The 144,179-nt window shown below is 42.5% G+C and overlaps 1 protein-coding gene and 1 long non-coding RNA gene across 2 annotated transcripts; one reads left to right on the top strand and one right to left on the bottom strand.

The window, feature by feature from the left end:
• The first annotated feature begins 29,842 nt into the window (after positions 1 to 29,842).
• LOC111749841 (uncharacterized) lies at positions 29,843 to 39,807 on the top strand. Its single transcript, XR_002785025.2, has 4 exons — positions 29,843 to 30,293; positions 33,885 to 34,020; positions 37,163 to 37,274; positions 39,695 to 39,807. It is a non-coding gene; the product is annotated as an uncharacterized LOC111749841 (long non-coding RNA).
• Positions 39,782 to 140,654, bottom strand: PTPN3 (protein tyrosine phosphatase non-receptor type 3). The gene is made up of 25 exons (XM_023545064.2): positions 139,998 to 140,654; positions 133,307 to 133,414; positions 133,188 to 133,230; positions 129,301 to 129,379; positions 122,338 to 122,382; positions 118,671 to 118,723; positions 113,481 to 113,601; positions 112,176 to 112,263; positions 109,923 to 110,011; positions 104,288 to 104,351; positions 102,382 to 102,554; positions 96,430 to 96,564; positions 94,021 to 94,197; positions 80,649 to 80,835; positions 80,426 to 80,503; positions 79,201 to 79,257; positions 77,793 to 77,949; positions 75,126 to 75,286; positions 52,589 to 52,679; positions 52,224 to 52,285; positions 50,107 to 50,253; positions 43,113 to 43,241; positions 42,511 to 42,656; positions 41,856 to 41,991; positions 39,782 to 39,865 (listed from the first exon to the last, which is right to left on the bottom strand). Exons 1-25 carry the CDS (start codon positions 140,214 to 140,216, stop codon positions 39,788 to 39,790), a joined length of 2,823 nt encoding a protein of 940 aa, XP_023400832.1. The 5' UTR covers positions 140,217 to 140,654; the 3' UTR covers positions 39,782 to 39,787.
• Positions 140,655 to 144,179: the final 3,525 nt, after the last annotated feature.

Here is a 144,179-nt window from a genome sequence, read left to right as displayed (position 1 = left end):
AACTTGAATCAAGCTTTGTGGGAAGGCCTGTGGGCATGTTAGCAAGCTCCATTGAGTCAACACAGCATGGAGCTGCACACCAGCACCTAAGATGAGGAAGGTGATGGCCCTACTTCTTCTGCAACTGTGTTTTTAAAGAGAGACATTGACAAGTTGGAAGGAAAGAGAGACAATCCTTACTATGCACCTAGTAGGTACTCATACATTTTTACCTAAGAACCTAAACAATAGCATTAGTTTTTTCCCCCAGGCTGCCTGTAACATTTGCAGGGCTGGGATAAGAGCACCAATGAAGGTCCACATGCCATATGCCTCAAGTTTTGAAAGTTACAGATCAAGCTAACAAGCTGTAAAATAAAGTATATTCTAGGCTCCTAACTTGACAGATATCTTCCTAAGGACATGGAAGACTAAGATCAAATTTGGAATTCTTAGGCCCATCAGTGTTCCGTGCTAAAGTGTGGTGAGGCAGGGAGAGCTGTTCCCCTCTCTTCTCAACCCTGACTGTGTCCTGAACAACCACGAGCAGTGGGGCACGACACTTTTGTGTGGAAACCAGATGTCCAGGCTCTATCCACTCCACCAACCCCTCCCCAGCAGCTGCCCTTTGGCCTTCCTCAGGCCTAGGAGTGCACATACTGGCAGCATAGTTTTGAGAGGAGAAATCTGGGCAGAGGCCCCTGCAGGCTCAGGCTCATTTGGACAGAGAATTTCAGAGTCCTGGATTATGGTCTAGAAGGGAAGCATAGGTTCTAAGAGGCAAGTCTCTGGGGCCCCATGAACCCCTCACCCAGAGGGAAGGCGTGTAGGCAAAGGAACACCAGAACACGACCCTCTAAATCAGGGGGACCAGAGCAAGGCCCCTCTTGCCCAAGCCAAAAAGTTTTACGGATTTGTCAAAGTTCGTAGATGAAAACTGGAACCCTGAGTGTTCTTGACGGACCTGTAAAAAGTTGAATCAGCAAAAGTTGTGTGATAGATATATTTATAGCAACAACAAAAAAAGCAGTTGCTGAGGCTGTTTATGTATAACCAAAAACCTCATGGGATTTGGTTCCTTGGTTTGGAGGTTTAGGGTAATGGTTTCATGGGACATCCCAGTTAATTGGCCTAATATCATGTTTAAAGCTGTTCTATCTCCTAGTTTGTTGCATAGTGCCTGGGAACTTAAAAGCTAGCAAGGATCATCCAAGATACAACTATTGGTCTGCATTGACCTAGAACAACAGAGGGAGAAAGAGAGTCAAGAATAGGAGGAAGAAATGGAATGTGTGGCTAATTGCCCATATAAAAAATTTCCTCCTTTGCCATGAGACCAAGAACTAGATGGTGCCAGGCATTTTGATGAGAGATTCTGTAGAAGAATTCTGCTCTAAAGGGGAAAAATGCAGAGCAGAATTTCAAATTTTCAAGGAATCCAGCCTTTCTGGAGTCATGGAGGCTGGATGAATCCCTGAAACTATTACCCTGAGATAATCTTTAAACCTTAAACAAAAAATATCCCCTGAAATCTTCTTAAAACCAAATAATAGGTTAGTTTAACTAGTAGAGAATGCCTTGAACATTGTGCTCTTTTAAAGCCTGTCTATATGAGGTCAAACTGACAGCAGTACCTGGAAAGATTAGACAGGAAAAGCAGGCAGCAGTGAGTTTATGTTAATGGAGAGGACTAATTTGGAAAAGGAAGGTGAGAAGTGTTGCACAACTTGAAGAATGTAATCAATGTCACTGAACTGTACATGTAGAAACTGTTAAGTCGGCTTATGTTCTACTGTGTATATCTAAACAGCAACTAAATATGAAATAAATTATTAAAACAATTTTTTTGATGGTCATACGACTAGTAAGTGATGAAGCTAGGCTGCAAACTCACATTTGTCTGGTTCCAAGATTCCTACTTTTTCAACATCCCACACTGTTATTATTAGTTGCCGTCAAGTCAATTCTGACTCATGGAGACCCCATATGTGCAAGTAGACTTTTCAGAAACAGATCACCAGGCCTGTCTTCTGAGGTACCTCTCGATGTGTTCCAACTTCTAACCTTTCCACTACTAGTTGAGTGCTTAACTGTTTGCGCCACCCAGGGACTCCTCATCCCACACTACTCCTTGACAAACCATAGAAGGGGGTGCCTGAGGTCAAAGAGAGAGGAGGATGCAGAAAATAGATGGCTGAATTTTGAAGCTCTGGGATTTGATGCATCTTAGCTTTCCTGCCTGCAACACAAACCAGACTGCAGTCTGAGGGACTCTTGCTGTTAGTCTGCACCCAGGTAGGCTTCTGACACTTTGCCTCCACCTGGCCCCAGGAGACTGTGTTTCTACACTTGGAATGTAGAATTCTCCCACTTGCTACAGATCTGATCTTTCCTCAGGTTCTCAATCTACAGTCTTTAAGTTTTTGCTTTGATGAGCTCTGGCCTTTCCTCACATTCTTCCAAGATGTTCTGCCTGCTCAGTGAAAAAGGTGGCCTTGGGTTTGTCAGTCAATGAAGCTTTCCTCAGTCAGGGGTAGCTCACAGAGCACAAGTGACACAAGATTTTTTTCTCATTAAATTTAACTATTTATTTATAGATCTCTAGTTGGCTTTGCGAATTAAGGCCAGATGTATTAATAAAGCAAGATTTAAAGAAATAAAACATCTAAGTACAGACTGGAAATATGACCATTAAATTTATATGACTATCAACCCATTAAAGCCTTGACCTGACTACACATTAGAATCAGCTGAGGAGCTCTAAGAACTACTGAAGCTGGGGTCCTACCTCTAGAGATTTTAAAGGGATTACTACGGATGTGCAAAGTCTGGCGGCCTAGTGGTTAAGATCTACGGCTCCCAACCAAAAGGCCAGCAGTTCAAATCCACCAGATGCTCCTTGGCAAACCCTATGGGGAAGTTCTACCCTGCCCTTTAGGGTCACTATTTTTTTTTTTTTTTTATGAGTCAGAATTGACTCGACAGCAATGGGTTTGGGTTTTAACCTTCTTCCCCCACCCTGCCAGGTGATTTACATACAGTTAAGTTTCAGAACCATTGTTTTTAAGGAAAAGCCTTATTTTCACACTGTCTATGGTGCTTCTGTTTGTGCTTGACTACTAACCTAAAGGTTGGCAGTTTGAGCCCATGCAGCAGTATTGTGGAAGAAAGCCCTAGCAATCTGTTTCTGTAAATATTACAGCTGAAAAATCAAAACCAAAACCCTATGGAGCAGTTCTACTCTGTAACAGATGAGGTCACCATGAATCAGAATTGACTTAACAGCATCAGGTTTTAGGGTACTCTAGGTCCCTGCGTGGCACAAACGATTTGATCTCAGCTTTACTAACCTAAAGGTTACAGCCAAGAAAACCCTATGGAGCACAGTTCCACACTGTAACACACTGGGTCACCATGGGTCGGAATAGTCTTAACGGCAACAAGTTTGTTTTTTTAGTTTTATGGTGCTTCTAGAATTAGAAAGTATGGGTCCCTAAGCCTACCTAGACCCAATTTTTCTAAGGCTTGCCATTTTTGCCAATTCTGTAATCCCCACTGCCTTCCTAGGTCATGTGAGTACTCTGGCTTCCAGTCAAAACTCTTCCTAATAGTTCATGGTTTTAAGAAAAAACCCATTGCCGTCAAGTTGATTCTGACTAATAGCGACTGTATAGGACGGAGTAGAACTGCTCCATAGGGTCTCTAGGGAGTGGCAGGTGGATTTGAGCTCTGGTTTTAAGAAAAGAGCATCTTAACTGATCTCCTAGACAAACGAGCAAGTCAGGCATGGTTGGCCAGGAGAGGCCAATCCCTGGGAGGGTGGACCCAGGTGGAAGAGGCAATGCCTTTAGTCCAAGAGAAACTGATGACCCTTTCTTAATCTATGGGCAGTGCAGATTGACACAGCAGTAGTCCACGTCCGCGGGTCACTTGCTGAGTTCTTTTTCTGTTCTTCTCAGTTGGCCTTATCTACCCATTGTTGACTGTATTGGCTCCAGCAGGCTCTCCTCGGGTCAGGATCTTTTTCTATAAGAACCATCTCAAGACAATTAGGAAGGGGACTTGGAAGAAGATATAAAAGCCCAGGAGCTTAGGCCTCCTCCTCTCCCTCCTCCTCTTCAGTATAGGAGCTCCGGTCACATGCCTTGCCACATGTCTTCCCACCCACACTAAGCCTTGGTTGAGGACAATTACCCAGCACAGCCTCTCAAGCGGCTTCATGGAATGAGTGCAGCTAATGCAGCTGCAGAGAACTTGTACAGCAAGTTTCACAACACAGTCTGGCCTGCGGCTCTGGGAACTCACCCGGGGTTGCAGTTCCCCAGAGTTGGGGTGGGGCCTTCTTTCAAAGCCCTCTCACATCGACTTAACTTTCTTTAAAAACTAAGCTCGGCCTTTGCGGTCACCCTATTGGTCAACCACAGATCTAAGGACTCATAACCACACTTGTCGTCAACCAAAATACCAAACTGAGCTCTGCTCCCAACCCAAGATGTGACCAAGCCTGGGAAGAGAATGCCCGCATTGTTTTACTAAGAGGTCAGGCATAGCTTTCCCGGTGGTGAAGGGAAAGCCTCAAATGCCTTTAATATTTCTGCCAGTGCTGGTAGGTTATTTTTATTCTTCACCAGGGCACAGAAAACTATTTTTTAGGAACTCCCAAGCTCCCTCTAGTGTATACAATACATCCAGCATTATATGACCATCGACATTTTTTTTTTTAAGGAAATAATCAGAAATCTGGATTTATGAATTATGATAATCACAGCAGTAACAGTTATGATAGCAAAATATATAGGTAACTGAAATGGGAAAATAATCAGGTTACATTTTGGTATACAGCTTTCAAACATGATGTTTATGAAGATTTTTTAATGATGTGAGGAAATGCTCATGATACAATCATGTTAATGAAATTTAATATACATTAAGATATAAACTGTGAAAAGAACATATATGAAGTGTGTAAAGAAAAATGCTGGGAAAGAAATGTCCTGTAATGTTAGCTATTTTTAGGGATGGAATTATAGATGATTTTTATTTTCTCCTTTAGTCTATATCTGAGATCCCCACACTGAACATATAGAATATAGAATTTATAGTCTGGAAAAAGTTATTTATCAGAGTCTCAATAGGAAGCAGATGGCGCACTCAAATCAGAACAGTTTGAGGGAGATTTGTTCACAAAGGGATTAATTACAGAGGTGTGAGGTGTAGGAGAACCACAAGGGATACTGTAGAGCTGGGGTGTGGCAGGGGCACAGTGTTACCATCCCTAGGCTGAAGGGAAGAGGCAAGGGAGGGGATAACAGAACCTAGAAGGAGCAAGGACGTGAGAGCAGGCTATACTGAGGAACAGTGATCTTCAGTTGAGGGAACAGCCAACGCTCACAGTGCCACTTGCTTCTCTCCTCTGATCTCTGATCCCTGCTAGACGGAACCAACTGGAACCCAGAGGGGGGAGGATTCCATGACAAAATGCGTACAGGTCAACCTTATAAGGCTCGGAGAAGAATGCAGAAGGGTAGAGAGTTGATCTAGACATGCACATGGAAGATATCTAGCATAATTTTAAAAACAATTTGTCAGGACCATAAACAGAAACCTGTCCACCAAAGTTCGTTGTAGCAATTTTCACAATAGCCAAAAGGTGGAAAAAATTGAAATGCCCATCCACAGAAGAATGGTTAAACAAAATGTGGTGTACACATACAATGGAATATTGTGCAGCTGTAAAGAGAAATGAAGTCCTGATGCATGCCACAACACGAGTGAACCTTAAAAACATCATGCCGAACAAAGTCAGCCAGTCGCAAAAGGACAAATACTGTATGATCTCACTTACAAGAAATAAGCAAATATATAGAAACCAAAGATTACTAATGGTTACCAGGAGTGGGAAACCCTGATGGCGTAGTGGTTATGTGCTACAGCTATTAACCAAGAGGTTGGCAGTTTGAACCCACCAGGCACTCCTTGAAAACTCTATGGGGCAGCTCTACTCTGTCCTACAGGGTTGCTATGAGTCAGAATTGACTTGATGGCAATGGATTTTGGGATGAGGAAGCAGGGGAAAGGGGAAGTTTTTGTTTGGGGGGCATTGAGGGTGGTGGAATATTTTGGAAAAGGATAGCAATGATAGTGGTACGACGTGAAAAACATAATGTCATTGAATAGTAAATGTGAAAGTTGTAAAAAAAGAAGACAATAATAATAATTTGCAAAAACTTTAAGGGTTTATTGATTTTTAAAATTGAAACCGACCTTAGGAGATTTCTAGTCCAAGCACATCTCCCATTTTGAAAGTTATTTTTATCAAGTCCTGGGAAAAGGATCATTTGACTTTTGCAGGGATACCTTGAGGCATGAGCAGCCCACTAGCAACAACTCGCTTTGAACAGAAATAATTACTAGAGAGTTGTATGCAAAGAAGCAGAATGATGAAGGGGAAAGAACAGAGACTTGCATCAGAACACCTGGGTTTGAATTCCTGCCACTGGGGCAATTCAATTCATATCTTTTAGTCTGTTTTTTCGTGTTTAAGATAAGAATGTTGTTGTCGGGTGCCGTCTAGTCAACTGAGTCATATTCACGTAATAGAGGAGAATTGCCCCATAGTGTTTTCTTGCCTGTGAAAGCTTATGGAAGAAGATCACCAGGTCTTTCTCCTGAGGAGTGGCCAGGTAGGTTCAAATCACCAACCTTATGGTTAACAGCTGAGCACTTTAACTGTTGCACCACCAGCGCTCCTTAAGATAAGGATAATGAGATTTATCTTACAGATTTGTTGTGAGGATTAAAAGAGATGATATATGTGAAAGAACTTAGTACAATAGCTGGCATGGGGAAGTGCTCAGTGGATGTTGAATCTGAACCTGAACTCTGTCTCCCAGAAACTTCTATTCATTGGTCCCATATTTGCTCCTCGGAGCAACCCAGAGCATGTTCTCCATTTTCCTCATGGTGATCCTTCAGGCTTTTAAATAAATGGGAATATTCCCTGAGTGTTCTCTGCTTCAAGCTAAATGTTTATTGTTCCTTCAACTATTTTTGTTTTTCAAATACTCAGTTCTCCTCCAAACTAGGACCTGCCTTGATCTTTGTCCCTGTCTCCATGGCCAGAGTCGATTGGTACGGAGAAGTTACTTGACCCAAGCCAGCCAATTAGATTCCTGGTCTGGGAGTTTTTCAAACTGGAACTGAAGCAAATCAGGTCCTCTCTCCTGGGAGAAGAAGCTAAGGAACGTGAAGTATGGAAAATGACAGCAGCCATGTTTCCTGCTGTGTGGAGAAAAGACTGCAAGAGAGAAAATGAAGGTGACTCCCAAGAGAAGCAGAGAGATGGCAGAGAGACCACTGGCAGCGCTCAGGCATCTAGTTACTATTGCTCCAGAAGCCCAGTGCTATCCCTGCTCTTCCATTGTATTATTGTTCAATTCATCTTGCATTCTGAGAGCCAAGAGTCCCTTTTTCTAGCCCAGGGAACTGGGTGGCACAAACAGTTTGTACTCGACTACTAACCTGAAGATTGGCAGTTTGAATATACCCAGTGGTGCCGTGGAAGAAAGGCCTGGTAGTCTGCTTCCATAAAGATTACACCCAAGAAAGCCCTAAGAAGAAAGTCTACTCTGTACCAAATGGGATCCCCATGAATCTGACTCAACTCAATAGCAACAGGTTTGTTTTTATGTTGTTGGTTTTGTCTAACCCAGTTCAAGATGGGTTTCTGAGACTTTTAAATAAAAGAATCACATTTGCCGTATTTGAAAGCCTAGAGCATGGGCTTTGGAGCCCAAAAGACCTGGGTTCGAATCCTATGTTAACCATTTACTGGCTATGTGTCGTTTAGCAAGTTTCGAAACTACTATGAACCCATTGTCTTCACTTGTAAAATGGGAATAATTATATACTTTGCCATTTCATTATAAGGAATAAGAAAGAATAATGTACATAAAGTCTAGTTTTGTACCTGACTCACAGTAGGCTCATTCCATTGGCATATCAAAGCAAAATTTACCTTTATTATTCCTAAATTTGCAGTTAATTCAGGCATTCACACAAACTGTCATAAAATCCATTTCTCCTGAACTTTGCACTAACTTTTTGAGGCTAGTTGTAGGATTTGAAGAATTTTTCTACTAAATTTCCCCTTTGTTAATTTCAGAGAAATTGTTTAACAGGAATGTAAAAATTTCTGAAAGAACAAATGCTCTTCTGTCCCCAAGGAAGCCTCTGACTTGAGTTGTTTTCATTTTCATGACCGGAGCAATGGCAGCAGTCAATGTTTAAAGAAGTCTTTCTCTTCTGCTGTGTATAAATTCTTGGGTCCTTTCCCAGAAATGACTTTCCAGAGTAATTGTCCTAGAAAGCTACACACAGACTGCCTGTCTGCTGAATTTCCACACATTGGAGTTAATTCACAGCTCCCATCATTTACCCACAACGATGACGCGCAAAAAGCCCTTGGTTTGAAGTTAGAAGATTCTGGGTTCAAGTTTCAGCTCTGTTTACCAAGTTTCTAGTAAGTGCATGCCTCAGGTGGAATGATTCATTCACTTGCAACTCATTCAATACACATTTAATGAGTACGCTTCACTTCCCAGGCCCTGAAGGGGCTGGTGCTGGAGTTATAAGGATGCAGACCTGCTACTGAGCTCAGACAGATCATATTCTTATGAAAGAGATCAACAACATACATTTAGAATTTAACAGGTATAGTAGTCACACACACAAAAAAATTTTTTTAGTAGTCACGGTAATTAATGGTAGCTTCTACAACAAAAAAGCCCCCCAAGTCTTAGTGGCTTACCACGAAAAAAGTTTATTTTCTTGCTCACGCAAAGTCCAGTGTAGATCACGTAGCCCTCTTCCTTCTTGTAGCTACACCATATGGAACACATTGTTGTCACAGTGGTAGAAAAGAGAGATGGAAGAGGTACCTTGGCTCTTATCTGTCTTGGCCAGAAGTAACCCCCAACACGTCTGCTCATTGTCCATTGGCTAGAACTGGGCACATGGTTCCAAGCTAACCTCAGAAGAGTCCGGGAAATGTAGGGAGCTTATAGATACTTGGGAAGGAGGAACTGTCTCTGCCACCATAGGTAATGCTATGACACCAAGGAGCAAGGGACAGTGTATTAGTTATGACTCTTTGGATTCAAGTTAACGGAAATCAGCTTGGTTATCTTAGACAAAAAAGGAAGTTTATTATAAGGTTTTTAAGTGTTTTGAGGTGTCTTTGAGAAGTAAAGGACAGAAATGCAGCTGAACATTAAGAAGGTGTTAAAATAGGAAATGCGGAAGCATTGGAATGTTTCTCTTGTCTCTGTACCTCTCTGTGAGGAGAAAAGCAAGCAGCTGGCTTTCAGTTTCACAGACACTCCTTTGGGTGTCCTTTGCCAGGAGCTCAGGAAACCCTGAGGAAAGATTTTTTTTTTTTTTTTTTAAGGAGAGAGGGAAGGAGCCCTGGTTGCACAATGGTTAAGCACTTGGCTGTTAACCAAAAGGTTGGAGGTTCGAATCCACCATTGGCTCCTCGGGAGAAAAGACCTAGCAATCTGCTCCTGTAAAGATTACAGCCTTGGAAACCCCATGGGGCAGTTCTACTCTGTCCCATAGGGTCACTATGAATTGAAATCAACTGGACGGTAGTGAGTTTGGTTTTGGTAAGGAGAGAGGGAAGGAGCCCTGGTGGTACAATGGTTAAGCACTCGGTTGCTAAGGGAAAAGTTGGAGGTCCAAACCCACCAGTGGTTCTGCAGGAGAAAAGACCTTGCAATCTGCTCCTGTGAAGATTACAGCCTAGAAAACCCTATGGAGCAGTTCTACTCTGTCGTATAGGGTCATTTATGACTCGACAGCACCCAGCAACAAGGAGAAAGGGAGGAAGGAAAGGCAAAAGAGATTGCCCTAAGTTTTGAAGATTAGGAAGTTTGTTAGGGGAAGAACAAAGGCAAGTCCATTCCAGGCAGCAGATACAAAGAAATGGATACACAGGACAGCTTGATATAGAGTTTAGAGTAATGTGGCAAACGCTGCAAATTGACTACCTGATATATACTCTTCCTTGTTCTTTGCTAACAGATTCTTGATTTTATTTGAGGCATCTGCATCACCATTTCCAAGGTGAGCACGTCAAGGTGATCTAGGCCAATCATGACAATTCTGCTCCTTGCCTTTTTAGGCTCCCTTGAAGCTAGGGAGAGCCCTAGTGGTGCAGTGGTTAAGAGTTCCGCTGCTAAACAAAAGGTCAGCAGTTTGAATTCACCAGCCGCTCCTTGGAACCCCATGCGGCGGTTCTACTCTGCCCTACAGGATCTCCGTGAGTCCGAACCAACTGGACAGCAAGAGGTTTTTTGGTTGAAGCTAGTGATGGTCAGAGGACTTTGTCTTCTTAGCCAATGAAAACTAAGCAAAAAACCATCTAGGGGTTGCTACTGGTAAAGCTCTTGCTTTCCTAATAAAAGGAAAGAGGTGCAAGAAGTACGGCTCCTTCCTCTTTCTCCTTTCTTCCTACTTTATGTGATGACTGGAACTGCAACAGCCATCTTAAACCATGAGGCAAAAAATGTGAGAATGAGGCCAATATGCCAAGGTTGGTGCAGAGAAAAGACAGAAAGAGACAGAGTCCCTGAGGTCATCATTGAGCAAGCAAATCATTACCATCTATTGCCCGCCTCTAGGTCTCTTGTCATGTGAGAGAAATAAATCCTTGTTTAAGCTAAAACTCCAGTTCCTGTCACGGCTGTGGTGACTTAGTCAGTGTGGTTCTCCATTCCTAACTTAATCAGGTTTAATTTATGCACAGTCAAATTTATCCACTTAAAGAGCACCGTTTGAAGAAATTTGGCTATTGTATAGTTTCGTAATCAATACCATGATCAAGACATGGAACTTTTCCATCACTTTAAAAATTTCCCTCATTCCCTTTGTTCTTCCCCAGGCAATCACTAATTTGCTTTCTGTTACTATAGCTTTGCATTTTGTAGAATTTTCTATAAAGGGAATCATATAGTATATATATTATTACTATTACTATATGATTTATTTTCTATAAATGGAATCATATAGTATATATACTATTACTATATGATTTATTTTCTATAAATGGAATCATATAGTATATATACTATTACTATATGATTTATTTTCTATAAATGGAATCATATAGTATATATACTATTACTATATGATTTATTTTCTATAAATGGAATCATATAGTATATATACTATTACTATATGATTTATTTTCTATAAATGGAATCATATAGTATATATATACTATTACTATATGATTCCATTTATAGAAAGTTCTAGAAAATGCAAAGCTATAGTAACAGAAAGCAAATTAGTGATTGCCTGGGAAAGAACAAAGGGAATGAGGGAAATTTTTGGAGTGATGGAAAAGTTCCATGTCTTGATCATGGTATTGATTACAAAACTGTAAGTCTCTATGAGTCGGAATCAACTCGACGGCAACAGGCATAGTATATAGTCCCTCACATTTGACTTCTTCTACAGAGCAGGTTTTTGAGATTCATTCATGTCGTTGCATCTCTCGATAGCTTTTTTACAGCAGCATCTGCTTTATAAATATACCACATTTATTTATCTATTCATCAACTGATATTAGATTGTTTTTGGTTTGGGACTACTTTAAATAACGCTGCTATAAACATTCGTGTACATGTCTTTGTGGGGATATACGTTTTTATTTCTCTTGGGTAAATACTTAGGATTAGGGTTGGCTAGTCATATGGTAAGTGTGTGTTTAACTTCATAAGCCACTTTTCCAAAGTGGCTGTACCATTTTGTATTCCCACCAGCAATGTAATGAGAGTTCCTGTTGCTTCCACACCCTTGCTAACACTAGGTCTTGTCAGTCTTTTTAGCTTTAGCTATTCTAGTGAGCGTAGAGTTATCTCATTTTGATTTGAATTTGTATTTCCTTCATGAGCATCTTTTCACATGCTTATTAACCACTTGTATATCTTCTTTGGTGAAATGTCTATTCAAAAATCTTTGGAGAGTCGTTTATTGAGTTGTTTTTCTTGTTATTATTAAGTCATAAGAGTTCTTTATATATTTGAATATAAGCCCTTCGGCAGTGTAAAATGGCAAGAGTAAGAGAAGTACTAGCGGCAGAACCTGTCTTACTTCAGGTGGGATATTGCCAATCAAGACCACCCCAAGGCTGATCCCTATGAGGTGGAGGTCAGACCCACCTCCACTCTCCAACCTTTTTACCAATTCTGACACCAGCTGTCCCTCCCATGGCACTCTCCTTCTCTTCTGGGTTTGGTAGTCTGTTGCAATGGCCACACAGAACTCGCAGACCACCCTTACAGTTAAGCGGTTTGTTAAGGAACAGGGTACAACTCAGGATCGGGATCAACAGGCTACAGCTCTGGATCAGGATCAGGAAGCACATAGGCACGGTCTCCCTTCTTCAGTGCAGGACAGCTCTCTCAGCTCCTCTCAGTACGACAGGCCTCCTTTTGGCTCCGAGGACAGGCTCCTCTTGGCCCTGTTGTCTGTTACTGGGACTGAAATTTAGTACTCTATAGTACCTGTTGTCCTCACCAGGGAGACCTCAACCTGTAGAAAGCTCATGGGGTAAGTGGGTAAGTGTTCCCTGACCACGTGCCAGGGATTAATCACCACATCTTTTGTGCTCTGCCACTTTGAATGTTTTCTTCCACCTCCCCATGCCCACTACAACAGCTTCCAGGTCTTAAAAGTGGCCACAGCCAACTTTCCTCCTTCGGCAAGAGGCGTTATCTGCTATGGTAAGGCCTAGACACTGCCGTCCAATATGGTTGCCACTAACCTCCTGTAGTTATTTACATTAAGCGTAGTTACAATTAAATAAAATTAAAAATTCAGTTCCTCAGTCACACTAGCCACATTTTAAGTGCTCAATAGACATATGTGGCTAATGGCTACCATACTGAATAGCGCAGATATAGAACATTTGCATCATTATAGAAAGTTTAGTTGACTAGTGCTGCCTTAAAAAGTGAGCTTCAAGTTCTTGTCTGTGTTATTCTTTATGGTAGCCCCAACTCCTGCAACAGTACCGAGCACATAGCGGGTGTTCAATGAACAGTTGTGGAATGAATAAATTAATGATAAATCTCCACTGACGGAGGAAAAGAGATTCAGAGAGGCAAGTTACTTCTATGGATGGTCCAGCAAACATGTGGCAGAGCTGGGACTGCAACTGAGTCCTCCTACCTCCAAGGACAGTCCTTCTCCTGCCCCTCCCTGCAGCTGCCTTTAGTTGCCACCAAGCTCTGTGACAGGACAAGTGGTCCTCTGGGTCACCTTCGCAACCTCTTGCTAGTTGATTGCATAAATCACTTTAAAAAAATACCTTGTGACTTTTTCCCCAAGGTAGAAGGAATAGAAAATGTGGAAAAGAGAGAAAAGTAGGAAGAAAAGAAAAATTCATTCATTCCTCCAATACTAAAAATAGCTCAGTTAACATTTTGGTATGTGTCCTCCCAATCTCTTTTCAATACAGAAGTGTTTGAGTTTTTCCACATGATTGTGTTGCTTTCTTTTGAAAATCAATTTTCCAAGAGAGGACCTGTTAACTAAACCAGAAACTGTCTGCTTCCTCTCCCAGCCTCCTAGTGAAGCATCTGGGCCCATTTCTCTCTTTAGATATCAGTATAGTCCAGAATCCATGGGCTTTTCCCCCTCCTATAGTGTGTGCCACAGGAATGCTATGGCAGGGACTGATTAGGTATCCAAACCAGGAAGCGAAAAACAACAAAAAAATGGGTGATTGGGCCTGGAGATTTCATACCTGCCTGTGGCCAGAGGCTGTGTGCTCGAAGGTAGATGAAAATGAGTTGCCAACCTAAAAGCTTGGAGTTGCAAAGGCCTGCCTTATAGTGGAACCAGGACTAGAAAACCCTACCTTTTGGCTCTAGGCCATGTGGGGTCTAAGTTTATACCACCTGCATGGTATGGGGATTCTAAGTGGAGAAATCAGTGTAAAAACTTGCCCAGAGCTGGAAAAACCTGAAGGGCCTGAGGGTCTATAAAACCACGGGATAGGGACACTTCCATAGTCACAAGACATGGGCACCTACAGAAATCTATGATGAAAATGAGTTTGCAACACATTTACAAACACACATGGGGAAATAAGCCACACATGGAGTCAGCAGCTGTAACAAACAGGACACTTGGCATCCCAAGAACCAAAGATAGTAAAGCAACCTAAAAGACACTTTAATTAAGACAAGCAGGTTTAAAGTTTGTTTAAAGGAAGGAATAGACACATTAAGGCTTAAGGCAAAAGCAGAACATTATGAGAAAAGAACAGGCAGGTTTGAAAAACATCCACATAGAAATTCTAGGAAAAAAGTAATACGACCATAGATATAAAGGGACCCCATGTACTCAAGGCTCGACAGGTTCCTTGGGTTTCACCAGTTCTGGGAAAGTTTTTACATTAATTTCTCCACTTGGAATTTCCACACCAAACAGGTGGCATGAATTCATACCCTATTTATGGCCCAGATGTGAGGAAAAAATAGTATGGCTTTTTAAAAGATGTTTCTGTTAATAATAACAATTATTAACTCTTCCTATGAACCAGGCACTGTTTTAAGCATTTTAAATATACTAACTCATTTAATCTGTACAACAACCCTATGAAGTACGTGGTGCTATTCAATATTGGAGAGACAAGAAACATTCTGATGGACCTACGCATCAGTCATCCCCAGGACAGTTAAGAAATAATAAATTGTGTACTTAACCGATTGTTATTGAGCCTATTCCAATTCATGGTGAGCCTGCGTGTGTCAGAGTAGACCTGTGTTCCATAGGGTTTTCAATGGCTGATTTTTTAGAAGTAGATAGCCAGGTACCTTTCTTCCAAGATGCCTCTGGGTGGGCTCAAACTGCCAACCTATGGGTTAGCAGTCAAGCGCATTAACAGTTTTCACTGCCCAGAGTACCCAAAATTCAGTATTTAATATGAGGGCATGTATAAACAGTGCCCTGGTGATGCAGTGGTTAAGAGCTCGGCTGCTAACCAAAAAGTCTGCAGTTGGAATCCATCAGTCACTCCTTGGAAACCCTACGGGGCAGCTTTACTCTGTCCTGTAGGGTTGCTGTGAGTCAGAATCGACTCAGTGGCAACGAGTTTAATGCATAAAATACAGCACTTTACATGGATAGCTCATTGTATAATCTCAATTATTTCACATAACAATCCCTCTAGGCAGGTGCTATTATTCCTCTATTTTGTGGATGAGGAAACTGAAATTTACAGATGAAGAGACATTTCCCCAATGCTTACACAGCCACCAAGCAGTGTAGTTAGGATGTAAATGGAGGCAAATTGAATTCACGGTCTAAGCTCTTAAGAACAATGCTAAGGAACCCAGTGGTTGTTCACTTTGACTTTAATTTCATGCATTGGTTATTACCAAATAGGTAATACAGTCACTGATTCAAAAGTTATTAAAGGGTATATAGTAAAACATCTCTCTCCCACCTCTCTTTTTCCCCCAGAGGCAATCAGTGTTTCCAGCTTCTTGTGTAACCATCTAGAGTTATTTTATGCCTTTCAAGTGAGGGTCTATTGATACAACAATAGACAAGTCTATCTACATGGACAGATATTTTCTCCCCTTTTCCACAATTAGGGGCTCCCTCTACACATTTTTCTGTACCTTGCTGTTTTAACATTCTATCTTGCAGATCATTCTATATTAGTACATAAAAGGCTTCCTCATTCTTGTGTAAGACTACAGAATATTGTATTGTATGTCTGTATCATAATTTATTTAACCAGACCTCTACGATGGGGATTCAAGTTGTTTCCAATCTTCTGCCATTAACAACAATTCTGCAGTGAACACTCAAATGCACGGACTGTTTCATACAACTGAGGAATACATTCCTGAAGGTTGAATTGTTGGTTTAAAATAATGTGCATCTGGGATGTTAAAAAATTTTTGCCACACTACCTTCTACTGAGGTTGTATCGTAAAGCAATTTTTCACTAGTTAAGGTCGCGGTTTTTTTAAATGATTTTTTTCTGATTATAAAAAAATGTGTAATTGGGGGAAAAAACCTAAAATCATCTGTAATTCATAAACATAAAAATAGTCACTATTCATATATTGATATAATCTTTGGAGCCCTTTTTGTATAAACATGTACACATGTGTACATACTAGTCTTGTATCCAGCTTTTTTCACTGAGCATTGCATCATGACTATTTAAAAATATTATTTAAGTATTCTTTATAAATGGTATTTTCATGGCTGCATAATATTCCATTATACTGCTATTCCATACTTTAACCCACGTCCTCAGTATTGGACACTTACACTGTTTCCGATTTTTCTCTACTTTATTTTTAAAATAATATTTTCTTGTGCTTTAGGTGAAATCTTACACAGCAAATTGTGCTCCTATTTAATGATTTTTATACAAATTGTTCTGTGCCATTGTTTACAATTTTTACTTTGTGTCAACATTGTCATTATCTCCATTCTGTTTGTTTTGTTTCCATTGATCTAGCTTCCATTCCCCTCCTTGCCATATCATCTTTGCTTTTGGGTAAGTGTTGACTGTCTTGCCTCATGTAGTTAATTGTCTATGAAAGCACATTGCTCATGGGTGATATTGTTTATTTTATAAGCCATTCTACTATTTGGCTGAAAGGTGACCTCCAGAAATAGCTTCGGTTCCAAGTTCAAAGAATATCATAGGGTGATAGTTTTGGGGGTTCCTCTGGAACCTATCAGTCCAGTAGGTCTGGCCTTTTTTAGGAATTTGAGTTTTGTACTACATTTTTCTCTTCTTCTATCCAGGACCTTCTATCGTGTTCCTAGTCAGAACAGTAAGTAGTGGTAGCTGGGCATCATCTAGTTCTTCTGGTATCAGGTTAGAAGTTTTGTGTGGGTTATTAGTCCTGTGAACTAGCTGCTTCTTTGAGCCTTTGGTTTTCTTCATTCTCTTTTGCTTGCAAACTTTTAAGACCTCAGACACTATTCACTGAGCTAGAATGTAGAACATGACTAAGTTGTCTTTCTAGATTATGGTCCTAACATTTTAGCCCAGTAAGTCAATCCTGTGAGTTGTTTGGATATGTTTAGGGAGCCTCCATAACTGTGTCCCCTATGTGGTATACATGGGTATATATGTAGCACACACAAACGTGTATATACACTTGCCTACAGATATACCCATACGTGCACGTGCATTAACTCACATATGCTTCCTGTATATGTATATGCATACATATCTACCTACATAAACACACACATTTTTTGGTTGTTATTACTGTTGTCAGAAAATTGTATATGTTAATTCAGCATTTACCAAAATTGTCCCTTTTTCTTGTGTACATCTTAGTGTCTTTTTTTTCTCCCCCTTTGGTCAAGTTGTCTAACTTCACCCATATTTGGTATTGCCTTTCCCATCACCAAAAATAACAAGTGTCTACTGTCTAGAAAGTGATTCTTCCTTCCTCTCCCTCCCCATTCCTGGTAACCGTCAAAGAACATTGCTTTCTGTGTGTATATCTATTCTTGGCTTTTTAAAATGGTAGGACCATACAATATTTGTCCTTTTGTGATTGAATTATTTCACTCAGCATACTCTCCTCCAGATCCATCCATGTTATGTTTCGTGAACTCCTTATTATTCTTTATACTTGCATAGTATTCCATTGTATGTATGTACCATAGTTTGTTTATCCATTCATCCATTGATGGGCACTTAGGCTGTTTTCATCTTTTTGGTATTGTGAATAATGCTGCAATGAACATAGGTATGCATATGTCTACTCACTTCACTGCTTTTATGTCTCTTGGATACATACCTAGGAGTGGGATTACTGGATCATAAAGTATTTCTATTTCTAGCTTTTGAGGAAGCAACATACAGTTTTCCATAGAGGTTGTACCATTTTACAACCCCATCAGCAATGCATAAGAGTTCCAATCTCCCCACAACCTTGGCAGTATTTGTGGTTTTCTGGGTTTTTTTTTTTATCATCACTATTTCTGCAAGGGTGAGGTCGTATCTCATTGTAGTTTTGATTTGCACCTCTCTAATGGCTAATGATCATGAGCATCTTTACATGCCTTTGTTGGCCACCTGAATGTCCTCTTTGGTGAACTGTCTGTTCATGTCCTTAGCCCAGTTTTTGACTGGATTTTTTGTCTTTTTATTGTTGAGTTGTTGAATCAATTTTTCCATATTTTAGAAGCCTCTGCAATTAATTTTGCTTTATATAAATCATCATTCCAATTTCTGTTTTATTTCCTTAGCATCAATGACTAGAAGTTGGGTTAAAGGATACAAATATTTTTAAGGTTGTTAATACATTCTGTTAAATTGCCCTCCTCCAAAGTTATACCAACTTATACTCCAAAATCTGGATCACTACTCCCTTACAAACACTGAGTCTTATAATTCAGGAAATTCAGCAAAAAGTGGTATCTATTATTTTGTTCTTCTGATTATCTATGTAATGCTTGTTTATTATAAAAAAATTGAAAAGACCAAAGTTGTAAAAAGAAGCTAAAACTCATCCGTAATCACACAAGTTTGGGCTAATCACTGTTAAAATGTTGTTGACTTTCTTTCCAGACTTGTCTCTATTCAAACATTTTCCATAAAATAGATATTAAATATGTTTCAAAAACATGATTTATTTTTTGCCAAGTTTAAGCTAAAAATGGCATCTCATTTAAATTTGCCATATTTGTCGCAAATATTTTTCTCAGTTTGTTGTTTGCCTTTCTATTGTGCTTCTGGTGTTCTGAATTTTTATGTGGTCAGACGTAGAAATCTTTCTTTCATCTCCTCCCTCCCCCATAAAAACTCCCTATAGTGGGGGTGGGGGTGTTAAATTACATTAAAAAAATGAAGAATGTTGGTGAGTACAGGATCCCATCTGGGATCAGAAGTGTAGGAGAAAGGGTACCAGCCTATATTCATTTAATAAGCAGTTATCAATGCTTACTTATGGGCTGGACACTATGTGTATGTATGTGCACGATGCATGTGTGTGTGTGTGTGTGTGTGTAGGGGCACAGAGATGAAGCAGGCACGATTCTTTCTCCAGTAGGGAAATAAGCTGAACATAAACAGTGACTCTAACACAAGGGAGGGATCCTCTTCCAAGCCCTCAGAAAGCGTCAGAAGAGGAAACATGACTTCCAGCTCAGGAAGGGGAAAGCAAGGAAGGCTTCCTGGGGGAGAGAGTTTCTGAACTTGGATGGCTGGGAGGCCATGGATGACGTTAATATGAGGAAAGAAGAAGACAGAGCTTTAGGAATCACTTCAGATAGAAGTTGTCAGATTCCTGCTAGGAGGGGAGAAAGAAGGGAGCACTTGGCCAAAAAAAAATTTATCCTTAAAGTGGCTGGCAAATACAGGCTGCCCCAGCTTGTAAAAAAAAAAAAATGGTTATGTTAAAAAAGCCATCTTCATATTTCATATGTAGGTTTGAGATTTTAAATAGACTTATCCATTTAATCCACACCATAATTGTCACTTTAACTAGGAGAATACCTTATGGTGGTGAAGTTGTAAATCAAAATGGAAGCCAGAAGGAAGAATTTCTACTTTTTTGAAGACCAATCCTTGAGTAAGACAGTTTTAATTTGAGTAACATGAGGCAGGAACTGGGTAGTTTTGTGACTCTGGAGGAGGCCCCTGGATACTTTCCAGGGCTTTATGCAATGAAGCAATCATGTCAAGTGCTTTGGCCAGTGACAGGCTCATTTTTTATCTATCTATCTGTAAAACAGACAAAAACAAACCAGTTTGCAGCACAGTGAATTATTTAATATGGCCCTTCTACCCATGGTCTTTGTAACTCCCACCAAATGACTAGGTGGGACTCTGCAAATGAGATATATGGAACCTTTACAAAGGGATTGGTCAGTTTTGCCATCCTACTAAGTTTAAATTAAAGGAAGATACTGAGAGAGAGAGGGAGGAGCTGTAACATGGAAGACAGAGATGAAGAGCTGTAACACTGGAGATGGCAAGAAGTGGGAGCAGAGAAACAGTGGCAGCAGAACAAGGAGACTGGTAGGAGACCGCAGAAGACCATCAGGAGACAATGCAGTTGGCTTCCTGGCCCACAGAGCGAGAAAGCTGAGTGCCTTCTGGCCGAGACTCATTGGTGGAGTGAGGTGGTTCTGAGTACTTATTGGCAGAGCTAAAAGAGCTTTGTAACACTTGCCAGAGCAGGACAGAGGCCAGGCCAAGGGGCTGAGGGCCAGAGAGAGACCTGTTTGCAGACACAGCTGAGAAGCGGCTGTCCTGATCGAAGAGCTGTATCCTGAGCCTTCTTGAACCTGAATTGTAACCTGTTACTTCCCTATAAACCCCATAATTGTCAGTATTGTCTGTAAGTTCTATGTGGCCATTGCAATAACTTGTCGAACTTAGCAGAGAAGTAGAGTGAGCCATGGGAGGGATTGGTAAAAAGGGCTGGTGAGAGGAGGTATGTCTGAACTCTACCTCATACGAATCAGTCTTGGGCTGTTGATCTTTATTCTCCTTTCCTCTTGTGAAGTTAGAGGAGGTCAGATGCCCCTGCCACAACATTTTTACACAGTTGGTGACAAGTTGATTCTGACTATTTGGGACCCCACGTGTGTCGGAGTAGAACTGCACTCCATAGGGTTTTCAGTGGCTGATTTTTCAGGAGTAGATCACCAGGCTTTTCTTGGAGGAGACTTGGGGTGAATTTGAATCAGCAACCTTTCAGCTAGTAGCCAAGCACTTAACCATTTGCACCATCCAGGGACTCCAGGCTCATTAGAAGGCCCACCAAAATGTCAGAGCCCTTTAGAGTTTACTCTACCCATAACAACATTTTTTCTTTGGGAGAGCAATTCTTTTCTCCCACTCTTGAGTCCAGTCATGGAGTTCTATGTGGGTGGGTCTGTGACCCACTGACTAACCCCTGGACCACAGTGATTGGCCCAAGGGGTAAACACTTAACCTGAGCTGGGCCAATCAGCATGATCTGTTAAGCAGTTCTGAATTGGAACTGGAGGGAACATTCTTTTTCCTTTCAAGCTTTGGAGCTGTGAGGAAGAGCCCTCGAACAGGCCATTTGAGAAATCCATGGTAATGAAGTCAGAGAAAAGCAGAAACAGAAGCTAAGAATTCAATTTCCCCATCCAGTACCACACACAAGTAAATTTTGCTGACAATCATTCAAAAGTGTTTGCAGCAGTACATCAACAGGGAACTGTCAGAAGTTTAAGCTGGATTCAGAAGAGGACATGGAACGAGGGATATCATTGCTGATGTCAGATGCATCTTGGCTGAAAACAGAGAATACCAGAAAGATGTTTACCTGTGTTTTATTGACTATGCAAAGGCATTCAATTGTGTGGATCACAACAAATTATGGGTAACTTTGCTAGGAGTGGGAATTCCATAACGTCTAATTGTGCTCACGGGAAACATACACCAAGAGGCAGTTGTTCAAACAGAACAAGAGGATACTGAGTGGTTTAAAGTCAAGAAAGGTGGACATCAAGGTTGTATCCTTTCACCATACTTATTCAATCTGTATACTGAGCAAATAATCTCAGAAGCTGAACTATATGAAGAAGAATGGAGCATCACGATTGGAGTAAGACTCATTAACAACCTGTGTTATGCAAATGACAAAACCTTGCTTGCTGAAAGTGAAGACTTGAAGCAATTACTGATGAAGATCAAAGACCACAGCCTTCGGTATTGGTTACATCTCAACACAGAGAAAACAAAAGTCCTCACAACTGGACCAATAATCAACAACATGATAAAGGGAAAAAATACTGACGTTGTTAAGAATTTTATTTTATTTGGATCCGCAATCAACACCCATGGAAGCAGCAGTCAGGAAATCAAACAACATATTACTTGGGCAAATCGGCTGCAAAAGGCCACTTTAAAAAGTATTAAAAGGCAAAGATGTCACTTTAAGGACTAAGGTGAGTCTGACCCAAGCCATGGTATTTTCGTTCACTTCATATGCATGTGAAAGCTGTACAATGAATAAGGAAGACTGAAGAAGAACCAATGCCTTTGAATTGTGGTGTTGGTGAAGAATATTGAATATACCATAGGCTGCCAAAAGAATGAACAAATCTGTATTGGAAGAAGTGCAGCCAGAATGGTCCTTGGAAGCAAGTATGGCGAGACTTCGTCTCACATACTTTGGACATGTTATGAGGAGGGACCCGTCCCTGGAGAAGAACATCATGCTTGGTAAAGGGTCAGAGAAAAACAGGAAGACCCTCAACAAGATGGATTGACACAGCGGCTGCAACAATGGGCTCAAGCATAACAACAATTGTGAGGATGGCGCAGGACCCGGCAGTGTTTCGTTCTGTTGTAAATAGGGTCACTATGAGTCAGAACCAACTCGACGGCACCTAACAACAGCAATCCTGTACCAGAACCCTGGAACTGCTCTAATTCCTGAAGCCTTCCTTCCATTTTCTCATTGCCCTGATGTCTCGCCCATAAGACCCCTTTTTTGGTTTCAGGTAGTCTGAGTTGGGTTATTGTCATTTGCAGTTGAACAATTCTTTCTGATACAAGAAGGAGTCAGAGGCTTTTATTCTTCCACCTAATTTCACTGCCAAGTTTGATGTTTCTCTCCCTCTCTCTTTCTCTGTCTCTCGCTCTAAATGTAAACTAAAACCCGTTGCAGTGGAGTTGATGCTAACTCATAGTCAGAATAGGACAGAGCAGAACTACCCCATAGGCAGGGGTGGATTATCCAATAAGCAAAGTAAGCACAGACTTAGTTGTACTTACTAATCTGTAGTAAACAATTTCCCTTTTTTTCACCACATCTAAGGTTCTGCTTCTAGATATGGCTGGCATCTGTCTGTCTTCCAACCCCACAGCACCTTCCTACAGAATCAAAGCATCTTTTAAAATTTACAATTCCTGATAGGGGTGGGTGACTCAGTAAGCAAGGTAAGCATGGGCTTACTTGTGCTTACTTACTAATCTGTAGCGAACAATTTCACATCGCTTTCACTTTGATGTGATGTGGTGAAACCCATGTGAAATTCTTCACTACAGATTAGTAAGCACAAGTAAGCCCATGCTTGCCCCCCTTATTGGATAATCCATTCCTGCCCATAGGGTTTCCAAGGTTGTATAATCTTTACAGAAGCAGACTGTCACACCTTTCTCCCGAAGAGCAGCTGGTGGGTTTGAACTAAGGACCTTTTGGTTACTAGTCAACGGCTTAGCCACTACACCACCAGGGCTCCTTTCTCTCTCTCTCTTTCTATATATATATCAATACTCTAGCCTTCAAATTTTACAGAAGTAACATGTGTTCGTTAAAGAAACTTGTAGTATAGCAATAAGCAACAAGAAGGAAATCTACTTACAACCCTAGCCCTAGAGGTAGCCACTCCTTAACACCTTGGTATATGTTTTTCCAGACTGTTTTGCTATCATCTATCTGTCTGTCTAGCTATCTATTTAATTAAAACATTGCTTGCTGAAAGTGAATAGAATTTGAAGCACTTACTGATGAAGATAAAAGACTACGGCCTTCAGTATGGATTCCACCTCAACAGAAATAAAACAAAAATCATCACAACTGGACCAATAAGCAACATCATGATAAAGGTACAAAACACTGAAGTTGTCAAGGATTACATTTTGCTTGGATCCACAATCAACACCCATGGAAGCAGCAGTCACGGAATCAAACGACATATTGCATTGGGCAAATCTTCTGCAAAAGACCACTTTAAAGTGTTAAAGAGCAAAGATGTCACCTTAAAGACTAAGGTGCGCCTGACCCAAGCCTTGGTGTTTTCAATTGCCTCATATGAATGTGAAAACTGGAGAATGAATAAGGAAACAGAAGAATTGATGCCTTTGAATTATGGTGTTGGTGAAGAATATTGAATGTAGCATGGACTGCCAGAAGAATGAACAAATCTGTCCTAGAAGAAGTACAACGAGAATGCTCCTTAGAAACGAGGATGGCAAGACATTGTCTCACATACTTTGGACAGCTTATCAGGAGGGATCAGTCCCTGGAGAAGGATATCATGCTTGATAAAGCAGAGGGTCAGTGATAAAGAGGAAGACCCTCAACAAGATGAATTGATACAATGGCTGCAACAATGGACTCAAACATAGCAATGATTGTGAGGGTGGTGTAGGACCAGGCAGTGTTTCGTTCTGTTGTACAGAGGGTTGCCATGAGTCAGAACAGACCTAACAACAACAATTAAAACATTAATAGCTAACAGAGCACTTATTAGGCACCAGGAATTGCCGAAACATTTTGCACATCACGATTCAATCTTCACAACAATCCTACGAGGTAGGTACTATTATTATTATTTGTAGATCTCTTCCAATACTTTTTTTTAATTGTACTTTAGATGAAGGTTTACAGAACAAACTAGCTTCTCATCAAACAGTTGGTACACACATTGTTCTATGACATTGGTTAACAACACCACAACATGTCAACACTCTCCCTTCTCAACTCTGGGTTCCCTATTACCAGCTTTCCTGTTCCCTCTTGCCATCTGGTCCCTGCCCCAGTGCTGGTGTGACCCTTTATTTCTCATTTTGTTTTATGGGCCTGCCTAATCTTTGGCTGATGGGTGAACCTCAGGAGTGACTTCATTACTGAGCTAAAAGGGAGTCCAGTACCCATATTCTTAGGGTTTTTCCAGCCTCTGTCAGGTCAGTAAGTCTGATCTTTTTTTTGAGTTAGAATTTTGTTCTACATTTTTCTCCAGCTCTGTCCAGGACCCTTTACTGTGATCCCTGTCAGAGCAATCAGTGGTGGTAGCCGGGCATCATCTAGTTGTACTGGACTCAATCTGGTGGAGGCTGTGGTAGTTGTAGTCCATTAGTCCTTTGGTCTAATCTTTCCCTTATGCCTTTAGTTTCCTTCTTTCTCCCTTGCTCCCAAAGGGGTTAAGACCAGTGGAGTACCTTAGATGGCTGCTCACAGGCTGTTAAGATCCCGGATGCTACTCACCAAAGTAGAATGTAGAACATTTTCTTTATAAACCATGTTATGCCAATTGAGCTACATGTTCCCCAAGACCATGGTCACCACAGCCATCAGCCCAGTAATTGGGTCCCTTGGGGAGTTTGGATGTGTCTACAGATCTTCCATGAGAGGTAGGTTTTATTATTGCCCCAGTTTATAGATGAGGAAACTGAAGCTCAGGAAAGCTTAGAGAAGTTAGAGAAACCAGGCTCGGAGAGGTTAGGTGATTTGCCCAAAGCCATACAACTGGGAAGTAGTGAGAAACTGGCATTCAAATCTAAGGCTGTTTACTCCAAAGTATATATTCTTAGTCACCACATTATACTGCTTTTATCTAAGTTAGAATCACATAGTTATACTATTCTGTAACTTGAGATTCTTAATTATCAAAATATCATGGATACTGTCTGTGTATGGACATCTATAGCTCCCATATTGACTTTTACAGTTGCATCGTATCCCATAATAAAGATGCACCAAACTTTAGTGAATCAGCCCCCAGACTGGAAAGCACTGAGATTGTTTAAAAATTTTCACCATTATAAAACTATCTTGCTATAAAAATCATATTTAAAAAAATGTTTTACCTAGGTCAATTGGCATGACAAAGTTTATTAGGAAAATGTTCTGCATCACACTTTGGTGATAGCAACTGGGGTCTTAAAAGCTAGCGAGTGGCTATCTAAGATGCATCAATTGGTCCCAACTCACCTGGAGCAAAGGACAATGAAGAACACCAAAGACACAAGGAAAATATGAGCCCAAAAGACAGAAAGGGCCACATAAGCCAGAGACTATTAGCCTGAGACCAGAAGAACTAGATGGTGCCTGGCTATCACCAATGACCGCCCTGACAGGGAACACAACAGAGAGTCCCTGACGGAGCAGGAGAAAAGTGGGGTGCAGAACTCAAATTCTAGTAAAAAGACCAGACATAAGGGTCTGACTGATACTGGAGGAATCCCGGAAGGCATGGCCTGCAGACTCTGGGTTAACAGAACCCAGAACTAAAAGCATTCCCGAAGCCAACTCTTTAGAGAAAGATTAGACTGGACTATAAAACATAAAATGATACTCATGAAGGGTGTGCTTCTTGGTTCAAGTAGATACATGAGACTAAATGGGCAGCCCCTGTCCGGAGGCAAGATGAGAAAGCAGAAAGTGATAGGAGCTGTTTGAATGGACACAGGAAACTCAGGGTAGAGAGGAGGAGTGTGCTGTCACATTATAGAGAGAGCTACTGGGGTCACATAACAATGCGTGTATAAGTTTTTGTATGAGAGACTAACTTACACTTAAAGCGCACACACACACACAAACTGTCTTGATATAATAAAGCAAAACCTAAGTTATTTCCTGAGGTCAGATTCCCAGCAGTACAGGTACTGGGTCGGTGGGTTTGCAAATGTTACAGCTTTGATGCCTGCAGCCAATCTGCCTTTCAGAACAGCTAAACTCTCATTCCTAGGGATTGAAGCACTTATTTTATTTTTTTGCATTAAAAAAATTGAAATTAAATTAAAAAGAATTTATGTATACAACTCACCAGTTTTTAGTATATTCTTAATGTTGTGCAACCATCCAAATCCATTGCCATCAAGTCGATTCTGACATAGCAATCCTACAGGACAGAATAGAATGGCCCTATAGAGCTTCCAAGGAGCACCTAGTGGATTTGAACTCCAATCTTTTGGTTAGCAGCTATAGCACTTAACCACTACGCCACCAGGGTTTCCAATCATCACTACTCTCTAGTTCCAGAACATTTTCATCACCCAAAAAGAACCCCCATATCCATTAGCAATCACTCCTTTTCCTCCTCCCTCTAGTCCCCGGCAACGGCTAATCTACTTTCCATCTCTATGGATTTGCCGATTCTGGATGTTTCCTATAAATGGAATCATGCAGTATGTAGCCTTTTGTATCTGGCTTTTTTCACTCGCATAATGTTTTCAAGGTTCATCTATGTTGTGGCGTGGATCAGTACTTTATGCTTTTTTTTAACTTCTAAAAAAATTTATTGTGGTCAAATATATATAACAAAACCTTTACCATTTCAACCATTTTTTACATGTACAATTCAGCAATGTGAATTACATTCACCAGGTCATGCAACCATCACCACTATCCTTCTCCAAATTATTTTCATCACCCTTAACACAAACTCAGTACCTTTTAAGCAATAACTCCCCATTTCCCCCTTTCATCCACTCCCAGTAACTACTAATAAATTTTGGTCTGTATGCATTTGCCTCTTCTAGATATTTCATATCAGTGGAATTGTATATTTGTCCTTGTGTGTCTGCTTCATTTCACTCAGTATGTCTTCAAGTTTCCTATTTTATCACAATCCTAATCAGAAGTCCAAGTTCTCTCCACACTTCCTCTGCCCACTCCTCCCCACCCCTCTGACACGTGTTGTAGCATGTACCAGAATTTCATTTCTCTTTATGGTTGAGTAATATTCCATTACAAAGATAAACCACATTTTGTTTATCCACTCATCTATTGATGGACATTTGGGTTGTTCCCACTTTTTGACTGTTATAATGTTGCTATGAACATCTTTTCTAATTCTTGAGGCTATGAAGAAAAGGTAGAAGAGATTTTCCTCAAGCAAATGAGGGAGGGTTTGAAGGAAGGGAAATGATCAAAGAATTTGTGGGGGAGGGTCCCCCAGAGGCCTCTTGACTTAACTGTTGAAAGATATAAATAAGGGAGGTTGATAGAGGCAGTGTCTAGAGGGAAAGGGTCAGCTCTTTGCCGCCTTGCACTCCTACACTTCTGAACATTGCCTATACAGGCAAAGATATAACCCCTACAAGGCAAAAATATAATCCCTATGATCTCTTTGTAATTGAGGACCACCCATATTTGATGCAAGGAGTGAGGGACTACTGAAAAACTTCCAATCTTTTTTTTCAGAATTTATTCTAGGCAATTATCAGTTCTGTTTCAAGTTATCAAGTTTTTGCAGTTGGTTTATAAATAGTATGTCTTTTTGTTTGGGAACACAACTTACTGGCCTTGATTACTATCAAACCTGTTCTCCTCATTTACACATCCCCTGAGTATGCCAGGGGAGCATCTCACCACAACCCAAACCCCGCACCTAGGTGAAATCTAAGCGCTGAGCTAAACTCCTTGCTGGAGCCCAAAGGCTGAGGTCAGAGTGACTTCACACTCTAGACAGAGTCCAGATAGCACCCCCCTTTTGGACAATGCCAGGTGGTTCTAATTTATTCCTTGCTGTGTCAGGTATATTTAAAAAATATTTCATCTAATTTCTCCCCCCCCCTTTTTTTCTTAGACTGTTTTATAAGGTATTACTGATAGTTGTTACATAAAATTTAACCCATAGATTAAAGGATAATGAAATATGATTGTGATCAAATGGAAAAGGAATTGATATTCAGAGGTCCTGGATTTAGGACCTTAGAAGTAAGTGATGAGAGTTCTGGTTGCCCCTTTTGGGGAAGAGGCAAGTAGATTTTTAGTAATATAGGGGATGATTGTTCTACGTCAGGAGCCGGCATTGGTTGTTTAAAAAGTATGAGAACGAGATTACATAGCAAAAGGGGTGGATTATAGCCAACATTGTTTCTGATCACCCAGCTTTTACATTTGGAGGCACCTCTGCTACATGAGGCAGGAATCACTTCCCACGTCTCCCATTTAAGATGCTCAAAATGCCAAATGCTGGCTTTTCAGCCTCCCTTGCAGCTAGACTCACGCATATGATCTAGGCTCTGCCAATGAAAAGCATCTACCCTGAACTCTGAATCAGAACTCAGTGATGCCAAGAAGCAGGGACTGTGAGATTCAATTTGGTGAGAGTGACAACTGTAGGGCCAGCTACTAGTGTCCAGGGCAGGATGGCCACAGTCTAGACTCTGTGGCTCGGTAGTTCACCCTATACTCTCTGCTCAGGGCAGTGACAGTGAGGTCCTTAGGGACCAGTTCTGAGATGTGATTTCAACATGGCCGTACTACTTTATAGGCATCACCACTCCTGTATGGGATCTTTCCTGTGTGTTTGTGTGTAAAGGGAGGAGAGGCAAAGGAGAGACATTTCCTCCCTTTATTCACAGTCGTCTGCTTGGGTATTAAATTAGGGGATGCAAGATAAAGCCTCTGAGGCGTGAGGCTTATTTTCAGCAAACGTGTTCAGTCTGAATCTTAGGCTTGCTGTTAGGTAGTAAATGAGCAGTTTTGAAAGACACAGAAAGTGTAGACCCATTTCTCAAAGCACAGGTGAGAAGTGGATAGAGCTCTAGTCGGGGAAGAGGATTTCAGCCTAGGCTAGAAACTCATCAACCACTGATGAGTTTTCTGTGGGATTCAGTGCACCAGAGAAGACCCAGTGGTTCCCATGGCTCTGTGTGAGGAAGCATGGTCAGCACTCCACGTTGCACAACTCCAGGGGGCACTATTCATGTTTCATCTACTGAGGAGCAGAGAGTCTAAAGAGGTCAAGTTGCTGGTTGCTGTTAAGTTGATTCCAGCTCATGGTTGCCCCATGTGTGCAGAGTGGAACTTCTCCATAGGGTTTTTAAGGTTGTAATCTTTCAGAAGTAAATCACCAGGCCTGTCTTTTGAAGTGCCTCTGAGTGGGTTCAAACTACCAACCTTTCAGGTAGTAGTCAAGTGCTTAAAGCTTTGTGTAACCCAAAGACCTCATACTAGAGTAGGATGGGTCCTAATCACACGGAATGGTATCCTTACAAAAGGAGAAGAGAGACAGAGGGAAGATGGCCATGTGAAGATGCATCTACACACCAAGAACACCAGAAGCTGGGAGAGACAAGAAAGGATCTTCCCCTAGAGCCTTCGGGGGGGATATGGGCCATTGACACCCTGAATCTGAACCACTTGACCCCAGAACTGTGACACAATAAATTTCTGTTTTTGCAAGCCAACCAATTTATGGTATTATGTTACAGCCTCCTGGGAAACTAATACACCCATGGAGCCACATGGCCCAGTGATGGGCTGCATAACTTAGAGACCTGGTGGGGGTGGATCCAGCTGATGGGGCTGAAGAAGGACATGCTCCCAGAATCCAGCTGATGCAGCAGAAGGAGGACATGCTCCCTCTGGGAGGGGGAGTGTGGTTTTTCCAGGCTGGAGGGGGCCAGGGTAAAGGGGAATACTACTAAAGAAAACCACACGGCGCCTGTGCCCAGACCATCAACCAGCAGAAGCCGAACGCAGAGCCGAGACTGGGGATCTCTCCCAGCCCCAACATGTTGCCCACACGTGAGTACTTCCCTCCATGCCTGTCTTTGCTGCAGGCTCTAGAGGAGAGTGAGGCCCCTGAGAGTTCTGACAGACAGAGGACGGCTGGGGAGAGGAAGTTCAGAGAGAGCACGGACCTCTGATTAGGATTATGATGAAATATTAACCTGACTATATATTTACTTCAGGCTATTTTAAAAACTGGGTTTGATTACAGAAATTTTTTGATTGGAGTAAAATTTAAACAGGAATGGCACAAAAGAAATCTGTGGCAGATTGGGGTGATTGGGACTCAGAAATGTATGCACAGTTTTGAGAATAAAGGAAGTTTCATGTTCAGACGCAGCTGCCCTGAGACTCCTCAGACAGCTTACACATGCATCCCTAACGTTAGACTTCAGGCCGAAAGAACAATCTCATCGTCTTCCCCCACACCCAGTCTTCCTTGTTTTGGGGACTGGAATCCACCCAGTTGCCCAACCTAGAAACTGGCCCCATCCTCAGCTCCACCCTCTGCACATCCCAACAGTTATCAAACTGTCACTTCTTCCTTGTAAATCTCTCTTGACTGTGACCACTTACCTCCCGCTGCCTTCTCTCCCCCCAGCCTCTGCAACCACAGACAGCTCCTGCTGCCTCGCTCTGCCTCTGGTGTGGACAATGATGTGGGAAGCTCTGGGGCAGCCTCAGGGGAAATCCCAGGGCCTTCCTTGATTTGGAGAGGAACCCAGAGTTTTAGGAACTAACCAGCAAATGATATAAGGGTGGCCATAGATGAAGTTTACCCTGTGTAATTTGGGGGTGGGGGAGTGGATAGGGCTCTGGGGCGTCTAGAAAAGAGGTTAAGTTTGTGTTATCAGTACATTCTTATTCAAATGATTAATTTATGTAATGGATGGCTGCTGATCCTGTCAGGAGCTGTTAGTATGATATGTCAAAACGGTGGATCACTCTTACTTGAAGGACATAATTGTGTTTGTTTCTGTGTGCTGGATCCTGAGCAGGGTAACCCCTTGTAAGTCAGCCCTTCAGCAGATCTGAAGTCAAGGAACCTGCAACAGTGGCTAACTGTGTCCTAATAATGATTCCCTCTTCTTCTGCAATAATACTCCTGAATTTTGGCTGGATAGGGTGTCGTCCTCAATAAAGGCTGCATTTCCTAACCTCCCTTGCAGCTAGGTAGGTGTGCCCATATGTTTAAGTTCTGCAATTGTGTATAGAGCGAGTAGTAAATGCAACTTTTAGGAAGTGTCCTTAACGGGAAACATTCCTTTTTTTCTCCCCTTTCCTCTTTTTTGGTGGCTGGAATGTGGATGCAATGGCTGGAGCTGGAGTGGCTATTTTGGAGCATGAGGTAGAAGCTGTATGTTGAGAATAGTGGAGCAACCAGATTGGAGGAGCCTGGGTCCCTGATGATCATAGAGTACTTATTCCAATTCTGGACTGCCTGTGTTTATGTGAGAGAGAAATAAATGTCTATTTTGTTCAAGCTACCTTAACTTTGGTTTTCTGATTCAGCATTTGATACCTGAAAAGGGATGATGCAAATAACATCTAAAATGTGGTGTTGGCTAAGTGGAATTATAGGTCAGCAGATGACGAGGATACAATCTTTTTATATAATGGCTAAACAATTGATGAAATTGTCATCTGTGGTAGCTCGTGGAATGGACCACATGTGGACTGAGGCCACAGCAGTAGAAGAAATGGTGTAAGAGATGCGAAAAGAGTGAGTGTTTACTTCTTGTTGCTTTTCACGAAGTCCTATAAAAGTGAGATGAACCGGGGCTAGAGCCAGCCAGACTGCAAGCAGAGATGGGAGAGAATCCAGCTTTGCTAAGGGAGGCCCTGTTGGCAGCCTGCACTAAGTTGATTAAAGTCTTGAAGAAATGAAAATGCCAACAGTTTCTGTCCTCCAAACTGCAGCTGTTAAGAGCGTTGGCTCTGAGGTGGCAGTCTTAGCAGGAGCTAAGACTAGGGCAGCAAGCTGTTTTCAAGGCTTCTCTGCCAGAAAATGTTGACTCCGAAGATCAGATTAAGGATGTTGTCTTACCCCCAAGCTTCTCCTTCAGGTGGCCTCAAGGTAGCACCTTTAAGTTGAGAAAGAAGCAGAAGCAGGGCACAGAAGCCAGTAAGCCAAACACTAGCGCCTAGGCTAGTTCTTGGCTGTGCATACTTGATGGGATTCTGTTGGCAAAGAGACCACAGCCTGGTCTGCAAGAAACATGCAAGCAACCCTGGGGACTCAAAGCCCCAAATTGCTCCAGGAGTAAGCAAGCTACAAAAGCTATGTCATTCTCAAGCAGGTCACCCATGGCAGTCCCACCTCTGATGTGGCTATGGAGCTCAGTGGACAAGGAGCTCCTTTTAGAGAGCAGGGCTGGGGCTGTGGTGGGCTATTCAAGACGTATGGTACAGCCAGAGAAGGGCTTCTTCTCTGTCCAGTGGGATTTGGTAACCCCTATGGAAGGAACCCTGGGGGCGTAGTGGTTAAGTGCTACGCTGCTAACCAAAAGGTTGGCAGTTCAAATCCACCAGGTGCTCCTTGGAAACTCTATGGGGCAGTTCGACTCTGACCCATAGGGTCACTATGAGTCGGAATCAACTCAATGGCAATGGGTTTTTTTCTTTTTTTTTTTTTATGGGGCAGTGGGAGGAACCCTGGTGGTGCAGTGGTTAAGCACTCAGCTGTTAACTGAAAGGTCAGCAGTTTGAAACCACCAGCTGCTCTGTGGGAGAAAGATGTGGCAGTCTGCAAGTTTCCAAGATTACAGCCTTGGAAACCCTGTAGGGCAGTTCTACTCTGTCCTATACGGTTGCTGTGAGTCAGAATTGACTAGATGTCAACGGGTTTATGGGACACTGAGGAGTCCCTTGGTAATCCAGACTGTTAGCCACTCAGCTCCTAACCAAAAGACTGGAGTTTGGGTCTAGCCAGAGGTGCCTTGGAAGAAAGGCTTGGTGATCTGCTTCTGAAAAATCAGCCATAGACCCCTATGGAATGCTGTCCTACTGTAACTCACATGGGGTAGTGATGAGTCAGTCAACCCAACAGCAACTAGTCTTTTTTTTTTTTTTTTAATGCAGCAGTGACAGCCATATTTCCTATTTTTCTCTCTTAGGAATGAGTTTTCATTGGCTGTTTTCCTGTTTCTACTTCACTACTGTTTACAGGCTCTGTTGTCTTTTAGTTTATAGGTCATTAGACTATAAGAAGCCACTCAGAGTTGAGGAAGAAGACCGCACATTGTCTAAAGACCTGGAACTTAAGTTAAATGCTGTAATAGGATGGAGTTTGTCTCCCTTGGAGAGAGGAGGAATGGGCTCTATGGGGGGGGGGGGAAGAAGGGTGGCCAAAGTGTTGAGTCATGGCTGAGACCACTAATTGTCCCTCAAAATTCATTCTTTCTCAGATATAGAACCATTTCACTTTAGTTAGGCACATGGCTTCTTGGAATAAAAATGACCTTTCCCAGACCCCTTGCAGTAGGAATGGCCTGTGACTAAGCTCTGATCAATTGGATGTGGGCATAAGTAATGTGTATATCTTCTAGGGCACATTGCTAACGGAAGAGGTCTTGCTTTTCCCCTCCCTTTCCTCTGTTCTCCTAGCTGGAACATGAACATGGTTGGGGCAGACATCTTGGTCCCAAGGTAGAAGCTATACACTGGGGATGGGAAAGCAAGAAGTCGGAAGGAAGGGGGACCCTGATGACCACGGAGGCATCCTAGCAGCCTGCATTAGAAGGTAAGTAAGCACCTATTTTGTATAAGCTACTGTTGTCACTGGCAGCTGAAGAACCCAATTCTGATCTTGACTTTGCCACCCAAGGTCAAGGTGGAGAAGGTAATGCGTGTGGAATGTCATGCTCCTGACCAGTGGGATGGTGGAGATGGGCAGAACATTCTCCAGAACAGTTAAAACCCATTGCTGTCAAGTTGATTCTGACTTATAGCGAACCTATAGGACAGAGTAGAACTGCCCCATAGGGTTTCCGAGGAGCTGCTGGTGGACTTGAACTGCTGACCTTTTGGTTAGCAGCCATAGCTTCCTGTAGCTCTTAACCACTGTGCCACCAGGGCTCCATTCAAAACAGTATTTATTAAGATAAGTAAATAAAGGCAAACAAAATAAGAAAACACTTCCAGAAAGCAAGACAATTATTGAAATAAAAATGTCAGCAGACAATAATAGTGTTGCATAGCTTGAATGTTTTTATATTGATTGAATTGTTTTTCAGTGGTCACTGACAAAACAGGTTAGAATGAAAAACATTTCAAATTTACAGAAAAAACATTGATCAATTAAGATACTTTTCTTTTTGTAAATATTTTATTGTTTTAGGTGAAATTTACATGGCAAATTAGGTTCCCTTTTAACAATTTTTATACAAATTGTTCCTTGTCAATGGTTACAGTTTTTACAATATGTCAGCATTCTCATTATTTCCATTCTGTTTGTTCTGTTTCCATTGACTTAGCTTTTCTTCCCCTCCTTGCCTTCTCATCTTTGCTTTTGGGTAACTGTTGACTGTTTGGTCTCGTAGCTAATTATTTATGAGAGCACATTACTCACGGGTGATGTTGTTTATTTATAAGCCAATTTATTATTTGGCTGAAAGGTGACCTCCAGAAATAGCTTCAATTCCAAGTTCAAAGGGTATCTTACGGCAGTAGTCTTGGGGGTTCCTCTAGACTCTATCAGTCCAGTAGGTCTGGCTTTTTTGGAAATTTGAGTTTTGTTCTACATCTCTCTCCCATTCTGTCCAGGACCTTCTATTGTGTCCCTGGTCAGAATGGTAGGTAATGGTAGCTGGGCACCATCTAGTTCTTCTGGTCTCAGGTTAGAGGAGGTTTTGGTTTGTGTGGGGTATCAGTCTTGTGGACTAGTTTCTTCTTGGAGCCTTTGAGTTCCTTCATTCTCTTTTGCTCCGTACGAGTAAAGACCAATACAGGCAGTCCCTCGGTTAAAAACACCTGACTTATGGGCAACTTATACTTGCCTTTTAATGTTATGTAAATTTGCCCTCACTTCGAAATGACTGAACCAACCCTATCCACAACTAATTTTTTTTTTAATTTTTATTGTGCTTTGAGTGAAAGTTTACAAATCAAGTCAGTCTCTCAGACAAAAATTTATATACACCTTGCTATATACTCCTAGTTGCTCTCCCCCTTATGAGACGGCACATTCCTTCTTTCCACCCTCTATTTTCATGTCTATTCAGCCAGCTTCTGACCCCCTCTGCCTTCTCATCTCCCCTCCAGACAGGAGCTGCCCACATAGTCTCATGTGTCCACTTGATCCAAGAAGCTTACTCCTCACCAGTACCATTTTCTATCTTATAGTCCAGTCCAATCCCTGTCGGAAGAGTTGGCTTTGGGAATGGTTCCCGTCTTGGGCTAACAGAAGGTCTGAGGACCATAACCTCTGGGGTCCTTCTAGTCTTAGTCAGACCATTAAGTCTGGGCTTTATATAAAAATTTGCGGTCTGCATCCCACTGCTCTCCTGCTCCCCCACAACTAATTCTGCATCATTATCACCTTCACTTGTTGCCTGTGCAGTTTTTAAATCATTGAAAAGGCTTTAAGCCTTTTCTTGCACTAAAAAAAAAAAAAAAACAAAAAAAAAAACCCATTGCCATCAAGTTGATTCTGACTCATAAGGACCGTTATAGTAAGGCTAAATAAGAACCTGTGTGCACCTGTTCCGACTTACCTACAAATTCTTGAAGACACATTCAGGAACAGACCTCGTTCGTAACCCAGAGACTGCCTGTAGTTATATCTTAGGTGGCCACTAGCAGGCTTTTAAGACCCCAGATGCTATTCACCAAACTCAGGTGTAGAACATTATCTTTGTGAACTATGTTATGCCAATTGACTAAGTTGTCCCCTGTAAGACACTTTTCAATCTCCCATGACTTAACACAAATCCTTTAGTTGCTCCAAACAGAATGTGAGCTATAAAGATGGCAGGACAACTTGGCCATCGGACTTGCATGCGTTTGGTTCCCCAGACCATCTTTACTGAGACTGGTCTCGGTTTTGGATGACAGACAAGGACCAGTGAATAGTAATCCTTGTCTTCACATTCAACAGTGCCTAGCTCTAAGGTACATTCCCTGGTGGACAAGAACTGTGATAGCTCTATTGCAGCTTTGGTTTAGGATTAATTTCGATTTTCTGGAATCTCAGTCCCCCACAATGTTAAACCTGGAAAGAACTAAAGAGCTCATGTAATCTAGCCCAATCTTCCCCTTTTATAGGTGTGCATACATGTGGGCCAACAGGCAACACATCTTGCTTAAGCCTCAGTTTAGATCCAAGTCCTGCCTCTTACAATCTTTTCCCATGATGCTGCCTCTTCATTGCCTCTGGAGGATGAAGAGGCCTGTTGCTTGCCCTAGAATAATAATTTCTGAGGAATTAAAAATGTCAAATGCATCTACACTAATCTAAAGGCATATTATAAGTTACTGTGGGAGGAACTTAAGACCAGTAGAAGTTTGTGATCCAAACACCCCTACCCCCACCCCAACTGAGTTGAATCTTTCTCTCTGGAAGGTCAAAACACCAAGTGCAGGTCTATAGAGTGGCACCAGGAGGGATCTCCCATCTTGATTAACTCAGCACATCAGTGTGTCTAATTAAACTTCCTGAGAGCACCAGAACGTAGGATGTAAATGTCTTCTCCATTCACACCCAGCCAGATCTCCCAGGCAAAATATTTATCCCGATTCTGATGAAGTTCTTCACTTATGACTAAAAAAGGTTTCTTGAGTATAATTGCTTAAGTGTACAAGGTGGTAAAACCGGAATCTTGAGCTACAGAATTTCATTGGTAATATCTACAGTATTTACTTGTATATTTTGCCCCTGTGGATAGTTCTCTTGGCTTGTTCTTTCCCATTACTACACGGATTTTCTTTCTGGCAACATCTGCTGAATCTGAACTGCTGACCAGCACAGTGGCAGGAAAAGACTGGCTACAATCTTTGGTAAGCTTTTTAGAAATTTATATGCAACAATAGTGGCAGCATTTCTGCAACCATATTAAACAACTTAACTTGTTTTTTAAAAAAATACAGCAAATCTGCAAAAGCAGGGACCTGAGTAAGGCAGAAACCTGTCAGAGAAGGAAAGTTCAAATATTTTCCATTAAAACGTGAAGTGTGGGAAAACTTGTGAGACCCGGAAAAACAAGGCAATCCCGTCGAGTTTCAGCTATCACAGGGTTCACTGTAATAATAAAACACAAACCTCTAGACACATTTAGACTTCTCAGGCTTTTAGCACACTATGCATTTTCATCAAGTGGCAATCATTTGCTAAATATCCCGACAGCATTGAAATTTATGCTAGTGCTCCCCCTTCCCTCTCATTTTTTGGTGCTTTGCTGATAGAATTTTTCTGAGGCTGAACTGAACAAAGGTGCTGGTAAGATATTCCTTTGTGCTATTGTTTTCCCTAGAAGCAAAACATTTTTCTCTTATAAAACCCTAGATAACTCTATTTGGTATGTTTTGGGGCTAACTGCTAACAAGTTAACTGTCCAAGTAACCCATCTACGGTGGTATCAGTTATATCCCAGCTGATGAAAATTCACATTAGTAACATGATCTTACCCAATCCTCATAATCAACCTAATGCATAAGTATTGTTTCTCCTAGCTTACAGTTGGGGAAATAGAGGCAGAGCTCTTACGTGATTGGGACTTGAACTAATGAGCACTGAGTCAGGTCAAGTACCAAATCTCCTACCCCTTAGCTCCAAAATTTCCTGCTACGTTCTGCTAGCTCTTCTTGTTTCACAGTATGGGGTTACAGCACTCTATAACACCTCCCTTTCATCTCTCCCATTTAGCTGTAAAATATTGGTGAGGAAAAGATGGGAAGTATGCAAGTAAGTCTGCTAGGTCTGGACATAAAGAACCCTCAGAAACCTGGCCCCTGCTATATAGGTCTTTTTATCCATCTTGCAGCCAGGAAACTACGAAATTGGTCCAGAGTTGACTAAATAGCAAAATGGCTTCATTTATGTGCATTATAGTATGAAAGCATCCTTTTCTATAAATACTATTAAGAAACTGGCTTAGCTTCCTCTTCTGGATACACAAAAACAGCTATTTAAAAATACCACATTAAAATTTTTACGTAATTTATTTTCCTTAAATAATAATTTGCTACAATCCTGTCACAAATTTAAAAAAATTTAACACAGTATTAACAAAGGCAGAATTCTTCAAGGACAATCAAAATCATGGTGCACTTAGAATAAATTAACATCAAATTGTGTTTATATTCAGATAGTCTGATCCTCTCCTTTGAAATGAAATGGAGACCACTGCAACTGAGGGTGAAAGCACACATTTGTTCTTCGATACAGAGACTCATTCTTCATATAAACTCAACTGTAATTTGAATCGAGTTAGGAATCCTGAGAAACACTCACCCATGGGCGCACACGCACATACACACACCCACGGACGACCCTCCAGAAGCTGGGTTTCCCATGGTTCAATTACTAGATCTTTCTGAGAAGGGCCACAGATTCTGAATATTTAGATGATGTCATCTCGTATCCCCTCACAACAATCATCATGTTTCAAGTGTAGTAGCTTGAAGTAGCAGCAATACATGTAGTAGATTCAGTAGTAAATGATTCCAGTCCTGGATTCTGAGTATATAGCAAGCGCTGCAGAGAAGCGAGAGACACCTGCTTCTAAAACTAACAAACACGACGACGACAAGACTCCGAGAGTCCTAGTTCTCAGAGTCTCAATCGAAAATTCACCAGAACATAGCATCATTATTCCGGTGCAGGCACTGCGTATGAACCCCAGAGGGTCATTAATGCAGGGAGGAAGTGCGGGGGAGGGGGTGGGTTGGGCATGATTCTCAGGAACATGACCACTGGAACTGACAGGGAGATGGCACAAACGAAGGGAGGGCAGAAAAGGTACTGCTCATTCTTTAGCCTGAACCCCACCCTCTTGCTGTTGTAGGACATTCATCAGGGGTTCCTTAGCATCAGAAGTGTGCCAGCTCTAATTTCCAGCTCCACTTAGAAGCACAGAAAGCTCAGCCCTTATACTCCTATATATATACACACACACACAAAACATCCACGCAACCCTAAATAACCACACCACCTTGTTTCTGGGAGGTCAACAGCATTCCTGGCATTCCTTCTGCGTTGCCCAAGGGTGGCTTACAGGGGTATGGTAATGTCTAGGTAGGAGGCATTAGGACAGGCTCCAAACTGAGATCCCTTTTGCTTATATCTCTCCATAGGGATAATGGGTCTAAGTTATGCTATACATGACAGCATGCGTATCTACACAGTTCCTATATACATGATACCTTTCTACAGAAATTTAAAGTGCCTGCGTTCAAATGTGCTCATTCCTTTCCCACAGCCTGCACAGATTCCTCTTGCTGCTTTCAGAGAGAAGGTCTGTCCTTAAGGAGGATGCTCTTGGGAAAGAGGAATGAATATTTTCACAGTTGCCTTAACTGGGATTCAGCATTTGGACTAAGCCTTCTTCATACACACGAAGAATTGCTTCACACACAAACTTGTACTGGCTCTGGAAAAGAAATACAGCAGTCAAGTCAGGCAGCTCCAAAAGCGTTGTACGATACCACGTGTGTGGTTACTCTTTCCTGTCATTCACAAACACTCACTGAGCACCAACACCGGATCAGGCCAGACCCTATGTTACATGTCGGGGAAACATGTGCAGAAGACACACCTGTGAACTAATAATAATTCCTATCTGATGAGGGTGCAGGGGTGGGGGAAGTGCTCCAAGAGGGGTGGGCACTGTGTCATGGAAACACAACAGAGGGAGAAACTAGCTACCCAGGGGCATCAGGGGAGGTTGCAAAGGGTAAAGGTCGCTGCAGGGTGGCCATGCTGGGCAGAAAGAGCAGTGTAAGAAAAAGTGGAGGCCCCACATACTAGGCACAGGGTGCCTATGTGACCAAAATTAAAAAAAATTATTTTTTGGAAAAAAATGTGACCAGCCCCCACTAAAAATCCTGGGTCCTGAGTCTCTAATGAATTTCCCTGGTAGACAGCATTTCACATGTGTTGTTACAATTCGTTGCTGCAGGAATTAAGCATATGCTGTGTGCCTCCACTGGGAGAGGACTTTGGAAGCCTGTGCCTGGTTTCCTCTGGACTATCCCCATGTATCTATCCCTTTGCTGATTTTGTTTTGTATCCCTTTGCTGTAATAAATGACAGCTAAAAAAAAAAATTATGGAAGTCCTTTAGTCAGGGCTCACTATCCTGGCCCAGACTACCTGGTGTGGGGAGGAGAAGTACTTGCACAGGTGGAACGCCACCTGGTTTGGGGGGCCTGATGCTGGTTAGGAACCTGGATTTAGTCTTACAAAGGACAACAACCACTGAAAGCTGTTGCACGGAATAAGGCTTTTAATATTAGCAAATACCTAAGAAACTTATTTTAGTGAAGTGTACAGGGTAAAGGAAAGCATTTTAGGCAGAGATATGCCAGCTAGAAAATCTACCAAGACAATGCATTTTTTCCCCCTTTTTTTACCAGCAATGAGGTCTTCCATACCACAAAACAGGGTAGAGAGTATCCTTAATGACAAAAGTCAATTTTTTTCCCTTATCCAGAATTCCTGGTTATAAGCTAATATAAAGCCTCAAGAGCTCAAAATCTATTAGGGAAATCATTTAAACATTGTCCACAAGCCTGTGAGGATATATTGCTGGCTAGGATGCAAAATTCTTGCTCCTTTCTTCACTAACTCCTTTTCACCTATCTGGGGGGTTGTGCCTGAGAAGCTACTCTCCAGGAAGCCTTCCTTGAGCTCTCCAAGTCTGCTTTAGGCACCTTTCCTCTGAGTTCTCAGACCCCACTAAACGTCCCCTGTCACTGATGGGACTTATAATTGATGAATCCAGTTCTCCTACCAGATATAACCCTGGTCTCTCCTGTTTGTGCAATTATCTGTTGAATGAACGGATGAATGAACATAGGATGGTATCCATTTTGCAGATGGGGAAACTGACGCTTGGAGAGAGGTTAAGGGACTATTCAAAGGTTATCCAGTATATGGTGGAGCCTGAGCTATGCTCTTTCCACACTGCTACACTGTCTCTCTGGTAGTCCTGGGGAAAGCCACAAGGCTGCCTCTTGGGGACATTTGCAGTACCAAGAACTCGGGTGCTACGTAGTAAGTTGTAAGTTGGAGAGAGCCCAAAGGAGGAGGGAGCGGGGCTGTGTCAGAGTCTGCCCAGTCGAAGGGTCACCTAGAACATGTGGGTGGCTGAAATCTCCCAGGTGGCCTTGCTTACTTCAGAAACTGACAGGAAATGAATTACAGAGGCAGCAGAAGGAGGGCAGCGAAATGTAGAGGTTAGGCAGGTGTGGGCTTTGGAGTGGCTCAGCCCCAGACAAGCTCTCAGACCCTGGGCAAGGGGCTCAATCCCTTGAGCCTCAGGCTCTTGACCTGCAGAGCCCTGACTGCAGCCTGGCCCAGGGTCAGCACTTGGTAGGTGACAGCCACTGCCAGCAGGTTTATGACTGAATTTCTACTCACTGATGTCTGCACCATCATGGCGCGCTGGTCTCGCATTTTCCGGACAATATCCAGTGGGGAGACAGGCAGGTTCTTCTCAATTAAGCACATGGCTGTTTCCATAGTGACCAACACACCAGTGCGACCTATTCCAGCACTGGAGAGGGGAGAGATGGAAAGACTTGGGATTTGCCCAAGCAGCACTTCTGCCCGGCCCAGCTTAACTCCTACCCAGTTCCCACAGTTACTCAGAAAGAGCTTTCCTCTCCTGATCTTCCAGAATACAAACACACCCCCCTCCAGGCGTTCTCTCAGACGTGCCCCAAGAGCCTATTCTCATATATTCTGATACCAGGGGGCTTAAGGACCAATGGAAAAAAACCCACTGTTAAGTGCAAAATCCACCCCCTTCTTCACATCTATTGTGAAGGTTAGTAGACAAAAGAACGAAGGTAAAGATGAGGGTGGGACTCTCTTCTGCAGTTCTGCATTATGTTTGGAAGTCTGTAATGTCAGAAAAATTCCCAGTCTTTCGAAATAGTAAAGAAATAAAGTAAACAGAACTTTGTAAAAGCACACAGCCTTGCAGGGTTGAGGGTAGGAATGTTGTTGGCCAACTTTCTCCAGGCCTTTCCCAAGGAATACATGTATTTAAAAAAACAACAAACCACAGTACCTGCAATGAACTAAGACGGGCTCATTGTCTACTCTCAGGGACCGCATATAATTTACAAATTCCAAAAAGTCTGAGGAATCATCGGGAACGCCGTGGTCAGGCCATGCCACATACTGGAGATGGGTGACCCTGTGCTCTTCTCCTGTCTGGGGAAGACATGGTGTCCTTGGTGAGTCAATATAGACGAGTGGGCAAGCAGACCCCAGCCCCACCCAGCCACCAGCCAGGACAGCCCCGTCTCCTGACACATCTTCTCCCACGGTGCATGGTCCTGCTGGTGCTGGGCTTGCTGGGCTTCCTGCCCACCCATCCACCCACCTACTCTCTCAAAACACTCTCTCGCCAGGACTGCCTCCTTGACTGCTTCTGCCCACAGCTATCTCTTCCTGTTGGCACCTGTGGTACTGGCCATGAGGACCACGCATGACTGCCTCTTGTCCGGTCAGTCTTGTATTATTACTGAAATGCTCACTGGAGGAGATGTAGATCCACAAGTATAGCCCAACCAGGACCACAATGAATGCAGACTTAGTGCCTATATCTAAGCTGTGCCCTCCCCAGGCCACCCACCACCAGGCACTGCATTGCCAGGCACTGCTCACCTTGCTGTTGGTGACCAGCATTTCTCGGAACACATAGGCGATGGTGCAATCCTCCGACTGGCACCGGATGTGGAAGCCACCATGTTCCGCAACGTCAGGAGGGTCGGGCCAGTACTGGTGACATTTGGTCTGTAGGGGAACCACCGTGTGTGAGTTGGGTAGGGCCTCAGTAACCTCCTCTGTGGGTGTGTGAACCCAGTGGTTAGCCATGACAGGCTGGTTGGGTGTTTGAACAAAGTCCTCTCATTGCTCACACCCAGATACTCTGAGTGTGGCTAGGAGAAAAGAAACTCAATGAGGCTGATCTGCATTGTGTAGCTTCTCTGGGGGAGTGGAGGAACCTCCTTCCTCTTTTGGAGACTGTGGTGAGGGTCAGCCTGACAGGAGCCAGACCACAGCCCTCCAGTCAGAGCTGGGCTAGGGCTTGGAGGTTGAGTACAAGAGATTCATTTTCATCGTCAGGGCATGCCACAGCATGGGTGTTAATTTGTGATGACTTCTCTACCCTAAACTCCTCCCACCCCTTATCAAGCCTACTCCAGTTCTTCAGGTCCCCTCTCTGCTCTCAATGCCCTCTCTCTCTACCTTATCCCTCCTCCACCATTCACCTCCCATCCTCTTGAGGCAGAAGACGTCGGGCTATAATGGGCCACATGACCGTGAACAAGCTACTTAAGCTCTCTGATTCTCAGAATCATCACCTGAAAGATGGGGACAGTACCTGTGTCACAGATGGGGGAAAGGCTGCCTCATTGTGGGGCCAGGGCAATGGGGGCCATTATTATTGCTGTACTTATGGGCTCTGTGTCAATTTGAGCAGGGTTGACCAGGGATTTCACAGATGAAATCGTAGATAAAAGAAATCCCCAAATGGAGATGAATAACCCTTCTCACTTGAGCAGCATGCCCTGGGCCTGCAGATGTGTTCACCAACGATGGCTGGCAGAACTGATGAGTACTGTTCCTCCCCAAAGAACAGACAAGGAAACCCCCGGGGCTCAGCAGGAGTGAGTGCAAGGGGTGACCCAGTCAGTGCTCTCCCTACCGCACACCCCAGTGTCTCTGGTTTCCCCGTAGACTCACTGTTTTCCATTCACCCTTTCCAGACCCTGTAGCTTGTCCCATAAGACACCTTAGTGCCTGTCTATAGCCTCAAAGCAAAATTCCGAGGCAAGCTGTCCATCCCATCATAGTTCCTTCTGTCAGTCAAATTCTAGCTAAGAAAATTAATATTTTCCAAGCCTATATTTGGGCAAACTTATATAAAAATTATATTTGCTTATCACTGTAAGGGGGTATGGTTTGTTGGGAAACAGCTTTTCTATTCCTATTTTCAAACACCACGGCGACTACTGAAATTAAGGTATGTTGCTGGAAATCTGGGTTTAAGATTCTACCTTTACATCTTAAACATGGGCACCTCAGTTAGTAGCCACTTTCCAACTTTGCTTAGCGGTGAAAGGGCTGCTATCTGCAGAATCCAGGCAGAGTGGACAAACGTGGGCCTACACCTGCCTCATGCGTAAGGAGGGGCAAGTCCCTGCACTGCAAAGGTCCTGCAACCTCAACAACTGGTGGGCAGATAGTCTCTGAAGTGATCAGCTATGCAAGGCAGAGCTACAAATATCTGTGCTCCAAAGAGTCCCCTTATTCCAGAGTGAATGTGACCAGGACTGGGCTCTCTCTTTATCCCTGACCAAATTTAGTCTTTAGGTCTATTTGGGTCTGAAAGCATGAATAAACTGAAGCTGCCAGAGATGAATCAATTTGTTTCAGGTCATCCAGGTAGGAAGTGGGGCAGAGCTGGAATTTCACTCTAGGACTGTGATCTTGTGGTGAGGATGATACAAGGTGAAATGACACAAAAATTGTCCTATGAAGAAAGGTTGTGAGGATGACAGAGTTAACATATGCAGGGGGCCTAGCACTGCAGGGAAGAGTTGCCGGTGAACAAGAAGACAGTAAAGGTGCTAGGTCAGTATTGGCAGCTCTGAGCTCAGCTGGGATGGCTAAGCTGTGGCCAGGCCACAATCCCAGGGCAGATGCTGCCAGAAGAACCCAGAACATTCTCTCTGTAGGGAATGCAGGCCTGTGAGGGGACTGTTTCTCTCCTTCTAGTTCTAAGTATGGCTTTGGATGAGAAGAGGGTTCAAGAAGTGAGAGCTGATCATAGAAGATAGCTTCTTAAAAGATCTGGTTTTCTGGACCAGAAGGTACAACACTGGAAATTTGGGTTCCTGATGGGAAAAGAGCATTATTTCAGGAAGACGAAGAAATTTAGGTTTGGGTGGGAGAGTCATGGACCCAAGTAACCTTTATAGTGCAATGCTTGTTTTCTTGCTCATGAATAAGGTGGAGTAGATGTCCTGGACAGAGGGGGTGGTGAGCTTAGTACTGAAGGGCTGGGGGTTCACCAGGTGGGTAAGGCAAGGATCGACCAATTGAGGCAAAGGGACTAGGACACACAAGATACACAGGCATAGAAACACCTGGCATACCTAGGGAACAACCAACAGCTCAATCCAGCTGGACAAAAGGTACAAATCAGGCTGAGGTGAGGGAGGCTGGGCTTTGCTCTGAGGATCTGGGGAGCCGCCAAATGGTTTTGAGCAGAAAAACGATAGGAGCAGGTTTATATCCTGGAAAGGTCAAGCTAGAAGCTATATCAATGGACTGGACTTAGGGAAACTCTAGGCCCAGGGAGTCACTGAGGTGGCTGTTGATTTGGACTAAAGAGGAAAGGGTTCTGAGCTGCGGGGACAGAGAGGAGAGGGAGGATTTCAGAGCTGTAGAAGGCAGTCTGTGGGGGCAAACTATTATGAGTGGATGTGGGAGGTAAAGAAATGGGAGGAGTCATGGCTGAGTCCAGATTCCTGGTTTAGGTGACTGGATAGGCAGATGCCATGGACCAAAACGGTGGGCACAGAAGAAGGGGCAAATGTGTGTGTATGTGAGTGTGTGCACGTGTGGGGCTGACAGCTTCATCTGGGCATCCTGCCTGTGAGGACACTCAGGCAGATGTGTCCTGTCAACAAATGAGCAGGTGGGTGTGTGTTCAGGAGGTGGAAGGAGTTAGTGCCCAAGTCCATTCACTTCATCTCTCACAGGAGTGTGTTGACTAAGCACAGTGTGTATGAAACAGATTAACGAGAGCAAGAAAGTTGACAGGCTTTCTCTTCCTGTCACCTCACTCAGTCTTCATGACAATCCAGTGACCCCTTAACACCTCACAGAGTGGCAAATCCATTTGCCTTAGCCCAGTGAGACTCGGCAGGATGCGACCCAGGGTCACTACTCTAGGGAGAACCTACTGTTGACAGGCATCATGCAGGGGAAGTTATTCCTGACCCTCAGAACAATCCCAAGAGACCGTCATTATCACCCCTTTTCTAGCGATGAGGAAATCGAGCCTTAGTGTCTCATCCAAGGTTAAACAGTTAAAAGCGCTGGTGCTAGAATCAAACGCCTCCTCTGAATTCAAAGCCAGAGCCTCTGACGGCTGGCAGCTTGTGAGGGAAAGGTAGTGGTGATGAGGAAGAGATGGGGACCTAAGGACAAAGGGCCTGGGTCACCTGAGAATTCCTAATAGAAGAGGGAGGAAACATGCAGCCTAGATTTTAGAAGAACAGGTTTCTAACAATTGATAAACAAGAGAGGTAAATTCCCAGGGCCAGAGATTATGAAGAGAATGCTATGACTCACGGGAGATGGAATCTCTTAATGCAGGAAACCAATGGAACTAACCAGAATGGGTTCACTTAGGAAGAAAGGGCTAGGAAACAAAGAAATCCACCAGGTCCCAAAGAGACCTCAGATGAGCTCAGGTTCAGCGCATGGACATCAACAAAAGAGAGGAGAGGGATCTAATCAAGGACAGGGCAGGGAGGGGCAGGGCCATTAAGAGCAGGCAGAGGAAGGTGAGGCCTTTCAGATCACAGAAAGGGCCTTATCTGCTGAGTTGGAACAAGCAGGACGGGACGAGGGAGAGAAGGGGGCTGCTATCTAGGACAGATCATCTGTCACTACGCGTAGGACAACAAACCATTCCTGTTGAGCCTCGTTCTTCCGTGAGGAGAAGAATGACCTTCCAGCTGGAGAGGGTAGAGTAAGCTCTATGAAAAGGAAAGAGAAGCCCAACACAAGCAAAAAGACAGAGACAGCACTGAGAGGCCCTGAATGGATTCAGGCTTCAGCGCTCAGGAAGCGCATCATGAACTAAAAGGCTTTATGAGAGACGATGAATTGTTTCTGAGAAAACCTGGAGAACTCAGGCCACTAAGAAGCAGGAGAACAAGGGACCAAAGCAGAAAGATACAGTAGCGTTTTCAAACAGGGAAACAGGTAGATTTTATAAAACAACAAGGCAATAATAAGCTTGATGCCTGTTGTTTATAAAATGTGGAATGGTCCACATCAGAGCCTGTAAAGCATGGGATGACTGGGGGTACACGAGGAGGAGACTGGATGTACACTACAGCATGTTAAACCACACAGTGGGAAAGTGATTTTTTTCTTTCAAGAAGGCAAAAATATTTATTTAGAATTTAATACACTGTTTTATGGTCTTTACATCTTTATGTATACATTTTATTTATGGCAACTGATACTGGATTCCCATTTAAGATCTTGTAAAGAAAATTAATTAAAGCAAAAAAGGTAAGTTGACTTAAAGAAAAAAAGAAAAGAAAGAAAAAAAAAAAACAACAGTACAGAAAATAAAATATTGTACAGACCTGGTAATAATTGTTAAGGTAATACTCAAATTACCACTGCTGTTGCTACTGCTACTAGCTACTACTTATATAATGCCTATTAAGTACCAAGCATTCTTCTTAGCTACCTGTTTTAACTCATTTAATTCCCCCCACAATCCCATGACTATTATTATCCCATGTTACACACAGAGGTTTTTTAGTTTGCCTAAATCACGAATTTGGGAAGTGAGAGAGCCAGGTTTTGAACTTGGGAAGCATGACCCTGAGATTGCAGTCTTAGTCACTATACCACAGAACCAGTTGGCAGCAAGCACTTTAGAAAAAAAGAGAACATAACACTGTAAGCCAGCCAGGGTTCCTTAAGTTCAAAAAGAGAGCCCAGGTAACTTAATTTCCTATGAAAAAACAAAATGAAAACAAAAAAATAAACACAAACAAGAGTCCTAGACAAGGAGATAAAGTGATGACATAGACATGATGTGCTGTGATTCCAGGAAGGCCTGTGACAAAGCCTCTCATAGTAACCGGGTAGACAAGATGGAGAAATGGCAGGGGACAAGAGCAGAGCTGGGAGGTTAACAACTACTCTCCAAGGAGTGCCCTCGAGGCCAACTAACAGCATTCTAGAAGGTTTCTACTGCCTCTTGAAGACCTTTAAAATTTTTATCAGTGACTTACATGAAGAGATTCTGATCAAATCTGTGAGTGACAAGAATCTAGGAGTGACAGCCAACACAAAGAACAAAAGAAGTCTAAAAAGCCTCAAAGAGCCAGACCTGAATGCAACTCATGATGAAGATGATGACATGCACACACCAAATAATAGCTAACGTTTGCTGGACACTTGCAAAATGAAGTTCTCTAAGTTTTTTGGTTTTCATAACAAATCTACAAGGTGGGTACTTTTATCACCATTTTACAGTTGAGAAAATTGAGAAGCAAAGAGGTTAAGCAACTTACTCAAGAGGAATCATGCTTTGAATCCAGACAACTTGGTTGCAGAGCCTGCCAACCTGCTTTATGTAGGTTCCAAGACTCAAGGGCATGAGTACAAAATGGAAGAAACCGGCTGGATAGCAATATTAAAACAAAAAGCAGACAATTTCTGCTGACAGCAAGCTTGATGAAAGTCCAGCAGATGGCTGGCTTTGAAAAGCCTAAGGCTATTTTCAGATATGGGAAAGGGAGTCATGAAGAAGAGTGGGGTAGCTTATTTTGTGTTGATCCTTGAGGCACAGTGAGGTGGGGTGAAAGTTAAAAGTGATGTGGATTTCAGCCTGTGAGGAGGAACGTTACAAAATCAGGACTGAACACCCACAGAATGGGCCCTGGAAGTTCCCTAGCAGAGGTGGGGAGCCATCTGTCTGGGACATGGCATATAAAAGCCCTTTGCAATCTGTGGGGCTCTGAAGGATTTGTAGTATTTATTTCGTTGTTTTGACTGAGAAGGTCAACTGATCTCAAACATGCTACCAGCTCTAATCCTGTGTATTCCGATTTTCAACACAGATTAATTTGGCATTCTGAACTAGACACCAAGGGCGGGCCTGGGAGAAAGTGGCACACAGATCATTCAAAGCGGGTGATTCAAAATTAATTTAGATTCCATTTTGGAATATCTTTCAGAATAGACATTTGATAATGAAGATATCCAGTGGTATCCACAAGTTAGGGGATTCATGATACAGGTATCTCTTGTACACCGACTTCCATTATATAATCAGTGACTTGTTCCTATGGAAAATGCATGCCTTCTGTGCATATGGAGCCTGCTATGCCCAGTATGGTACCTGCCACTCTCCTAATTAAGCCCTTCTTACCTCTTCTGCATGAGGCTTTGCTGTGACACACGCAGAGGTTGGTAGAGGATGTAATTTCTCCTATTTTCTATGGACTGTTAACCTGGCACCCATACTGCTCTTCCTAGGAACAGCCTTTGTCCTGGGTGGGCACGGCCACAGCAGAAGCAGGGGTTCTGGATCAGGGAAGGTGAGGCAAGGGGAACTGCCTTCTGGTTTGTTGTAATGTATCCAAGCCAGGAGTAGGACTGGCCGTCTGATCATTCTTTAAGGTCAACCTTGGGGAAGGCCAGGGAGTAGGGGGAAGGAGTGCTGAGTTTCCTGTCATTGGTGGTGTCCATCAGTGGGTCGGAACAGATTTATGGGTTGCATAAGGCCTGGACTGGGCGACATGTAAGACCCTTTCCAGGCCGGAGAGTCACATTCCACACAGTGCTGCAAGACACTGCACACAATTGAATAGGAAATCAAGGCACTCACCCGCCCGCGCTCCGTCAGGGTTGTCAACATGACGATGAGTGATAACTTCTGATCCCAAACTACTTGCCAAAACTGTGCACAAGTATGTGGCAGGGGCCCCTGAGTGGCAATGTACTTGTTTACAAGGTTAGCAGCAGGAATTTCCATCTGGCAAGAAATTATTAAGGCATTAGAATCTGTTACTGCCACAAGTTGGACAGGAAACTAGATTTTAAACTCTTCTACTTGGCAACTGACGTCAAACCAGAGTAAGATCTCTTATTCACTGATAGCAAATGAGAAAAATCAAGGAAAAAATTATTTTAAAGTCCTTGAAAACTCTTTGACAATACTCTAGCAATAGATAGTTAAGATAGAATGTATGATACTCAGTAAGCAATCATCAGAAATGTAACTACAAGACGGCAGAAGAGTTGTAAATGACTTTCATTGCTCTATCTTAGGTATAATCTGTCAATATTGGTTATTTTGTATTTTCAGCAATGCATACCAATCCCCACCCCAAGTCTTTCCCTGTGTAGGGGTTTTTATCACAATCCATTTACTTTTCTTTGAGGCATAAACCATACAGGCATATACCACCAACCATTGGTACACGTTGCTGTCTACATGGTTTCCAGTGCTCGCACCATTAAGTTGGTCAATCTTGACACTAACCAGTTCAAATGGTTTCCAGTGTCCTCAGTGTCCCTCTCCCATTCTGCTCTGCTTTTGCTTTTTGCCTTTTAAACTGAGTCCTTCTTTAGAAAGAATGCTCAGAACCTGCTGGGCTTTGGACTGGTACCGTGATTTGATTCACTCATTTTTAAGTGGGAAGGAAATGGAGGCTCCTAACTCATGGTTTGGTTAGTGCTTGGGTTAGTGGCTTCCTCAGTCAGTCCTGGGCTCAGTCTCACATGGATAACAGGAAGGGACTGGGCTGTATGGTCTCGCTGCCTGCACCATCTCCCACACTCCTCTCAAGTCACCAGGAACACTGGATAGGGCGTCAATGAATCCCACCAGTGTTGTGGAGTAAGTGGGACCACTGATCAGACCCATTTTTATTTGGACAGTTTGTGATACTTTGTGACAACTTGAGAACTTAAACTGAGATATCATCTCTTCTTTTAGATCAGGAGTTGGCAAACCATGACTTGAGGAACAAACCTGCCTAAGTGACTGCTGAGTTCAGGATGGTTTTAACATTTTTAAATAGTTACATTTTAAATGGTTATTAAAAAAAAAAACAGTTGCTATGAGTCGATTTGAACTCATGGTGACCCCATGTGAGTCAGAGTAGAGCTGTGCTCCACAGGGTTTCCAATGGCTGATTTTCAGAAGTAGATTGCCTGACCTTTCTTCCAAGGTGCCTCTGGTAGACTTGAACCACCAATTTTTCAGTTAGCAGCTGAGTATGTTAACTAGTTGCACCACCCAGGGACTCCTAAATGGTTATTTAAGTACCTACTGACATCCTCAATTTTGTCTCTTGGCCTGTAAAGACCAAAATATTTACTAACAGTCTTTCCTTGGAAACCCTATGGGGCAGTTCTATTCTGTCCTACAGGGTTGCTATGAGTCAGAACCAACTCAACAACACATAACAACAACAACAACAACCTGGCCTACAGGAAAAGTTTGCCAACCCCTGGTTTAAATGAAGAAATGGAGGTTCAGAGAGGCCCAAAAGCCAGAAATAACGCTTTCCCCTTTTGGGTATATACATAGAGGAAATTTTATTTTTCTTATTTTTAGGCAGGATGTACATTAACTACATGGGGTAAAAACACATAGAAAATGACAAGCGGATCACTGGCAAGGAACGAACACTTAAATAAATGTCAGTAGTGAAGATAGGAGGCACGTGGACTACGGAGTCAGAAACACAGAATCCGAGTTTTCATCCCACTTCCCGTTAGTTCTGTGACTTTCTCAAATGACTTAATCTCTGTGAACCTTAGCTTTCTCCTCTGTAAAATGAGACTATCCTGCCTCCCCTCGTGTGGCTGTTGTGAGGCTGAAATGAGTTTGTGATCAGAAAAGCACGTTGCCAACTTTAACATGGGATACATGCCATCAGCGTCACCATTGGTACAATGTTCAATGATTCTTATTACATAAGATTCCTAACTTACGTTCACATAACTTGCATTAATATAATCTTCATTTCCCTGCAATAATACCCGGCTGGTGTCATCTGTGGGGGAGAGAAAAATTTACCAATCATTCTGAGCGTTATTTTTATCATACCAAGTAAACACGAGTTTCTTTCCCAGCCCCATCTGCAGCGTTCGCCTTATTAGCATAAACACTATTCCCCAACTGTTCAGAGTCTGAAATGGCTGCAATAAAGACTGTGGTGTTTACAGACATACTGAAGATCGTTCCAGAATACCAGACAATCTGTTTTAAAAAGGGAAACGTTATCTCAGTGCAGAGGACGGGGGGGGGGGGGGGGAGGGAGAGGGGAGGGGCAGAGGCATTCGCACTGGATACTCACAAGGCAACACATCTTTGTATCTGTTTTTGTCCAAATTCTGAGGCAGCTTTGCAAACGTGATGGCCAGACCAGGCTTCTTTCTGTAGAGTTGCTATATAACAAACAGAGAAGTAAAAAACCATGGCAGAAAACAGCTACGAAAGGAATGTGAAAATATACTTCACAGTAAAGTTCATGGCACCAAAATCTTAAGATTTAAAAGCTGATTATGAGTTACACATTGAAAGGAAATCTTTCCAACAAGAAGTTCTACAATTCCATAGGAAACAGGCTAAATTCTTCAATAATTTTTTTTCTTCTTTAACATGAAGCTCTTCTGAAAAAAGAAAATCACAGGAAGGGGTCTGAGTCACAGGTAATAGATCATGGTAAGTAAAACCTTATCTTTCTGACAACTATTTGAAAAATGCTAAAGCAAAAAGAGTAAAAAAATAAAAAAGAATTCTGATTCAAAAATAAAGGGAAATCATCTAAATTAGCCCAAAAACAATTTCCTCCGATTCAATGGAGTGAACCATATTCTTTGCTTAAGAGCGAGAGCATTTCATTCATCATTTCAGAAGCACATTTCCACAGTAAAAACGTCTGTCCCAATATGCACGAAACCTCATTTAAAGGAGCATCTCCCTATACATGCCATCACTATCACAAAGTCTAAATAATCTTTGCATGTCTACAAGCACCTCAGACACATTGTACAGTGTGTGACATGATTTTCACAACAGCCTTGTGAGAGGTATTAATAGCACGCTTATATCGCAAGTGAGAAACAGAGGGCAAATGCTTGGCTGAAGATCACAAAGGAGAGGGAGAACTCAGATCTGACCTCAATGTTTCCATCCTCTTTTTCTATACAACGGTGTTCCCCATCTTGAATGACAGGCCATAGTCACCAGAGGTTTTTATTAACTCCATGGAAACTTAAAAACACAACTTTTTTCCAATGTTGTAAGTCATCTATGTTTTTTTCCAGAAAATTTGAGAAATTCACACAAGTATAAAGAAAAAAAAATTACCAGTAATCTCACAACCCTGAGATGACCTTTCCATATATTTTCTTTAGTTTATTTTTACTGTGCACAGCCAAAACCAAATCTGTTGCCGTTGAGTTGATTCCAACTCTTAGCAACCCCATAGGACAGAATAGGGCTGCCCCATAGGGTTTCCAAGGAGCAGCTGGTGGGTTCAAACTGCCAACTTTTTGGTCAGCAATCGAGCTCTTAACCACTGTGCAACCAGGGCTCCCTGTACATATATGTACAAAAATATGTATATGCATATATACAAACACTGTAATGTACACAGTGAAACCTCTGAGAGATGGAACTCGACGGGGCTGCCTTGCTTTTCTGGGTCTCGCAAGTCTTCCACCTTTCACAGGTACAGCCTTAACACTTTTACATCACTCATTCTAGTGGAAAATTTTTGAGTTTTCCTTCTCTGACAGGTTTCTGTCTTACACAGGTTCTAGCTTTTGCAGGTTTTACTCTACATACACGTACATTTTTAAAAACAAAAAATGAGATTGAACTTCATATTAGCACTTCTCATATTATATTCTACAGGACCCAAGTGTCCTGAGAGAAGCTAATAGGCATTTTTAAAAAAAAGTTTCATGATCAAAGAAATTTGGAAAATACTACAAATCATATTTTGAGATTCACAGAACATAAATCCTATAGTGCAGAAATCTGTTTCGTTCTGATTAGCTGAGTATTTCTCAAGTTACTTTGACCATAGAGAGTCTTAGCATCTCAAAGAAGTATTTAATGAAATACCAGAATTTGGAGACTGCTTTTTCTTGATTATATAGGTTTTTAATAGTCTATACACATGATTTTTAATGGTTTAATGATAATCTATCATTTACTATAATTTAACTTTTATCCCACATTTAAATTAAGCTGTTTTCAATATTTCACTCCTAAAAATTCCTAGGAACAGAATTACTGCATCAAAGCCTATTTTTAAGGCCTGTTAATACATATAAGCAAGCTATAGACAAGTTATATCCATCTACATGCTCACAGCAGTGTACAAGAATAATTAGCTCACCAAACAGTGGCCAACACAGTCAGTGTCTCTGTAATTTGAATGTGGAGGTTGAATATTCTTTTTTCCCCTATATTTTTGCAATTTTTACTTCTTGATTTGTAAGCCGGCTTCTGTTGGGAGATTCTTGGCCATAATAATAGTGCCACATCATATTCACTTACCAAATGCTTAGAATTCCAAACTACAGGAGCTCAGCTACTGATCATCTTTATGATTTCAATTTATAATGATTAAGTAGCAACTGAACAACTTCTTAAATAAATATCTGCAGGCTTTAATGGACTCTCTGCACTTGTTCTAGAAACAAATTCATGATTTATTGGAGATTTTGGTTTGACTCTGGCAGGCGGAGGATATGTGAGTCAGTCAAATTTACCTAAATGGCATCGCAGTTCTAATTGATTAACCGCATAGAGGTGAAATCCAATTAATCAGTAAAATCAGTAAATCTAATCAGTAAAGCTGATCTGGAGGTAAAAAGAGATTTTTTTTTCCTCCAAACAACAAAAATGTAAATGCAATCAACTTGAGATAATCTAGCAGAAAAGCACAGCTCTAGTTTTAATTACAGTATGATTTTAAATGTATCTCGGCAGTAACGATCTGTTGACAGGACTGTAGAGTACCAAAATAAATTTTTATTTTTAAATAAAATACTACAGCAGGGTTTTAAAAACTTTAAATGTGCACACCTTGGCCTTTATGTGACCGAAGTACATAAAGATACATGTCAAAGAAGTTTACCTGCAGAGATTTTTTTTTTTTATCAGCAGAAAACTGTAAACAATGTCAACATTCCTAAACAGGAAAAAGTGTTGATTTCAATTACGGCACAGTCACACCACAAAATTCTGTGCAAGTAATAAAACAGACTAAAAGTACAGACTTGACAGAATGTACGTTCATCTATTCTTAAGTGTAAAATGCAAGTTAGAGAATACAGTGGTGATCTCATTTACATACATATTGGCACACATGCACACCTACACATTATGTGTGGATACACACAATCCTTGTGTGTGTGTATACATTTATGTATATGTATAAAATACATTTGCATGAGCAACGGAGTAAGTATGGAACAATACACATCACCATGTCATTTATAAATTATAATAAAGAGAAGGAAACTGAAAAGGGTAGAGGTCAGGAGACAACTCTTTGGCCATTTCTGAATTATCTCATTAGCATAAGAGTGAGAATTAACATTTCTTAAATTAAAAGGACTGAAATGATAAGAAGAACTACAACAAAGGAAACCTATTTATAAAATTGAAAAACTCTTTTATGAAAAGCTAGGTGAACAAATCATAGTTTTTTTTTTTTTTTGCTTTTGACAGGTTTGACAACCCACTCAGATTTATGTATGCCTTGCAAAGTCCAATGCTGAATCCTATTTCCACTGAATTGCTGCAGCCCTATTCAAATATTTAGTGTCTGAAGTGTTAAGAGTTGGTTGTCAAGCTCCTTTAGAGTCGGTAGACTTGTCTCCAAATTTGGGGGCTGCCTGGCAGGCAGGGTATGAACACACTGCTCTGAGAAAAAGGGAAGAGAGTTGAAAGTACTGTGTAGGAAGCACGTAGGTCTTTCTGCAAAGGTCAAAGATGTGGAGGAAAATGAGTTAAGGGTTTATTATATTGGTTAGAATTTGAGCAAAGCTTTTTAAAGAACTACTCATTGAAAAAATACAATTTGCTCAGTTAACTCCTGGGCTGAAGGTGTGTGAGGTGGGTAAGAGCTTCCTAGAATGAGGGTGATCAGGTGGCTGAGAGGCAGGGTCATGGGACAGAGGATTATAAACCACTTACATTGAAAAACTATTAATTTTTATGTTGTAAAATGCTTTGTTATCATCCTATCTAAGAAGCTCTGAAACTAAGGGTAAATTATAAAAACATTGGCTGAGAAGGGTTGCTAAGGAAGAGTTGTAGTTCGATTACAGCATCGATATCACCAGCTCTGACCTCCAATGACAAAAAACTGAACAGTAAGAGCTGGGTTACTCTAGTGCAGCATGGTGGGACAGAAGAGATGGTTTTCCAGTTTAAATGTTTCTTGTTAAAATAAGGAAACTCTGGTGTCGCAGTGGTTAAGTGCTAAGGCTGCTAACCAAAGGTCCGCAGTTCGAATCCACCAGGCGCTCTTTGGAAACTCTATGGGGCAGCACTACTCTGTTCTACAGGGTTGCTATGAGTCAGAATTGACTCGACGGTAACGGGTATTAAAATAAGCCATTTAACATTAGAGAGACGGCATCAGGAGATGACTGTGATCTCCCCAGACTTCTCATCCAATCAAAGATGTGAAATCTAGTTAACATCCTTCAGATGAGGGCATCAGATATCCAACTGGTTCCAAACAGTGGATGCTGGCAAGGCCCAGAAGAGTGGAAGGAAAAGGGAATTCTCAATGCAATTCTTGAAGGCTGAGAGCCCCAGACCAGTACCAGTTGCTGCTGAGTCAATTCTAACTCACGGCAACCCCATGCTGGCAAACTATGACCTGAGGAACAAACCTGCCCAAGTGACCACTGAATTAAGAATGGTTTTAACATATTTAGATGGTTACATTTTAAATGGTTATATATATTTAAAAAAAAGTTGTCACGAGTAGATTTGAACTCATGTGTCCCCATGTGAGTCAGAGCAGAACTGTGCTCCAAATGGTTTTGATTTTTCAGAAGTAGATCACCAGGCCTTTCTTTGGAGAAGCCTCTGGGTGGATGCAAACGTCCATCCTTTTTGCCAGTAGCCAAGAACATTAACTGTTTTCATCATCTAGGGACTCCAAGATGCCCAAAAGGAAGAGGAAAACAAAAGACAGACCAAAAAAATGGGTGGGGGGGGGTGGAGTTGAGTGGACAGTGGGTAAGGAAGGGGCAAACATCAGAAGACCTTTCATGCTCTCTACACACAATGACCCAGTGTCTACCTCAAGGCAATGACTTTCAAAATAGTTATTTACTATCTGTTTCAACCACTAAACTGTGGTCTTCAAGGAGGAATCTTGTTTTTGCCCAGCACCATAAATCCTGAGGCCAGCATTGTGCCTGGCACATAGTAGGTTCTCAATAATAATTTGTAGAGTGAAGGAATAATGGGATCTGCTGCTTTAAAAAAGGGAGCAAACCATCTGAATAAAGCATGACAGGAGGGGGCAGTCTCAGTTTTCAGACATGGCGCCTCTGCGTACATATAATTAAAATCAAAGGTAATTCCTTTTTCATAAAGGCTCTGAGAGGCTGTTTCATTACCACTTTATAGGCAAATTAACCATTTACTACTCATGGGTAGGTCATCCTCACTGGTTACATCCCTTTTCCTTTGTGGCCGACCCACTGTCTAGACTGTCTAGTCTAGAGGGGCCTAGAGCCTCTACATACTTTCCCATAAAAGTTTGCTGAGTTGAATTGAAATTGTTGCTGATAGTTTTAGGACCGTAAGTAGTGCTACTTTAAATGCAATCCCAGGTTTAGATCTCCCTGCAGCATACTTTTTGTCCCTGGGTGGTACAAATGGTTGACACGCTTGGCTGGTAACTTAAAGGCTGGTGGTTTGAGTCTACCCAGAGGCGCTTTGAAACAAAGGCCTGGTGATATCCAAAAACCCTTAGAAGCCCAGTTCTACTCAGACACACGTGGGGTCACTATGAGTTAGAATTGACTAGACAACAACTGGTAACAACTGGTAAACTAGCATATCTGACAAGTGTTCTTCCACAGCCCCTTTCACAGATAAATGTCCGACAAAGAGTTGGGGCAAGACTTCCCTTTAAATGGGCCCCTGGCTCTTGAAATGTAAAGACTGCACACACGGCCATTGCAATTTGCTCTCTGCATCCAACACACATTATATCAATAATGTGTTTCCTGTCTTAAATAAAAGAACAACGAAAGGGAAAATTATTATTTTTTAAAATACATCCTTTTTAGAGATGGGTTCTAATCTTGAAGGTACAATTGTCCTCAGTAGCTTCTACATATGTCAATTTAAATTTCTCATAAAATCTTCAGTTATCTTTGATTTTCTAAATGTAACTTTTATAGTTATCATAGGAGTAAATGAGTCACCTGTTTTGACAATACGCAAGGAAATGTAAAAAAAAAAAAATTGAGGTACCTAACAAGATCTAAAATGGCCAGTTTGAGGATTGGGCGCAATTCCTTGTTTGCAGGTTCCATTTTCACCCTAGCGGTAGCCATCTTCCGGAATGTCTGGTAATGACGAAGTAACTACACTGCGACTCCTCCCTGTCACACACCCGTGTAATTGCCACACTGGAACCAATCTAGTAAACAGACGTACACCCTTTTAAGTCAGTGGCCTTACAGAGCTTGCCACAGGAAGTCCTCCTCACAAGTTGGGCTACAAAAATCCAGCTGCTTGGAGTTCTGCCACCGGAAGCCCTGCCTTAAAATGAACTACCAATCCAGTAGTGTCTTTTAGTGACCTAAGCTTGTAAATACCAATCAAGTACCGCGTGTCAGAGCCACTGTTTCACCTCCTATAAAACCTCACAGCCGAGTCGCCATTTTGAATTACTGGATTCCACTGCGCGGAGTTCAGTCTACTCCCAGCTCAAGCTAATGGCGTCGGTAGAATTCTGAAGGAACATTATCTTCTGGGTTCCTGAGAGGTCATGGAGCCGGCTCACTCTGGTACCAGCAAGGGCCCTTTCTGTCCAGAACCGTCTCTTCGAATTCTCCGAAATGCTGGAGGTAAGCCTCTCAGATCGAAGCCTCCATTTATTGCAACGATGGCTTTTGGAGAGATTTATCTATAGCTTCATTTTCTGCTCTTCTCCTGAGCGTCTCGTTGGGTTCATTATTGAACTCATTCTTTCTTTGTGGTACACCGTAAGATTTTCATGCGCGTTGAGGATTTTAATACTTTCAAGCTTCTCAGTAAGGTTGGGAATGTCACATCCAAATACTGGGGCAGGACCCCATAATGGGACTGCTACAGATCCTTCTGACCCCAGTTCAGCCTTGTGTTCTAAAGTAAAGCATACACTTTATCTTTGATTTTCTAAATGTAACTTTTATAGTTATCATAGGAGTAAATGAGTCACCTGTTTTGACAATACGTAAGGAAATGTAAAAAAAAAAAAAAATTGAGGTACCTAACAAGATCTAAAATGGCCAGTTTGAGGATTGGGCGCAATTCCTTGTTTGCAGGTTCCATTTCGCCATTCAGGGAAATTTAAAAGACCAATGGCCATTGTAGGGGTTAAGAATAAATTAATCTGCGCAGTAGATTAGAAACTAAGGGCCCCGTATCAAACTAATGGGAGGCATTTTTCTTTTAATTTACTTGTACTTGGAAGCTGCCAGAAGAAGTCAGAATATTAAGTTCATCTCCTTACAGACCATTTCGAAGCAAGCTAAACAAGAGTTACAGCGTCGAAGCTTCGTAACCTCGCCAGCTACCTACCCTGCAACCAACCCCTATACTCTTCCTTTCCCTGAATGGCGGAGTTTCCAGTGTCTGTCATTCCCCCCTAGCATCAGAGGCCCAGCTGCCTTCTCCCACTTCGCCTCTCTGGCAGTCACTCTTCTTTACCCACCTTTACCTTCATACCTTCTCTGCAAATACCTCATCTGAAATCTCTTACTACCCTAAACAACCTTTAGGAAAAATAAAACCCGTTTTTGAAATGCCTTTTAAAATTAAATATCCAGAATAGGCTGAGGAACCTCCTCGTGTTACATTAGCACCATGATTTAAATTAGAACTTAACGCCACTGTCAAGAAGCTTCCCAATGCATGTGAAAATCCCCACAGGTAACTCCAGAATTTAAAATTTTAGCTGAAACTTATAAACTTGGCTTGGCACTTAAATAATTCAATAAATACGCTAATCAGACCAATCCAGTTCGCGCTCCCGTTGTCCCGACTCTCAACCGGCCTGCTGAAGAAACCAAGAGAGTGTGTCTCCGAGAGAACGTGCCTCAGCAGCTCATAGGTGCCGCGGATGGAAACTGTCGCCGTGTGCGGCCTTAAGCAAGCAGAAGAGAAAGGAGGCAGTAGGAAGGTCGTGCAGTTGGCCGCTGCTTCCCGCCTGGCTCTAGCGGCTGGACAGGCAAGTTTAGCATGATGGCTTAAGCCCCCTGCAGCAGCAATGGCTGGAGGCAACAGCACAGGGCCCTGGTAAAACTGTTGACAGGTTGGCCATGCTTGGCATCTGTGTGGCTGATGCAGAGAGTGTGGACACTACAGAGTCCACCTGCCGAATGCTCCCTGTGTGTAAACATAAGAGGTCTTGGCAGGTTGGCAGTGGCCACAGGGAGCAAGGAAAACAAACAAAAAACCATGAGGTACTGCGTCCGGAACAGGGCGGGGCCATGGCAGCCCGATCTTCCTGTGCTCTGCCTGGCTGTTGTGCCGATCACTTGGTGAGAGTTGTCCAGCTGCGCTGGCTCAGAAAGCTTTCCCCACAACCCCAGGGTACCCAGCTCTAGTCCAGTGGCACGTTTTGTTGCCTGGCGTGGGTGGAGAATACCAACACCTCCCCCTTCCCCCACCCCCTTACCTGCCCCCAGTCAGATCATGAGCTCCTGGAGCCCTGCATTGTCCCTGGGCCTCCAATGATATAATTACAGATGCTGGCCCCCCTCGGAGTCTGCTCCCAGTGGCAGAATGCAACTTTAGGGTCAAGACATGGCAAAAGACACCCATCTAACACCTAGGCCTGGGATTTAAAGGACTAGGCTGAACTCATCATCCCAGATAGCCTTTATGATACTTGAGGAAAAAAAAATTGAATCTCTAAATGTACAAAGTGTCTACATTGTTGCAATAAGTTAATAATTTACTGAGTTGTTCTAACTCTCAACAGGTATGTCTCACCAATAGTGTCCTCTTGTGTTACAACATTCGCTCAGAGAAGGTAACAAGACCTCAAAAAAAAAAAAAAAAAAAATAGCCCCATCTTCTATTAAGCACGAGACATAATCTCAGCAAAGGGAGCCACTGTAAACACCAAAATAAAAAAGACTGTCTTAGTTTATCCTGTCCCTACTACAAAAAAAAAGTTTTTTTAGAACTCTGCATTTACTATAGAACTTAGATATCGAATTTTTTTAAAAACTAATTCAACCTCTTAACCATCATCTTAAGAGTTCAAAGTCTAACCCCTTTCAACTATCTGAGGATGGCCACTCCTACTGAAAAAAAAAAAAAAAAAAGGGTTTCCTAATTCAGACTTTTTGCTTTTTTCCACAGGGCTCCTAAAAATATGCTAGGAGTCCTCATTCTAAAACACAGAAGACAGTAGAAACTCATTGGTTATTACAGTGTCTAGCTGAACCCTGTAACAAGGGGCTACCTTTCTTGCCCTAGAACAGTTGCTACAACCACTGCACTAAGAGCACAGCAGATGTAGTTTTGAGTAATTTTTAATGTTTGACCAAAAACCAAAACCAAACCCAGTGCCGTCGAGTCGATTCCAACTCATAGCGACCCTACAGGACAGAGTAGAACTGCCCCATAGAGTTCCCAAGGAGTGCCTGGTGGATTCGAACTGCTGACCCTTTGGTTAGCAGCCACAGCACTTGACCACTATGGCACCAGGGTTTCCTTAATGTTTGACGGTGATTCTAAATTTAATAGCAGCTTAACATCTCTCAGCAAGCAGACTGACTTCTTATGAAGTTTTCCTTTTGGGAGCTTCTAACGTTCAGTTACATATCGTAACTTCTCTGCATCTAGCTATGTGGTTACATTTAGTGAATAATAATAACCATCCATCTCATGATTGGTTAAATCTTACTAAACAGTTTTTGTTTGCAAGGCAAGATTTACAGGGAACCCCGTTATCAAATCCTGATTTAATCCTATTTGTTGATGAGTCATACTTAAAGGCTAAACCTACCAGCTCTCATTACCAGGGAGGATATGTTGTGGCTACTTTCGAAGTCCTCGAAAGCGATGGTGCCCTTTCTGATGTCATTTCAGCTCAGCAAGCTGAACTGACTACTTATGAGAGCTTGCAAACTAAATATTTACACAAACTCAAAGTATGTTTTTTAATTACTCATGATTTTGGTGTGTTATGGAAACAAAGGGGGTTCCTATCTTTTCCTAGGACCCAAGTTAAAAATAGACCTTTAGTAGCAGACCTCCTGGAAGCCTTTTGCTACCCTCTGAGATTGCTGTATTTAAAATCCAGGCCCATCAATCCAAAGGGGTTCCACGAACAGGAAATTAAAGGAAATGACTTAGTTGATAGAACAGTTAAACGAGCTGCTTCCCAGTTACCCTTCAAAGATGTCACCCTCATTCAGGACCACAGTAATTCTACTCATGATCATGATAAAAAGGAGACGATAGATAATAATAATAAAAGAATTAGGACACCTGCAAATCTGGCACCTGTAAAATGCTACCCATCAAGATTTGACCTGAAAGAAATCAGAATCACTTTTTAAACACCCTGCAGAGCAAATCAGAAAATGGGAACAGGCTGGATGTCATCAAGATCCAACCACTGGATTGTGGATCAGGCCTAATTTAAAACAAAACAAAACAAACCCATCATGCCAGAATGCTTACATGTTCCTGTTCTTAGAAATTACTGGCATGATAATGTAAGAATGATGACAGATGAACTAGGCGGGGCTTTAGAGTCCCACTGGTGGGGAGATTTTTCTGTTGCTATAGACCATGTTTTTTCACATAGTTTTAAAGATCACCCCCCCGCCCCTTTTTCAATCCTGTCAATGCTCCTCACAAGCTTTTAACAGTTACGTGTGGTCCCTTACACTGGGGGACTGTTTCAGACGATGAACAGCCATTTAACATGCTTGTAGAGAATCCTCCTAGGCCTGGAGAAACTGCCTTAAAGGATTTATTTGAACATCAAAAATCAGCTCCACATGATGAGGTTGAAAAATGGAAGGAATATGGTTGCTCCCAGTGCCCCACCTCTGGAATATGGATGGGCCCCAACGAGAGCTTAGTAAATCCTTGCAAGCCCCTCTACTGGAGGCATTGCACGTGAACAGTCATTTGGGAAGAGATAAGATGATGAAGATTTTAAAGAAATACTGTGGGGGCATTTTTATGAAGCTGCCAAACAAGTGGCTTCCCAATGTTTGATTTGCTCTCAGTTTAATTCAGGTAAACCTTACAGAGCCCCACCTGGGAGATTTTCGTTGCCTTTAGGACCAATGCTTGAACAGCAGATTGATTTTATCCAACCTCCCTTTCCGCCTCAGTGGTTACAAGTTTGTATTAGTAATGATTTGTAAATTCTCTCACTGGGTAGGAGTTTTCCCCAGTTGTTGAGCTACTGTTGTATTTGTAGCTAAGAAACTTCTTTAGAATATTATCCTCACTTGGGGAGCCCAAGGGTCCTTTGTAGCAATCGAGGCACCCATTTTACTGTGCAAATCATTAAGGAAATATGTAAAATCACCATTTTTTTCAGACTTCATTGTCCTTGTCACCCTCAATCCTCTGGTCTAGTTGAAAGAACTAACGATATAATAAAAACTCAACTAGCCATACTTCCCAGTCTTTACATTTGTCTTGGACTAAGGTGCTGCCTGTGGTCCTTTTAAATTTAAGAATTATTCCATTTGGATTTCACAAATTGACTCCTAATGAAATTATCACTGGACGGCCAATGGCCTTCTCCTATTGGGCAACTAGCCCTGTTTCAAATTAGATTCAGTCTGATTTGTTTCAGTATTATAAACCTTAAATTCAATATTCTAAGCTTTTGATAATCAAAAGAAATGTCTAACTACCTAATATTCAACCTAGTGGTTATGCTTACTGGAAAAGACACCAGTTAAAGATTCTCTTGAACCTTGATAGAAGGGACCTTACCTAGCCCTTCTCACTAATCCTTATACTGCTAAACTACAGGGATTAGGATTAGTGAGATTCATTTATTCCAACAGAAGAAAACCCCAACTCCAGAATGAACTGTTGAGCTTCATGAAAGACTGAAATTAAAATTCAAACACCACAACAAAAAGCAGCTGCAGCAGCAGCAAATGACAGCTGGGTAGACTGCTTTCTTGAGAGCTTTGGACCTAACCTGAAACTGCCTATGCAGCCTGCAGTGAAAGTTAGTTTGGTTGCTTTTTGCTTTATCATTTTTTTGTATCTTTGTATTATTAGCTGTTATGGATGGTTGTGTAATTATATTCTGTTAGTTTTGGTGACTGAGCCCTGGTATGGCACAGTGGTTAAGAGCTAAGGCTGCTGACCAAGAAGTTGGCAGTTGGAATCTACCAGCTGCTCCTAGAAGGCCCTGTAGGGCAGTTGTACTGTGTCCTATAGGGTTGCTAGGAGTCGGAGTCAACTCAGTGGCAACAGGATTTTTTTTAGTTCTGATTATATTATCCAAATCGTGTTACTATTTGTTAGGTACGGTAGAGTTGGTTCCGACTCATAGTGACACCATGTACAAAAAAAAAAAGGAACACCTCCCTGTCCTGTGCCACCCTCACAATCCTTCTTATGCTTGAGCCCACTGTTGAAGCCACTGTGTCAATCCATCTTGTTGAGGGTCTTCCTCTTTTTCATTGGCCCTCTACTTTACCAAGCATAACATCCTTCTCGGAAACCCTGGTGGTGTAGTGGTTAAGTGCTACGGCTGCTAACCTAAAGGTCGGCAGTTCAAATCCGCCAGGCCCTCCTTGGAAACTATGGGGCAGTTCTACCCTGTCCTATAGGGTCGCTATGAGTCGAAATCAACTCGACGGCAACGGGTGTGGTTTGGTTTTTTGGATGTCCTTACCCAGGGACTGGAGAAGTATGTGAAACGAATTCTTGCCATCCTTGCCTCTAAGGAGCATTCTGGTCATACTTCTTCCAAGACAGATTTGCTCCTTCTTTTGGCGGTACGTGGTATAGTCAATAGTCTCTGCCAGCAACACAATTTAAAGGCATCGATTCTTCTTTGGTCTTCCTTATTCATCATCCATCTTTCACATGCATATGTAGCAATTGAAAACACCATGGCTTGGGTCAGGCACACCTTAGTCTTCAAGGTGACATCTTTGCTTTTCAACACTTTAAAGAAAAGAGGTCTTTTGCTGCAGATTTGCCCAGTGCAATGCATCTTTTGATTTCTTGACTGCTGCTTTCATAGGTGTTGATCATGGATCCAAGTAAAATGTAGTCCTTGACAACTTCAGTCTTTTCTCCGTTTATCATGATGTTGCTTATTGGTCTAGTTGTAAGGATTTTTGTTTTATGTTGAAGTGTAATCCATGCTGAAGGCTGTGGTCTTTGATCTCCATCAGTAAGTACTTCAAGTCCTCTTCACTTTCAGCAAGCAAGGTTGTCATCTACATATCACAGGTTATTAATGAGTCCTCCTCCACTTCCAATGCTCTGTTCTTCATATAGTCCAGCTTCTGAGCTTATTTGCTCAGCATACAGATTGAGTAAGTATGATGAAAGGATACAACCCTGACACACATATTTCTGACTTTAAACCACACTGCATCTCCTTGTTCTGTTTGAACGACTGCCTCTTGATCTACGTACAGGTTCCTCATGAGCAGTTAAGTGTTCTGGAATTCCCATTCTTTGCAGTGTTATCCATAATTTGTTATGATGCACACAAATACCTTTGCATAGTCAGTAAAACACAGGTGAACATCTTTTTGTCATCACTATTGTTTGTATGCTGGTAGCCTTGTTTCTTTTGGGTTGTACTTCTCCACTGTGAAGCCCCTCTTAAACTTCGGGCCCATACTACTGTTCATTACAGCTCCTGTTAATTCTTGGCACGAGAGTGCCTTTATTAAACTCACTCAGGTAGTTGCATGGTACACAAATTTGACTGAATGTTGGATCTGTCATCCTTTACCCAAAACTGAACATGAGAGCTCAGATCCATTATCTTCTCCCACATTGAATTATAGCTTTTTCCCCCTGCTGTCGTCAATTTTAATATCACCCCTAGTTAAGCCATACATGTGAGAAGTCCCATGTTTCAATCAGACTTGGCTCAGAGTTCCAGAGTTCCAGAAATACTCTTGATCTTCTCTTCAGATTGTAAAAAATGAGCCTTTAATTTCATATAATGCCCATCCCAGAACGTGGCTTTTTCAGGAAATTTAACAGCATGTTTACAAGGAAAAAGGTCTTTTTATGTCCAAATGTGGAACTGGCTAAGGTTAGGGCGACTGTCTGTTTGCAGTAACTCCTCGAGGGAGAATTGGCTTGAGCAGATAAACCATCCTTCTCCCAGGCAAAGGTGTCAGGACCAGCATATGTGCCCCATATGGATAGGTATTCTTATGTGGAGGATCAAGATAGCCCACCTTTGCTAATCTGAATCCAGACAATGAGCCCTATACCTAGGCTTTATCCTGTTTGGATGGCTGGAATATGACAGGTCAGTGTACCTTAGGCCATATGGGAATCCCTTTAGACATGCATTCTTACAATGAGAGTTTACATGAAACTGTTAGAAAAGAAAAGAGACAGATGGTCAAGAGGTGAACAAGGAAGAAATGGAGGGAATCCCTTAAGGGAGTTCCCTGGTTTAGGTTATAGTTTTTGAGGATATTCTTCACTTGGTACAGAGTGGGAGATTTAGAACACACCACCCGTAACATCTTCAGAGTCATGGAAAGGAGTGGTAGATGATGATGTTCATGCTATGACTGTTCAAGAGAAATCATTGAACTCACTTGCCAAAGTAGTTTTGGATTATCAAATTGCCCTAGATTTCTTGTTAGCCCAGCAAAGAGGGGTCTGTGCTATAGCTAACAGCTCTTGCTGCACTTGGATTAACACCTTAGGAGGGGTGGAACAAGATATTAAATTAATTCACCAGAAGGCTCCTTGACTCTATATACCTCCAACCTCAAACTCCCCTTTATTAGATATTTTCAGATGGCTACCCTCAGGTGTTGGGTCATAGATTAAGTCTGTGTTGTCAAGTGGATTAATAATACTCATTGTCATTATAATAATCATGTTGTTGTTGTTAGGTGCCATTGAGTCGGTTCCGACTCATAGGGACCCTATGCACAACCGAACGAAACACTGCCCGGTCCTGCGCCATCCTTATAATCGTTGTTATGCTTGAGCTCATTGTTGCAGCCACTGTGTCAGTCCACCTCGTTGAGGGTCTTCCTCTTTTCCTCTGACTCCATCCACGTCATTAAGGTCGACTCTACTTTGAGGAGGCAGCTCTTCCCCAGTCATCTTTTGAGTGCCTTCCAACCCAGGGGGCTCATCTTCCAGCACTATATCAGACAGTGTTCCACTGCTATTCATAAGGTTTTCACTGGCTAATGCTTTTCAGTAGTAGACTGCCAGGTCCTTCTTCCTAGTCTGTCTTAGTCTGGAAGCTCAGCTGAAACCTGTCCTCCATGGGTGACCCTGCTGATATCTGAATACCGGTGGCATAGCTTCCAGCATCACAGCAACACACAAGCCCCCACAGTACGACAAATTGACAGATACATGGGGGATAATAATCATAGGAATTGTTAAATGTTGAATGAAACTTTGGGCAAATGCTGTTACCCAAAAGATTCATTTAATATCTATGAAAAGAATAATGTACGTTGACAGTACTTATATTTCAGAAGGACTCAAGCCCACTCCTTGAATAAGCCATCACATATCAGGTTATTCCTCTAACGTGGCATACCCTGCACTAATCTTTAAGTAATAAAACCGCAGAAGCAAGACGCTAAAGCTGTGGCATGGTGAAGACGTCGAGTAGTGCCCAGCTACTTTTTCACAGTGTTCTGCTGCTATTTATAGTTTGATTTCACTTTTCTTGAATCCACGGTTGGCACCCCTGGAAGCAGCAGTCAGGAGATCAAATGACGTGTTGCATTTGGACAAATCTGCTGCACAAAACCTTTTTTGAAATGTTAAGAATTGGGGATGTCACTTTGAAGACTAGGGTACACTTCACTAGGTTATAGTGCTTTCAGTTGCTTCGTATGCATGTGACTGTTGGACGGTGAATAAGGAAGAACAAAGAAGAATCAACACCTTTGTATTAGGGTATTGGTGAAGAATATTAAATGTGCTGTGGACTGCCAGAAGAGCAAACAAATCTGTCTTGAAAGAAGTACCAGGCAGGAATTCGTTCTGTTGTGCGTGGAGTCACTGATAGGTCGGAGCCAGCTTGATGGCATCTAATAGTAACAACAACCTTTTCACATACATAGTACCCAAGGTCTTAAAGACATGCAAATAAGTAGTTATCCAGAATAAACATATGCTCAAAGTCCATGCAGAAGAAAGCCTTCTTTCAGAATAGTGGTTAGTGAACTGATCAAAGAATTTCTCTCAAAATCCTTGATCAAAGGGAGGGAATGTGTAAGGGAATTAAAAAAAAAATTGAGGTACCTAATAAGATCTGAAATGGCCAGTTTGAGGATTCAGTGAGATTCCTTGTTTGCTGGCTCCGTTTTTACCCTAGCAACAGCCATCTTCTGTACTGTTTCTAAGAGAGGAATGTCTGGTAACGATGATGTAACTACACTGCTTCCCCCCTACCCTGTCACATACCCATGTAATTGCCACACTGTAACCAATCTAAGAAAGAGACGTATACCTTTTTAAGCCAATTGCCTTACAGAGCTTGGCACAGGAAGTCCTCCTTACAAGTTTGGCAGGAATCCATCCTTCATGTGTTTTGCCACCGGAAGCCCTGCCTTAAAATGAACTACCAATCGAGTAATGTCTTTTGATGATCTAAGCTTGTAAATACCAAGCAGGTAACGTGTTTCATGTCCATTGTTTCCCCACCTATAAAATGTGACTGCTGAGTTGCCATTTTGAATTTCTGGATTCCGCCACAGTCTAGTCTCAGCTGGAGCTATCTCTTTCAACAAATCTTTCAATTTTACATTAACCAGCATAGGAATGGTTACTCTACGACAACACTAATGGATGTGTCCTATAATGGGTGATGCCGCATGGGTGAATTGAGGAAAACGGGGTCAGACGATGAAGGTTCTGGTTTTAGTAAAGATGGATGACGCAGAAGTGGGAGGGCTGTGGGTATCGGAGTTTGACATGGCCTTTGGTGATGTCTTGTAGCCACTGACCTAACCCATCAGTTTGGATCCCTATTTTTAATCAGCCACATTCCACAAGTCTCCACAGAGATCTTAGCTAACAGAGGACAGGGAGGCAGGGAAATTGTGAGTCACCTGGCTGCTGCATGAGAATGGACACAGGGTGCTTTGTTTGCTGGGAAGCCGGTTTTCAAATGCAGGCCAAGTCAGCATGATCACTTAGCTTTTATCTCAGAGAGTCTGTACAGAATGCACATCCTTTGCCTTGCTTAACAGAAGCTGCAATGCAGGGAAAGCATGAGTGGAGCCATGAATTATTCTCAAGGAGGAAGAACATCGTGGAAATGGGAATAGACTTGGAGCCAATTTAAGTCCCAGGTCTGCTCCTTTACCAAGAGAAAGAGAAAAATCCTACCTTCACTGAGCAAGATAACAGCTCTGAGGCAGTCTGAGGCAGACAGTAAATGCTGGCATACTGCTCATCTTGAAGGTGTAGCTACTGCAGGGAAGGGCTAATTGCTGAGGGTGGGTGAAGATTCGGTTGTACCTGGCAGCAGTGAGTTGCTGCCAACAAACTGGTTTTTTATTTTTAACACATATTCTAGTTTTAGCTCTATCTGACTAGCTGTGCAACACTGGGCAAGTCACTTAGCCCCTCTGAGCCTCATTTTCTCCATCTATAAAAGAGGGATCCTAATAGCTCCAGCCATACCTACTCCACAGATCTGCTATGAGGATCAGCTGAGACAACATATGTGAAATACACTTGGTGGATTCCAAAGTGCTATAGAAATGCTAATTATTATTAAGTGTGATATTACAGCTGGGACCAAATGCTTTCTGCAACACATTTATAATTGTTTACTGAAAGCCATGGGAGAGATGGGAAATTCCCTTAATGACAGAAATGCTTCAAAACAAGCTTTGCTGGAAATCAGCAAAGGGTTGCTATCTCTGGCCCTGCTACTCTACTGCAGGACCTTTGTTTTGTGGAGTGGGTGGTCTGGACACCTACTGTGGACCCTGTGGGAAACAGCCCCTTCTTCCTGCTCCTGTCCAGAGCACATCCCCCACCAGCCAAGCCATTCACTTGCTGACAGGACTGGAGGTAACAGGTAGAAAAGTAGAATAGCCAGGACTCTGGAGTCAGACAGCCCTGGTCCCAGACACAGCACAACATGCATACTTCAACATACGTACTTTTGCATGGAGCTTGGGCATGCTGTTTAGACTCAAGAGTATTTATAAACAGTAACGGTTGTTACTTTCTATTGAACTCTTACCATGGGCCAGAAATGCATTTAGTATTTATCTAATCCTTACAACCAATTCAGGGGATACCCAATTTATAGATGGGGAGATAGAGGCCACAGAGGTTAAGTAACATGCCTGAGGTCCCGCAGGAAGTGGTAGAGCCAGGATTTAAGTAGAGTCTGTCTGGCTCTATGTGGCTAGACAGCCTTTTAGGTCCTTTCTAGTTCTGATGTCGTAGTATTGTAATAATTACTTCACATGTAAACAGCATTTTGTTGTTCCCAAAAGTTATATAGAAAGAACAAACTTTTGAGTTAGCCTGCCTCGGTTCCAAGCCTGGCTCTGCAATTTATTGTGACCTTGAAGAGGTTACTTAAGTTCTCTGAGACTCCGTTTCTTCATTTATACAATGGGGATAACAAAAGTATTTGTATAGAGGCTGTTGCAAGAATTTAGTGAGATAATGTATGTAAAGACTTTGGCACACAGTAAGTGCTCATTAACAGCCATTTTTTGTATTAAAGTCCTGTTTGGTCCAGTTTCCTTCTCCTCTAGCAACTGTGTAAAATATCTTCCCCCATCTATAGCATCTAATTATGTTCTGTTTAGGCGAGGGTTCCTTGGGGGGCAGGGGAGACTGAAGAGGCCAGGCTCCATGTACCCCCAGCTCCATCATAGAACAGCTCTGGGTTATTGTTCCTGCCTGTTGGTAAAAGGTTGCAGATTTATTTGATTATTTATTAGAAATACAAAGTCAAGACAGAAGTATTTTGGTTGACCTGGTTTTAAAAAATCCCTGTTCCAAAAAGAAGGGACTACCTTCTTGTGAAAAGACTTAGAAGGGGTGAATTTCAGGTGAATGGTCATGCTGAGAGAGTCCTGAGTGAACTAGAACAGCTCTGTTTTCATTTGTTCTGAATTTTGGAATTCTGCAAAAGATGTTATTTAAAAAGAAATATATAAAATGAAGAAAATGTGTACATACTGAAATATAACCCAAGAATTGATATGTTCTTCATTTCTTATGCTATAATCCAACCACGCCTCTAAAGAAAAGACTTAGGATGAGTAGCAGTGGTAATGGTTCTGGCAGGGCCTCCACCCTCTCATTCTCTGATCAGTGCGTGGGTCACAATCTCCTGGTGATCTGGTTTGGAGTACCAATATCTGGGTCCCAGACCGCAGCTGCTGATGAAGTAGCTGTGGGTTGGGCCCATTTTAAAAAGCTCCCCAGGTGAGTTCCATATGGGTAGTCAGAGGGTCACCTTTTGAGAAACACTACTCCAAAACAAAGGTGGGGGGTGGGGAGGGTATTTCCTCCTAAAGCATTTCACCTTTCCTAAAAAGCTGATGAACACTGTTCAAGCGAAATTTTATGTGGAACTCCCCTATTTAATAAAATGCCTATAAGTTGAGTCACCTCAGTGGAGGGGACTTTACGCAGCACTGTTTAAGCCTAGGCTCTGACAGGTCTTTTTCCTTGTTGACAGCCCATAGCGCCTCCTTGTGGACTCTGATCAAACAGAACTGGTTCCCTTGGGTTGAAGGCCTTCCAGACACCTCCCAGAACTCTCTGCCATGCTATCCAACTGAGGCAGGCCTATTTCCTTATGCTACCTGATACTTTATGAGCGTAGGTCTATGTTCAGGCTATTATCTTCCTGGAGCACCCTCCCCTCCACACTTCATCCCACCCATTCTTCAATAATCCTACATCTCACTCCAGAGGACCTCCCGAAACCCTCGTACCTCCCGTTCCTACAGAACCTGTTGTTAAGCTGTTAGTTGCCATTGTGTCAGCTCTAACATTGCCCAGTCCTGCACCATCTTCTTGATCATTGGTATGCTCGAGTCTACTGTTTGGCCACTGTGTATTCTGAGTGTCTTCCAAACTAGGGGGCTCATCTTCCAACACTCTGTTGGGCAATATTCTTTTGTGACCCATAGGGTTTTCATTAGCTTATTTTCGGAAGTAGGTCATCAGGCCTTTTTCCCAGTCTGTCTTAGTCTGGAAGCTCCGATGAAACTGGTCCACCATGGGTGACCCTGCTGGTATTTGAAATACCAGTGCATAGCTGCCAACATGATAGCAATATGCAAGCCACAACAGTATGATAAACTGACATTCCATGTAACAAAATCTTGTCATATCTTGGTCTTTTGCTGTTTCTGGGACTCAGGATATTTCTTTCCAAATACACCAAAATTAGAATGTAAGACCTTTGGGGCCGGAAATCCCCCTTTTCCTTCCCTCATCCCTGCTCCTGGCCCAGTGTCAGACACACAATAAATATACCTAATATGTACTTGCTGAATGAAGAATGGCTCTACTGTGCCTTTTTCCCCTTTTATATCCCCTCTAACACCAAAAAAAGAATATATCTGATGTGTTCTGTGACTGCTTTTTAAGTTCTTCCTTGTTTCAGTTATTTTGGAGAGTGTTTTACAATATTAATGAGTTTTACTGTTTCAAGTGTATGTTTTGATTTTGAACTTCATTGCTATGCAGGACCAGAGAACATAATCTCTACATTTTCTTTCTTTTAAATTTTAAGCCTAACATAGCCTCCTGTAGGCCGGTGAAAAAAGGGACACTGCTGAGTGTAGAATACAGTACTTAGTATATATCTATCAATTTTACCCAAGTGATCATTGCTCCTGATTTCATTTCCACAAAATGTTATTTTTGTTTTTGTGTGACATCGAGTTGATTCTGACTCATAGCAACCCTACAGGACAGAGTAGAGCTGCCCCATAGGGTTTCCTATGCTATAATTATAATCTTTATGGGAGCAGATTGCCAGGTCTTTTCTCCCATGGATTGGCTGGTGGGTTTGAACCATGGACCTTTTGGTTAGCAGCTGAGTACTTAACCATTGTGCCACCAAGGCTCCTTTTCCACAAAATACTTATTTTTGTCTGTATTATCTGTCAATGAAATTAATTAAAAGTTTAAAACTGCATATTAGTTTTTTTCCCTGTCACTTAATTTCACCTTTCATTTGTGGGTTTTTGTTTTCCAATGTTGTTCAATACACATTGCTCTAATAATGTTTGGTTTACATTCTCTTCCTTATACCATTATAAAATAAGCCTTTCTCTCTCTCTCGGCTTTGTGCCTTGCATTACATTTCATTTGATACTCATATTTTTCATGCTTTCCTCAATCAGTTTGCAGTCAAGTACATTAGTTCTGTGTCTTTTTTCTTTCTATGGCTTTCTAACAAACAACCCATTGTTGATTTCCTCTTTTGAATCCGATCTGAGGTTCTAGTTCTTAACCTATGAATCCAGGCTGTGTATGTTATTGTTAATCATGATCTATTTTCTTGTATTGCTTATTTTATGATTTTTGTGCTCTTTCTTCTATTATCTTTCTCTGTATGAAAAGACTGTTTTACCTTCTAATGTGATCTGGAAAATAAACACATCCTATTTGGATTGGTAGTGACTGGTAAAACTGACTTAAAACCCTGGTCTCCTTTAGTTCTGTTTTGTTTTGTAAAAAGCCTGTGTGTGTCTTGGTCAGCATTCTCAATCCTGTGGGATATAGGTTCCTCCTGGGAAGAGAGGGTCTGACTTTGGTTTCTACTCGTGTGGATGCAGGTTCCAGGGGACTTGGGAAGGCAAGACACAGTGCCCTCCTGGGATGATCTAACTGCTGTAAATTACCAAGCATGGCTGGTGCGGTCAGAGGCCTGGCCCCTTTGTCATCTCTCAGGCTGCTCTGCCACACCACCTCTCAATTATTTTCTACCGCTGAGAGGTTTTGAGCTTTTGTGTTGGCAGTTAGATATACTCTTGAGTGCCTCCTCCTCAATTTCTGACATGTTTCTCCATGACTACGGAACGTTACTAGAATAAAAGGTGAGGCAGAGTTCAGTGACGGGCAGTGGTCCTGATCCTGGTTTCTCAGGTTCACTCTGCTGTCTGCTCTGATTCCAGGAGGGTGGCTGCCTGCTGTGCACTCATGCCCCCATGCTGAGCGCAGGCCTCACCCCATGTGTCCTCACTGGGACTCAGCTGATTCTTTCAGGTTTCTGAATCAGGCAACCCTCTTGACTTCAGGAAATGAGGCTGTGTCCTCTCTCCATCCCTCTGCCGTACTCTCCTGCGGCTCAGCCATGGTCAAGCGCCCCACAGGCCTCGTAGAAGTGGCCCAGGCCTGGGGAGTTAGTCCTTACCAGGCCATTATGTGTTGAGTCTTACCTCAAACTGGATCAGCACTGTCCCACTTTCGAGGCCCTTTTTGAGCTGTTCCATGGATCCCTCTAAAGTGTCCCCACCCTCTGGACACACGGGGAAAATGGTCTCCGGGAAAAACGGGTTCAGTTCATCTTCAGATTTGGTATCAGCAAACGAGTGGACAACTGCAACATACAAAATACAGTGTGTTTGGCTTGTGGAATAACACTCAGGCTTATCAGTTTTCCTCAAAAGATTACACTTACGACACCTGAATGTAGATGGTTTAAAACATCTTATTAAATGATTTAGCACACACTAATCATTTTCACCAAAGACACAACTTCTCACTGAATGATTCAATATGTGGTAATTATACAAAATGACATACTAATCTTTCTGGTTTGTTTTAAACAATGGTATTTAGCACTCAGAGGCTTTTGCCAAAGGTAAGGGCATGGGAAAGAATGTGTTTAATTAAGGAAAACATAATTTTGCTCTCTCTGACACGGCTGTTCTTCTACCTGTCCCTCCACCCGCCCCTTCCTACTTGGGCTCCTTTTCATTTGCTCCCCTAAATGTGCATTTTCCAGAGTGTCAGTGTGAGGTTTGGTGGTCTCTGTGACACCATCTGACGCTGAGAATTCAATTTCTAACTCAAGGTCATTTCCATATGGGAGGATCCCTAGTAAACACCTCTAGTCCTAGGGACTCTGAACTTCAGCCCTACCTCTTTGGTAAAAATTCTCCCTTCACATCAGATTCAATATGGGTAGAAACCAATCTTAAGACTCCCTCTTCCCCCACCCTGCACAATGCTTCCCCAGCTTCACATGTGCTTTCTGTCAACTGTCGCCTCCTTTTCCAACCTCCCAAACTAGGAACTGAAATTATCTCTGAATTTTCCTTTCCACTCAGAACGGGAGGTTGCTCCTTTACTCAAAAGCGATCAATGGCTCCCTGTTGCCTTCAAGATAACAGGAAAAGAGAAGGGAGCTAACAGTTGCGTTTCTCCACATAGCTGAATTGAATCCTCATGATAATTCTGAATCGGCTGTTATTACATCCATTTCACAGCTGAGAAAACTGAGTCTCAGGGCAAATAATTTGTCCAGAGTGACTCTGCTTGTCAGGGTGGGAGATGGGAATTCCGTTTACATTTGTCTGACCCTAAAGCCCACATTCCTTCCACTGCACCAAGAATTCCAGCTCTTTTGCTGCCACCTTTGTGATTGCTGTGCTGTTTGCTAGTCCCTGGGCTGTTTGTTTATCAGTTTTCTTTAAATCAACTAATTTTTTGCTTAAAATAATCCAATTATCATTACACTTGCTGGAAAACCTGCAGCACTACTGTTTTAGCTCTAATAGTCTATAAATACCAGTTTCTTTCACCTCAAGTGGGTGCCAGGCCCTTCCAGGGGCCAGTAGAGGAGGGCTGCCTGCCTACCTGGCCAGCATGCTGTCCTGCAGGCCCACTAGACTCTCGCAGGCCACAGGGTGCGTTCCTGTTTATAAGGAGGGCTGCTCCCAACTTTCGGAATTCCTCCAGCCCAATTATCATGGGGTCTTACCAGTCATTTGGCAGCAGGACAATTTAACCTCTCCTAGACTTGGTTTCCATTTCTTCACTGGGGGATACTACTACTACCCTTGTAGGAGAAGTGAATAGGATACTCATGTAAATCTGTTAGCACACTATAAGTACATCACTGGTGCTCCACAGACACCAGCTATTGGTACTGCTGGATACCTACTATGCACCAAGCTTGGAGCTGGGACTTGGTGGGGATGGGGAGGTAGATGGGAGTGGGTAAGGATGCAGAGATCAGGTAAGGCCTCATGGAGGAGGTGGGCTCAGAGCTGGCTCTGCTGGGAATAAAGAGAAAGCAAGAAAACACGTGCATGGAGGGATGGGCTGTGTCTACATGAGGGAGGCCAAGAACAAAGAGATGCAGGGATTGAGCAGCCACACGCCTCATGTACTTACAGCAGTTTAAAGCTGGGTTATGATTTCATAACAACGAGCTCCACTATAGCAATGGTACTCAGTAGAGGCCATCTGCTTCAATTGCCTCCCATGTCTCAGGAAACATTCTAGGTGCTTTTGAATACAAGTAGCATTTACTCATCACAAGAACCCTGTGAAGTAGGTTTTTATCCTCATTTCCTATTTGGGCAAACCGAAACACTGCCGGGGTAAGGAACTTCCTGGAGCTCCCTCACCCTGTGAGAGACAGCTTTGAGAAGCACCTGAGGCAGCCTGGGCTAAGCCCCACTCTGCTGACTGCCTTCCCAGCAAAACCCGATGCACACGCATAAAATACAACCTGGTCCTCAAGAAGGGGTTGAAAATGCAAGGCCAGGCAGCTCAGAAAGGCATGTGATGTGGACCAAGTTGGGCCTGGGAGGAACTGGCAGGCTCATGCCCTGTTTAAAGTAGGTGGTGGGTGCTGCCAATCTCCAGCACTGGCCACAAGGGGCTAGGTGCCATGTTGGTAGATACTTAATCTTTCAAGTGAGTAGCCAGACATCTAGGTGGTTACATGGACAGTCCTGATTTCAAGTGTTGGCTACAAATTCAACATGTTCAAAAACATGGTATAAACCAGATAAATGAAGTCTGCTTTGCTAAGGCAGTGCCCTGTGTCCCTCCCCTTCCACCCCCCCCCGCCTCCCACAGGTGGCTGTTACCTTTCCTCCTGATCACCAAAGCCAGCTCCCTCGTGTGGGACTCTCGGGTGGCTTTGATGAACATCACCACTTGGTCATGGGTGTGTTCCGAGATGTCCCGGCCATTGATTAGCACGATTTGATCCCCTTCGTTCAGCTTAGGAATGCAGGTGTCGGCCTGTGTGGAGAGCAAGGCGAGTTTCTTTGGTTACCATAACGCAATCCTCAAGGGGAACCATGCTGCCGCGCTCTGATCCCAGACACTTGAGACCATGATCAAGTTCTCATTTTCTCCCTCAGGTATCACTGTCATTATTTTTACATCCACTGCTATGTTGAGATGGTAGTTGGCTGTGGGATCTTAAGAAACGCTGCCTGGAATGTAAATTATGAAGCATTTAAAATAAGGCTTAAGAAAACTGGCAAAGCCTTCTCTCTATGGCAGCCAGCCTTCCTTTATTACAATAATGACTATCATGTTCCACATCTTTTATTTTCTAGACGTACTGTTGGAAAATGATTTGCCTGTTGTAAGTGAGTCTTTATCTATCCTGTAGAGGGGAAAGGGTTTGTAAGCATGCCACCAGAGGCACAACCCATTATGGAAAGAAGCAATGAGCTGAACAGTGTAGCTCTGAAAGCATACTTAGTTCTTAGAGGCCATAAACAGTAATAAAAATAAACTACACACTTAAGAGCTAGAAAGAGTAAAACCCTCAAGCTGGCACCCTCTTTAGGCACCCGCTCCCACTGCTGTCAATTCCAGCTCATAGCAACACTGTAGGACAGAGTAGAACTGCCACAGGGTTTCCAAAGCCGTAATTTTTACAGAAGCAGACTGCCACATTTTTGTTCTGTGGAGTGGCTAGTGAGTCCGAACTGCTGACCTTTGGGTTAGCAGCCAAGGGTTTACCCACTGTACCACCAGGGCTCCATCTTAGGAGGCACAGTGTCTCTTTGAAACTCTAATGTTTCTTTATAATAGTAAATGATTTCCTTAGGAAACCTAACAGCTGAGGGTGGAGGAGGCGGTATGGCGAGGAGGGGGCACAGGGGCCACGTGCTACTCAAAGAGGGCGAGACAGAGCAAACGCTATGCCCGTTTCCTTCTCTTGAGCAGCACTTCTCAAATGTCAGTGTGCATGCATATCACCCAGGGGTCTTGCTGAAATGCAGAGTCTAGTCCAGGGATCTAGGGTGGGCCCCAGCTTCTGCATTTCTAACAAGCACCCAGGTGAGGCTGATGCTGCCGCTTCGTGAACCACACTGAACACCATGAAAACATGGCTTCTAGCTTCCTTCCATATAAATGCATGCATTTACGCACACTCCTTGCTGCTGGCAGAAAAGAAACAACACAGAAATAGAAATTTGTTAGATTTAGGGGAGTAACACAGAACGGACAATAATGCAGAACATGTTTACTTACAGGTGACTCTGGGTTTATTCTTGATACCACAAGAGGCATCTTTTGATCCACTCCTCCCTATAAACATTTTAAATTAAAACAACAATTTAGCTCACAGCAACAGAGAGGCACAGACGCCAACAAAGTGGGTCCTCTCGGCACACGGGAGGCCTCGAACTTCACTTTGACTTGTTCTAATTACAACGTCAGCACCCTTTCAGAATCACAGTACAAAATTCCCGATCCCTCTGGGTCTAGTGGGCTAAAGAGGAGTAGACTCTGCTCAGAAGCCTCCTACCACCATTCCCATACTTCCCAAACTAGAGATGCACACAGAGGGAGCAAGTTCCTCTTTTAAAAATTCAAACACCCTTGAGGAAAGGGCCTATCATAGCACATCTTCTAACTATTGCTAGATAAGGGAGTTTTCAGTGGAAGAGTGGTACTTAGGAAAGGTCACATCCTATGAGGGCTTCTGACACCTGAGAGCAGGTCTTCAGCTGGGCTGTTGGGGTCTCTGAGAGCTGTGAACAATGGCAGCTGGGAGGTGGCAGCACAGACCACCTACCCCTGAGCAGGAGTCAATACACTTTTTTTGTAAAGGGCTAGGTTAGCTAGTAAATATTTGTTGGTATGACAGAGGTCTCTTGTAACTACTCACCTCAGTCCTTGTGGTGTAGAAGCAGCCACAAACAGTCTGTAAATGAGTAGATGTGGCCGTGTTCCAAGAACATCTTAACTCTTTTTACAAAAACAGGTGGGACGCTTACCCTAGAGGCTCACAGAGGAGGGTGATGAACGGTTTTCTTATTAGCTTGAGCCATGCTAAGGGATTCTCCAGTATGTTTTGTTATGATAATTCCTCTTCAAGGGTCAGATCTGCTTGCTAGCTGTGTGCCTAACCTCTCTAAGCCTCAGTATTTGTCTGTAAAATGGGTAGAAACATACCCACTTCACAGTTTATTAGAAGGAGTCAGTGAGGTGATACAAATCCAGTGCCTTGCAGATGTCAGACACCAAGCAGGCACTCAGGATGGGGCAGCTGCCATGGCCACAAACAAACAAAACCAAACACGTTGCCACTGAGTCGATTTCAGTTCATAGCGACCCTAATGCAGTCCCCATTCTGATGGTTGAGCCAATTTCCTTATATAGCTTTAGGTATGTGGCACATTTCCAATGGAAATTAAAATTCATCTAAAGATTGCTTCATAGTATAAAAATTCCTTACACATACACACAGTACCTTAAGATTAAATCCGAATTTTCCATCTTCATCTGGTGTGATACGGATCAAGAGTAAGTAGCCGTCACCATTATCATTCTGGAAAACATTGGAAAGTGGTCAGTTACACTACTTCTCTCTCCAGCTGTTGATAAAATTTTTTTTTTTTAGTTGTAAGCACTCAAATGCCCACGAGGCACCTTGGCACTGAGAGCTTGGATGGGTCACCTGTTCACTCGCTTACCTTGTCACAGTAGTACTGGCTGGCATCTTCGGTGGAGCCCCCTTTGGTCACCCTGTGGTAGTCCTCTAAGAACTGCTGGTCAACACCATCCGGTGAGCAGGAGCTTGGAGCATTTGAAGATGGAGACACAGAACTGGATGACTTCTGGGTCAGGCAGCTTTGTGCTGGATTGGTCTCGGATGTACTCCTTCATCATGGGGGAGGAGGAGATATTTTAATAACCTGATGAATATTTCATCAGAGCCAACATTACTGACTGTTGGGGCATGGTGTCTCAGGGTTGTCCAATACCTCCCAAACCTTACAGAGCTGCAGAGGTCAACCCCAGGGCTCTGACACACCGCTGGCTGCCCTTTCCTTTGTCGGGCATAACGTTATCACCTTTGTTTTGGGGGAAAGAGGGCAGGGAGGATGCAAGAACAGCCAAAAACTCAGCTCTCTTCCCTGCTGGTTTAGAAGGGCCATAGGGGCATGCGTCCAACTACAGGCGGTTTAACTACTGAACCAGGCTCTACCAGGCAAGCTCAGTCGGATGCACAGGTCTCTGTTCCTTCCAGAAACATTTTTGTCTCCTCTCATTCCTGCTGGTAGCTGTGCTTCACAGGACTCATGGCTACCCAAAGGAAATAGGACTACAATTGTATGTTCAACATGTATTATTCCTAGTTTGTATTATTTGCCTGCATCATGCGTTGTATGCCCGCGCTGAGATAACGTGTTTTATTTTGCTCCGTCTAATATACCAGTTGCTGTTGGGTCGGTTCCTACTTGTGGCAACCCCACATGCGTCAGAGTAGAATTATGCTCCCCAGGGTTACAAACGGCTGTGATTTGGAAGCAGATCTCCAGGCCTTTCTTCTGAGGCACCTCTGGGTAGACTTGAATCTCCAGTCTTTCGGTCAGCAACCATGCCTGTTAACCATCTGTACTTCTGTGTCTTAGAGCTGCAGAGTCCAGTATGGGAGCTACTGATCACATTTGGCTACTTAAATTATTATTAGAAAGTTAGTTCCTCAGCCGTATCAACCACGTTTCAGATGCTCAATACCACATGTGGCTAGTGGCTCCTGTACCAGACAGTGCAGACAGAACATTCTCATCAATACAGAAAGTTCTACTGGATAGCACTGTCAAGAATCACGGACTGCTAGAACTTAACAGTCCTCTGTGGTCATCTGGTCCAACTCCATCGCACAGATGAAGAAATTGAGGTTGAGAAAGGCCGTGTGACTTGCCCAAGCTCACACAGATTTCCCTTTTTTCAGTGGGTAGGAGCCTGATGGATGTGTGCTCCTGAATGCTCTTTCCTTTTCAGGCCACACCACGCCTGCTCCTAAGACCCCACCTCTAACCTCACAGGGCCACAGGTGTAAGCCATCTCAGCTGTCACTGTACAGGGAGCTCAACTTTAGGTATCGACACACCCCCACAATAGACCCTTTCCAGAGCCACAGGCCTAGACAAAGATGTCTTAAAAAGCCTATAGAACATGGGGTTCTCCCTCTTTCTACAGACTGCCACATTCCAGCCTCTGATGAGGTTAAGGATGGGAGAGGTGAGTGTACAAAGACAGGCCAGTGAAACATAAATGGAAGACAGCTGATACCATGTCTTAACCAGTTGCCGTTGACTCTGACTCATGGCGCCCCACGTGTGTCAGAGTGGAACTGTGTGCCATAGGGTTTTCCATGGCTGGTTTTTCAGAAGTAGATTGTCAGGCCCTTCTTGGGAGGATCTTCTAGGTGGGTTTAAACTTCCAGCCTTTTGGTTAGTAGCCAAGTACTTAACTGTCTGCAGCACCCAGGGGCTTCTACTACCTCTGACTCAAGGTTTATTTCGAAGCCCATATCCAGGGATTTTTCATTACAATAGTGCTTTTTTTCCAGAAAGTTCAAATTAGCCTGCTTTAAATATAATGTAATAAATATGATATCTGTATTATATTCTTGCAGAAAGATTCACAATCTCAGTCTATTTGAATGAAAAAACTCAGCGGCTGACAGTGTAGAAACATACCTGTAAGCAAGAGAAGAGTTTGGCTATAGAGTTTTAAAGTTGCTTAGGGCGGCACTGTCCAGTATGAAGAACAGGTGTACAGATGGGAAGGCATTTTGGCGAGAGGCTGTTTTGGAACTAAAGTTGTGTACTAGTGGGAAATTTTCAGACGGATAATGAATACTACTTTAATTTACTTAAAAGGGAGCTAAAAAATATCCCCGCCCCTGCAACCCCGCAGGCAGGTTTGTTTACAAGAGCACCACCTAGTGGCAGAAAGGGACCTGAACCATTAATGTTAAGAGGTTGCAGATACTACCTACACAGGTCAAACGTTTGGAAGAATGTGAAGAAGGGTGGCAGCGATAAGGACGAATGGCATATAAACAAAAAAACAGAAAAGCAAGGTAATGAAGCAAGAGAGGACAAACTACCATATGCTGCCTACAAGAGACACACCTTAGACTTAGAGACACAAACAAAAACTCAAAGGATGGAAAAACATATATCAAGCAAACAATAAGCAAAAAAGGGCAGGAGTAGCAATATTAATTTTTGTGACAAAATAGACTTTAAACTTAAATCCACCACAAAGGATAAAGAAGGACACTTTCACTACATAATGATAAAAGGGACAATTGACCAGGAAGATATAACCATGTTAAATATTTATGCACCCAATGACAGGGCTGCAAGATATATAAATCAAATTTTAACAGAACTGAAAAGTGAGATAGACACCTCCACAATTTTAGTAGGAGACTTCAACACACCACTTTCGGAGAAGGACAGGACATCCAGTAAGAAGCTCAATAGAGACACGGAAGACCTAGTTACAACAATCAACCAACTTGACTTCATTGACTTATACAGAACTCTCCACCCAACTGCTGCTAAGTATACTTTTTTTTCTAGCGCACATGGAACATTCTCTAGAATAGACCACATATTAGGTCATAAAACAAACCTTTGCAGAATCCAAAATATCGAAATATTACAAAGCATCTTCTCAGACCACAAGGCCATAAAAGTGGAAATCAATAGCAGAAAAATTAGGGAAAAGAAATCAAATACTTGGAAACTGAACAATACCCTCCTGAAAAAAGACTGGGTTATAGAAGACATTAAGGAGGGAATAAGGAAATTCATAGACTGCAACGAGAATGAAAATACTTCCTATCAAAACCTCTGGGACACAGCAAAAGCAGTGCTCAGAGGCCAATTTATATCGATAAATGCACACATACAAAAAGAAGAAAGAGCCAAAATCAGAGAACTGTCCCTACAACTTGAACAAATAGAAAGTGAGCAACAAAAGAATCCATCAGGCACCAGAAGAAAACAAATAATAAAAATCAGAGCTGAACTAAATGAATTAGAGAACAGAAAAACAATTGAAAGAATTAACAAAGCCAAAAGCTGGTTCTTCGAAAAAATTAACAAAATTGATAAACCATTGGCCAGACTGACTAAAGAAATACAGAAAAGGAAACAACCTGAATAAGAAACGAGAAGGGCCACATCACAACAGACCCAACTGAAATTAAAAGAATCATATCAGATTATTACGAAAAATTGTACTCTAACAAATTTGCAAACCTAGAAGAAATGGATGAATTCCTGGAAAAACACTACCTACCTAAACTAACACAATCAGAAGTAGAACAACTAAATAGACCCATAACAAAAAAAGAGGTTGAAACGGTAATCAAAAAACTCCCAACAAAAAAAAGCCCTGGCCCAGGTGGCTTTACTGCAGAGTTCTACCAAACTTTCAGAGAAGAGTTAACACCACTACTACTAAAGGTATTTCAAAGCATAGAAAATGATGGGATACTATATACTACCTAACTCATTCTATGAAGCCACCATTTCCCTGATACCAAAACCAGGTAAAGATATCACAAAAAAAGAAAATTACAGACCTGTATCCCTCATGAACATAGATGCAAAAATCCTCAACAAAATTCTAGCCAATAGAATTCAACAACATATCAAAAAATTAATCCACCATGACCAAGTGGGATTTATACCAGGTATGCAAGGCTAGTTTAATATTAGAAAAACCATTAATGTAATCCACCATATAAATAAAACAAAAGATAAAAACCACATGATCTTATCAATTGATGCAGAAAAGGCATTTGACAAAGTCCAACACTCATTTATGATAAAAACTCTCACCAAAAAAGGAATTGAAAGAAAATTCCTCAACATAATAAAGGGCATCTATACAAAGCCAACAGCCAACATCACTCTAAATGGAGAGAGCCTGAAAGCATTTCCCTTGAGAACGGGAACCAGACAAGGATGCCCTTTATCACCGCTCTTATTCGACATTGTGCTAGAGGTCCTAGCCAGAGCAATTAGGCTAGACAAAGAAATAAAGGGCATCCGGATTGGAAAGGAGGAAGTAAAATGATCTCTACTTGCAGATGACATGATCTTACACACAGAAAACCCGAAGGAATCCTCCAGAAAACTACTGAAACTAATAGAAGACTTTGGCAGAGTCTCAGGTTATAAGATAAACATACAAAAGTCACTTGGATTCCTCTGCATCAACAAAAAGAACATCGAAGAGGAAATAACCAAATCAATACCACTCACAGTAGCCACCAAGAAGATAAAATAGTATAACTTAAGAATAAATCTTACCAAAGATGTAAAAGACCTATACAAAGAAAACTGCAAAGTACTACTACAAGAAACTAAAAAGGACCTACTTAAGTGGAAAAACATACCTTGCTCATGGATAGGAAGACTTAACATAGTAAAAATGTCTATTCTACCAAAAGCCATCTATATATACAATGCACTTCCGATCCAAATTCCAATGTCATTTTTTAATGTGATGGAGAAACAAATCACCAACTTCATGTGGAAGGGAAAGAAGCCTCGGATAAGCAAAGCATTACTGAAAAAGAAGAAGAAAGTGGAGGCCTCACTCTACCTGATTTCAGAACCTATTATACAGCCACAGTAGTCAAAACAGCCTGGTACTGGTACAACAACAGACACACAGACCAGTGGAACAGAATTGAGAACCCTGATATAAATCCATCCACATATGAGCAGCTGATACTTGACAAAGGCCCAGTGTCAGTTAATTGGGGAAAAGGTAGTCTTTTTAACAAATGGTGCTGGCATAACTGGATATCCATTTGCAAAAAAATGAAACAGGACCCATACCTCACACCATGCACAAAAACTAACTCCAAGTGGATCAAAGACCTAAACATAAAGACTAAAACGATAAAGATCATGGAAGAAAAAATAGGGACAACCTTAGGAGCCCTAATACAAGGCATAAACAGAATACAAAACATTACCAAAAATGACGAAGAGAAATCAGATAACTGGGAGCTCACCAAAAGAGTAAAAAGACCACCTACACACTGGGAAAGAATTTTCAGCTATGACAGCTCCGACCAGCGCCTGATCTCTAAAATCTATATGATTCGGTCAAAACTCAACCGCAAAAAGACAAACAACCCAATCAAGAAGTGGGCAAAGGATATGAACACGCGCTTCACTAAAGAAGATATTCAGGCAGCTAACAGATACATGAGAAAATGCTCTCAATCATTAGCCATTAGAGAAATGCAAATTAAAACTACGATGAGATTCCATCTCACTCCAACAAGGCTGGCGTTAATCCAAAAAACACAAAATAATAAATGTTGGAGAGGCTGCGGAGAGATTGGAACTCTTATACACTGCTGGTGGGAATGTCAAATGGTACAACCACTTTGGAAATCTATCTGACGTTATCTTAAACAGTTAGAAATAGAACTGCCATACAACCCAGAAATCCCACTCCTCGGAATATACCCTAGAGAAATAAGAGCCTTCACACAAACAGATATATGCACACCCATGTTTATTGCAGCTCTGTTTACAATAGCAAAAAGCTGGAAGCAACCAAGGTGTCCATCAATGGATGAATGGTTAAATAAATTGTGGTATATTCACACAGTGGAATACTAGGCATCGATAATGAACAGTGACGAATCTGTGAAACATTTCATAACATGGAGGAACCTGGAAGGCATTATGCTGAGCGAAATTAGAGAGAAAAGGACAAATATTGGATAAGACCACTATTATAAGATCTTGAGAAATAGTATAAACTGAGAAGAACACATACTTTTGTGGTTACGAGGCGGGGAGGGAGGGAGGGTGGGAGAGGGTTTTTTACTGATTAGTTAGTAGATAAGAACTGCTTTAGGTGAAGGGAAGGACAATACTCAATAAATGGAAGGTCAGCTCAACTGGACTGGACCAAAAGCAGAGAAGTTTCCAGGATAAACTGAATGCTTCAAAAGTCAGCAGAGCAAGGGTGGGGTTTGGGGACCATGGTTTAAGGGGACTTCTAAGTCACTTGGCATAATAAACTCTATTATGAAAACATTCTGCATCCCACTTTGAAATGTGGCATCTGGGGTCTTAAATGCTAACAAGCGGCCATCTAAGATGCATCAATTGGTCTCAACCCACCTGGATCAAAGGAGAATAAAGAACACCAAGGTCACATGATAACTAAGAGCCCAAGAGACAGAAAGGGCCACATGAACCGGAGACCTACATCATCCTGAGACCAGAAGAACTAGTTGGTGCCCGGCCACAACCGATGACTGCCCTGACAGGGAGCACAACAGAGAACCCCTGAGGGAGCAGGAGATCAGTGGGATGCAGACCCCAAATTCTCACAAAAAGACCATACTTAATGGTCTGACTGAGACTAGAGGAATCCTGGTGGTCATGGTCCCAAAACCTTCTGTTGGCCCAGGACAGGAACCATTCCTGAAGACAACTCATCAGACATGAAAGGGACTGGACTAGTGGGTAGGAGAGAGATGCTGATGAAGAGTGAGCTGTTTGTATCAGGTGGACACTTGAGACTGTGTTGGCATCTCCTGTCTGGAGGGGGGATGGGAGGATAGAGAGAGTTGGAAGCTGGCAAAATTGTCCCGTGAGACTGGAAGGGCTGACTCATTAGGGGGAGAGCAGGTGGGAGTACGGAGTAAGGTGTATATAAACTTATATGTGACGGTTTGACTTGATTGGTAAACGTCACTTGAAGCTCAATAAAAGTTAATAAAAAAAAAAAAGAGGACAGACTAATTTGAATACAATTGCAGTTATTTTAAAAATTATTAATTTTCAGATTGTTTATTAAAAAACAAAACCCATGCATGGTTATCTTGAATCTGTGGATTTCATCATATGAGGTTTTAAAGTATTTTTGTTTGTCAGTAAAAAATTTAATGGTCTATCTAAGACAGCCCACAGTATTAAAAATAACGTATTCAAGGCCATTATATGCCCGAACATATTTCCCAAGTAAGGATAGAAAGGTTACAGTATAGTAACTTATTTAAACAAATGATGTTTTTTGGTGGCTGATCAACTGTATGCTGCAGGAACTTTGTGTTCAGTGTGAAGGATGGACAGACAGATGGTGAGGAGGGCATCAAATAACGACATGCAGTGAGAAGGCAGCAAAGACAGGAGGTCAGGTAAGATGCTACTGCAATGGCCCATGCAGTAAGACAATGGTGGCTAAATAGAGGCAGTGTGGGTGGGATGGTGGAAAGGTCAAATTAAAGAGATGCTTAGGAGATAGAATTAACAAGGTTACAAGTTAGATGGGAAGGTAAAAGAAAAAGGAGTCAAGGATGACTGAAGTTTCCAGTAGGTGCAAACTGGATAGTATTCAAATGATAGTCCCACTCACCAGGATGTAGGAGGAGCCATACGTTGGACATGAAGGGAGATGATGAACTGAGATTGGGCTGAGTTGGTTTTAAGGTGTTTGTGAGACGTCCACATATAAGTGGGCCAAAATCAAGTGGAAAGATAGGCAAGTTTCAGAGAAACAAAACAAAAACTCTTAATGAAATTCTATTCCTGGATGCTGTCCCCTGAGGGAGATGCCCAGATGGTATACAAAGCCTCTCGCCAAAATCAGCTTTGGGTGTCATTCTCTAATAAAGGACTGAAGTAGACTCAGAGAGTGGTGACTAAGGAGGTGAAGAGGGGAGAATGGCTGAAGGAATTGTTTAAACAAGTTGAAGTTGTCAGGTAGAATTGGAAACAGGTTGTATTTGTGTTATTCCAGCAGCTTGAAGCAGGGACCTATGGATGGCAATGCTCATGCTGGCTCAGTGGCATGAGGAGGAGACTTTGAGCACAGCTAGGAAAGAGCATTGGACAACTGGGCTTTCCAACAACAAAGTGGGCTGTCATATTGGAAGGGAGCCCTTTGTTGCCAGTGGGGTTCTTAGGCCTTGGACAACCAGATGATAGGGTTGAGGGAATTCTTCCATTGCCAGTGTGGTTGCTGAAGGGGACCCCAAGACCCTTTTAAGTGAACAGAAGTTTTGAAATAAAAAGTGACAGCCACCCCAAATCTCATGGAACAAGACAGGTTCTAAATTGAGAGGCAAACAAATTAGGATGATGTGAAGTCCCACTCACTCTGAGGTGACCTATCAACACAGCTTTGATAAAATAACAAAAAATGACTTTCAAATACAACCCTAATCTGTCTGAAAAATTTGTTTCCCCCAGTTTCTACTCCGTAAGTCTTTTTTTTTTTTTTTTTTTGCTTTAAATGACTTTTCTTCCCCTTTTCCTGGGCCAGGAATGGTGGGGTTATTTTGTAATGAAGGAAACTTAGTTCTCTGCAGAATTTGGTCTTTGCTCTAAAGGAGGGAAAAGAACATAAAATTGTTGATAGAACCCTGGGAGTAACAAAAGAGTACAGCCTACTTCTGGCACAAAGCAAACTGCCAAGGATTCATAACTATAATCATAAACTTCACTGTGCTGCTATAAATATGAAACGAACTGGTGAGTGACTCATCCACTACGATCCTATTCAGAAAGCCCGAGCCATGTCACTTTGGGTTTAGAGCCAACGTCTAACCGTGTTCTTTCTTTCTTTTTAAAATGGGTACAGAACATTACAGTTAATTCTTCTTTCTAAAAAGAACCCTCCTCGCTGTCTGCGATATAATTCATCTGATTTCTCTGACATAATACTTCTTTTTGCCTCTTCACACAAATCTGCTGTATAAAACATGTCAAACATTTCTCAAACATTTTGCAAATACTCATTGAAGTACCCAACACAGTTTTTCCCACCAACTACAGACTAACCTTTCCTCCTTGCCTTGGGGAGTGAAGGCCCCACTGTCCCAGGCTTTAAGAAAGGCCAGCTGCCTCTGAAGAGTCACCAGGAGGCTTCTCTGCCAGCAGGAAGAGGGTCCCTACCCAGCTGAAGTGGTAAGGATGCCAATTTTCCAAGAGTTCACCCCACTTGCAAAGCACAGCTGCATGTTCCTCCTGACTTGATGCTGGGAGATGTCTTTTATCAGTACACCTGGCAAAGCCATGGCAAGGAAGGCTGCCTTTGAATCACCATTATGTGCTACTTCTGACAGTAGCTGCAAAGTAAAAAGTGCCCCAGGATGATACACCTTACGGGGTCTCACAGGAGTTTCAAAAAGAATCCACGTGCAATGCAGAGGGTGAGTTGGGCCACAAATTACTTAAACAGAGCCTGAGGAAGTAAGTTTTAAATTTTATTTAACTTTAATTGATTTAAATTTAAATAGCCACATCTGGCTAGAAGCTCCTATATTGGACAGCGAAGGCCCGCAGGCTCAGTAATTCCATGCTGTGACTGCAAACCACAGGAGGAAAATCTGACGTAGGAGACATGTAATTGGGCTTCTCAGAACCCTCAGTTCCCTAAACCCTCTTCTTTCTAAAACTGACAGAGCCCCACACTGTGACACTGCAATTATAAGCCCCGCTGTTATGCTATTTGCCCGGCTGACCTAGCAGCTCTCAGAAGGTAAAGACTACCTAATTCACTTCAGTGTTCCCCTGAATGACCAGCAAAGTCTGCTGATGGGTGCAGGAATGAATGCATTCCTTTAAGACGCCCATAAAACCAGTTGCCTTCAAGTCAGCCCTGACTTATGGTTACACGATGTGTGTCAGAGTAGAACTGTGCTCCGTAGGGTGTTTGATGGCTGATTTTTTAGAAGCAGATTGCCAGACTTTTCTTCCAAAGAGCCCCCGCGTAGACTCAAACCTCCAACCTTTCAGTTAGTAGTTAAGTGCTTAACTGTTTGTCCCGCCCAGGGACTCCTAGATGTCTGTAAGTCACTGGAAAGAATTCATCTTTCCTCCACCTGGCAATGACTATGTAATAAGATGTCTGAGGATGTGGGCCTCAGGGCTCTTAGAACCTATCCACCCACCCCTCGTTCCACAGAGGAGCAGCAAGATGGGGGAGGAAGGGGGCAAAAGCCCATACTGCAAGTGAGCAGATGATCCCAAACCCACTCGCACTCGATTGCCATTTGAGAAATGCCCTTTTAACTTGTAGACATTCTAGGAGGCCTAGTCTAGGTAAGTGCTGTCCAATGGAACTTTCCGTGATGAGGGATATGTTCTGTATCTGTGCTCTCCAATATGGTAGCCACTAGCCACATGTGACCACTAAGCACTTGAAATGAGGCCAGCGTGACTGCGGAATTGAATTTTTAAATTTAAGTTTGAATAGCCACATGCGGCTAGTGGTGACTGTGCTGGATGGTGAAGGTCTGGAGGTGCTACAATTCCGTAATGTGACTGCAGACCACAGTTGGAAGATCTGACTTAGGAGACATGCTGTTGGTCTTCTCAGAGCCCTCAGTCAGGTCCCTGAGATCCTCTTCTCTTTTCACCAAAGCAGCAGAGCCCCCACTGAAGCCTCAAATTGGCTACAGTCATGCCCTCCTGCCTTGTATTTCTAGACTTGCTTGTGGTTTGTAACGCTACAGTGTCACACAAGGAACTCACCCACCACTGTATCCTCAACTGGGCAACAGGCTGCAAGCTGGACCAAGAGATAGCATCGTCCAAGCTCAGGAGGTCACAGGGAAGTAATGAGCAGAGGGATTATTTAACCAGAGGTGTTAAAAACACAGATAAGCTGGAAACCATGTTTGCTGTGGTCAGGAACACAGTGGAGGTAATGACCACACACATAAGAGGGGAGCAGGATTTGCATTTCACCTGCCTAGTGGATGACCAGAATGCATTTAATGCTTTAAGCTTAGCAGCTGAAGTGATAGACATTTACAGATTAAATAAAGTGCCTTCTTGCTAACCCTTTGCTGTTAGGAGAGGCATTATGTTTCTGTATTTTGGGCCAAGTATGGGACTTAAGGAAACCCTGGTGGCGTAGTGGTTAAAGTGCTACGGCTGTTAACCAAGAGGCTGGCAGTTTGAATCCGCCAGCTGCTCCTTGGAAACTCTACGGGGCAGTTCTGCTCTGTCCTGTAGGGTTGCTATGAGTCGGAGTTGACTCGACGGCAGTGGGTTTGGTTTTGGGTTTTTATGGGACTTAGGAGAACGAGTACACAGTGAATACAGTCGATTTCCTACCAGTTTATCCCTGTCTTCATGTGGGGGAAGGTAGAAAGTCTGACTATGTTCTGATCCTGGCAGAGAGCTATACTGGGGAGCTGGCTGCAGGCCCTGGTCCTTGATTCCCCCAAAGGGCAACCTGGGCTTACAAAGTCATTTTATTTATGTATGATCTATCTTTTGTCTACTTTGAATAATGATTTGAGATAGCTTACCCTAAAAGGAATAGATATGGTAGAATTGTGAATTCATTAAAACAAGAGAAAAAAGTTAAGATTCACACAACAAAGGCAAGGAAGTGAAGGGACTACATCAGAAACCTGGGCTAAAGAAATCTAATACAAGTGAGCATGACACGTAGTTCTGAGTTCCCTGGTAATGGAGGCAAGAAGGGAACTAATGGATTGTTATTGCTAGGTGCCATCGAGAAGTTTTGACTCATAGAGACCCTGCGTACAACAGAATGAAACACTGCCTGGTTCTGTACCATCTGCACAATAATTGCTATGTTTGAGTCCACTGTTGAAGCCCTTGTGTCAGTCTGCCTTGTTGAGGGTCTTCCTCTTTTTTGTTGACCCTCTATCAAGCATGAATTTCTTCTCCAGGGACTAGTCCCTCCTGATAACATGTCCAAAGTACCTGAGATGAGGTCTTGCCATCCTCCCTTTTAAGGAGCATTCTGGCCGTACTTCTTCCAAGACAGACATGTCCATTCTTCTGGCAGTCCATGGTGTATTCCATATTCTTCACCAGCACCATAATTCAAAGGCATCAATTCTTCTTTGGTCATCCTTACTCATTGTCCAGCTTACACATGCATATGAGGCGACGACTGAAAACACCATAGCTTGGATCAGGTACACCTTAGTCCTCAAAGTGACACTTTTGCTTTAACACTTTAAAGAGGTCTTTTGCAGCAGATCTGCCCAGTGCAATACATCCTTTGAATTCCTGACTGCCACTTCCATGTCATTGATTGTGGATTCAAGTAAACTTAATTCTTGACAAACTTCAGTCTTTTCTCCATTTATCATGATGTTGCTTACTGGTCCAGTTGTGAGGATTTTTGTTTTATGTTGAGGTGTAATCCATACTGAAGGCTGTGGTCTTTGATCTTCATCAGTAAATGCTTCAAGAGTTCTTCACTTTCAGCAAACAAGATTGTGTCATGTGCATATTGGAGGTTGTTAATGAGTCTGCCTCCAATCCTGATGCTGCATTCCTCATTGTATAGTCTAGCTTCTCTGGTATTTGTGGATTAGACATATCTTATTGAATGATAAAAACACTCAAACCAGTATGTTAGGAGAGGCATATTTTTTCCTGGCTTTGAGCTGTGAGGGGAAATTGTCACATTGAAAAAGGGAAGTGGGGACATAAATGAATAGAGTGTAAACTGTCCTTGACAAATTTTTAACAAAGAAAATCAGAGATGTTCTACACATGATTTCATATTAACCACTAATTAAAACCAAAATCCTGAGGGCATACTGTGATTCCAAGAAGGCTTCCTGTGGAGAGAGAGAAGTGAGCATATTTCCAGAGATTTGAAATCATGCTGAGGTAAAACTTGGAGAATCTGGAGAAATAATGGTCAGCATGGCCCTAGAATCTAGACCTCTTGAATATGGAATGATTTAAATTGGGCTTTGCTCATGAACTGCAGAGGAGACTATTCAAGATCGTTAACAAGAAGTTGGAGAGTAAAACGTCTTTTTTTAGACAAAAAGAAGTGTAAGCACTGGACATGAGGCACACAGGCTGTCTTCATGTGGGGGGAGGTAGAGAGTCTGACTATATTCTGATCCTGGCAGAGAGCTATGCTGGGGAGCTGGCTGCAGGCCCTGGCCCTTGATTCCTCTCAAAGGGTAACCTGGGCCTGTGCAAAATTCTCAGCAGTCAAAACGAGCAGATACAAAGAAAGAAAATAATACAGGTTTCTTACTCTCGGTACGGGCTTCGGTTCTGAGAAACCTCGGAATCACTGTCTTTTGGGGACAGGGAGCCTTTGTATGTATAAAATACATCTTCGGTCTCCGTAATGTATGTCATCTCATTCACAATGTTGTCTGCGGAAGAGTGCCGTGCCTTTCGGATCTCATGCCGGAGCCGAGGACTTCGCCTGGGTGGGGGAAAGGATGAATGTAAACTGTTAAATGCAAATTTCACTTAAAACGTTTTAGACATCAGTGATCTAACTTTGTGCTCTGAATGTCCTGGGAATGACCTGATTATTGTTATTAGGAATCAAGAGCCTGTTAACTCATTACTACACCAGCAGGATTTGGGAAGGGTGACACACATTCCCAGTACCATCAGCCAAGTGGTGTGGCCTCAGGAGTTTAGGCAAGATTGGCTTTGTTTATGCCCTTCGGGAAGCTGAAGCATGTTATTTTAGAAGGAGTTACTCTTCCAGGAAGACTCAAGCTCTCATGACACAGATAGACAATGTTGACTGCTGATCAATTTTTCTCATTCACTTGAACAGGGTAAATAAAGGGTTTAGATGCCAAAGTACATTTCTTGGCAAAGCTCAATCCTTATTTGAACCATATCTCGTTGTGTGAATTTCACCTGCACCAAGAGAAAATGTTTCCTTTACATATATCACTTAAAATGTGGAGTCAGATGGGCAAGGGGCACAGCCCAGTTCCTCCAATGGCAGCAGCAGCATGTGCCTTAGACTCATCATGTCACCTGCCTGGGCCTCACCTGTACCTGCCTGCTTCTGAGAATCAGATGAGGCAATATTCTCAGGACACCTGGTATAGCACCTGTGTGTTGGCTCCTCCCCTGGGTGAGCCAGGCTGCTGAGTTTTCTAAGTTCTACTCTGCCTCCTGCTTTTTCTATCTTTTCTTTCTTTGTTAGCCATTTCTCCTTGGGAGGGTCAGGGCCTCTGCTATTCGTAACCCCCCTGGACCCAGATAATCAGTAACGCTGGGTCTAAAGCAGAAGTAGAGAGTCTCTCATGACTCTCAGAAGAAGACCTGTAAATAGTCGCAAGTGCTCCAGGCCTTGAGTGTGGCACTGCTTCACCCTGCCATCCTCCTGGCTCCTGTCCTGGGCCTCTTCTTTGGGTTGCTGGCATTGCTGCTTAAGATACTTCCAGATAAATAAAGCTGCTACATTATAGCACAAATTTACCTCTTTAGGATGAGGTGCCTAAATGTCGGGAAACCGAGAAACAAACTTATTCAGTCATGTCGTGATTTTTAGCACTATAGATACCATTATCCTCACCAGGAGCATTTGAACCCCAGTGAAGAGTCCTGGCCCAGTGGCCCTGCACTCCTCCCTCCTCTTTTCACCTGCCTCTTAGTTTCCCTTAGTCACAGTGGACACCTGGTTGAGAATCTGCAGGTCCACCCTGTCTGCAGTGTAACAACCAGAAAACCATACTCTGACTCACTGCAGCGTGGAGCTGGGGGCAATGTTTCCAGCTTCGTTTTCCCTCCTCCCAAGGCCAGGACTTTTTGGAAGCATTCACAGAAACGGCCTGATATCTTTGGGGAACAGGATAATATAATGATGAGGATGATAATGGAAACCCTGGTGGCATAGTGGTTAAAAGCTATGCCTACTAACCAAAAGGCTGGCAGTTGGAATCCACCAGGCACTCCTTGGAAACTATGGGGCAGTTCTACTCTGTCCTATAGGGTCGTATAAGTTGGAATTGACACCTGATGCTTTTTTTATAAGCTTACAAAACACTTGTACATTATTATTTCATTTGTGGTGATTTTCATGATCGTTTTATGAACGGGGAAACAGACCAGGGTGGTAAAGAAACTTGTTAATATGAAAGCCAAAAATCTGAATCTGGGTGTTTCAGCTATGACCTAGTGCCCTCCTACTTTGCCAAACCCATGTGCTTAAAAGTCAGCAGGCGGCTGCCCTGTGTGCTTTTGCTACTGCTGCTGAGGGTCACACATCCTTACATCAGTTCTATCATGCACCTTTGTTAGCTTTTCCCACAGTTTATTTTGTATGGTATTAATGAGAACATGAAATTAAATAAAGCTGAATGCACTTGTTTCTCCCAGGACTTCTCAGAGCCTTTAATATGCTGATATGTGTTGTCATTCCAAGAGGGGCATTTCGTCATGCTGCAGCTCCCAATCCATTCAGATCAAACAGCTTGTTTAGAAAGAATGCCAGAGCACTACTACACCGTGGAAAGTGTTCAGCTAGACTTGTGTGCTTCATGGAAACACTGCCTTCTGCAGTAGCCCAAAAGGCAAATGTAAACTCAGATTGTTGACCACTTACATGTAGGAATTTGTGAAGTTGCATTTTTATTTTTAAGAGAGATAAAGTGTTTATTAGTGAGAGTACAGAAAGAGGAGGACATACCAGTTGGGAGTAATAGGAGGGGACCGAGAAGGTAGACTCTTGGTTTCTAAATGTTCCACCGATAAAGATCTCCGCATGGCTGGGTTCCACACCATCCCTCCAATCACCTTTTTGCAATACTGGTTATTTACAGACCTGAAAAACCAGATGCAGATTCACTTTCTACACTGATATGTTCAACCAGAAATTGCAGCATACGTGAAACAGAGGCTACACCTGCTTTTTCCCTGACCAACACCTGGTTAAGCCCTTCGTGACACCAACCAAGGTTAAAAGGAGGGAAGATATACAACAGTGATTCCTTTTTGTCTCGGTTTTTATTTAGGATTATTTCTTCTCTTCTGGTGAAGATGCTTTCTTGTTCTTACTACTGCAAGCAATAAAATCTTGTTGGATTGGAAGGAATTTCAGAATAATATAAAAATATAGTTCAAGCAACTGTGAGAAATCTCACTTTACTCACACCGGCATGAATAAAACATTAGCTCTCCCCTTCTAGGTCGCCCTAGCCAGCAGACGCTGTCACTGTAAATCAACGATAACTCTTTGAGAGAGGACCTGAGAATATGCTTAGAAATTATAGTTTCAGGTCACATTCTTTGAATGTGCTACCTCAAAGATTACTTTTGAATTTTTTATCTAGAGAATTCAAATCTTAGCTAGCTACAAAACTCAGAGATGAATTATTTGAGAGGATGGCATTTGGAGCCAGTTGAGGGGGAACTTAGTTCTGGAATTTCTAAATTTTAAACTATGTTTTAGTGTCTTCTTAAAGCATGCCACACATTTCCTTGTGACCTAAAAGCAACCAACACACAAAAAGAAAACAATACAAAACACCAAAAATAATACAGAGCAGTCTAGAATATCAGTGTACTAATTTACAGTAAGAAATACTGTTGTCACCACGATCAGGATGCTCATGGTAGCATCACTAAGAAGCTCTCCTCTGAGGCAGGCCTACATCAGAAACCAACTCAAAAAACCAAGCCTATTACTGTGGAGTCAATTCCTACTCCTGGCGACCCCACGTCTTACAGTGTAGAACTGTTTCATAGGATTTTCTTGGCTGTAATCCATAGAAGCAGATTGTCGAGTCTTTCTTCTGCAGTGCTGCTGGGAAGGTTTCTGAACTGTCAACCTTTAGGTTAGCAGTCCAGTGCAAACGGTTTGTGCTACTCAGGGACCACATTATCACTAAATTAGAGCATGGGGAGCAAGGTGGCTGATTCAAAGGTTTAACGTAGCAGTTCCTCAAAGTATGTGTCACAGGCTACTAATAGGCACATCTCGAAAAACTGTCCATCATCCCATAAGCTAGGAAAATACTGACAGTTTCTTCTGTGCAAACCTCTCAGAGGGCCTAATATACAAATATGTATATGTATCTCTAGGGCTTGGGCAAATCACACAACCTCTCTAAGCCTCAGTTTCCTTATCTGTAAAAAGGAGATTATGAGAGCTAAAACTCTCCAGGATGCTGAAGCTGGTTAATAAAGAGCTTTCGCCCTGTACCTCAAACCATCCCCAACATTCCACGTGACTCCCTGTGATGGATTAAGGATGGCTGCAAATTCTTTGACTCTTGAATCTGGGTTGGCCTGTGACTGCCCTGACCAGTAAAGTTGCTGTGCCAGTTCTGGGCCTAGTGTTTAAGAGGACTAGCAGCTTCTGCCTTAGTCTCTTGAAGTCCTGGGTCTCCGTGTAAGAAGTCCAACTACCCTGCTAGAGAGTCCACATGGAGAGGACCTGAGAGTACAAGAAAAGGAAAAGGGGCCAGTGAGCCCAGTCTTCCAGTCGTTTTCATCAAGCCATCAGGTATGTGAAGAAAGTCGTCTTGAACCTTCCAGACCAGCACAGCTACCAGCTGAATAACACTGAGAAAGTGCAGTTGACACCATAGGGAGCAGAAGAATCACCCAGCCAAGCCCTTCCTGTATTCTTGACCCACAAAATCTTGAGATATAATAGGGTGGTAGTTGCTTTAAGCCACTAAAATTGGACCCCTGGAGGCACAGTGGTTAAGTACTTGGCTACTAACCAAAAGGCTGGCAGTTCGAATCCACCAACCGCTCCTTGTAAACCCTATGGGGCAGTTCTACTCTGTAGGGTAGCTATGAGTCAGAATTGACTTGGCGGCAATGGTTTTTTGTTTTGTTTTATTATGTAGCAGTAGGTAACAAGAATACCCCCTCATGCTTTAGTTGCATTTTATAGACATGGAAATTAAAACCAAAGTGACGCAGGTAGAATTTGCACCCCGGATGCTCAGCAGCAGCGTCCCTGCTTTTAGTTGTCTCCCTATGCCATGTCTCATGTGTCTCACCAACTTCGCTTCTGAGGAGCATTCTGGCTGTACTTCTTCCAAGACAGATTTGTTCATTCTTCTGACAGTCAGTGGTATATTTGATATTCTTTGCCAGCACCATAATTCAAATGCATCAGTTCTTCGGTCTCCCTTATTCATTGTCCAGCTTTCGCATGTACATGAGGTGATTGAATATACCATGGCTTGGGTCAGGTGCACCTTAGTCCTGGTTATGGACTGAATTGTGTACCCCCAAAATGTGTGTCAACTTGGCTAGTCCACAATTCCCAGCATTGTGTGACTGTCTACTATTTTGTCATCTGATGTGATTTTCCTATGTGTTGTAAATCCTACCTCTATGCAGTTAATGAGGTGGGATTAGCGGCAGTTATGTTAATGAGGCAGGACACAATCTACAAGATTAGGTTGTGTTTTACATCAATCTCTTTTGACATGAAAGAGACAAGTGAACAGAGAGACAGGGGACCTATATCACCAAGAAAGTAGAGACAGGAGTGCGTGTATTTTGGGCCCAGAGTTGACAAAGAAAGAAAGCCTTCCCCTGGAGCTGGCACCCTGAATTTGGACTTCTAGCCTTCTAGACTGTGAGAGAATTAAAATTCTCTTTGTTAAAGCCATTTACTTGTGGTATTTCAGTTATAGCAGCACAAGATAACTAGGACGGTCGTCAAAAGTGAAATCTTTGCTTTTTCACACTTTACAGAGGTCTTTTGCAGTAGATTTGTCCAATGCGATATGTCGTTTGATTTCCTGACTGCTGCTGCTGCTTCCATGAGTGTTGACTGTGGATCCAAGTAAAGTGAAATCCCCAACATTCAATATTCGACAACTTCAATATTGCCTCCATTTATCATGATGTTGCTTATTAGTCCAGTTGTGAGGAGTTTTGTTTTATGTTGAGGTGTAATCCATACTAAAGACTATAGTTTTCAATCTTCATCTGTAAATGCTTCAAGACCTCTTTGCTTTTGGCAAGCAAGTTCATGTCATCTGCATATTGCAGGTTGTTAATGAGTCTTCCTCCAATCCTGATGCAATGTTCTTCTTCGTGTAGTCCAGCTTCTCGGATTATTTGCTCAGCATACAGATTGATTATGGTGAAAAGATAAAACCCTGATGCACATATTTCCTGATTTTAAACCACATCCACACTCATTGCTGTCGAGTCAATCCCAACTCATAGCGACCCTACAGGACAGAGTAGAACTGCCCCATATGGTTTCCAAGGAGCACCTGGTGGATCTGAACTGCCCACCTTTTGGTTAGTAGCTGTAGCTCTTAATCACTACGTCACCAGGGTTTCCTTAAACCACACAATACCCCGTTACTCTGTTTGAATGACTGCCTCTTGGTCTATGTACAGGTGCTGCATAAGTACAATTAAGTGTTTTGGAAGTTCCATTCTTCACAATGTTATCCACAATTTTTTATGATTCACGTGGTCAAAGCCTTTGCATAGTCAGTAAAACACAGGTAAACAACTTTCTGGTATTCTCTGCTTTCAGCCAAGATCTATCTGACATCAGCAATAATATCCTTCGTTCCATGTCCTCTTTTGAATCCAGCCTGAATTTCTGGCAGTTCCCTGTCAATGTATTGCTGCAACCACTTTTGAATTATCTTCAGCAAAATTTTACTTTCGTGTGATACTAATAACGTTATTCGATAATTTCTGTATTCTGTTGGATCACCTTTCTTTGGAATGGGCACATTTCAAATGTGGATTTCTTCCAGCCGGTTGGCTAGGTAGCTGTCTTCCAAATTGCATGGCGTAGACAAGTGAGCACTTCAGTGTTGCATCCATTTGTTGAAACATCTCAGTTGGTACTACGTCAATTCCTGGAGCCTTGTTTTTCGACATTCACTTCATGCAACTTGGACTTCTTTCTTCAGTACCATCGGTTCTTGATCATATGCTACTCCTGAACTGGCTGAACATCGATCAGTTCTTTTTGGTACAGTGATTGTTATTTCTTTCATCTTCTTTTTGATGTTTCCTGGGTTGTTCAGTATTTTGTCCATAGAATCCTTCCACATTGCAACTCGTGGCTTGAATTTTTCCTTTAGTTCGTTCAGCTTGAGCCAAACGTGTCCTTGCCTTTTCGTTTTCTAACTCCAGGTCTTTGCACATTTCAATACTTTACTTTGTCTTCTTTAGCTGCCCTTTGAAATCTGTTCAGCTGTTTTACTTCATTTCTTCCATTCTCTTTAGCTACTCTCTGTTCAAGAACAAGTTTCAGAGTCTCTTCTGACATCCATTTTGGTCTTTTTCTTTCTTCCCTGTCTCTTATTACTGCTGCCTAGTATAAAGATACTATGCAGTAGTATAAGAGCTAAGAACTTTTAAAATATGGTTCTTGGTTCCTCAGAATCTGAGAGAAAGTATCTAGCACTATAAATATTATCGCCGTTATTAATTGAAATTTGCTCCTTATTGAATCTGTATCTTACCTGATGATTATCACTTTAATAGGAAAGTCATTTGAACAGTCTGATGTGCTCAGAAGGTGGCATCGTTTAGTTACCAGCCACATCAGCCATGGCGGCCACATCCACCAAAAACAAACTCCTAAAACTCAAAAAAGCAATTTCCAAGAAACCAATAAATGATTTAGAAATTATAAGAATAATCTGGTAAACAATCTCTGCTACATCTTATGTAACTTAGAAGGTAGTCTTACAACAAATAAACCAAAATATAAACCACATGGCTGGTTTATATAGAGAGAAAATTTTAATTTAAAACTTAAAAATTTATATATTAATTTCTCTCACTGTACTAGTCATTAAATATTTTGAGCGTCATCCCTGTGGTATTGTTATAAGGACTGTTGAAGGAATTAAATATATTTAAGAGTGTGCCTGGCACAAAATAAACATTCAACTTGTCTGTGATGATTATTACGATTATCATTTCATGATTATGACAGGCAACACATCCCAAAGTCATTTGACTCTGTTGTTGTTTGTCCTTGAGTCGATTTTGACTCATAGTGACCCCACATGATAGAGCAGAACTGCTCTCTATGGTTTTCTAGGCTGTAATCTTTAGGGAAGGAGCCCTGGTGGTGAAGTGGTTAAAGCGACTAATGCCAACTGAATGGTCAGCAGTTCAAAATCACCAGTGGCTCTGAGGGAGAAGGATGGGGCAGTCTGCTTCCATAGAGGTTTACAACCTCAGAAGCCCTGTGGGTCGCTGTGAGTCAGAATCGACTCAGTGGCAACGGGCTTGGCGTTTCAATCTTTATGGAAGCAGATCTCCAGGTCTTTCTCCTGTGGAGCCACTGGGTGGTTCTGGAGCACCAACCTTTTGGTTAGCAGCTGAGCACTTAACCATTGCACCACCAGGACTTACCATTTGACTCTAGAGATCTTTATTTCCACTCATTCAGTCATTCATTTTTGTGGAGCATCTAATGGAATTAACGTCCTGTGAAACACACTTTGGGTGAGGCTGGTTTAGTGGCATTAGCCTGGAAAGCCCTATTTGGCATGGCACATGATGACTCTCAGAGTTACCGCCACGTGCTTCCTTAACTGTGACATGGTGCTGGGCAGCTGCACTTCTCTCTCCTCTGTCCATATCTCAGACGAGGTGCACAATGCCCCTAAAGCATACTCACTTTTTAGGGTTCCTAGAGCCCAGAGTCCAGTACTGAGACAGAACATTCTTTTCCTGAGGTAGTAGCTTCTTTGCCTGAAAGAATGTATGGTGCTCGACACAGGATTTCCATAAGTTTTTGCAAGATCGGTAATTTAACATGTTGAAGGCCACAATATGTTCCCTGGATTCAGTCTGGGAAGAAAAACACAGGAGTAATTTCATCTGTGCAGGTGTAGGAGCAAGGCTTCACTAGCATTTTATGCCCACATTGGTGGTGAACAGATAAGATGCAACAAACAGAAAACTGGCTTCAAAATATCTTAGACTACAAGCCAGCTTTTTAAGAAAATTTAAGAGCAGGATTTGTTAGCCATTATTGTTGCTGGGCGCTGTCGAGTCAATTCCGATTCCCAGTGGCCCCGTGTGATACTAGAGAACCTCCCCGTGGGATTTTCTTGGCTGTAGTCTTTATGGAAGCAGACTGCCAGGTCTTTCTCCTGCACAACCACTGGTTGGGTTCGAACTGCCAGCCTTTTGGTTAGCGGCCAGGCACTTAACCATTGCGCTGTCGGGGCTCCCTTGACCATCATTATGAGTGTGAATAAAGACGACCAGTATCTATTCTTTATCATCATCTGTGGTCCTTCAGAAATGCTTTTATTTCAGGTTTGCTTGCATTTCTAGGTTGAACATACCTAGAACAACCAGATAAAATTTAGCTTCAGGGAAATCTTTCTTTTGAAGAACTAATCTTTCTCATGTCAAACAGCAGGAACTTTACAATCCTTTGAATTTCTCTATTTGCCTTTCACAAAGCACAGACTTAAATTTGGTACTCATATCTAATAATTACTTTAATTATTTGCTTTGCCTTCTTTCTACATCAGTTGAGATTTTCTGTTTTTATGTTAAATTATCATCTTGTATATTTTTGTGCCATCTCAAATCTTACACTGGGTGTCAGGAGACCCAGATTCTAATCGTAGTTTGCTCTCAGCTTTAGCATCCTTATTTCTAAGAGTTCATTTCTACACTGAGTCATTTTCAGTAATATTATCTTTGAAAAACTGGGAAATGGACATAGTGACAGCAAGTGAAAAATATGCACCATAACAAGATGGAGTGTGATGGAGTTGGAAGAGCAGGAGTCTCGGATTCCTAAAGACCTGGGCTCAAATTCTGGCTTCCCCACTTACTAGCTGTGGGAGCCCTGGGGTCCTCACCTCTCACTCTGACTTTTCCACATAGATACCAAAACTGAGCTGTCTGGGGAGGCTGGACTCCTCTTATGGAACACGTATACAAGGCCATGTGCATTTTAAACCTAATGAGGGAAGAAACTGCTCTTGGTGACATTTATTGCTATTCTGTGGCATATCTCTCTATCAGGTGCTTTGACCGAAGCTCTTTTATTTAATCCTCATGATTCCCTGAGAAATGGGCATTACTGCATTTTTGGAAACAAGGTAACTTGAGCTAGGTGAGGTTAAGTAACTTGCCCAGCTGGTAGGCAGAAGATTTGGGTTCTGAACCCACTGTCTCTGACTCCAAAGCTAGTTAATTTTCCAACCAGATAAGGAAAATGAATTATTTAGAGAACTCTAGACTCCAAAGTCCATTTTCTTTCCACTATGACATGCTAACCAGCTGCTGTTGAGTCAGCTCCAATTCCCAAGTGTGTCAGAGTAGAACTGTGCTTCACAGTGTTTCAGTGGCTGATTTTTCAGAAGTAGATTGCCAGGTCTTTCTTCCAGGGAGCATCTGGGTGGACTAGAACCTCCAACCTTTCAGTTAGCGGTCAAACGTGTTAACTATTTGTACCACCCAGGGGCTCCTTCTTCCCTGCTACTGCTTCAGCCCCTAAAGAACTAAGAGCTGAGGTGACTAAAAACACAAGAAACAAAGCAAGTGTAGCTATAACTCACCTGTTTTTGTCGCTGATGTATAAAGAACTTTTTCCTCTTGAAAGAGATTTTTAGAATGTTCGCCCTATTAAAAAACACAGAAGACATAAAGCACATTAGTGATCAGCCAGGTTGGACCTGTGGCCTCCCACTGTGTGTCCTCTATTCCCCAATCATGATGACTTCGGACTCACAGTTTCCTAGAGTTGACATCAGTGCAGGAATGATAGGGGCCCCATTGCCTCAGCCAAACATCAAGTAGGTGAATGAAGCTCAGCATCACATAAGGGCCAGTAGATTATGATTTAGCTTTCAAATAGCAAGAAACCTGAGCCACACACTCTGGTATAAGCTTTTGTGATGCTGGAATGCTGCGTGAGCTGTATGTACCTGGGCAGACAGCTGAGGGCAGTGTGGTACACCAGGAAGAGGACAGACAGAGTAGCAGACCTGACCTGGGTCCACATTCCAGCTATGTGACTTAACAGCTGTGTGCCAGGTAACCTACATTTGCATAATAATTGAATAATTGTTGTTGTTAGGTGCCCTTGAGTCTGTTCTGACTCATAGCGACCCTAAGCACAACAGAATGAAACACTGCCCGGTCCTGAGCCATCCTTACAGTCGATGTTATGCTTCAGCTCACTGTTGCAGCCACTGTGTCAGTCCGCCTTGTTGAGGGTCTTCCTCTTTTCCACTGACCCTGTGCTCTGCCAAGCATGATGTCCTTCTCCAGGGACTGATCCCTCCTGACAACATGTCCAAAGTATGCAAGACACAGTCTCGCCATCCTTGCTTCTAAGGACCATTCTGATTTTATTGCTTCCAAGACAGATTTGTTGGTTCTTTTGGCAGTCCATGGTATATTCAATATTCTTCGCCAACACCACAATTCAAAGGCGTCAACTCTTCCGTCTTCCTTATTCATTGTCCAGCTTTCACATGCATATGATGCGATTGAAAATACCATGGCTTGGATCAGGCGCACCTTAGTCTTCAAGGTGACATCTTTGCTCTTCAACACGTTAAAGAGGTCCTTTGCAGCAGATTTACCCAATGCAATGTGTCTTTTGATTTCTTGACTGCTGCTTCCATGGCTGTTGATTGTGGATCCAAGTAAAATGAAATCCTTGACAACTTCAATCTTTTCTCCATTTATTACGATGTTGCTCATTGGTCCAGTGGTGAGGATTTTTGTTTTCTTTATGTTGAGGTGCAATCCATACAGAAGGCTGTGGACTTTGATCTCCATTAGTAAGTGCTTCAAGTCCTCTTCACTTTGAGCAAGCAAGGTTGTGTCATCTGCATAACGCAGGTTGTTAATGAATCTTCCTCCAATCTTGATGCCCCGTTCTTCTTCATATAGTCCAGCTTCTCGGATTATTTGCTCAGCATACAGATTGAATAGGTATGGTGAAACAATACAGCCCTGACACACACCTTTCCTGACTTTAAACCAGCCAGTATCCCCTTGTTCCGTCCGAACAACTGCCCCTTGATCTATGTAAAGGGTCCTCACGAGCACAATTAAGTGTTCTGAATAATAGCCACCAGTAACTGATCACATTTTATAGACCAGGCTCCCTACTAAAAGCTTGACAAGTATCCCCTCAATTAAGCCTTGCAACAATCCTAAAAAATATGTAACATTATATGCAGTTTGCAGATGATGACACTGAGGCTCAACAATATCCCTTAAGTGTCCAAGATTATTCAACTGGGAATTGTTGGAGCCAGGATCTGAGCTCTTTGCCTGACTGCAAAGCCTATATTCTTATCAAGTTGTCCAGACAGCGGGGACAACACTGACTTTCTTATAAGTTGTCCAGTGAAGATTCAAATGGATTAGTCATGGAAAGCCCCTAGTATGGCGCTTGGCAGATGATAGGCCCTCAATGTTCATTTCCTACAGTTAAAATTGATGAAAGGGTTAACTTTTTAAATTCATTCATTTAATTCATCATGTCAAACTACTGTAGCCCATACAAGGGAGGCACATTTCCACGCTGGAGTCTTTACTTCTGAAATACTTTGAGGAAATAAAGGAATTATACCATTCTCTAGAATCATATGAAGACCTTGGTTGAGCATTCCAGAACAGAAGGTCTGGGTAGGTAAAATAAAAGTTTAACTATCCATGTAATATTTCCCCAGTTAAACCAGTAACATACCTATATTAAATAATGAGCTATGGTCCATCATAACATTGAAACTAAACAATGCATTGACAGATACACTGCTTACCAAGTGAATTTTATGGGTGGCTGAAAGTTAATCGTCTGAAGGACTAAAAGGGTGTTTGGCCCTTAGGTACTCTCTCTAGTGTATGTTACACACTGCCCTTCAGAGAGATGCAGGATATGCCGGCCTATTCTTGTGACTTATGGTTAGCAGGGTCTCTGGGTATAACAGCAGACCGTAGGAGAAAGTCAGTGCCTCCTTGCTGCTTTCCTGCGCCAAAGGGCAGATGCAGAACAAATCAGCAGAACCAACCCAGTTTTTGAGATCTCATCCTAGTTTTACAGGGCCTATGGGGATCTGTAGACCTCTTGCCCCACCAGCTTCATGTACCGGGGGAGGGGGGTGGGGGGCAGCAACTGGACCTCCTTTGGTTCAGAGTGTTTCAGTTCAGTACTCCTTCCTTCCCACACTGATCTGATCCCAATCTCTGTACTTGATAGTGCTCTCTCCTTCAGCAAACCTGATCAAGTACAGATAAGATCAACGTCGTCCCCTAGTTTAAGGTCCTACAGTAGTTCCCTACTGCCTTTCATTCATTCATCAAGGAAAAAAAGTACTGAGTGTCTAGAATGTACAAGTAATGTGCCAGACCCTGGAGGCACAGAGTGAACAAGACAGTCAGTCACTGCCATTTTGAAGCTCATAATCTAGTGAGGAACAGGTACCAGATAAATAGATATATAACTAAATCACTATAATTGTGACCATTGTATGCAGGAAAGTTCAGTGTTTTTTAAGAGTCCCCAGGATTAAATCTGTGCTCTGACAGTCCTCAAGCCCCTGCGTGACCCAGCCTCTTTCCTGCCACGTGCCACTCCCATACCATTCTCCAGCCTGACCCACTCATCTTTCCTGTACTTACTATGCTGTGTTTTCTCTCGTCTTCTGACCTCCTCACAGGCTGCTTATTCTGTCTAGAATTTACTCCTGGGGGCTAGAGCCCAGTGGGTCTTTAGATTAGGTTTAGAGCTCACCTCCACCTCTGTGGGCTCGGGACCCTTCCTCGGTGGTGCCCTTCTCTGAGATGTTCCCCTTTACATCATACTTACGGCCCTGGGGTCGCTGTCTGGTGTTGCTTGCTTCCTTGCTAGTCTTTGAGCTCTGTACCAGAGGCAGGGGCCAGGCCTCAACAGGCGCTACCTTGATTTTGAAGGGTGAGGGTGACTGGTGGTAGGGGGAGGGTCTATGTGAAAACCTAGGGGCTGGAGGAGTAATAAAGTCTTCGCAGGCTCTGTTAGAAAAGTTTCTGTTTATAACTCTACTTCTCCTGACCATGTTTCCCACTTCCCTCCTATTATGGATTGAATTGTGTTCCTTCCAGAATATGTGTTCAGTCCTAAACCCTGTGCCTGTAAATATGACTGTGTTTGGAAATTGGGGTTTTCTGTTTTACGTCAATGAGGTCATACCAGAGTAGGGTAGGTCCTAAACCTAATCACTTCTAAGTGGCATCTTATAAAAAGAGCAGAATAGATGCAGAGACACACACAAAGGGGAAATATAAACACCAAAGAATGCCAAAGAATTCTGGCGGCTACTGACAAGCAAGGACCCTCCCTAAGAGCCAATGCCCTGATTCAGACTTCTGGCCTCCAAAACTGTGAGACAATAAATCCCTGTTCTTTAAAGCCACCTAACTGTGGTATTTGTGTTCCCGCAGCATTAGGAAACTAAGACATCTCCTGAAGTGTCTTCATGGGACTCACACCCTCCTTAAATGTGACAATGCAGACAGACCCTCGTCTGTGGGGTCTCAGGAAGCTCAGCCAGCTGGGCCCAGAGGCTTCAGGCCTGTGGTATTTTGGGAGAAGCCCTTGGCATTTAAAAAGGGTTGGTGAGGGGAAATGAGCCCTGTACCAATTCCCCACTGGTCCCCCTGTTTGGCCTGATCCTGGTCCTGAGCAGGCCAGAGAGCTGCCCAGGTCACACTCCAGTTAACCGAGGGGGTCGCTGAAGTGAGGCAAGGCTGGGGTTTCCTGCTACAACAGGCCTTTTAACAGAGTTGAAGGGAAAGAAAGATGGCAAGAAGACTCTTTTCCTGTTACACTGGTTTTATTGTGAAATTGAACAGAGTTAATACAATTTTTTTTTTAAATAGATACATTGTAAAGGTAATTGAAAACTCAGTTTCTACAAGTGTATTTCTATGAAGCATTTTCCCATGAATATAATTTTTAATGGTGGAGTGAAAGTACAGGCTCTGGAGCCAGACTATCTGGGCTTGAATTTCAACTAGATCAATCACTAGCTGTGTGACCGTGGGCAAGTTGTTACTCTATGTGCCTCCGTTTCCTCCTTTGTGAAAATGAGGATAACAACAGTGACTATCTCAGGTTTAAGTAAATACTTAACCTTTAGTAAATACTTAGTAAAGTGACTGGAATGTAGTAATAAGCACTTAACAAATATTACTCTTACCGCTATAATTTTACTTGATTTATTTATAGGGTTTTTATTTTTGTTGTTGTTGTTATAAATCATGCTGTGATGAACATCTTTGTGTCCCAGTTAATAAAAGTTACATGTTGCCAAGATGATAGAGCAAATTTAAATGCAAGGACCAAACTGTGTAGCACCTGATCTAGCTCCAAATATTCTCTTATACCTCCACCCTAAATTCCTCCCTTGCAGTCACTATTTTGCTGAAACCCTGTGTTCTTTTACATTACCTGCTTTTACTTCCGCATCTCCTATTGCCCACAGTGTCCACTCTCCTTGACTCACCTGGCAAATCTGTCCCACTCTCATTCTGTACATCATCACATTATCATTTACAAACATGATATTTTTCTTTTTAGAAGATGGTATTTATCTTCTTTTGTTTCCCCTGGAAGAAAGGTCCCTACTGCCTGACACATTGAACTCTAACTTCTCTCTTAAAAGTCAGTTCTGCTCACTGAGTCCACCTGATGTCTGTGTCTGATACTATTAGTGTGCAGAATTCTCTCTCCCCACTAGGCTTATGAGCTTACAGGGCAAACCCTGCTGCATATGTCTTTTGGGTTCTCTTAGTGTTTAGAACGGAGCTGGACTTGGTAACAGTTCAATTGATGACGGAGGAACAGAACTGAGAATACAGGCCCTGCCCTGAGGAAGCTCTTCTCTGACTTCTGGCCAGTGCATCGACCAGGGGCGATTCCTTAACTCCAAGACCTGCCTTTTGCCATTTTCTCCATGTCTCCACAAAGTATCCCAAACCATAGGGTGACAGGGGGCAAGGGGATGCCAATGAAAACCAGACTATAATTTTCTTACTCAGTCTGGATCAAATCAGAGGGCAGAGGTAAGAACTTGGGGGGAAAATTCCTCCCAAATGCTTTAGAAACAAAAGTTTAAAATCAGAGCTAACATTACGTTTGTTCAGCATATTTTTAAAGCATGATTCAGAAAGTAATTAGAACTGGTTTGCACTTACCAAGGATAGAAACTTGTACAAATATATTTTCGGTACAAAGCGATGCCTGCAGAAGCGATTCCAATCATCAGATCTAAGTTGTGCAGATCCTGTGAAGAGGAAGAGCATGGATTCATAGCCCCGTACAATCATGCTTATGCCCTCTGGCAGCTTTCAAGTACCCACGGTTTTATAAACAGTAATATGTGTAAGCTTTAAAGGGGAAAATATTACTGAAAACAGGCAGAAATTCCTGCTTCACAGATACTTAAGATCCAAGTACTTAGCAACAAATTCTTCTATAATCAACATACATAGCTTGACAGCAACCCCTGATTCCCACTGGTTTAGAAAGTTATCAGATAAGCCCATTCATCTCACAGGATCATTTAAATGGGCATTCAGTTTCACCAATTAGTATTAAATAACCATATTAAGATCACAGAGGCCTTTTCCCATTACCTAGGCTTATACACATGTAGACTCCCAGCTCTGAAAAGGCTTCAACTATTATGATAGGATGATGAAAATTTAGGAGCTGATTGTAAATCCAGCTAAGAAGTAATACTTCTTGTCAATCCAATACATTGTTAAAAATAGTATTTCCACAATATTAAATTTGTGTAGGAACTCAAAAGCTTCATTTTTCAGTTCGTGAACCAGGGATTGTCTGGTCTAGAAGTCAGACAAGAGTTACCTTGTTCGTGAACTGAAAAAAATAAAGCCTATGAGCTTGTACACAAATTTAATTTTTTGAAAATTTTATTTTTGACAGTTTTTTTGACAATGAGGATGGGATTAAGAGGAAATTTTGAACCAGGTTAAACAGATCAATCAAGTCCTGATTAGTTAGCTTAGATTTTCATTCCTGGGGGAGTCAACTAATGGGCCTGGAATGTTAGGTATTTACATGAAATAGAAACTTAGGTTTCGGTTTGCTGACATGGGGTTCAGCACAAGTAACTCTGTTTTGAGGCAAGTATAGACAGGTTAAGAACGTTCAGCATTTATTAAAAGCCTATGTGCTAGGCGTTGCCCCAGATAGTAAAGATACAGGAGAAAGATAAAGCAACTACTAAGAGCTGTTTGAAATCCTTTTGAGAAAAAGGTGTGAGTATAAGTAAAGGAATTTTAAAACAATTTCTATACTTGGGTTATTTGCATTCCTATTTCCCCAGTGAGATGTTTGAAATTATACAGAAGGGACATGGTTTGAGCCACTTAGAACTGCGGGTGAACCTTAGGTCTGCTACTTCCTAGCTGTGTTATTTTTGGGCTCTGAGCCTCAATTTTTTCATTTGTACAATAGAGAATCCACCTCATAGGGTTTTTATCAGGCTAAAAGGAGAGAATATAAATAAAGTACCTAGACTAGGGCTTGGAATATGGTAGGTGTACAGTATAGTAAAACCTGCAACAGCCAGAACCTGTATAAGGCAGAAGCCTGTCAGAGAAGGAAAACTCAAATATTTTCTGCTAATAGAGAGAGTGATAGAAAAGTGGTACGACTGTCTCCTGTCAAAGGCAGAAAACTTGTGAGACCCAGAAAAATAAGGCAGCCCCGTTGAGTTCTCGCCCTCACAGGTTTCACTGTAAATGTTCATTCCCTTTCCCTCTCAAGAGATAGTAGGACAAATCATTTAAGAACAGCAATGTAAACATGGGAGTTAGAGAAAGGGGCCGAAGAAGACAGTGCTGGTAAGAGTGAAAAGTCCAGAGAGCGTTTACTATTGGGCATTCAACTGAAATCACATGCTTAAAGCAAAATCAAATTTGCATGACGAAAAGCAGAGTTGCAGTTAAACAATATTAAGTAGGTGGGACAGGAGGACAAATAAACATGATACCAATATTTAGTACATAATAAGGAAATAAGTGAATGGCTTGGGTAGGCTGGAGACTCAGGTCTCAGAGCGTCTGGTTTTGTGGTCTTCAGTCTGTACCTCAACCCTGCAGCAGAGACAGTTACTGCTCACTGAATTTGCACACCCAACTCCACATTTCCCAGCCCCACCTGCAGAAGGCAGGGCCATGTGACTCATTCTGGCCAATGTGCTATAAGCAGAAGTGATGTGTGTCTCATCTGGGCTAAAGCATTTCAGAGCTGGTATGCAGCCTTCCATTTTCAGCATTACTGCACAAAACCTTCCAAATACCTAAAAAGGGTTTTGTTACACTAGAAAAGAAATAGTTTCATCAAAGAAAGTGTTCAGACTTTTGGAAATTAAAGTCAAAATAGAAATTCTGAACCCTAACGCATCAAGCATTCCCTACCCGTCCACTGTGTAGTTCCACGCCATAGAAGTCCAGGGTCCTCGCTATGTTGATATAGCAAGATTCTGCTTCTGATTGCTTTAGACCGCTGTAAAAGAGAAAATGCAGCATTCACCCAAAGAAAAGAGGAAATCAAACCCCAGTTTTTAAAAAATAAGAACCTAGAAAATTTAAAACATTTCTCTAAGATTATTAAATGCCTTGTGTTATTAACCTTAAAAAACAAACCCTCAATTCTACTAAACCGGATTTTTCTTCTTGCCCATTCAATTTGACTTCGTCAAGCCCTCTCATTTCTTTTCTAAATAATACTTCCATTTAGTGGGCTGTCAACATTCAATTATAGAAAGCTGTCACCTTTCAGAATTCCCTCCCCTTTTATTCCAGCTTGCTTAATTAATATGCAATCTTCTTTTTGCCCTTATCTGTTCTTTCAGCAGTGGCCTCAAACTTCCAAGTGTCACTGGTCCAGGTCTATTTTAGAACACTGACTTCTGCCAGAGGAGTAATTCTGGGAGAAAGGTTTGGCAGCATCTTTTTAGAAGGTACATTGGTTGCTTGGCCTTTATTTTTTATGGCCTCCCCAAGAAGCATGAGGTCCCTTGGGAGCTGATCTTCGCGGTTGGCTGGCCCTTATTTAACCTGGACTGAACAGCTACCCCTACAGGTTTGAGTAAAATGAGGAAAGAGAGGCCAGAATTGGGCATGTTTGTTGGAGTTGAGTTTAACCCGAGGCATGTGCTGAAGAGTGGTGCTACCTAATTGGAATTCAGGCAGTTTTCACTGACAGAACCCAGGGGAGGCTTGGAACTCACCCAGCCTAGCAGTATTTTATGTCTCTCTATGGAGCAGTTCTACTCTGTAACACATGGGGTCACCGTGAGTGGGAACTACTCAACTGCAGTGGGTTTTTTGGCTTTGTCTATCTATTAAAAAAAAAAAAAACAGATTAGTTTATTAAATATGGCAAACTGCTAAAAGATTTACCTAGTAGGGCCAATGTGTGGTGAAATCGGATTTCAAAATGGGCCACTTCCTTTAGAAATTAACTGATTTCAATGACATTCTAAGATGGAATGCTGCAACCATCACCCTAAACTCCTACTGTACTCTATACTCTATAGAAATGCTAGGTAGGCCAGCTATATCTGTCATAAGAACAGTTCAAAGCTTTAAAAACTCCCAGCATCTTGAAAGAGGATCCATGAGCAAAGAAGAGGCCATATCAAACACAAGGCGATACACATTGTCTATAAATACCCAACCTAAGTTCCCAAAGTAGGCCACTCCGAGTCCCCCTCTCACCTGTGCTGCTCATGGAGAGATGCCACCTTTGTTAAGAAGTCATCATTCTGGTATGGTATAAACTGATGATCAGAAAGATACCCTGAATGATGTATGGAAGCATTGTAGTCTCCAAAATGAGCTAAGAAGACAGAATTGGGGCGGGGGGGAGGGGGTCATAATTAGGTTTGCCTTTCAGCATGATCTGTATTAACAAGCATCAAAAGCAAAAGCAAAACAGTAATTGAAAACACCCTTCTTCTAAGTTCTGCTTCACAGGAACTGGAGCTTCTCATTAACTCCAGATCCTACAGTTACTCCCTGAACCTTTACCATGGGATAGGTACTCTCATACACATGATCCAGCCTGATTCTCACCTCGCCCAAGGCCTCACAGGGAGGAAAAGGGGCAAGGTTTGAACCTTGGTCCTACTCCATATCACACCTCTTCCACACTCTGTGGTTAGTACAGTGGTTTGTGCTCATGTTCTCAAGATAAATGGAAATAAGAAAACTCACCAGAAAAAACGCCACCCTCTGTATGCCAGACACTCTGTAGGCTCGCTCTCTATTGAGCCTGCACGTGCCTGGCATATAGTTCCTGCCCTCAAATAACTCACCCTGTAGAAACCAAGGATGTTCCAACACTGGATCCAGCTGCTCTAAAAAACGGATGTGGGCAGAAAGGGAGGTCATGCTGACCTTACTATTGTGGGCATCTTGACCTACCATCTGGGGCTCAGGGAGGTGTGGAAGAAAGGGGACCAGAGGCCACGGGGGGCTCAAGGGTCAGTTCTGGAGGGAGGGTTGGAGGAGGGCAGAAAGCCAAGTATCTAGGCAAGCGTGGTCAAGGTTAGACTAGAGGCCATGATGGCTAGCCAAAGGCGGCCAAGCCACAGAAGGAGATGTCAAGGTTATGTGATATGCGCACAGTGTGGCAAGTGAATATATATACAGTCGAGTACACAATAGTGCATTTGCTGTTGAGTGCCTAGTCGATTCTGACTCATAGCGATACTACATGACAGAGTAGAACTGCCCCATGGGGTTTCTTAGGCAGAAATCCTTACAGGAGCAGATCGTCAAGTCTTTTCTCCCATGGAGTCACTGGGCGAGTCTGAACTACTGACCTTTCGGTTAGCAGCTTAACCACTGTGATGTCAGGGCTCCTTACGGTGCATTTCTAGAAATAATTTGAATGCCCTAACACAGGATCCTCTGGGAAGAAAGCTCAAGAAAGACTTAGATCACCTAGTTCAAATCCCTCATTTTAAAGGGGAAGAAACTGAGTTCCAGGGAAGAGAAGGGACTTACCCCTATCAAAGAGACATTTTTTTTTTTTTACATTGCTCCAAAAAGTTTTTTTTTTTTTAATTTTTATTAAGCTTCAAGTGAACATTTACCATTCCAATCAGTCTGTCACATGTAGCTTTACATACATCTTACTCCCTTCTCCCACTTGCTCTCCCCCTATTGAGTCAGCCCTTACAGTCTCTCGTTTCGTGCCAATTTTGCCATCTTCCCTCTCTATCTTCCCATCCCCCCTCCAGTCAAGAGTTGCCAACACACTCTCCAGTGTCCACCTGAGTTAATTAGCTCACTCTTCATCAGCATCTCTCTCCCCTCCACTGACCAGTCCTTTTCATGCCTGATGATTTGTCTTCGGGGATGGTTCCTGTCCTGTGCCATCAGAAGTTCTGGGGAGCATTGTCTCAAAGAGACATTTTTTAGCAGAGTCAAGACTGGAGTCCCAGCTAGTGCTCCTCTCACTCCACCAGCCTGCCAGCCAGGAAGGAGCCTTCGAGCTGCTGCTGGCCAATTGCTGATGACCATGGTCATGTCCCCAAAGGGCAAACAAATGCTGCAAGTGACTTTCCTGAGCCTCAGGGCAGAGTCCTATTAAATTTTACTCTGTTGGTTTCATTAGCTCATGAAGATCCTTCTGGATCTTAATTTGGTCATCCATTAGCTAAGAGCCCCAATGCCTGTGCCACACTGCAAACTCGAACAGCAAGGTTACCTCTCTAGTCACGTCATTGACAAATGTTTTGAACAACACACAACAAACGGATGAACCTCCCTGTAGGATGCTTTTTCTTTAAGAGCCCTAAGCAACTACTCTGTGCAAAGCCCTGTACCTACCACTAGAGGGAAACAAAGTTAAAGTCACATACAACATTTGGAAAGCAGAGGGGGGTTTCCACATGGATTCAGTTACATCATCCCATTTGATGCTTATTACAACCCAGTGATAGGCATTGCTTTTACCCCCTTTAAACAGATAATTGAGACTCAAAGAAGGGACTTGCCCATTGTGGCTCCAATGCTAATTTGGAGCCAAGATTCTGATCCCAGAGCCCATACTCCTGTGTACTATGCCACTTGCCCTCAACTCCCTGACTTAGTTTTCCTATTTGTGAGGAAGGTGACACATGCAAATGCTAATTACAGCAGGAAGAAAATGAAATTAGTGCTTATATGGGGGGAATATCTTGTCTTTTAAGTTCCATGCATTCTTCTAGCTGGTAATCTTTATGTTTTGCAGCAAGGGATGTCCCAAGTCTCCAAATGTGGGGCATTTCAAGCTGTCAGGCTGTTGTACTGGGAAAGCCTTTTACCTGTAGTTCATCCAACTCCAACTGGTCCTTAGAGGCTCTTCTCAGAGGTCATCCCAAGGAAGCTTTTCTGGACTTCCTCCCCTCTCACCCAAAAGCAGGATGGAATGGCATCCTCTGTGCTCATCCACACTGCCTTGCACTACAGGCTGGTCCATGCCTGCCTGCCTCCCTCCTGCCCTCCCGGGCTGTAGACTCCTTAAGGAGAGCAGCCTGCTTCACCAACCTGTGCATCCTGAGGCTGCTGCAGTTCCAGCACACAGCAGAGGCTCAGAGAACATTTATGGCATAAACATATACTTTCAAAAACTTTTTTCTTTGAGCCTCATAAATCCTTGACAGGCCACCAGCAATCTCTCACCATCATGTCTTTTCGGGTATTTTACCTATACGTCACTTTACCTTGTATCTAATTAGAAAATGTACTTTTGTACACTCATCACCGGTAGAATTTATCTTCATATTAGACATCTCTCTTGGGACAATTTAGCAGTATGTTTTATCAGATAAAATTTAGGCATACTCTTTCACCTAGCAATTTCTTATCTAAAAATTGATCTTCTAGAAATGCATGCATAGAAGAATGTAATGAGTATATTTTGTCTTTTAAGTTCCAGGTATTCTTCTAGCATATATATCCTTTGGTATCTGCAGGGGATTGGTTCCAGGACCCGCTGCGGGTACCAGAATCTGAGGATGCTCAAGTCCCTTACATGGTGTAGTATTTGCATATAACCTATGCATATCCTCTTGTGTACTTTAAATCATCTCTAGATTACTTATAATACCTAATACAATGTAAATGCAATGTAAATAGCTCTTATACTGTATCGTTTAGGGAATAATGATAAGAAAAAAGTTTTTTTTCCCCCTGAATATTTTTGATCTGAGGTTGGTTGACTCCATGGATGTGGAACCCGCAGATAGATGGCCAACTGTATATATTTACTGAGGGTGGAGGAACAAAGAATTTATGCTTAAAACAGCTTGCATGACAACTCATTACTTCATTAGCATGACCCTCGTACTAATATTTCCACTGAAGTCAGTTTCACTTTTTAGGCACTTAAAACTTTCTTTAGCCCTGGTTCTATCAGTCCTTTGCAGAGGGGAACCTGACTAGTGAGGCTTGGGATAGGATTTTTCATTTGGTTCTTGAATTTTACTCTAAATGGAGTCTATTATTTACAGTAAGCAGTTTAGACAATCTTCTGGGCAGATGTGAAAATACACTTAAGAGTGAACACTTGCCAAGAGTCAGGCACTGTTCTAAGAGCTTTACATCTGTTTCCTCATTTCATTTCCACTGCAGCACTATGTAGTAAAAAAAAATGTAGTAGACACTGCTATTATCCCCACTTTACAGGTGAAGAAGTGGAAGCCTAGAAAGGCTCAAGGTTATGCAGCGCCCAGAGTAAGGTGAGTAGTTCAGTCAGCACTTGCTCTAAGACCTGCCTATCTTGCTCCCTTAACTCCCTACCATGTAGTTGGTCAAGAGGGTAATAGGTCAAGATAGTTTCAGGCTTAATGGAAGGTAGAAGGGCCTTCTTAAATTTTGTTACTACACAGCTCTACACAAGTACTGTGTTCTGGCACCACACAGCTAACTATTAACTGATACTTCACTTCCCATCTGACTATGTACCCTTTTCATCTTGTACACCCAGCATCTACCACACAGCTTTACAGGGAATATGTGCTCAGTGAAGCTTTGCTAACTGATGAGTGAATCTCTACTCCTGCTTCAAGGGCCTCGATGGAAAATTCCATCTGGATTTTTTATCCAATATTGTAGCCACTAGCAACATGTGGCTACTGAACACTTGAAATGTAGCTAGACCAAACTGAGATGTGCTGTAAGTGTAAACTCCAGATTGGTTTTCAGAGGCTTAGTATGGGGAAAAAAGAATATAAAATGCCTTGTTAATAATTTTTTATATTGATTACAAGTTAAAATGGTAATATTTTGAATGTAATGGGTTAAATAAAAAAATTTTTTAATTTCCCTTTTTATTTTTTTAATGTGGCTACTAGAAGACTTAAAATTACATACGTGGCTCAAATTATATTCCTATTGGTTAGTGTTGCTATGGATCAGTATATAATCAACTAGCTATCATGAAACTCTAACAATAAGTTTCTGAGACTCCAACAGTGTTTTAGAGTGGCATAAAGCAAGCAGCAGGAGTGACTTTGAGCAAATCCTTAACCTAGCTGGACCTCAGTTTCTATGTCTGTAAGAGGTGACTGGTAGAAATATTTTGCCCCCTGTGGTTCTCACGGAGATTAAATCCAAAAACATGGGCAGAGGATCTGGAAAATGTAATGTATGGTATGTATCTGTTGTCTAATGGGCTCCCGTAGGAGAAAATACCCCCACAGCTCATCCACTCCTTTGCCCTTAACCACATTACTTAATCCAACAGGCCCCTGACCTAGAGGACAATGTAAGTCAGGGTAAAAGTAGGAGTTGCTGCTCAACAGGATTCCTGGGGAAGAGGTGAAAGGACATGGTCAAACAGGAGAGAAAGTGACTTTCTTAATACATTGGTCAGAACGATCTGTCCACCCGTGAAACACTCCCTTCATGACTTACATTGTACTGCATAGGATGCTAGAACCACTGCTGAGTTAAGAGGGCAGATTAACCTGTTAGGAGAAAAACATATTAGGAGAGTCACAAGAAACAGCAATAGCCTGAAACACTCATAGATTATGGATAACATGTCTTTATTTTCTTGGATTAACCATTAAAAAAAAAAAATGACTCATAACAAAGTCAATTTTATGACACAAATCAATTTCAAATAGTAAAGATGATCTGGAGGGGAGATGAGAGGGCAAAGGGGGGGGGGTCAGAAGCTGGCCGTATGGACATGAAAATAGAGAGTGGAGGGAAGGAGCGGGCTGTCTCATTAGGGGGAGAGCAACTAGGAGAATACAGCAATGTGTATATAAATTTTTATATGAGAGACTGGCTTGATTTGTAAACTTTCACGTAAAGCACAATAAAAATTAAAAAAGAGTAAAGATGAATGTAACACTAAAGGCTTTTAAAAATAAAAAGAAAACTTTTTCATGTTTAAAGTATTATATTTTATTACAAATACCCATGGAGCTAAAGGTCTAATGTTGACCAGAGTTTTGGTCAAGAAAGGTCAAGCACATGTAACTATGAAGAAAAGTGAGATAGGTGTATATTAAGGTCGGCGAGCAACCTTCATCTCTCTCCAGTAAAGACATGAGGCTTTTTTGTAGGGCTGAGTAAATTCCTGGGTTCTGCTGACGCTGAGTTCAATGGTCTACTTCTCTCAGTTTTCTTGCCACCCACTAGAAATCAAAGGACTCAAGGTTGGACTTGTTCTCTTTCTTTCCTCTTAAAATCACTGTCCTTTCAGACCCCATTTCTGCCAGTGATTCTACCTTATCATATTTGGAATCCTTCTAATTGCTCACTTTTCTCCACTCGGCCATCCATTACCTGGTCTGCCCAGGGGCTCTGCCAATAGACCTGGAGCAATAGATCATTGCTCCGTGGAGCAATGTGGTGGGAAAAGTCTGACCAGGAGCAGCAGGGATGAGGGCTTGCAGGGTGGGGAGGAGTCTGAGAAAGCAGGTATTATTAACAGTTAACACTGGAGGCACTAAGATTTTTAAAAGCATTCTTTCCAGCAACCCAGTGGGAAGTGGAGAACACATGCTGTTTCCATGGCAGCCCGTGAAGTTCCTAAGATGTGAGTCACCCCACCTCTATGACTAATGTGTTAGGCTGGCCAGGGGTTCTCTTTCCTGTCCACTGTTCTGTGTGCTGGTCCTGAAGGTGCATTTGAAGGAAACTTTGCCTAATATAGGTACCCGCCTTTCCTTACGTAACTCCGTGTTCCAGCTCGAACTTCTAAATGATCTCTTCAAGTCTACGGACACATCCCCGGGATACTCACTACCTGTAGTTCATGTGGAGACCCACAGTGTCCATGTGGAAAGCAGGCAAGAAACTTGAAGCATATTAGCCATTCTTTCTCCTACCAAGATGGACTCCAGTTAAATCTAAGCTAGTGTCCTTCCTAGAGGAAAGCAGGTGAATGGGACTTGGGAACAACTCAGGAAAGAGGCTAAGGAGGTCCAGTCTAGCTGGAAGAAACAATTCTATGAGTAAGTTAGAAAGCAAGCACTTCCAAAGGAATGGTGGTGAGAATATTGTTAGAAGGTGGCCATACTGAAAAAGACTGAAAGCCTGTATTCTATTCTCAACATGGCCACAAACAGGCTACGTGTTCCTAGACAGACCCCTTTCTTTTCTGTCAAGTGAGGGCCTTGAACTAGATTACTTCTGGGGGCCTGTTTAGATATGAATGAGATGATGTGTTGGAATGTGCTGACAATTCCAACAGTCAGTGGATGAGTCCAGACACCCAGGAGAGATGCTAACTATGCTTAACCCTGTCAAGAGATCCACAGCCACAAATGGCCAGACACCGCCCTGACACACACCTGAGAAGCGTTTGGTAGTGGGAGACCCTCTCCTCGAGGTGGTGAGGGCCAGCTGCAGACCTAACAGGGAATGCCAGGGATCTAAGCCAGGACATGGCCTCCAACAGATTTCTATTGATTCACACAGAAAGAACAGGGGATATTTCATCTGGAGAAGAGAAAAATGGAGATGACCAATTGCCAGAACTTGGAGAGCTGGAGTGAAAGCTCTTAGAGGATAGCGGCCATGTTTTATTTGACTAGCATTGTACCTGTCTCCTAACAGATGCTTCTCAAATATTTGTAGAAAAAATGTTTCTATTGCTGCAGAGAACAGCCTGGACCCAAGAGGTAGGGAGGTAATTTCAACCTGGAGTTACCCAAAAATGTAATAATGCTGCCTCTGAAAGGGTGAGCTCCCCATCACTGGAGGTGGTCAAGCAGAGGCCCAAAGGCCTGTCCGTTACGCTAGAGAAGGGATTCATTCCTACTTAGAGAGGATGACCTAAGTAACAAAAATTCTGTATTTCTATGACCACTGAACAGTCAGCAGGTTCTGATGATCTTTTCAAGACATCTCCTGTTTTAACCATTCCCCCACCCCCATCCTCACCGCCATGCCCCAAGCTCTGACCCTGAGGGTCCACAACATCTCCTCAAGGGCCACCCACCTCCAGTCTTCCTTCTGGACACTGATGCTATCTTTGTAGTTGCTGCTCTGGCCACATTCCTACTGCTTAAAAACTTTCAACAGCTCTCTGCCTGCACGATGCAGGCTCTATGTTTAAATGAGAGCCCTCTATTCCCCTGCAAGTCTAAATGACCACTAACCCTCAACATGTGGTTTCCAATTAGGACTGTAGCAGGGCTCTGAAAACGTGTCTTCTCACTGCCCAGGGAATCCTACCTCCTCCCCTCCTCTCTACTAACCCCAATTCTGACTCATGACAACTCTACAAAGACTTGTCCAAATGTTCCAGCCCACACTGGTATTGCCTTCTTCTCAAATCTTGTGACAACTGTGGTCTCTGCTGCCCATACTGGTTTTAATTGTTTCCTAATTTTTTTAATTACTTCATGGGCTTCTAGCTCATATCCTAGCTGGACTGCAAACTCCCTCATGCCATAGTAGATAGGAGGCCTCCAAATAGCCTTACTAGAACTAAACTGACAGGAGCAAAGCCGGGTCAGGACAATATGTTGTGCTTGTTTTCCACCAGCTTTCCTGCTGAATTTTCTTCCCTTGGAAAAAACAAAGGGTTTGGAGGAGGTAGCTCAGGGATAGATCCCTGGTTTGGAACTTCTTATCCCTTACTGGGCTATTCTCAGATACTTTTCAGCCACTGAGATGGTCCTGATACACAAGTGCTGAATCATAGCCAGATGCTCATGTCTTTGAGCAAAAAGCTTCCAGAGAGAAAATGAATCACCCAAGCACTAAGGCACTCAGAAGTGGACCTAAATTAGGCCTGATCTGCCTTCCTGAATGAAGCCCATTTTATACTCTGGGTCCCTCCCTCCCTTTCAGATTTCTCAGGTCTCTTCCAGAAAGATAACTGCACCTTTTGTAATAAAACTGAAATACCTTGAAATGAACTTTATCAAACCTTAGCCTCTCTCAATGAAGTCAGAGTTAAAAACAGATGTCCAAGTCTAATGTACAGGATGCTGCTTTCAACATCCATTCTTTGCAGATTTAATATTGTTACCAGGATGCATGCTCATTTGATTAAAACTGGAAATTTTGCTAGTCTGGCAACCCACAGGAAAGAAAAATTCAAAATTCTCATTACCTTCCTTCACAGATATCCATCTTCAGTTGCAAGAAATACAAATGCCTGCAGAACAATTGTTTTTGTTAATTCATATCCAAACTGAAATAAACACAATTTGATAAGGGTAAGACCTGTACATCTGAAAAACCAAACACAGAAATGCATGTTTGTCTAACACATCGGGGTCTCTTTGGCACAATGCAGAGCCGCCCCTTCTGTAACAATCACTTGTGTTGCTGCCTTAACTCTTGAGTGGGTGGTAGGGACAATTTCCAGCCAGCCTCAGCCCAGCACGTGCTCTCATGGGACAGGTGAACTCTGGGAGAGGATGGAAGCAACATGCCACCAATGGGCTGCTGCTGCCAGGGACCCGTCTGCCCTTGGTCTGGGCCATTCTAATTAACTCAGGGAGCCACAAGCACCGGGGCCCATGTGCCTTCTGCATGAGCAGCCCCCACACACTGATGAGGCACTGTTGGGAACAACGTGCCGGCATTTGCACACCCACTGCCCCTCTGTGTGAAGCTGCCAAGAGAAGGAGGGTCTGCGAAGACATCTCCTTGGCTGGGGTGCAAACACCCAGTTCGGTTTTTTCCTTTGTCCCAGGAACTGTGGGTGCTCAATAAAAAGCATAAACATCGGTAAACTAAAATGCTGCCAGGACCTCCAAGCTGAGGTGCCTCTGTGAGGTGCCAGCAGATGAAACTTCAAAACCAGGACTTGTCTTGTGGGCAGCAAGTAGGCGCAGGCCCCTCAGCCTGTAGGTCTGCTCCTCTGTCAGCAGATGGGCCGAAAAGGCCATGAGCAGTGCGGTGCTGGTCATGAGTCCCCTGGAGAGATTTATATTTAGGCATGTGGCACACATGTGATACTTGGCCATTAGCCCCCACTCTTCTTGAAACCCAGGTTCAAATGGGACACACATTCCAGTGTCTGGCCAAGATGACAAAAGGGAAACCTCCTGAAACATAATATATACTTAGCAGAAGTGCTCAGGGGCAAGAAAGAGATAATTTTGGCAATTTAAACCAGTTAGTCTTATCATTCCTTTAAAATGTACACATTTCAAGGTCAAGGTGCTGGCTTTTTGTAACAAATGCTTCATATAGTATTTCCACCTCCTATCTGTACACTTCTTAGGCAGTGTGCATGGTACTTCCTAACATATCACCTTATTTTAGCCTCATAAAACCCCTGTGAGGTAGATGGCACCATGCCCATTTTATAGATGAGGAAACTAAAGCTTGGAGGGGTTACGTGAGATCGGCTGTGTCTTATTTTAACCTAGACACCTGTGCTATGAAAAAATCTGACCGCTACAAATTACTTATACATTTAATGACTAAAAAGCTTAGGATCAATTTCATAACTCTGATATTATAACTTCGGTTATAATTATCATTGATTACCCACAATGTGTTAACACCCAGAATTGAGAGACAGCGTATCATACTGTCAATGAATACATCAGTGAATTGCTGATTCACACCTATTTGGTAATGGAATCTATCTTTTCCACCTAGGAGAACATAATTAGTTTGTTTTTATGTTTATCTAACTTGACATTCAACCGGAGTTAAGCATTCTTTCCTCCTACAGTGCTACTAAGAAAAAGTAGAGAAGGGAGAGAGTTATAATCCAATGGTAAGCCTGGGCTTCATCGACAAGTCTGGATAATCAGTGTATCTTCCTAGAGATATACATGAGAACATGACCCTAGGGACCACCATTCACCGAATGCTACCTACCTTGCCATATATTCAGCACAGTTTATGAGTCAACCTCATAAGGTCATACCCAAAGAAATTGGAATGGTAGAACATGACCCAAACTTAGGAGACTTCCTAGGACTCTCTGAGAAGTCTAGTTTGAGACTGCCAGGTAAATGAAATTCTGACTGTTTAAAATGGTCTAAATTTATCTGAAACAGCAGTTGTGGAGGCTCACAATGAAGTAAGAAGACATTTATTTAACAACCAGAATAAAGGAAAGTTATTTAGAAGACATACTTGGCATGCCTTATTTCAAAATGTAAAGATCACTCCAGGAGTATACTCCCTTCATGACCACAGTTTCAGAAAAAAGCAATGTCTCCCTGCATAGATCCTTAAAAAGTAAACAAAAACAGCAACAGCAAAATACCACTTTTGTATGCCTTGTCTGACTCTTGAGAGCTAAATCTCATCAAAAAGGGAATTTACTTTTGGGCAGACTAAAAAGCTAGGGCTTAATAAGATACTCTTCACCAGGAATACAGGTAAAATCCTTCATTTAAATTAAAGAGAGATGTGTGAATTAATGGTGGAAGCTTGGCCTAGCATAAGAAAAAAATCTGGCTGTCTTGGTGGTCCATGAACTCTGTAGGGGTCATTGAGATGGGAAATGTCATGACTCCTGTGCATTAAGAGAAGGCTGGAACCCAAATCCCAAGGGGTAACAGCTATATTCCACACTGAAGTTACCACCTATATTAATATTGAGGTTTGCAAAGACTCAAAAAAGAAACTAGTCTACAGAATCAATAGACTACATGAACAACATCATCACCTACCTTGAGAACAGAAGAACTAGATGGTACCCAGCTACCACTACTGACTGTTCCGACGAGGGACTCTATGTATAGACAATCCCAGACAGAATGGGAGAAAAAATGTAGAACAAAACTCAAATTTCTAAAAACAGACCAGACTTACTGCACCAATAGAGAGTAGATGAACCCCTGAGACTGTTGCCCTGAGATATTCTTTAAACTTGGAATTCAGACTACTCCCAAAGGTCACCTTTCAGCCAAATGACAGACTGGCCCATAAAATAATATCACCCGTGAGTACTGTGCTCCTCAAAATAACCGCTAAAGCCAAATGGTAAACATTTACTCTAGACCAAAGATGAGAAGGCAAGGTGGGGGAGGGGTAGGCAGGGAAGCTAGAATAATGGAAACAGCTCAACCAAAATGGAAATAACGAGAATACCGATATATTGTGAAGAATGTAACCAATGTCACTGAACAAAATTGTTAAATGAGAACCTGTGTAAACTTTCACCAAAAGCACAATATTTTTAAAAATATATTGGTGTTTGGGCGTGTCATTTCTGAATTAGTACATTTTAGGAGGCACATGGACAAACTGAATTTTATTTAGGATTTAGGTAAGAACTCTGCTAGAGAATTCTTCCTCCTTTTAAGGCAAAATCTGCCTCTCTGAATCGTTCACCCACTGGTCATAATCCTACTACCGAGTACGTCTACCTCCTCTTTCCCCATGACTGTCCTTTGGACATCTGAGGGCAGTGTTTGTTTCTTCCTGAGTCTTCTCCACCCTGAACACCTACATTTCCTCAACTGTCCCCCAAATGACAAAGAAGCTCGGCAGGAAGAAGATTTACGTCAGCTCCAGAACGAAGTGAGCTTCCTTCCCATGAGATATGGAAGTGGATGGCCAATGACCAAGAGGGGTCCTGCAGGGGGGACTCCTGAGTTAGGCTAGCCCTAGCAATCTCTCTACTGAAGTTCTTTCACTGCAGAGCTCTAACATGCCTTTTGTGGCCCAGTGAGTGCCCAAACCTGTGCCTCTAACAAATATGGAGGAGGCAGGGTGATGTGTGACAATTGCTGGCTTAGGCAGTGCAATTCACACTTGGGGTTGAAACCCATTCACCAAAACCAAATCTGTTGCTGTCAAGTCAATTCCGACTCAGCAACCCTGCAGGACAGAGCAGAACTGCCCCATAGACTTTCCAAGGAGCACCTGGTGGATTCAAACTGCCAACCTTTTGATTAGCAGCCATAGCACTCAACCACTATGCCACCAGGGTTTTCTGGAACCCATGAGATGGCAGCAAAATCAATTCCATGAGCTATAACAGGCATTAAATATATATATATGTGTGTGTATATATATATAAAACTTCAGAGTGTTTTGTACTTACTGTTTTAGGAAACTTTTGTTTCAGTAACTTTACATGTATCTGTGTACTACTATAAAGCAAAATTTTTTACTGTTGGGTTATAATTTAAAAAAAAACACTGGTTAAGACTACACATACACACATGCGTGTGTGTGTGTGTGTGTGTGTACAGTCCCCCCTTGGTATCCAAGGAGGATTGGTTTTAGGACCCCCCTCTCAGATACCAAAATCTGAGGATGTGCAAGTCTCTTACGTAAAACGGTGTAGTATTTGCATATATATCCCCTTGTATAAATCATCTCTAGATTACTTATAATATCTAATGTAAATGCTGTGTAAATAGTTGTTATACTATATTGTTTAAGGAATAATGATAAGATTCAATTTTAACAAAGTTCAAACAGAGGGCTGGAGAGAGACTGAGGATTTGTGAAATGGTGGGAGGCTATAGCAGGGTATGACTACACATCATTTCATGTGTGCAGATTCATTGTGCTCAGCGTGTGGCAAATTCAAGTTTTGCTTTTCGGAACTTTTTTTTTCCCCAAATACTTTCAATCTGCGGTTGGTTGAATCCAGGGATGCAGAACCCACGATAAGGAGGGCCGACTGTATATACACACGTACATTATATCTATTTGTGTATGTATGTATAGGAAACCAGACTGTATATACACACATACATTATATCTGTGTGCGTATGTATGTATAGGAAAGGAGGTGTAGTAGTTAAGTACTACAGCTGCTAACCAACAGGTCGGCAATTCCAATCTGCCAGGTGCTCCTTGGAAACTCTATGGGGCAGTTCTACTCTGTCTTAAGGGTTGCTCTGAGTCCGAATCAACTTGACGGCAGTGGGTTTGGTTGGTTTTTGGTATGTATGTATATGTATCTATGCACACATATGTTTGTATGTGTTGTGTGTGTGTATATATAGTCGTGTGCTGCATAACATCTGTTCAGGCAACATCTGACCACATATTCGTCTATGGTCTCGTAAGTTCAGAGATCTTGATCAGAGAAGAGGGCATAGGAGATGTAACTGGACGAAGCCAGGAGGGAGCTGCCACCTTTGTGCCTTGGGCCACCTTATGCTTGGAGAACGTATCCTGGACTTACCCCTTATCTTCAGACCTCATCCTTAGCAGACTGGGCCTGCAGGGCTGTCTGGGCCTCCAAAGGGGCTGATGCCTTCCTGAGTGCCCCAGGTCCTTGCCTAAAAGCCCAGTCCCTGGGCTCCACCAACTCAGACCAGGTTACAGGCAACGACCAGGGCCTGAACAACAGTGAGCAGAACTCCAGGCCCTCCCTGTCCCTTGGTAAGGAACACTCCTGCTATCTCAAAGTTGCCATAAGAAAATAATATAGTGTTTATACAATGTACAAATCACATAATGTCCCACTTCACAGAACGTATCGTGAATGTTAAGCAGTACATGATGTGTCACATGTACACATCATATATGTGTATACACAAACACACACACGAGCCCTGGTGTCGCAGTGGTTAAGTGCTTGGTCACTAACTGCAGGTTCAGCAGTTGGAACACACCTGGCACTCCAAAGGAGAAAGATGTGGCATTCTGCTTCCGTAAAGATTTATAGCCTTGGAAACCCTATGGGGCAGGTTCCACTCTGTCCTATAGGGTTGCTATGAGTCAGAATCAACTCAGTGGCAACAGGTTTGGGTTTGGTACACACATACTACACACACACACACACACACACACACAAAATCCACCATGCCATCATTTAAGCATCCCTTGAGCAGAACTTGGTATTTAGTAATGCCCTGGGAAAACCTCGGCAGGGCCATATTGAACACATTCATATGGATTATGCCACCAACTTTGTGACCAGTGGCATGTAAACTGACCTACCGTATTGAACATTCCCATACTACTCCTCAGACCACCAACATTAAAGAAAAAAAAAAGTTGTGGGAAAAACAAAAAGCACAATGTGTACCTCCACATAGTTACTCACTGAGTCATGCAAGACATTTCTTGTGGTGGCTTAAAACTTAACTTGATGGTAACCCAAAAAAAAAAAAAAAAAAAAAGAGTCAAATCTCCAGTATCTGCTATTTTAGAGGAAAGAGGTACACAAAGAGGCCAAAACAGAGTTATAGACTAATGTTTGGCTTTTAAATATGTGAGTACCATTAAAAAAAAAAAAAAAGCCAGCACTCTGAGTTAATATTGCCTCACCCCAGTAAGCATATACTGTAATAGGATTCAGTAATCCTGAACACTGTTGCTTTTCTGTGATACATAGTTTCAAATCAAGATAAATAAATGACTCAATAACAACAGGGTTTAAAGCTGCCAGGGGGGAGAGAAAATAGAGACTCAGTTGAGTTCGCATAGTCTGCGTTTTAAAGCAACAACTTCCCTCTGTCCTCCCCCTGCATTCCAGATACCCTGTTCCCCACCCAGAAAACCCACATGCCAGTACAAAACAGGGCCAGGATAGACTCCAGGCCCTTGGGGGTAAACAGCTCTTATCACAGCCCTCTGCCTCTTATCTGGCTCACCTGGTTCCTGACACCTGCTCAATCACCAGGGAGAGGAGCTGGGCAGCCTGCTTTCCTTTCTAGCTCCTACAAAGTGGAGATCTCATAGAACATTCTAAGTAGAGACTTCTTGTTATCCTAAACAGCCTCAGTTCTAGCCTTTACAGATACTGTGCCATTGGATCTGTGGATGACTGTTTTACAAATTCATCTTCCAACCCCTGCTTATGTTAGTAGAAAATGACTTTGTATTCTTGAGCACAGTGTCTGCCAATGTGTAGGGGGGTCCGGTAGGTGGAACGAGGTAACGGAGGCGGGAGAAGGTAGATGTGGGTGTGCTGGGAATTGTACCAAATCAGGTGAGAAGTAGGTCCAAGACTGAAAACGAAGTAGCCAATTCAAATTTCATTATGGTGTACCTACAATTTTTACTTGGATCCTAACCGGTGCAGTTACACCCAAACATATTTGGCCACAGTTATAAAATGAAGAGTACATTTTTAGTGGTTATTAATTTTTATATACTAAATAGAAAACTTAAAAAAAAATGTTATTACCTGGTTTGTTCTTGCTGCAGTGTGTTGGGATCAGGTATAAAAAATCTTACTCGAAAATGCAGGGTACAGGGGAAACCTCCTACAACATTTTTCAAAAACAAATTAAATTTTCCCTTTAAAAAAATAAAAGTATGTAAGTTGCCACTCTTCCATAAGTAATGCATTTTTCACTAGACCACAGCTTTTTTCCAGCATAAAAGGACTAATTTCAAATAAGGCGTGCAAGTGAATTGATTGTTTCCAGCATCTCCAAGTCTACAAAAAGTAAAATATTTATGCAACATCAACTATTACATGTTTAACACAACACAGGTTGTGTTCAAACAATGCACACCATTGTCTGTATTAGGAATGGAAAAAAATTCTTAAATCGCATACCGTACAAAATACATACAAAAATAACTAAGAATAGCTTATATTTATGTAGTGATTTACAGTTTTCAAACATTTTCATGTACGTTCTTGAATTTAAACACTACTCTACGAGTAGGCTAGGCTGCTTTCGACAGTACTGTTTTACACATGAGTGACCAGGCTTAAAGACATAAGTGACTTGCCTTAGGCCACATGGCTAATGACAAAACCAGAATTTCAGGACACCAAGGCCTCATTTCAACATCGTTTTTATACTGGGGAATATTTCATGCTTTTAATGCAAAGCAAATCCCAAAAACGATTAATATACTAGGGAGTGTTACACAATCATCATACTCAAATATGGCTTTATGCGGCAACACCAAGAGCCAGTGCACTTGTGTAGATAAAATCAGTCCATTTCTTTTCCTAGATACGGCAACAGGAGAAAATCAGATTGCGCTGCTGAGATCCTGGGCTCGTCTTCACATCAGTTTTCTTGCTCTCTTAAACTCAGTCCTTTACCACCCTGCTCTCCTCACTGCACCGCCCCCCCCCCGCCCAGTCACTTACCTCCCCATCTCCTCCTCTACCTTAGTTCATCTCTTTAGTATTTCTCATCTTTATCTCTGACTGTGCGCAAAGAATCTCTCGTGTTGCGTGTGAGTGCTGGCAGGGGCACTTTAACTGTGAGCAGGATGACCACCGCACATCAGTGAACAGCTAAGTTACCCCCCCCACCCCCCACCCTGGGATGCCCTTTCATCATCCACCTTGCCCCTTCTGTGACTTGTCATCTTTGTGTCTCAGGCATGGCCTCTTCTGTGAAGCCTTTCGTATCCTCCTCTTTGTGTCCAGAGCATCCTATCATATGGGGAGTTTTCTCAGAGAGCTTTCCCTGTCCTGGTCTGTGGCCCTACAGTTGGCTGTGAGCTCCTGGATCCCCAGGCCCCAGCCCTGTACCTTGACAGAAAAGTCTGGGCAGGAGTGAGTGAAAATGCCTGTCATGCCTTGTGTGCATTCATTCCTCTGTGAATCACATGGGGGCAGGTATTTATCTCCACAATGGCTCTGTGACTCCCTGTGGGTGTTTCTGAGTGCTGAAGGACACACCTACTCATGGGAGGTAAGAACTCTGGGGACCTTGCTGCAGGTGAGGGCAGCAGTGGGAGAGAAAGAGAAGTCACTCCTAGGATCATAAGCAGTGGCTACCTGTCTCTACTCCTTCCCACCTGGAGGCTGGGGCAGGTGAAGGAATGTGGCATTACATGAATGTAAACTTGTGCGCACAAATCCATCTGCCACTCACCCCTCAATCATTCACTGGCCACATCCTGTGTGTTGGGCACTGTGAGGGATCAGAGAATAACATGGCAAGGGCCCTAACCACAAGGAACTTAAGGGAGATAAAGGGAATCATGTGGGATGAGGGAGAGTGTTCAGAGCCATGAAGCAGATAGTGACAAATGTAAGCAGGTATAGACGAGTCATGGCTTCTAGCAGGAGAGGAGATGGGATATGAGCAGGCTTGAGGAACAGTAAGATTTGGATATAGGGAAAACCCCCCAAAAAAACCAAACCCATTGCCTTCCAGTCAGTTCTGACTCAGCGACCCTACAGGATAGAGTAGAACTGCCCTGCAGGGGTTCCAAGGCCGTAATCTTTATGGGAACAGACTGACACATCTTTATCCTGTGGAGTGGCTGGTGGGTTTGAACTGCCGACCTTTTGGCTAGCAGCTGACTGCTTAACCACTGCGCCACCAGAGATCCTCTGGATACAAGGAAAGGAGAAGGAAAAGCATTCCAAACAGAGGGAAAAGACTGAGTGGAGGCACAGAAGAGTGTGTGCAGCTCTGCAGATGAACCAGACTTGTCTGGGGCGTAAGGTGAGTAAAGGAGAATAACAAAGCCCGTGTTGGAAAACCAGGCTGAGACTGGGTCTGAGTGGACGGCAGGGTATGGTGTGGCTTGACCTGTCACCTAACTGGGCGTTCACCTGCAGCACTGGGAACCCACTAGTGACTGATGAGCTGTATTTTAAGGTTAATCTTTTACAGTCAGTACTCATTATTCATGGATTTTGTATTTGAGACTTTATCTACTTGCAAGCATTTATTTGTAACCCCCAAATCAATACTTGTGGCCCCTTTGAGATCATTTGTGGACATGCTTAAAGTGGCAAAAAGTTTGAGTTGCTTGAAATGCACCTTAACTACTGAGGTTGAACAAGGAGATGCTCTACCTTGTTTTAGTTCTTGTAAACAAATATCCTTTTGTGGTCTATGTAGTGTCATGCTTTTTGCATTTTTGTGCTTTCTGTTGGTGATTTGGCTGTTTTAAATGGCAAAGTGCTGTACAGTGTTCCTGAGTGTACAAAGGCTGCAGTGTGCTTTATGGAGAAAACACCAGTGTGTTAGATGAGCTTCACTGTTAATGAATTCAGTGTTCAATGTTAACAAATCAACAATACACGTGAAATAAGAAATCTTTAAACAAGAGAACCTTGAGGGAACAAGAGAGCAGTGGGATGCAGACCTCAAATTCTCGTGAAAAGACCAGACTTAATGGTCTGACTGAGACTAGGCAGACCCTGGAGGTCATGGTCCCCAGACCTGTCAGCCCATGACAGGAACCATTCCTAAAGCCAACTCTTCAGACAGGGATTGGACTGGACTATAGAACAGAAAATGATACTGGTGAGGAGTGAGCTTCTTGGCTCAAAGTAGACACATGAGACTTTGTGGGCAGCTTCTGTCTGGAGGGGAGATAAGAAGGCAGCAGGGGGCAGAAGCTGGCTGAATGGACACGGAAATAGAGGGTGGAGAGAAGGAGTGTGCTGTCTCATTAGAGAGAAAGCAGTTAGGAGTATATAGCAAGGTGTATATACATTTTTGTATGAGACTGACTTGATTTGTAAACTTCCACTTAAAGCACAATAAAAATTAAAAAAAGAAAAAAGGTATCTTTAAGCAGAAATACACATAAAACAAGATTATGTATTGATCAATTGATGCAAATGTTGTGACCAGAGGCTCACAGGAATCTAACTCAGTGTTTTGTGACAACTTTATAGAACAAATACCTTAGATAATGATAAGGAGAATGGACTGTATATCTATGATACCATGTACCTATGGTTTGGTTTTCAGTGAATGTAACTGTGTTGTTGGAAGGGGGTAGGGAGGGGAGTGTGTGCGTGTGTATGTCTCTGCTATGGACTGGAAAAAGCCATCTTCCTTTCCTTTTCTACGTTGTAAAAATAAATTTGGGTTCCCTTTTTTTTTTTTTTTTTTTTTTACCTAGTCTCTCCCTTCCCTCTCTTGCCCACAGCTGATAAGCAGCCCTGAGGGCTGATCTGGAGCTCTCTGCTAATTCAGAAGTCAGACTGGTAGCAGTCAGCTCACTCACGCCTCCTGGACCACCTGGAGTCCAGGTACCAGATGTTCCAGACAAGCTGATGGTCAGAGGAGAGAAACGGACCATGATACCTTCACAGCTAATGGTCAGTGGGAATGAGAAGATCACACCAACCTTTTAATTGTTTCCTGATGGGTTTGCTTGATTCAAGCCATCTCTGTTGAGTAAGAAAACATAAGATATAAAACCAAGCCATGCAGAAGTCCTGTACATCTTAACAGGATGGCACTTACAGCAGAGTCCGCCGAGTCGTCGCCATGTTGCAAACCAAAATATTCCTTTTCTGTTAAACCCAGGTAGTTATATACCATATCCAAAAGAACTTGACCTGTATCTTGTTTCTAGGGGGAAAAAAAAATTACCAAGTGAGCAAATTATTTAGAATTAATTAAGAACTGATGGTGAAAATGTCTTTATTGCAGGCAAAAAGGAGTTTAAAATATTCAGAGAGATTTTATGTATACACATTTTTCACAATAAGAAAATCTTTAATTTCAGGAAGTCACACAATACATAAGGGAATTGGGCTAAGAAAAATTACCTAAATATGACTGAAGACAATTAGAGTTTTATTTAATTTTCTAAGATTTCTTCCTTCCCCTTAGCTGAGATTCCCCAGGGCTGATGTCTAAACTGGAAACGTCAGCCATCCTAACTACAGTAAACTCTCTGTGACCTGCCCATGGATTATCCACAGCAAAATGCTAATCCCAGGTCAGGTCCTGTTGCCTCTTTCGCCTGAAGGAGCCACAGAAGTGTACACAGGGAAGGGAAACTACTAACAGCATAAATGAAGGTGGCTGAGAATACCCAAACGCCATCCAAAATACCCTCAGAGTGACTTGGCATGAGTCACCCTGTGGGCTTAACTGCTTTACTCACATCTGAAGTGAGAAGCCACTTCAACACATCACTTCCAGACCAAGACTCAGGCCTTTGACATTCAGTATTGATGAAGCAGGCACAGTGGGGATATGGGGACCGAGCTACAATATGTCCCCCTTTCCTATTCTCTCTGAGGGGCTAGTCACAGGACCAGAGACTGCACCACCGTGTGGTGAACGCTGTGAAGCACAGAAGGCACAGAGACTGCACACACGGTCAGCTCCACCTAGGGACAGCAGAAGCACCCCTCTACCTGGGCCTGGAAGGATGCCCCCACCCCTCCGTGTCCACAAGCTGAGAAAGGGCATTTCAGGCAGATGGCCCAGCACACACAAAGGCACAGGGGTGGACAACAGTGCAGCCCATTTGGGAAACTGCAAATTCTCCACTCACGAGCAGACTTCTCAGGAACCCTTTGAATCCAACAACCATTTAACTTAAGGATAATATGAGTCAGAAATAGATTATCTATAGAACAGGCAAAGGTAGCTTTTTCTGAGAGTCTGTGAGCTGATAATGTACCTGCAAATAGGTCACAGTGATGGGAATGAGGACAATGAGATCATTGTCAGCCCCCCTACTGCACAGCCACTTCTTTGGGCAGCCTCACTATTATTTGAAGTGTAGGAACATGAGACCAACCCATCTCCTGAACATGCCTCCTGTGCCACCTGAGGGCCCCTGAACCTACTGCTTCCTCTACTTGCAACACCATCCATCACAAGAGAACCCTGATGGGTGTGCGATGACCTGGTGCACAGGTTCTAACACCAGCCCCCCAATTATGAGATACTCTTGGTGCTTCAAAGAGCTATCTGCTCCCCTTGTTGAAATTATTTATGTATGACTTTCTTTTCAACTGTTCTCTAAGTTTATTCATTCAACATATGGCTGTGTGGGACTGTCCAGGGTTTTTTAACTGTTGTAAAAATATATATAACACATTTGCCAATTCAGTGTTCTTCACGTGTACAATTTAGTGACACCATTACATTAATCATGTTGTGCAGCCATCACCAAAATCCGTTCCCAAACTTTGTTATTTATATACAATTTTATATTACATTTAACACATATTAATAAAAACTATAATTTATTGACCGTCGACAAGGAGTCAGACATAATACTAAGTGCACTTTTTACATGTGACCTCTAATCTTTGAAGCAACATTGCAAAGTAATTATCACCATCCCCTTTTGCAGATGTGTAAATAGAGGCACTAAGAAACTACTTGCCTTGCTCGGTCAGCTGATGGATGGCCTGACTGCCTCACTTAGATCCGCTCTACACTGTATCTCTCTCCTCTGAAGTGCGTACATAATTCATTCATTCAGGCAGTGATTCTGCTGAACTCATCCAGTTCTCAAAAGGAACTGAAATACAATTTCTCATGGAAGCCAGACTTTCTGGAGCCATAGAGGCTGGGTGAATCCCAGAAACTGTTGCCCTGAGGTAATCTTTAAATCTTAAATCAAAAGTATCCCCCAAAGTCTTCTATAAGCAATAGTTTAGTTTAATTAGGAAAGAAAATCTGCTTTCCTTCTGACCTGGAACTGAAGGCATTCCCAGAGACCACCTTTCAGCCAAATAATAGGCCCATAAAATAAACAATAACATCCGAGAGGAACATGTTGCTCAGAACAATCAATTATATGAGATCTAAAGGACAACATTTGCCCAAAAGAAAAGATGAGAAGGCAGGGAGGGGTAGAAAAACCAGACCAAAGGAACCGGCGAACCCAGGGCAGAAATGGGAGAGTGCTGACACATTGTGGGGAACGCACCCAATGTTATGGAACACTTTAATTACAAACTATCGAATGGAAAACCAATTTGCTCTGTAAATTTTCACCTAAAGCCGAATAAAAAATTAAAAGAAAGTCTACCTTGAGCACTGTGTTCTTTTAAAGAACTATCTATGGAAGAAAAAATAGGGACAACGCTAGGAGCCCTAATACATGGCATAAACAGTATATAAAACATTACTAACAATGCAGAAGAGAAACTAGGTAACTGGGAGCTCCTAAAAAACACCTATGCTCATCCAAAGACTTCACCAAAAGAGTAAAAAAATTACCTACACATTGGGAAAAAGTTTTTAGCTATGATATTTCTAATCAGCATCTAATCTCTAAAATCTATATGATACTGCAAAAACTCAAATACAAAAAGACAAATAACCCAATTGAAAAATGGGCAAAGGATATGAACAGGCACTTCACTAAAGAACACATTTAGGTAGCTAACAGATACATGAGGAAATGCTCCTGATCATTAGCCATTAGAGAAATGCAAATCAAGATTACAATAAGATTCCATCTAACCCCAACGAGGCTGGCATTAATCCAAAGAACACAAAATAATCAATGTTGGAGAGGTTGTGGGGAGACTGGAACACTTATACACTGCTGGTGGGAATGTAAAATGGTACAGCCACTTTGGAAATCGATTTGGTGCTTCCTTAAAAATCTAGGAATAGAACTGCCATATAATCCAGCAATCCCACTCCTTGGAATATATCCTAGAGAAATAAGAGCCTTGACACAAACAGATATATGCATACCCATGTTCACTGCAGCATTGTTTACAACAGCAAAAAATGGAAGCAACCAAGGTGCCCATTAACAGATGAATGGATAAATAAATTATGGTATATTCACACAATGGAATACTACGCATTGATAAAGAACAATGATGAATCTGTGAAACATTTCTAACATGGAGGAATCTGAAAGGTATTATGCTGAGTGAAATTTGTCAGTTGCAAAAGGACAAATATTGTATGAGACCACTATTATAAAAAATATTATAAGAACTCAAAAAATAGTTTAAACAGAGAAGAAAATATTCTTTGATGGTTATGAGAATGGGGAGAGGGAGGGAGAGAGGTTTTCACTAACTAGATAGTAGATAAGAACTATTTTAGGTGAAGGGACAGGCAACACACAATACAGGAGAGGTCAGCACAACTGGACTAAACCAAAAGCAAAGAAGTTTCCTTGATAAACTGAATGCTTCGAAGGCCAGAGTAGCAGGGGCGGGGGTTTGGGGACCATGGTTTCAGGGGACACCTAAGTCAATTGGAATAATAAAGTCTATTAAAACAATCTGCATCCTACTTTGGAGAGTGGCGTCTGGGGTCTTAAACGCTAGCAAGCAGCCATCTAAGATGCATCAATTGGTCTCAACCCACCTGGAGCAAAGGAAAATGAGCACCAAAGACACAATTATGAGCCCAAGAGACAGAAAGGGCCATATAAACCAGACTACATCAGCCTGAGACCAGAACTAGATGGTGCCCGGCTACAACTGATAACTGCCCTGACAGGGAACACAACAGAGAACCCCTGAGGGAGCAGGAGAGCAGTGGGATGCAGACCTCAAATTCTTATAAAAAAGACCTGGCTTAATGGTCTGACTGAGACTAGAAGAACCCCAGAGGTCACGGTCCCCAGGCCTTCTGTTAGCCCAAGACAGGAACCATTCCCAAAGCCAACCCTTCAGGTGGGGGTTGGACTGGACTATGGGATAGAAAATGATACTGGTGAAGAGTGAGCTTCTTGGATCAAGTAGACACATGAGACTTTGTGGGCAGCTCCTGTCTGGAGAGGAGATGAGAGGGCAGAGGGGATCAGAAGCTGGCTGAATGGACACGAAAATAAAGAGTGGAGGGAAGGAGTGTGCTGTGTCATTACAAGGTGAGCAACTAGGAGTACGTAGCAAGGTGTATGTAAGTTTTTATATGAGAGACTGACTTGGTTTCTAAACTTAAAGCACAATAAAAATTAAAAAATATATATATGGGATCAAAATAACAATAGCAACTCAGAAAGATTAGATAAGAAACTCAGAGGCTATGAGTTCCTGATAATGGTGGAAGAATAACTTCGAAAAAGGGTGAGAATGGCTGCACTACTTGAAGAATGTAATCAATATCACCGAATTGCATGTATAGAGATGATTGAACTGGTGTATGTTTTGCTGGGTATGTTTTCAACAAAAACCAAACCTGCTGCCATTGAGTAGATTCTGACTCAGTGACCCTACCGAATAGAGCAGAATGGCCCCATAGGGTTTCCAAGGAGTGGCTGTTGGATTTGAACTGCCGATCTTTTGGTAAGCTGTCATAGCTCTTAATCACTGTACCACATTTTCAATTAACAACAAAATAAAATTAAGTATTTTTATAAAAGAAATGGAAATACAATAAATAAAAGACATTTATAATAAGAGCTAGGCCCCCAGCCCTGCCCCCACTGCAGAAGAGGTCATCTTTGCTGATACCAAGTGGTCACTACCAGTGACTGGCTTGCTCTTTGGGCTGTGGCACCAAGTAACTACTGTCTAAGAGTCTAACTGAGACAGTGTAAACAATTCCCACAAGTAGAAAAATACACAGAGATGGAGATTCCAGGCTGTTACCAGGCCCTCAAATTCCTCAAGTCCAATTTGAGTCACCTTTGGCCCAGGCTGCCCAGAAGTTTGTGGCAGCGGCACTGGCAGCAACATGACAGTCACAGCATTCATAACTGAGAATAACTGGGTCTCACCATCTGCACAGCTCTGTTCTCATGACTTAATATGACTGTCACTCAGGGTAGGTACTTCCCTTAGCTCCTTTTTATGGTGATCACTCCTTAAAACACATTCTTACCTTGGTTTCCTAGGCATTCTTTCTTGGTCTCCTCCTACTTCACTGGCTTGTCCTTCTCACTCTCCTTTAGAACTTGCTCATTTCTCCAATCTTTAAATATTGAACCCCATATCTCAGGTGATCTCATCCAGTTTCATGGCTTGAAATAGCATGTCTAACCTGGTACCATCCAAATTTGTATCTCCAGCTTCCACTCATTCCTGGAGCTCCTGACTGGTATATCTATCTACCATTTCTGCATTTCCCCTTAGATGAATAAATACCAAAAACTAGTTGCTGTTGAGTTGATTCCAACTCATGGCAACCCCATGTGTGTCAGAGTAGAACTGTGTTCCATAAGGTTTCCAGTGGCTGATTTTTGGACGTAGATTGCCAGGCCTTTCTTCCAAGGTGCCTCTGGGTGCACTTGAACAGCCAACCTTTCAGTTAGTAGCTGAGCTCTGTAACTATTTGCACCAGCCTGGGACTTCAAGTTAAATAGGCATCTCAAATTCAGCATGTCCAAAACAGAACTGTGATTTTGTCCCCCAAACCTAACCCTCCTGCAGTCCTTCTCATCCCTATAAATGGCAACTCCATCTTGCCAGTTGCTCAGGTCACAAACCTTGCTGTCACCTTGAGCCCTTCTCTTTCTTTCACAACCCAAATCCTATCTGATCAGCAAATCCCATTGGCTCTACCTTCAAAATATTTCCAGACTTGGCTTCTTTTAGCTACCCCTATACCACCACCCTGTCCAATCACTGCTATTGTTCAAGCATCTTACTGCTGGTCTGGGAGATTAGAGGCCTGGTTTCTAGCCTTGACTCTGCCACGGCTTGAGGTGGGATAAACTAGCATCTCTCAGAACACTGTCATTTGTGAAGCTGACCGTCTCACTAAGCTGCAGCTAGGACCCACCCATTTGTACATTTAATGAGCACCTGCTGTGTGCCCTGGCTTGGGCCAGGCACAGAGGAAAGGATACCATTCTTGTCCTCAAGGAGCTCACACTTCAGCGAGTGGCACATCACCTAATAATTGTAACTTTTTAACACAATGTGACAGGAGTTCTAATAAAGCATATACTAAGCACCACTAACAGAGAAGAAGCTCTGCTTCTGGAAGGCGACGAGGACGTCACAGAAGAGGTAACCTCTAAGGATTATGCAGTTCAGTCACAAAAAAAAAAAAAAGGAGAAAGAAACTTCAAGTAGAGGCAAGAAAGTGAGTCGAGTTTTAAGAGCATTTCCAGTCCAATCACAACATACAAGCTCTGAGGTAATTGAAATGATCAAGCTTTCACTTTGAAGTACTTTTTTTCTTCATTTTGTAAACCATCTAAGAGAGAAAAACGATTTCTTAGGAGCATTAATTCAGTTAAAATAAAATATGGGAAACTTACATTAACTTTAAAGGTCTGTACCAAGCCATTTAAAAAGTGGACGCTGCAGATGACTTCGGATCGAGTTTTATCTTTGGGTAATTCTGAAGTGCGTATATTATTAATTCTTCCACCCAACGCACGTAACCGGGAGGTCATAACTATCGTTGAATAACCTGTAACATAAGACATATCGGTTAGCTCTATGATGTGCAAATTTCCAGTTACATGTGAATGCATCTTACAGCCTACCAAGTCCCTTCATATGTATCTGATTTGATCCTCACAATACTGTCTGAGGTAACTCACAGATAACAGACCATGTTTCCATTTGAACTTTGACTTTTAAGAAGCTCTAAGCAAAATGTTATTATTCAGTTATAACAGAATTATATTACGTGTTTTATCTCTCTGGTCTAAATCTCTTCTAATTTATATTTTCCAGGCTTTCTAACTTTTACTTATGTTTTGTATTTTATATATTTGTTTATTCTGCTCCTAAGGTTTTACAGAACTAAATGTGATATAAATATGATTTAGAACATGAAAAAAAATGTACTGATAAATTGAACTACATTAAAACTACAAACTTCTGTTCATTAAATGAAACAAAACAGTATAAAGGTAAACCTCAGAAGGGAGAAGACATTTGCAATACATATGTCCACAAAGAATATATTAAAAACCCCTACAAAAATCTAAGTGAAAAAACAAATGAGCTGGTAGAAAATGGGAAAACTGACTCAAAGATACTCAACCACATTAGCTGTCAAGGAAATGTAAATTAAAACCACAAAGCAGTAGTACCACATATCCACCAGAATGGCTACAATGGACAGACCGAGGAAACCAAGTGCTGACCAGGGTGTGAAGCAACTGGAATGTTCACGCACTGCTGTTAAGAATGTAAACTAGTGTTGTGACTACTTTGGAAAACAGTTTGGCAGTATCTACTAAAGCGGAACTTATGCATAATGTATATATCTGTGACATAACAATTCTACTCCCACGCATATTCCCAACAGAAAAATGTAATTTATTCACTAAAAGACACGTATAAGAATATTCAAAATACCAAATTCTCACAAAAAGACCATACTTAATGGTCTGACTGAGACTAGAAGAATCCCGGCGGTCATGGTCCCCAAACCTTCTGTTGGCCCAGGACAAGAACCATTCCCGAAGACAACTCATCAGACATGGAAGGGACTGGACAGTGGGTAGGAGAGAGATGCTGATGAAGAGTGAGCTATCTGTATCAGGTGGACACTTGAGACTGTGTTGGCATCTCCTGTCTGGAGGGGGGATGGGAGGGTAGAGAGGGTTGGAAGCTGGCAAAATTGTCACAAAAGGAGAGACTGGAAGGGCTGACTCATTAGGGGGAGAGAAAGCGGGAGTATGGAGTAAGGTGTATATAAACTTATATGTGACGGACTGACCTGATTTGTAAACGTTCACTTGAAGCTCAATAAAAATTAAAAAAAAAAAAAAAATTCAAAATAGCCCCAAATTGGGAAAGACTCAAATATCCTCAATCGAACGAATAAATTATGGTATAAGGTATAGTTATACAGCAAAAAAAAAGTGAACTACAATTACATGTAAAACATGAATGAATTCTATTCTAACGTAATGTTGAGCAAAAGAAGCCTGACACAGTAAGATTACCTATTCCATGAATCTATTTATGTAAAGCTGAAAATGGAGGCAAAGCTCATCAGTGCTGATGGAAGACAGAATAGTGGTTACTTTTGAGTGTAGTGACTGGGAGGGGGCACAGGGGCTTCTGGGGTGCTTATAATACTGTACTGTAGACTAAAAGATGGAAAAGGTGTGCAGCTGAGCACTGGTAGGCTGAGGTCCTAGCATACAGGTGGAAGGTGGCCCCGGTAGACCAACTCCTCGGCTTGAAGGAAGAAGGCCTAAATCTGGCAGGGTTGGGTGGAAGAGCTAATAATGGAAGTGAAGCTTTCTGTAAGGACCTGGGTCTTTGCATATGCTGTTCCTTCCACCTGGAAAGCTCTTTCTGCTCTTCACCTATCTGTTCATCCTCAGCACAAGCAGGGCTTCCTCAGGGAAGCCCTCCCTGCTCTTTCTTATGTTAATGAGGCCATAAAAGAATTGTTGTTAGTTGCCAGGGAGTTGATCCTGACTCTTAGCAACCCCAAGTGTGCAGAATAGAACTGCTCCATAGGGTTTTCAAGGCTGTGACCTTTTGTAAGCCGATTGCCTGGCCTGTCTTTGGAGACTAGTCAAGCACTTTACTGTTTGTACCACCCAGTCACTCCTCCCCTGCTCTTCCTAACTAATCATTTATTTGCATAAAAAACAAAACCAAACCTGTTGCCATGGAGTCAATTCTGACTCACGTGGACCCTATAAAACAAAAAAACCCAAACCTGTTGCCACTGAGTCGATTCCGACTTATAGCAACCCTATAAAACCCAGTGCCGTCGAGTCGATTCCGACTCAGAGTATAAGTGCCCCCATAGAGTTTCCAAGCAGTGCCTGGTGGATTCGAACTCCTAACCATTGGTTAGGAACTGTAGCACTTAACCACTACGCCACCAGGGTTTCCTAGCGACCGTACAGACTCTCCTATATAGTGCATTGGAAACCCTGGGGGAGTAGTGTTTAAGAGCTACGTCTGCTAACCAAAAGGTCGACGGTTCAAATCCACTAGGCATTCCTTGGAAACTATGGGGCAGTTCTGTTCTGTCCTGTAGGGTCACTATGAGTCAGAATCGACTTTACGGCAATGGGTTTATACAGTACATCTTAACTGCTAGCTTACAACTGATGATGTGATTAATATCTGCTTTTCCCGCTAGACACTAAGGGTAGGAATCATGTCTGGTTTTGCTCCCTCTAGCTCTAACACCTAGGTCTGGTAGGCAGTCAGTAAATATCTGAATGAACCAATGATGAGATGAAAAACAAAATAGAAAATGAAATCCAGATTGATAGTCTAGAAAAAGAACAGCCCAATTGACAGACAAACTTGGGTTGACGGGAGAAGGCAAGAGAGAAGGGACACTATCAGAGTGAGTGCTCCAGCTTAGAAGAGGGTGGAGATATCCCACAGACCAGTGCTTCTCAAACGTGGGAATGCTGTTCATGAAGATTCTGATCCCATGGCTCTGGGGTGGGTTTGAGAGTCTGCATTTCTTACAAGCTCCCAGGTGATGGGGATGTCCACACAGAGTAGGAAACCATAGACAAGTGGAAATGCAGGGTCAGATTTCAGGGATCAGGGCCAGAGATAAAGACTATGCAAATGGTTTATGTACTTGGCTGCTATCTGAAAGGTTGGAGGTTCAAGTCTACCCAGAGGTGCCTGGGAAGAAAGGCCTGCTGATCTACTTCCAAAAATATCAGCCACTGAAAACCCCATGGAGTACAGTTTTACTCTGACACACATGGGGTTGCCATGAGTTAGAATCAACTCGACAGCAGCTCAGCTCTCGGAAGGATGAAGACAAAGAAAGCAAATCAGAGACCTGAGAACAATGCCTCTGGGCACCAAAGAGGCACAGAAAAGGTGTAAGAGAAAAGACAAAGAAGATGAAGGCGAAGGCTGTGTAGGCTGAGGTAGAAGGTACATTCAGACAGATAGGGGTCCCATGCACCTGGTCCTTTATCATATTTAAGGAGTTCCAAATAAACCTCCATTCTTCTGTAGATAAGGATAGGGAGTAAAATATTAATAAGAAATTTCGACAGTGGATGGAAACTTGTTCATTTATAAAATTCCACCCACCCACCACCCCCACCTTGCGCTTTTGAATGAAAATGTCATGTGAAGCAGGGATGCATTTTCTGAGTAATATAAAAGTTACCAAAAGACAACAAATGTGTTCAATAATGCTTTAATCACATTGAATTTAAATGTCAAATTTATTGTTTAGTTCTTGTCTAAGAATTTGAGGTGAGTTACAGATTTTTTTTTTGTTTTTAAAGATACAATAGAATCATTACAAGTGTGGTTCTTAGTGGGAGGTACACGTCAGAATCACCTGGGCAGCTTTTTAAAAATATGGCCTGGCCCCACCCCCAGACCATGAGTCAGCAGCCTGGGGTGTGGCCCAGGAGTGACACTCCTTGAGAAGCCCTCAAGGCTAGTGTTTGGGATGGTCTCAGAATATATGCCACACACAGTGCCTCTGTGACACACATGGGGTCCATGAGTTGGAGTCGATAGAC

Source organism: Loxodonta africana, chromosome 9 (genome assembly GCF_030014295.1).
Source record: "Loxodonta africana isolate mLoxAfr1 chromosome 9, mLoxAfr1.hap2, whole genome shotgun sequence".
Taxonomy (NCBI): domain Eukaryota; kingdom Metazoa; phylum Chordata; class Mammalia; order Proboscidea; family Elephantidae; genus Loxodonta; species Loxodonta africana.
The sequence above is the reverse complement of the archived record's forward strand: the minus strand, read 5'-3'. Positions and strand labels throughout refer to the sequence as shown.

Bases quoted from the DNA above. Each gene is read 5' to 3' on its own strand.
- PTPN3 (XM_023545064.2), bottom strand. From the start codon at position 140,216: ATGCATTCACATGTAACTGGAAATTTGCACATCATAGAGCTAACCGAT. The intron at 118,724-122,337 runs GTAATGAGAATT...TTCTCCTAACAG, and splicing joins ATGGATATCTGTGAAGGAAG to GTTAATCTGCCCTCTTAACT. The intron at 77,950-79,200 runs GTAAGTAAACAT...CTCTCCACACAG, and splicing joins GAATAAACCCAGAGTCACCT to GCCGACACCTGCATTCCTAA.